The sequence below is a fragment of the Pseudochaenichthys georgianus genome, chromosome 17, assembly GCF_902827115.2.
Source record: "Pseudochaenichthys georgianus chromosome 17, fPseGeo1.2, whole genome shotgun sequence".
NCBI lineage: Eukaryota > Metazoa > Chordata > Actinopteri > Perciformes > Channichthyidae > Pseudochaenichthys > Pseudochaenichthys georgianus.
Window position 1 is genome coordinate 9915987 of NC_047519.1, and position 126105 is coordinate 10042091.

Here is a 126105-nt window from a genome sequence, read left to right on the forward strand (position 1 = left end):
AACTGCTCCTTCTTCTACTGCTAACTGCTCCTTCATACTTTCACTCAGAAACTTCATTCCATCTTTAAAATGTTACACATCTTTCTGACATTATTCGTGTAACACAACTTTTAAATCTGATTCTTTCTTTTAGAGATATTATACATTGTTCAGACCTTGATAAAGAGGCCTTCTTCAGATTTTAGAGTGTGTGATGTCACAGCTAGAGTGGAGGACAGATTTCATTTTGCCTTCATGTTTTCTTTTAAACCTGCCATAATTCCCAAACCCTACATTCCTGAGACATAATTGTTCATGACAAACGTAGGAAAACATCTCGTAGCTTGAAAGATTAAAAACAATTAAGCAAAATAATTAAACAAAATGCCTCTTGAGGGCATGAAGTGACAACAACTTTCAACATGTCTCCATTAAACTTGTAAGATTGTAAAATTGTAAGTTCAGACGTATGCTTTTAGTTCTAAAGTTTTCAGTTCAAATATTCTGGTGCTTTTTCATGCATTTAGACTTTTATTTTCTTGTTCTTATTTCACATTCAAGTCCCCTCTATTCATGAACCCTTTAAAGTACTCGGCCACACCACTTATATACCACGTGCGACTGTTGCTATGTCAGTTAATCTTTCAAATACAAGGTTGCTTGTTTGATTCAAGCTCTTGTAGTCAATATGTCAAGGTATTTATCCCTAGCATTTTATCAGCTAACTAATGACACACACTCAGAGGATCTTTATAAACGTTTTAAGTATTGCACATCTTTAAACATGACTCTTATAAATCACTTTTAAAACCAGCGATGCACTACAGTGTCAGCTTTTCTAAAATAGAAACCTTCAATGTTCACATCTTCCTAAATGATTCTACTTTTCAATGACCTACAAATAATCCTAATAATAATCCCATTTTCAATCTTCCAACTGGTCATATTTTTTGGTCAATTAACAAACCTGTTACAAATGTGTTGTTCAACAAATTTGAGCCTTTGTCACATTTATTTGATCACCATGGAAACCTTTGATCTCTGGACACGTCGTTAGCTCAAATATAAACACCTGTGTCATGGAACACGATGTTGTCATAACTCCAACTGACATGCTCAGAGCAGCAGACTTCAGATAATGGGTAATGGTCCAGCCCTCAACAGCTTTACGTCAATTATGGGGTTTCGTCATATGCCGTTTCCATTTAAACGCATCCCTCGCCATAAAAGACGATGTCGCTATAACTCCTATGAAAATGTTCAAAAAGTGCTCAAACTTCACATGTGTGCTAACAGTCCAGCCGTGAAGACATCTACGGGACAGTTTTGAGATTTCTTCAAATGCCGTTGCCATGGAAACACAATGCTCGCCATGAAACACGGTTTTCTCATAACTTCAGTGAAAATGCTTCAAATGGCCCAAAACTTCACAGGTTTGGTAACGATGCAGCCATCAACGCATCTAAGCGTATTATGGGATGTCATCAAATGCTGTTGGCATGGCGACAGATCATTCACCATCAAGTTAGTTCAAAAGTTTGCAGTTCAAATATTCTGCTGCTTTTCCAAGCCTTTTTACTTTCTTTTCTTCTCTCATCTGCACATTCAAGCCCCCGGTGTTCATGTATCATTTCAATCTAAATTATTCACTTTCTTCTTACACATTACATTTCAGCATAGCAGTTTAGTGTCAGATTTTCAGCATAAAGCATTCCCACTAGCAATTTCTTCAGGAATTGCATTATCTAGTTCTAAATTAAAATGGTGCCCACAGATAAAAACTTCCATTTTATTTCACAGTGAACCTGAAACGCTAACACATTTACAAATTCTATCCAATTTTGGAAAAATGGAAATATATAGGCCTACATTTGAAAGAACAGCACATTTTGGGTGTGCATCCAATCAAGGATAGAAAAAACATATAAGGGCATAATAGAATACATAATGTGCTTTTCCTGCTAAACTATTCTGATCCGCATGTTGATTTATGATAACCAGACAAAAGCTTCTGCCTAAACTCATTCTATTATAGCTGCTGTTTCCATTTAACTTTGAATCCCAGCTGTGACTCAGCTTGTTTGTATGCAGCGCAAGATTTATTTTCTCTTTCTCCATAACTAATTAGCAGGTTCCCTTGTTCAGTAAAATGAACTCCACTCTGTTTTTGTCAGTAGCTGCTGTAGAAGCTGCCAGACTCTGCTGCTCACAGCTTCCTCCGAGGGCCATAATTGAAACCATTTGTGGATCAGGTGGAATTCTGGGACTTTGGCCTTACCTCAAAATCCAAAAGCGTGTTATTTTCTCTGTTTCTTTCCTACCGCCAGTCAGGCTGTTACATCAGCCTCCGTTTCCTCTCCCCCCTCTCTCTCTCTCTCTCTCTCTCTCTCTCTCTCTCTCTCTCTCTCTCTCTCTCTCTCTCTCTCTCTCTCTCTCTCTCCCTCTCTGTCTTTTCCATTCCCAGAAGGTCCATGGAAGACGAGGTCAGCAACTCGCAGTGCTGAATGCATTGAGTCTCAGTAGATGTGGAATATCCTTAAAGATAGATGGTTTCCTAATAACAAGCGGAGAACTTGCAAAAGTAAGTCAATTCCATATTTTTCTCATAATGGCTATTAAATCCAGTGTCCACGTTGACTCTGAAGGAAGTTTGTGTCAGCTCAGTATAGAGGGAATATCAGGAAAACACATTGTATGGGTTTAAAATAGGCTTAAGTAGAAAAAAGTAAACATAAAAGTAGATGATGCACAACATGTTGTCAGTTTTATTGTAATATAAACCTAAAAATAAACAGAAAAAAGATTTTCCAGAAGACAGCGATCATCATGTCAGCTCTCCAAAAATGGAAATGCTACTAAAAATATTATTCCAGACATAGGTTTCTCACTTATTATACGCTATACTCTAACATTCTTTACACACAGAACCACACTGTCCCCCCAAATATTTGGCAAACCCACCATGTGAAAGACTGTAGGGGCCGTTGTTGTAGAGTATACCGAGTGTGTCACTGAGGCCTTCACACTCACAGGACTTTTACAAGGTAAATAAAATACATTTACTGCGGCGGGAGAGAGCAAGACTCCGGGTTACAAGGAGGGCTGTGTCTGCGTTTACCACTGTGGGTTTTAGGGCTGCTTAACTCTATAAAACGATCAGACTTTCCTGAAATGTGACTGTTATATTACTACAAATGCTTTATCCTGTTTTTACTCTTTATTATTAGTGTATTTTAATAGTATTTTAGCACAGATTTAAAAGTATGCTTATTCTACATTCCAGTACACATGGTATTGTATCCATGATATGTTCCTATTTTGTTATTACCCATTTATTTCATGGAATTATCTTAGTTTTGCTTTTCCCTTAGGTGAGATAACATTTTACGAGTGATAAATAGCTAGATAGATAGCACTCTTGCCAAGATAACAAAATAACAATGTTTTTCACAGACCGATAATTGTGCAATGCAAGAAAACCATCTAAAAAAAATAAAAAATGAGTATCATATAATCACATTTAGATTATTACGTTCTTGAGGGTAATTATAATAGTTGTATTATGATATATCTGAGCTAAATAAATACAATTTGTCTGTCACAGTAATGAAGACTATAAACACTTTTGGGAAATAACGTGAGATCAGCTGCTTTATGCTTTTATGCTTTTTGATTTACGTGTTTTCTGGTCTAATTAACTTTGTTTAAGTTATGAACATAACCTCAATTTCACAAATTGTTCTTCATATAGTTGTGCATAATTTTTGGTGGCAGCTCTCCAGTTCTTGGGCATGTGCAAGAGTATAAAGTGGTGCAGGGATGAGTCCTAATCCTGCAAATGAGTTCCTTGTTTTACCACTTCTGGGTTCGCTTAGCTCAAAGTCGATGGCTGTTTTGAATGAGGCTTTGTCTGAAATATAGCTTTGTTGTAATTCAAGCTTACAAGAGTGTTCAAGTTTTTTACTACGACATAAATGTGTCAGTAAATACCCCACTAGGGAATGCCTGAAGCTTCGATTTGTCTATGTGGCTAAATACTGTCCACTAAACTTCTATCCACTAAAGCCCACTAAACGCCATAAAGCTGAAGATTAGCCACCTTTAGTTTAGCGGTGGTGACGTTAAGTCATGCAGCCTTGATGTAGGTGTTTATAGCCAAGGGTTAGCTTTCAATTCTGGCAATTAGATTTTGGCTTCAACTTCTATAAAAGCAGAGGTGAGAAAGGTGCTCTTGTACTTGAGTAAAAGTAGAAGTACCAGAGTGTAGGAATACTCTGTTACAAGTAAAAGTCCTGCATTCAAATGTTACTCAAGTAAAAGTAAAAAAGAATAAGAATCTAAATATACTTAAAGAACCAAAAGTAAAAGTTCTCATTGTGCAGATTGGTCCATTTCAGAATAATATATGATTGTTACGAACTTGGATACAAAAGGGAAACAAGGACTCAAATGCACGACCCGGGAGCCAGAGATAAAGTACAAGTAATATACTTTATTTGCCAAAAAGGATATTCAAAAAAGATAACAGCACTCTTCACGAGGCGAACAAAAATAGGTTTCACAAAGGCACAACAAAAAATCACTCACAACGTGAGGAACACAATTACAATAAGTTTCAGGAGCATGAATAAGGCATGTAACAAAAAGAGCAACCGTTGATGAGCAGAGTTCTGGCGTGAGGACAAGACGAACTGACACTGAACACTGGGAGACTGGGGGTTTAAACACTCGACAACAAGACACGGGTGAAAACGATCAGGGGCGGGGCTGACGCTGCTGAGCGCTGGAGAACACATTAGCAAAGGCAGTCAAGGAACCTGAAATGAGACGTGACAAAACAAAACGAGAAGTGAAAAATAATACAAAAATAACAACATGAAACATGACTGACTAACACTTTTGTCGGTGCACAACAATGATATGTTTTCTAATGATTGATCATGAAAGTGTTCTCAAAGCTGGTGAAGGTGCAGCTAGTTTGAATGACTTTGTATTCTGCAGGGTAGCTTGTGGATTTACTCCAGGTGGAACTAAAGTCTGATTTAAGTGTTATATTTCACATCATTAATCCAGTCTGTAAAGTAACTAAAGGTATTACATATATGTACTGGAGTACAAGTACACAGTAGCATAACAAGCTACTGTTTACAACATGCTACTGTGAACAAAATACTCAACTTAAGTACATTACTTGAGTAAATCTACTTAGTTACTTCCCAATTCTAAATAAAAGTGGTGATATTTTGTGGAGATAATCCTGCCGAACAAAACGGTTGTCTGCCTAAAATCTTGTTCTCTGAAATACTCCAAATCAAATGATTTAAAGATTGAGGTAGCTCTTGCAATGCTAACTTCCAGGTCAGCGTACGAGAAAACGTCATCACTGAACCACTCAATCGGCAAATGGAAGAACACCTGCCCGTATATAGCCTTTAGTGTTACCTATGCTAATAATAAACACTTGACCACGCCTCCAAATGATTTGTTGGCACATCTGGGTCAAACCAGATTAGGAAGGTTAAGAATGTTTTAGGTGCATCTGAATTTATCTTTTCTTATTTTTTCTCGAAACAAAAATCTAGAAGACATTTAAGAGAAGCTATTAATAGCACAGGATTTCTGCTGCGATTCCAATGACGTGATATACCAAAACCTAAATATTGTCTTATGTTGAATTTCATTGATGTTTATAGTTGTATACAACTTTCAGGTGTGCAGTTCCTGAGACGAAATGAAGGTCATGAAGGTTGAACAGATCTCTCATCATGTCGTCTTTATCCTGCTGGCTGCCGCTGTGCAATGTCAAGTCAACCCAGGTATAGTAGAAATGTTTACTCTACATCCACGTTATCGGGGTTAAAGTCTGCTAAAAAGGACATGTTGAGTTTATTTGCCTTACAATACATTTGTAATGTGGGATTGAAGCAATCAGTGTTAAAATATATATCGCTCAAAGACCCTCCTCATATTTCTGAGGGATAAGAATGTTGACTAGTCGGCCATTTTTAGGTGGGTGGGCTTAGAATGCAAGAATGTAGTGTGTGTGTGTGTGCGTGCATGCGCGCGTGCGTGTGTGTGTGTGTGTGTGTGTGTGTGTGTGTGTGTGTGTGTGTGTGTGTGTGTGTGTGTGTGTGTGTGTGTGTGTGTGTGTGTGTGTGTGTGTGTGTGTGTGTGTGTGTGTGTGTGTGTGTGTGTGTGTGTGTGTGTGTGTGTGTGTGTGTGTGTGTGTGTGTGTGTGTGGGTGGGTGGGTGGGTGGGTGTGTGGTTTACCTAATGGTCAGACAGCAAATATGGTCAGAACAGGCAGACCTTTCACAAGCAGGGGGCATTCATGGAAAAATAAAGTAAGAGAAATTGTAGGTCACACACACACACACACACACACACACACACACACACACACACACACACACACACACACACACACACACACACACACACACACACACACACCTTGACTCTCTTTCTCAAACGCACACACATGCACTCATTGGACTTTCCCACTTTGAATATGTTTACAGTAAAAGGCGTATTTGTTCTCCCACTCTCCTCTAAAGTCAGGCGTCAGTGCGGGAAGATGACTAAAACACAGCCGAGTGTTAATAAGCAGGTAGAGATGGAAAGAATAAACAGTCACACTCTGGTAGATGCAATACGCAGATGTACGCTACAGTCACTAAATCATCTTAACCCTTTAATGTAGCATCAGTTCATGCCACAATTACTTTTAATGTGTAAATGCTAATGCCCAGCAGATGCAAATGCTTGTAAACCCCAACATAGCGCTCACACGGCGCGGTAAAGATTATGAAAAAGGATGAAAAGTTAGCTCAGAGGCCACTCCCGTCTCATTCTGCTGAGACTGGCACCTACAGTGATGCCTCTGTGTGGCTTGAGAGGCCTTACAGGGCTGCAGAGAGTGGAGGAGGGGGGTGTCCAATTTACACTCCTCATGTTCTGCAAATACACCGAATTAAATAATGATGCTACAGGTCTCACACCCACACACATATATTGATGTTGTGGGCAGAGTGTGTATCAGCGATGCTTTTTGTGTTTGCAGAAATGTGTCGATATCCCCTCGGTATGACCGGCGGACAGATTCAGGACGAGGACATCTCTGCGTCCAGCCATTGGTCGGAGTCCACCGCTGCCAGATTCGGCAGGCACGTTCTATTCTTAAAGCTTGATTTCCTTTGCTGTGGGCAATGCTTTGTTAATCATTACATTGTGTTTGTATGGCTCCTTCCATACAGGTGAGTGCTGTTTCAAGAGCTCTCACCGATGACTGAGAAGCCAAAGGATACGTCAAACGAGACAATAGATTCAAAAGAAATGTTATGAATTACAATAAAGGATATAATAGTGTGAATGGTTGTAAAGCACTGTGAAATCAAAACAATATTGATGAATAACAATCAAATACAATAAGGTTGAATAAATGATGTGGAATTAAATGTGTACTTTCATAAAAATAATAACTTCAACTCTAATAACAATAATTATTTAAACAATTATCAAATACATAAGATAGCTAACTAGCTAATTAGCTAGTTAGCTAGCTAATTAGCTAGTTAGCTAGCTTGTGTATTTTTTCTATAATATTTGTACAATCATTTAAGTTTTAAGATCCTTTAAGCAAATCTCTTATGCAAAGTTCACAACACAATCTCACCTCGAGGTCCATTAAGAAGCTTTTAATCATATCTTCTTTAGTTTACAGCAGATTGATTTAGCTTACAAACAGTCATTTAACGAACCCTACGATTGTTGGCTCAACAGCTGTTTCTAAGGTCAAATGTAGCTCTGCCTCATGTGAACATGTAATGAACTGGCACCATTTTTGAATAATTATAGTGTTTACACAACCTGCTGTTGTCCTGCAGCAAAAAAAGATCATGTTAGTATTTATGCATGGCAGATACATTTAATCATTTCCTTCTTCCTCCTGCAACATAACTTTCTCTTTTTTATCTTCCTCTATCATTTAATGCGTGTGCCCTTCTGTCTTATTTCCCACCCCTCTTTAGAGTTGATTTAGATAACGGAGACGGGGACGGGGCCTGGTGTCCTGACATCATGTCAGAGCCGGACGGCCTCACAGAGTACCTCCAGGTGGACCTGCGTTCGCTGCACTTCATCACGCTGGTGGGCACCCAAGGTCGCCACGCCGACGGCATGGGTAATGAGTTCGCCCAGAGATACAGGATCAAGTACAGCCGCGACGGCAGCAACTGGGTTGGCTGGCATGACAGGAAGGGGAGGCAGGTGAGCATGTGCAGACACCACTGTCTGTCAGTGTTTCTCATTCAAGACACGCTTATATCATTTCATTCAGCACATTAGGAGGGCCTGAGAGACTGCTGGCATTGTTTATGACGGTATGTGACATTTTAAATAGAGCTAATATGAATCTGTAATATTGTATAAATAATCATGGACTCATCTTGTATCTTAATTAAACCTTGACAAACATGTTTATCTAAATGCCAGTTATAGAAGTGTAGGCAATGGTGAAATGACCAGTGTGCTTGAGTTAAAGGTATATGTAGCATTTCTCCACAATAAAAGTCAAAACAACTTTAAATATGTTACATATTTTGTTGGGTTGTAAACGCACTTATATTATAGCCCATAGTCATTTTAATCAAGGTCAACTGCAGAATCTGTCCTAAATTTGACTTTTAATAGATAAAGTAACATGTTGTTCATTTTTATATATTTTAACCGGATAGATTAATTTACCCAACAATATATCAAATAGTTAAAAATGTGCCCCAGCTCAATCAGCTTTAACAAAATTAAATAAAATGAATAAATGAGAGTAAAAGAGGTGCGATGTTTCTGAAAAACACTTTAAAGTACATTTTTTTCTATTAGTACTTTTCCATGAGGTGATTTAACATGTAATTGAGTACTATACATATATATAATATATATATAGAAAATAAAGGATCTGATCTGAATACTCCCTTTGTCACTGGTGAGAGATGAAAAGCAGATAACGTCTTTATTGTAGCAGAAGAGTTCATGGGAATATGAAGAAATTAAGAGACAGAGGAAATACCCAAAGCGCTGGCATGAGATAAAGGAAACACATTTCTTTACTGATTTGTTAAGGTTTCACAAACAATTGGAAAATAGAGTACTTTATATGCTGAATGTGTTCTCTCAGTCTCTCATATGTGTGCAATCTGCGTCTACAGGTCATCGAGGGGAACAGGAATGCGTACGACGTGGTGCTGAAGGACCTGGAGCCGCCCATCATAGCGCGTTACGTCCGCTTCATGCCTGTGACTGACCACTCCATGATAGTGTGCATGAGAGTGGAGCTGTACGGCTGCCAATGGCTGGGTTAGTCATCATGTCCATTATACACAGTGTGAAAACATCACCTCGTCAAGGGTCAGCAACCGTTACTATTAAAACAGCAAATCAACATACATGTCTAGAGCAGTTAAACACAATGATAAAAGGAGGCTATTATTCCTAATGCACGTAACAAGGTGCAGGAAACTGAATAGAGGTCTCAGCAGATATGGCGAGAAGCTGTCTTTAAGCAAATGCTACTGTATGTGCCTTTTAATGAAATGTCTTTCAATATTTATTTGTATTTTTTTGTCATTTTCTATTTTATTGCTGAAAATCAGGATACAGGTTGGCTTGGAAAGCAAACAAATATGGCCATGCACAAAGAATCTATTTTCTTTCAAGCCTTGTTTTAGAATGACACAAACATAGCTAGCTTATCAAGGCAAACTCCACTGCTATTAATATTTCAAATTAAAGGGTAACTGCTGGGTTATAGATGTACGTAGGCTATGATGCAAATGTTGGTCCCCTCACATGTTTAAACCCTTTTTTCTGTGTGTAAGCTACATATTTTAACAATTGGAGGATACAAGAATCACGTTATAAATAAAGGATTCATTCGAAAATAAATGTTTTTCAAAATAATTGTATTCATTTTAATGTGAATGATCTGTCAAATCCACAATCCAATGGATTATATCCTTCAGAGTGGTGCAGGAATGAGTCCTAAAACCCAACAATCAGTTAGCATTCGACCACTTCTTGTTCCCTCAAGATTTTTTTTAACGTGTATTTGGTTAGATTCCTCAAAAAGGATCTATGATAAACACAACCTTAAGACTTTTTCACGTTTTCTTCTACAACATAAAATACATCAGTTAATACCCCATTGGTGAATGTCAAAAGCTTGGCAACAGTGGTTGCAAACAAGTGGCTCAATGAGACAACTGAACGTCATCACGCCGCCCGTTAGCCGCCCGCTAGCCGCCCGTTAGCCACCCATTAGCCGCCCGCTAGCCGCCCGTTAGCTTAGCAGTGGTGATGTACAGCCGTTAGCTTTTAACTTCTGATGCTTTAAAATTCACAAAGTGGGGTTAATATGTAGAGATTAACTTGCAGAAGAAAACCTGTAAATATCTTACACGTTTTACCTTGTTTTCTGCAATATTCCAATGCAAAGATTCCATTGTTTTTTGTCGAGGTAGCCTTTGCTATGCTAACCTCTGTGTCGGCCTTCAGAAATATGTCATCACTACACCACTATAAGCATTCAGTGAATTCATATCTGACCTCTGACCTGCCCCCTGTAGATGGCCTGATGTCTTACACCATTCCAGAGGGACACCAAATGATCTACAGAGGCCTGGATGTCTACTTCAATGACTCTGTGTATGACGGAGCATCAGCTGAAAGGTCGGCCTTATTTTGGTCATCCACATCATTTTATCATCTGATATAGAGGTTTTTGATTTTTAAGGTTTTATTTATTCACACAATAAAACAAAGAAGCAGGACACATCAACAGAAGGAAAGAAGTTGTCCAGAAGAGATAAAAAACGTATTATAAGCAAAAACCACATTCTGATACCGGTAATCATTAAATATCCGAGTACTTCTGGTGCTGCTCGAGTAGCAGCCTGGTATCGCCGTTACTATTCAATGCCAAGTGTGTTTTTCCCTTTGTTTAAAGTACTTTTTGAACTACATGAGACAACAGTGTAAATACCTATCTTTAATTTATTTGTGAGCATGGATGGCACACTTGCTCTTTTTGTACTTTTACTTATTGGATTTGTAGTTATTTTAATTTGTTTTATCAACACAATGTTGAGTTATTTATATAATAAATGTTAGTTTTACTCTAATAATTGTATGTTGCCCTTTGCTGTAACACTGTAAATGTCCTGTAATGGGACGGACAAAAGGATTTCTGGTTCTGATTCATGAATTAAAGGATCTCTGGACTCCTCAATGAATAGAATTCTCAATCCTTGTGTTTTCACTCTTCATATTCTCCCCCTCTCTCTCTGGTAGGCTGACAAAGGGCCTGGGCCAGCTGACAGATGGCACCTGGGGACTAGATGATTTTCTGCACAGCCACATATACGGCATGTGGCCGGGGTATGACTACTTGGGCTGGAACAACAAGAGCCTCCCCAAAGGTTACGTGGAGATGATCTTTGAGTTCGACCGCGTCCGAAACTTCACTTCCATGAAGGTGAGGAGGAGTTGTTGTAGGGGACAGTAAACGGTTTCATAGTGAAAAAGTGGAATAACTTTAAAAAAATGCTGAGCCACTAACATTCTGTGCCGGGAAAGCACCCATCTCCTGTAGCTGCTGTAGATTTTATTGAGACATACAATTTATAAAATCATGTAAAATAGCCCTGCAGTATGAAAATGATATTTTCTGTTTAATTGGACTATTTATAATGCGTACGTGCTGTGGTAGAGATCAGATTTCATTGGCTACATGCAGAAACATTCTGATACATTTCTCTGATATTACCCCACCATTGCAAGGACAAATCAATCAATACAATTTAATTAAATATAACCCAATATCACAAACATTTGTCAAGGGCTTTACAACACCATACTACACCCTATAAGACCCATGCAGTGTGTGAAAAAACTCCTAACACAATTAACTGGAAAGAAAGGGGAGTGGATCTCAGTGAGATTTAAAAAGATAATACATTTGCAACATAGACAGCCCAAATGTTAGAATAGATAATGTGTATACATTAAAAAAGAAGATGGATCCAGGTGGATTTCAACAATATTCTCTTACCCAGCTGCTGAATGATGAATCCCATTTACATTACCTGCTATATGGAAATCGACTTATACCCAACGAAAGTTCATCATGTAGATTCTGGGGCTGGGGATCCAACCATCTGATTGGTAGACACCCATTAGCTCTTGAGCAACAACCACCACAATGGATCATAATGTGGAAAGGCAATGTGGCATGTAAAAAGTAAGTAAAGGGATAGGTGCAGTACGGTGGCCGGCAGGTGCAAACGCGCTACAACGGCCCAACACACATCCATTAGGAGAAACGCGCTGCAGCATCAGAAACGATAACAAATGTGCTAAAACACATACAAATTAAGAAACTTGACAACACATGCACAGCATTTGGAAAACATTCAACAAGCAAACAATTAATACACTGCAAGAAGCTCAAAACCCAATGGAAACGGGACACTACAAAATGGTGCTCAAAGCTGGGACCAAAGAGATTGTTGACATTTGGGGAACATAGAGTTAGCCAACTATCACTGGACACTTTTATCTGCTTATTTTAACAATGTTATCCAATACTCCATAAGATATTACTTGGTAAGAAAGCTTTCAGCAGATCTGCAATAATATGAGACTTACAGAAAATGCTGCGCCAAGTTGGTGAATAATGTCCGATCTGCATTACCGCTAATTGATTACACTTACACATTCAAATATACATCTGTGTCACTAATATAGCTTAGCTGAAAATACAGAAACACAAGCTCATCACTGCAGCATGGCTTCATACTGTCGTCTAGGTCTAACAACTTCAACCTTTTACATATTATAGTTGGCATTGCACATGAACATACAGTATCAGAAAAGTACAGGTTAATGAAATAAAACAAATTACAAAAGCGCTTTAAAGTCCTCAAGTCTTGTTGAATATGAAAATATGTCCTATGTATAAAGTCTAAGGTTTGAATGTTGTACTAATCAAATGATGTCATAACCTCATGATTGTGACCAATTCTTGATGTTTAACAATTGGTAGAGCAACAAATAGCTAATTCCCTTGTAAGTTTTATCATCATAATATTTGCAGGATACATCTCTTAGTACACTGATCTTGCTTGGTTTAAACTACATATCCCACCTCCACCCCCCAGGTCCACTGTAATAACATGTTCAGCCGAGGGGTGAGGATGTTCCGTCAGGCCACCTGCTACTTCCGCTCGGGACCGGACTGGGAGTCTGACCCGGTGACCTTCAGGCCCGAGTTGGACCGCAAAAGCCAAGGCGCCCGTTTCATCACTGTTCCCCTCGGCGACCGCACAGCCAGCGCCATCAAATGTCGTTTCCACTTCAGCGACGGGTGGATGCTGTTGAGTGAGGTGGCCTTCCAGTCAGGTGAGATGGGAAGTCCTCTGAGTATAATATCAGTAATATCTATATTTACACATTCAAATGTCTTTGTTGTAATGTAAGCTTATTCCAAAGGCTTCCAATTGTATTTAAACTCAATATATTGGTCTGTTGTGTCAGCGCTGTCAACTTTTTAACCCGTTTTAAGTCAATGTTTCGATAGAATTACTACGGAGCCCCCTAGGGTACATGGAGAAGAAAAAAAAATGTATTTGAACAAAAGAAAAAAATATATGTTTTGCGAGATATCGCAAAACCTTTGCGAGATCTCGCAAAACCCCGTTGCAGTTTGTAGACGGTCCCTAAGCACTCCTCTCCCTCCTCAAACAGCAGATTGTGACTAATTCTTGATGTTTAGCTCGGATGACGGCGCGTATCGAACTGTTCTGATAACAACGACTCTGTAGCTCGTTGTCTATCTTGCTATGATTGTAAAGTCATGTTGTTTGTATTTTTACAACGTTATGTTCATGAGTTATTGATCCGCGAAATTCGAATCTGTCAATAACTCAGCTCAGAGGGACGTGCATGTCCCCTCGCTCTGAGTATTCTCTTGAGGTGTCTTCACTTATGTGAAACCCTTTATATATACAGTATATGTGTGAAACCTGTGCCTATTGCCAAGCACTGATGTTATATCTTTATATTTAAGGCCAAGCTCAAAGTAAAATCGATGAACCGCTCCATTGTTGTGGTTTCTGTGCTGCCGTTGCAGCCGAACTGACCAGGAAGTACATTGAGCTAAATGAAAAGTATTGCGAGATCTCGCAAAAGTATTGCGAGATCCCGCAAAGGTTTTGCGATATCACGCAAAACATTTTTTTTTTGTCAAATACATTTTTTTTTATTCTCCATGTCCCCTAGGGGCTCCGTAGAATTACACATGTTGGTTGTTTTTAACTTAAAACAAACTTAGTCTGTTTGTTTTAGACGGAAGGAGACCTCTGGGGTTTATTCGGCTCTTGGTTAAAATCTCCTGGTACTGTACATCTTACACGTTCAGAGGAAAAGCTGGACAAACATTAGTGGTAATCTTGTTCTCAGCCCATGGGACATCCCTTATATGCAGAGCAGCATCGGAGAAACAAAAATGTGTATTTGAAACTGCTGTTTATATTACTTTTGTCATTTTTAATCAGCAAATCTGTTTGTTTTGGAGAGGAAGAGACCTCTGGGGATAATTCAGCTCTTAAAATCTCATGCACATCTCTATCTTACTATATCTTATTAGACAAAAAGCTGAACAAACATTAGAGACAGCTTGTCTCGCAGCCCATGGGACATCCTTTATATGCAGAGCAGGATTGATTTTTATGTGCAACTGCTTTTTTCATTATTTCCCCCGGAGTCGGTCTGTTTGTTTTTGAAAGCAGGAGATCTCTGGGGGTAATTCGGCTTATGGTAAAAACCTCCTAAATGGTAAACAATGAAGAAATCCTAAACTGAAGCTGACTTCCATGACAGCATTGGACACAACAAAGCCTTATATTTTGTTATTGTTTGGATTGAGAGACCCCAAGTGGCCCAATATGACATGTTGTGCTTTTACATGGCAGCATGTCTACTGCACCATTCCTCTTGTCTAACCATGCTTCCCCTTCTCTTTCTTTCTCTCTCAGGCTCTGCCGTGTACAACACATCTCTGACTCCTCGCAAACATGGACGTCCCACAAACCTACTGCCAGGTCAGAAACTAAGCCCTTTAGGATTTGTTTTCCTTTAAGTAAAAGTTGTAATTTTGGTGAAGTGACTTTCAGGCAGGGGAGAGAAATGTTGGCCGGAGGGAGTGGCTGGTTTGATATACGGATGATAGAAAGTGATGTAATGGTAAACAAAACACAGGTCCAGTATAATCTTCAGTCACCTACAAATATAATTTAAAAAAACTATAAATGTAGAATAAAGTCAAGCTGGGATTGGTGTCATACATAATGCTATAAAAGAAAGTGATTTATTTCAGTCTAAAAGTGTGGGTTAGTTTCCAAGTTGAACTAAAATGTTCTCTGGTCAAACAGTGCCCCCTGCTGATAGTATCTGAAATTGTCTTTTTTTGCCAGTCATTATTATTTTTTCACATTAAAAGACAAATAATAAAACAGAAAACAAATGTAACAACAGTGCTAAAATAAATGATTGAATACAAAATACACTGACTGACAAAACATTTATAAAAAAGAAGATATACTCATAATGGTAAGGTAATACTAATATTGAATTAAATAAATGTAAAAAAAAATACATATAAATAAAATAATAATAATAATAATAATAAATGAAAGGTTATTTTTCCTCGCTGTTCAATGCTTCAGACATATCCTTATTTTCCATAAAATCCATAGAAGGCTCCCAGATCAAATTAAAGTCTTCCCATATCTAAGTAATTCTTTTTTAAGAGAGGCAGAAAGACATCTGACGGAAATAGATGTCACTTCTCTTTCTGTATCTTCAACGAAACATAAAGCAGATTATGCAATGATAATGTAATTTGTGTTGGATGTACTCTTAATAAGATGAAATAACTCAACCTCCTCTGGCTGTTAGGAGAGGATCCGTTTCATAAAGTGGACGACAGCAACACCAGGATCCTGATTGGCTGCCTGGTAGCTATTATAGCAATCTTATTGGCTATCATCGTCATCATCCTGTGGAGGCAGGTCTGGCAAAAGATGCTTGAGAAGGTGAGGAGTATTTGACGTATTCATTCCATTCGTTTGAGACCAAACAGATCAATAAGAGGTCTAGGTTGTATTTGTATTGGTTTTATAAGACAGCTGTATGAGCTGGAATTGACTGCAGTCACATGGAAGTCGATTTCAAGCAGGCGGACAATGCCATCAGCAGCCTATGGTGTATTGGCATTAAATAACCTTTTGCAGAGTCTTACAGTAGGTGGCGATGTGGAGACAAAATATATTTCTGTATTTATGCATTACACTCTGCCATCCCATACTTTAAATTATGGATTCGACACAAATTCCCAAACAATATATCAACAATATGTCTATATATATATTTCTTTATTTGCAGGTTGAATTGTTGTTATTGTCTACCTCACTAGCTTTGGTTCTTGCACACATAGTTCTGCTAAAAAATATATTGTTATTACAATTTGGGGAAATTTGGGTCATTCAAAGTGATTTAAATTGCTGGAAATTGGATTTATTTTATACTATTATCAAATGTACGTGATATTAGTAAATAGACTAGGTTCTGCTGTTTGCATTATGTCTTCGCTCCTGCCTCAAGAAATCACATGTGGGCATTGAAAAGTTGAAAGACATGGGTTCAGCAGCAGAAAACAAGAGAGAAAGCAAACGTTAGCAATGCAATGTTGTGCTTAAAAAGTCCTTGATTATGATGCTTTAAAAAGGTTAGGAACCCTTTTAGTTACAATAAATGCTTATCTCCAAGAATGTCCTCTTTTTTGAACAAGTCGGACATCCAATACCGATTTCCCATTACAACAAACCTCCACTTTATCTCCACAGGCCTCCCGTCGCCTGCTGGACCATGAACTCACCGCTCGTCTGGCGGTGCAGACACAGGCGTTCTCCTCCCTCCACTCCTCTCTGACCAGCGATAGCGGCTCCACCTCCAACTCCACCTACGAGAGCATCTTCCCCCTCTGCTCCGACTACCAGGAGCCTTCCCGCCTCATCCGGAAACTCCCCGAGTTCGCTCAGTCCACGGAACACCTCGGTAAGATTGAGAGCACAATGCGTAAATAGGGGAAGACTGGGGAGGATTGCAACACCTTTTAGATTTCTCTCTGTTACTCAGAAAATATTTGAGCTAACTGAGTCATTGTTTTATATATCAAACGTACATATCTCTTGTAGTTAGCCATACCGTTTAAAGATTATTCCATATATCGTTCACAATATATTTGAATGGAAAGAAGTCAGATCTGGCAACTGACCCCAACCCTGGGACAGTTGCAATACACAGCACGGATGGTGTCAACACTTTTAGCATTTTTCTCCATTACTCAGATTCTAATATGTCTAGACCAACCAAATGTTTATATATTAAATTATTTACATATAGTTACTGATACCAGTTAAAGATGACATACTGTATCATTCACAATTTATATTTGAAAAGAAGAAAAAGGCAGATGTTGCAAGTGAGCCCAAATCTGGGACAGTTGCAACACACATCAGGGTTGGTTGCAACACTTTTTGCTTTCTTTTTTTCATATATCAAACATATGTCGGCAAATAACCAATCCTATTTTCAGATGACATATCGTCCATAATATACATTTGAAAGAAAATATGTTACGTCCCCAGCTCGCTTAGGGTAAAAGGGAAGCAACACGAAACCAGGTGTTCTTGGTAAGAGGTTGATTCACAATAACGCTACACAAAACGAAGGTCACAGATTATCACAGTCATAGCACACTATGGGCACTTAAGGCTAAAATAGTGAGGCGTCTCGCACAAGTTTGACGCCGTCACAAATCACAGAATACACACAAAACACACTTAAGCACACATCCTAACTAACCACTGTAGCAGAACTAGCACAGAGCTACACAGAGCTACACAGAGCTACACAGAGCTACACAGAGCTACACAGAGCTACACAGAGCGTAAGGAGAGCACCGAGAGCCGTCTGACACCGATTCAGACCTCTCCTGTCTAACTGAGATGCACACACTCTTGTAAGAGTCCCCGGAAGGTGTGGGCAGGGATTGTTGAGTCGGCCCGACCTGCTCCAATCCAGATCTTCGGTCACGCCTACCGGAGGAGGGACAGGAAACTGGCATCCAATGGCGTCCGGGCAACGGCACATCTCATATACATATAACATACACAGCTGAAAACAATCCCAGACAGGTTAACGAGCAGACAGCAGCAGCCGTGACACCCCCCCCCCCCCTTAAGACACAAACTCACAGTTTTGTTAACCATGCCTACTACTAAACCTACCTAATAATTCTGAAGGACTAAAAGACTCGAAGGAAATCTCTACACACAATACACATAACGACCAGGGTCGTAACACCCCCTCAACTAAAAATCAAACATTTCCCCCTAAAAAAAATGTTTGACCTCTCAAGGACTAACGGACTCTGAAGGACTCATAAGGACTCATAAGGACTCTTAAGGACTAACGGACTCTGAAGGACTCTTAAGGACTCTTAAGGACTAACGGACTCTTAAGGACTAACAAACTCATAAGGACTAACGGACTCTGAAGGACTAACGGACTCTGAAGGACTAACAAACTCATAAGGACTCATAAGGACTCTGAAGGACTAACGGACTCTGAAGGACTCATAAGGACTCATAAGGACTCTTAAGGACTAACGGACTCTGAAGGACTCATAAGGACTCTTAAGGACTAACGGACTCTTAAGGACTAACAAACTCATAAGGACTAACGGACTCTGAAGGACTAACGGACTCTGAAGGACTAACAAACTCATAAGGACTCATAAGGACTCTGAAGGACTAACGGACTCTGAAGGACTAACGGACTCTGAAGGACTAACAAACTCATAAGGACTCTGAAGGACTAACGGACTCTGAAGGACTAACAAACTCATAAGGACTCATAAGGACTCTGAAGGACTAACGGACTCTGAAGGACTATAACGGACTCATAAGGACTCTTAAGGACTAACGGACTCTGAAGGACTCTTAAGGACTAACAAACTCATAAGGACTCTAAGGACTAACGGACTCTGAAGGACTAACAGACTCATAAGGACTCAAAATGTGCCTGACTGCGGCTGCTCTTTGCGTTTCAGCGACAAACAGTTGGCGATGACATGCCCAGGTTCACTCGACACCACAATACGATCCGGCAAACATTTCTTAAATTCTTCTAACAGAAGCAATTCTCGCAGAGAAGCAAAATAATTCGCTTTACATGTTGTGACCCATTTATCGGACATGCTTCCCTTTTCCCTGCCGAACTCCACATATGTTTGTCAGTCTCACGGAATACCGGAACCAAAGAAGTATTTCTGCTAATATCAAAGCCAACAGAATTCAAGTTAGTGGAACTGGGTGTCATACCTGCAGGTGGAGCTGGTGCGTGTGTCTGCGCATCCGGCGTCCTTATTTCCAGCTGAAACTGTAGCTGTGCCGGCCCGGCCCGCTCCTTAGCCTCTAGCTCAAGACGTGCTATGCGGTCTTTAATCCTGACCACATCTTGAGAGCCATCACTTGCCGTGGATAGTGCATCGAATCGAGGAAGAGGACTCGGCGTCTCCCGCTGTGTACCTTCCTCATCCTGCCCTCCCGACGCGCCGGCAGACAGGGATTCCCCGTCAAGCTCCTGTGTGAACTCTATATGGGCCATGGTACCTCAGACACAGCCAGCTTTGATTCGCCGGACAACTTAAGGACACCCCGTTCCACCAACCGATCTATGACCTGAGCCTTAAGCTCATCTTTTACCACATTCGTCTTTACCGTGAGACTAAAATGATCTGCGATCTGAAATAAATGGTCTTTTCGACACTTGTCTATTCCTTCAAGCGAAGGACATAATTCAACTGACTCTCAGCCAAATAACGCCATTCAACCTAAGCTTACAAATGTACCATCTGATTCGAATTTATCAAATTACCAACCTGATTAGAAATGACGAGCCCCCAAATATTGTTGCAACTGCCCACAACCCTGGGACAGTTGCATCATTTTTTTCCTTTCTCTCAGAGACTATTTAGTCTCGACCAAACAAATGTTTAAATACTTATTACCCATACCATTTAATGATAACATATTATCCAAAATACATATTTCAAAGGAAAAAGGTGAGTCAAATCAGGGCTGGTTGCAACACTTTTTGCATTTCTCTCCGTTACTACTACTACTAAAATAGTCTAGACTAGAGCAACCACATTTTGATATAACAGTCTTAAAGATGTTTGCTAATTACCTATACCATTTAAAGATGACATATCTGTGTGCTGTAGTGTGTGTGTTTGTGTGTGCACCTCATCAGGACCCAGCATCTCCCCCAGAGCTCTTGCATCCAGCGGGTTGGACGGAGCCCCCCACTATGCGGAGGCGGACATCATCAGCCTCCAGGAGTCTGCAGACTGCTACTCCATCACGGCCGTCAACATGAATCTCTTCTCTGGAACCGATTCCTCCATGAGAGAGTTCCCCCGACACAAGCTCGCCTTCAAGGAGAAACTGGGAGAGGGCCAGTTTGGAGAAGTAATGTTGTTGCTTTAATGTTTGTTGCCATTGATTTGGACGTTTAAAGATGTAAAGAATATTCCTCCTGAAGTTATGATGATGTATCTTTAAAGCTCTCATTTTAAAGATTGAGTGATAGTGTGGTAAAAGCATGAAAATAGAGTACTGCTGACAAGTGGCCAACGCTAAGTGGTATTAAACTCATGGAACTCACTTTCACCTACGAAACATCTCCAGACTCCGGCCCTCTCTCCCCGACCCCGTTGCAGAAACATTCATTCATACCTTCATCTCCTCTCGTCTGGACTACTGCAATGGAGTTCTGTTCGGGGTCACCAGCAAAGCCCTGGACAGGCTCCAGTACGTCCAGAACTCTGCAGCCAGGCTCCTCACCCACACTAAGCCCTGGCAACACATCACCCCTACCCTCCTCCACCTTCACTGGCTCCCGGTCAAGTCACGTATCCAGTACAAACTCCTCCTGCTAACCTACAAATCTCTCCACTCCCTAGCCCCTGCTTACATCTCTGACCTCCTTCAGCCCTACACCCCCTCTCGTCACCTGCGGTCCTCTGACAAAGGGCTGCTCTCCATCCAGCGCTCCAAGCTGAAAACATTTGGCAAGAGAGCCTTCAGTGTCGCAGCCCCCACCCTCTGGAATTCTCTGCCCTCTGCAATCAGGAATGCAGACACTCTGGACACCTTCAAAGAACACCTCAAACACCATCTGTTCACTCAGGCCTTTGGCCTCAACTAATATACAGTCACTTATTTCCTGCTATTGCTCTGTATGATTATTATTACCTTTTGTTTTGTTACTTCCCATTGTAAAGCGTCCTTGGGTTTCGTGAAAGGCGCTATATAAATTGAAATTATTATTATTATTATTATTATTATTATGGTTCTGAGTGGTGCCAAGTGGGTGATGGACTAACAAAGTGCTTTTTAAAACAGGTGCACTTGTGTGAGGCCGAGGGCATGCAGGACTTTCTGGATGAGGATTTGTCCATAGAGGGAACCAACGAGTCCCCTCTGCTGGTCGCTGTGAAAACACTGCGGGAAGATGCCAACAAGAATGCAAGGTAAAAGGCTCGTCTTTTTTGGTTCAATTAAAAATATACAAAGGGGCTCAGCACGTTCGTCTCCAGCTGGTTGTTATTTTTCAGTCACTGTTACGATTCACATTACTTCTACCTTCGATAGTATTGAAAGTACGGAACATATCAAAACAAACAGATCTACAGTGAGTGTTTCAACCTTAGGATGAACTTAGTAAACAACATTATGTGTCCAGTAGTGTGGAATATTTATATTTGGAGATTTGTTTGGGCAAGGGAAGGTCTTGTAACAACTTTTCCTTATGAATACAAAATTACATTTACATTTGCCATGAAAGAAAAATCACAAAAATGTTTGTGTGTGTCAACTATAGTTCTTAGAGAGACAGAACATTGGAATCGGCAGACATAAGAAAAAAAAATATATAGATATAAGGATGTGTAGGCCTTAAAGGTAAGGAACATATTTAAGAATATTAATAATGAATGTTAATTACCACAAACACAGTTAGATGTGTGGTATGTGTTCAATAACTTTCTTTTAAAATAAAAGAGAAAAAAAACATTTAGTGTGCCTTTTCTTTCCTTTTTTCCCCTTTCTCCCCTTGTGTCGAAATACATGTAAAGTATTGCATTTTGCACTAATGTCGTATCAGGTTTAAAATGATGTTATTGTGACAATCTCAGTCAATGAAGCCGTACATGACAATAGTTTGCCCCGCTGTGCTGCAGGAACGACTTCCTGAAGGAGATCCGGATCATGTCCCGCCTCAGGGATCCCAACATCGTGCGTCTGCTGGCGGTGTGTGTGGACACCGACCCGCTGTGTATGATCACAGAGTACATGGAGAACGGAGACCTGAACCAGTTCCTCTGCATGCTGCGACTGAAGGAGGCCGCTGGTGGAGACAAGGCAGAGCCGGAGGAAGAGGAGGGGGAGAGTATGGTCAGGTGGGCTCATACACTAACAATACATTATCATTTACTGTACACCTGACCTCTTGTTAGCAGAGAATTCTCAGCTTCACAGTGTCCTTATTTTCTCTTTTATTTTTAACTGAACTCTTTTAATACCCTTGATTCATAATTGCATTTAACTTGTATTTTTAAACTGCAAATATGTATCTATTTAGTCAACTAACAGGCAGGCTGTCATTGATGTGTTTTGCACCCCTGGCCGTTGTTTTGATATTCCGCTGATGTACAGTATACGCTGTGACGTAATAACTATTTTTCTTTCTTTTTTTTCGAGGGAAGGGGGGGGGGTCAGAGGGCCTAGGTATAAAAGTCACGGCTCGCCACTGTTATTGATGAATGATGAAAGGTTACTTCTTAATGTTCTAAAATAGTTGTGGCCCCTGTCAGTCACGGGCCCTTAGAATCGTCCTAACGTTTCACCCCCTTATGGCGCCCCTGCCAACTTGCACTGGTCCTTTTTTAATATCGGAAAATATCTTACAATATCTGTACACTATTAACAACTAAAACTGCTTCAGAACTTTTTATGCAGTATTAACAGTTATAAGTTTAGAAGCAATGTTAAAATAATAGTAATACAATATTCCTTTTTCTTTTAAAGCCCAACATTTATTTTCAGTGGATACCAACACAAACATAGCAAAAGAATGTCCCCATTTGAATGACCATGCAATTATGAATGTAGCCAAAATGTAAGCTTACAGTTGCAAAATATAGTTAAAGTTAAATTACATGCTACTCCCCAACATTGAACACTACTGTATGTTTACCATAACTGTGTTCTGTTTCTGTGTTGCCTCTGCAGCTACAGTAAACTCATCGCCATGGCTGTGCAGATTGCGTCCGGTATGAAGTACCTGTCCTCTCTCAACTTTGTGCACCGTGATCTGGCGACCCGTAACTGCCTGGTGGGGAAGAACTACACCATAAAGATCGCTGACTTTGGCATGAGCAGGAACCTGTACAGAGGGGACTACTACAGGATCCAGGGCCGCGCCGTGCTGCCCATCCGCTGGATGTCCTGGGAGAGCATCCTGCTGGTGAGCGCTGCACCTGAGGAAGAGAATAAAGCAGTCCTGTTGGTCCAGTTGGATTCTAAGACTTGTAAAATGGTTGTTCATTGGCTTTTACTATATACATCTTAAATTGGACTACAGTCAAACTACAGGACTCAAGGTATTGAATATAGAGCGTTGCAGCGAGGACGTATGTTTGTAGGCTGATCTGAAAGTTAGCATTGCAAGCGCTCAATCAGCACAAATCAATTGGATTTTTCCATTGAATTTTGCAGAAAATACTATATGTGGAAAACATGTTTATGATACTTAACATGTTTTTTTCAGCCGGGTAATACAACATATTAATATCACATTTATGATTTTTGAGGCGTAAATGCAATCGGCAGAAGTAAAAGCTACCGGTAGGCTATACACACACTAACACATGGTCGCATGGATCTGCAACACCATCGCTGAGCGAAAGGCTTCTTGTTAGCAGGTTTATTTGACAAATAGAATTTGGGAAATTCACAAGTGGGGTAATTACACATGTATTATCCACACATCGTCTTTATCTTGTGTTAACAACAGATCTTATTTTAGGGCATCTAACCTTATTCGCCAAAAAAGAGACAAATTACACAAGAACAAACTAAAAGATGAATTAAAAAATATCATTATTGTTTTTCTCCCCTCGTTTTAAACATTGCAACACAATCATTATGGTGAATCATTTTGGCAACAATAATTGTGTAGGGAAAATCTGATATTTTGGCAGCCTTACACTCAATTGAAAAATGCAATACATACAATGTTTATAGATCTTTTTTTACATTTTATTTCATCTTTAATTGGACATTTTACTTATAATTATTTATATTATATTTTACTTTTAATCTTTTAATATCACTTATTTTATTTCTGTCAGTTTGAACTAAAGGACAATCAAATATAAATAAAGGTAAACAAGGCTTCCCTGAGAACCCGAGTATAAATCCAGACATTGTGATTGCTCATTATATAGCAGCTGTGCTGTGATCATTATTACAAACCAGCTTCCACATGAAGACTATGCTCGTTGTTTTTGCTGTCTGTTCTCTCAGGGGAAGTTCACCATGGCCAGTGACGTGTGGGCCTACGGTGTGACTCTGTGGGAGATCCTAACTCTGTGTAAGAAGCAGCCATACTCCCAGCTCTCTGACGAGCAGGTCATCGAGAACACAGGAGAGTTCTTCAGGGACCAGGGCAAGCAGGTGAGCAGTTACACTTCCTCCACAGAACAATCTCTGATCGTCTCGGTTCTCTTTGTGCCGTGGTCCTGCCTGACGCCCACGATAATATTATTTGGCCGCAACTGGGATATTTTTGACTTTGTTTTTTATATGTGTTAACATTCATATTTTTGTCATTTGGATTATCTATGTGGTTTTCTTATAATATTTATTTGTATCTACACACGCAACACATAACTCACGCTTGTCAGTCCTGGGAGAGGGATCAAAGCACAAATACAATGTGATCACACTGAAATGCCCTACTGAATACGAAATAAATAAAAGAACAAAAGCATGGGCCTACAAAACAGTAAAGTTTCAATGAAATGTGCTCCTCTTACAAGAAACACAACACATCTTAATAAATCAGTTTTTATTTTTTAAATGTTATGTAACATTGTAATCCTGCTAGCAATCGTCATTCTTTTTTAATTAACAAGTAATCTGAATGTGTCTTTTTTTATGTAACTGTAAGAGAATACAGTTGTGTATCCTAAATCTTAATCCTGTTACATGTATTCCATTCCTCTCCAAGCCTGGTGAAATCTATAAATGATTGTTTTTTGTCACCCGTAATGTCCCCCATTAATCATGAATCCTACTGTCACATTATGTCTCGTGCTCCCAGGTGTACCTGCCGAAGCCTCTGTGTTGTCCGGACAGAGTTTACAATGATCTGATGCTGAGCTGCTGGAGGAGGAACGCCAAGCAGAGGCCGAGCTTCCAGGACATCCACACTCAGCTGATGGAGAGCATGGCGTAGCAAATGCAACACATCATCGCTCCGCCATGCTCTGTCCCTGCAGTCTGGATTTATTTGGAATGACTTTCGTCTCGTAAAAAGTTCATCAAATGTTGTCCATCTTTTTTTAAACTGGTTAGCCACAATGGCGCTGTAAATAACAAGATAAGAGAACAAGCAATTAACTTGAACAAAGCTTTATATTGTAGATATCATATATATTAGCACTATTCACTCCTTTGTGTATTTATTTTAATTCCTTTTGATTTTCTATTTATAGAGTACTCTACCGTAATCCTATAGATTTTATTTTTGATTCTTTTTCTAATCTAATTCTATTGCACATTTATTAGAAGATGTCAATACAGGTGGGATTTTGATGAATGTTTATATTTATGCTTTGTAATTTGAAGGTGAACAAATGACATTATAATTATGGTAATATTGTTTTTACTCCGCAGCTGTTCAGACATGTTTTATAAACATGTTAAAGACTTTTGCAGAAAGTGTATATTTCTTTGAATAGTAGCAAAGAGTAAACCAAAGTCAAACCAAAGAGTCTTGTAATAAAGAAAATAAATCTTTACTTATATGTGTATCAGTTTCCTTGTTGTTTTCATTACATACTTTAGTAGGCTATATTTACTGTTGTTCTTTACTAGTCTCAAGTATTGCCATTATGTGCTATTTCTACTTGGTTTAGTTACTAGTTACTTCACATTTAGATTATTCTTACAAAACTATAAACTATAAAGTAACTCATTATATATTATCACATTTAAAGGTCTCCTATTATACTGTTTTACATCAATATATTATATTCAGGTGATATGGGGGGGGGGGGGGGTTTACCTTGGTTGGTGATTTGTTAATGGTTACACAAGCCAAACAAATCGTTATGACATAAAGTGGCAAAAGTCTGATCAGCTCATTTTCAGACAGGTTTTTATATAAATGGATCAGGACAAAAAGTGAGTGAATCTTTTTTCCTGTAACTTTCAGAATCTCTTTACAACGGGGACCACATGTTTAAGTAAAAAAGACGTGAAAACGTGGATTTTGCATAATAAGTGACCTTTAAAGCTACTCAGCAGTTCAAACTGCCTTACCAGCTGCAACATAAAGAGAATGTACACATTGCACCACGAATTGTAATCCAATTGTACACAATAATTTCGAGATGGACAGGATTTCAACTTGCCACAGTATTTTTGCACTATTACTTCGAATCTGTAATCGGTTTGGGACCGTATTACAGACATAATCAATAATCGACATTTTCAGTCGTTGCGCTCTTTAGCTATTCTGGGCCTCTTCGCTCTCCGTAGTGAGTGACCTGATTGGCTGGTTGTTTGTTGACATCCAATCACACCACGTCTCTGCTCCTACACATAGGCTAAAGTATCTCATTGGAATCGGACGATGGGCTGCTTCGTTTAGAGATGATTCACACCTGGTTTAAACTTAATTACGATCCCGTCTTCGCTTACAGACGGTGCTAGCTCCGGGCAGACATGGAGAGAGTTGTCCTCATAACCGGCGCGAACAGGTAGGTCATTAAAACAGCGTTATAACGATGAAGAGACACTCGGTATTTAACATTGTTGCAGAGTGAGACCTGCACGAGCTGAAAGCGTCACTGAGGGAGAAGTGCTTCTAAAATATGATGAACGGACTGATGTTTTACAACTGTTATAACAATGCTAGTTAGTTCAATCCTCTTCTATCCACAATGTTATTGTAAGTGCATCCATCACGTACACTGGAAAACATGCACATTAAGATACCATTAGGGGAATTACAAAAAAAGCTAACAGCAACCCATAGCCTACAACAAAATATATTAAATGTAAAGGTTGTAAAAGTACCTGTACTACTATACTTATGTACCATAAGGAACATAGTTATAATGAGGAAGAACCCACATTATTTATAATGTGTTTAGATTTATTTTAATGCACAGGTCTGTGATTCTTTAATAATAATATGGGACTTGTTTTATTTTTATTGTATATGGTGTTGGCACTATAATTGTAACATACATTTATGCACCAGTTATGCATAAAATGCTAATTCAATTTCAAAGATATATCCACAGAAGGCTTTTTTTCAAATGCATTTAAATGTATATGTAAATATGTATTTTAAATAATAAATAAAACTTGCACAAAAAAAATACATCCAAGATAAACAAAATCATACAGAAATGAGAAAATACTGGTGTATCTACGGCGGTACTATCTGTGATTTATTACCTCCATCAAAAACATTAAAACGTTCACTCGTACAGAGTAGGTCTATTATAGGTTCTTACTATCAACGTGCATTGTAATCATTTTAATTTAGATGTGTTAGAATTTGCGACAACAACCTGTTTCTGTATCTGCCTTTAATATTTATTTCTTCTACAACTGTCATAACAAGTGTTCTATGTTTACCACTCGTTTCACTTCCAAAGTCTGTAGGATGAGTCCTTAGGGGTGTTTGTTTCCACCCTAATGTTTGTCTGCCTCCTCTCACTTTGTCCAGCGGCATCGGCCTGGCCCTGTGTGAGCGGCTGCTGACGGAGGACAGCCAGCTGCGGCTGTGTCTGGCCTGCAGGAACATGCAGCGGGCGGAGGCTGCCCGCTCCGCCCTGCTGACCTCTCACTCCAACGCACATGTGGACCTCCTGCAGCTGGACGTGGGCTCTGTCCAATCGGTGCTCAGCGCCGCTCAGGAGGTCAAGGCCAGGTACTGACACAGAGACACAGTGATGTCATGACACTGTTGATATACCTGCACTCACCTGAATAGTGAACTGAGGTTGACCTTTGTGTTTCTCTGCAGATACAACAGAATTGACTTCCTGTATCTAAATGCAGGAATCATGCCCAATCCACAACTGGATTTGAATGCTTTTTTCAAGGGTCTGTTCTCCAGGTTAGTCCCAAAATCCAGTTCCTAATTTACTTTAATTTGCATCCTATAATTTGATTTCATATTTATATAAAGTTCGATTTTTTTTAAGTGGGTTTGTATGAGGAACGTAGCACTAAGGCAGTTTGGAGATGAAGACAGGAGTACCAAGATTCAAATATGTTATTGCACAATAGCTACAGAGAAGATTAGCAACAGAAATCTTAATCTTAAATCGGAGGTTCCTCCAACAATGCAACATATATATAAAATAATAATAACGTTAAGGACCTTTATAATAAAAGGGAGCCTTTTATAAAAGAAGAAATTTAAATTAAGTCGGGTAAAATAATAGGCAGGAATCTAAGCAATGTACTACTGTGGATCAGGAAGTACGTAAAAGAAAGGCCCACTTAAAGAAAACCAAAAAACGTTAAAGTCTATCTGATTTGTTTATTTACAATTGTGTCACCGCTTAACATTGCCGTGAAACAGCAACTATGAATAACTATAATTTGGTAATAAATTGAATATGGATAATTACCTCAAACAACCACACTTCTCAACATCAAATGTTGTCTTTAAAGTTTGATGGCTGTAAACCCTGTCCGTGTCCATGCTGTTCTGTAACACTTTCTCCTCTCTGCAGGAATGTGGTCCGAATGTTTGCCACAGCCGAGGGGATCCTGACCCAACAGGACCGCCTCAACTCAGACGGTCTGCAGGAAGTGTTTGCCACCAACCTCTTCGGTCATTTTCTCCTGGTACACCACAGATATGAAATCTAAAATATAACAAAAAACCCTTTAATCTGACATTGTAGCCTATATACAGTCCTGAATACTATATGATGTTACAGTATAGTTATTTAGTATTATAGTCGTACATGCATAAAGTATATATAGTATATAAGTTATGTACCGTGTGGTGCAGATCAGGGAGCTGGAGCCGCTGCTCTCCAGGCTCGTGTGGACCTCCTCCAGTAACGCCCGCCGCTCCGCCTTCAGCATGGAGGACATGCAGCACCGAGAGGGGAGGGAGTCCTACAGCTCCTCTAAGTACGCCTCAGACATGCTCAGCCTGGCTCTCAACAGGCAGAAGAACAGCCAGGTCAGTCCATCAGACAGTCTGCACACTACCGATTCAGGAGTGACGTTTGACACACACTCCAACATTTAGGTTGGTCATTATCGTGGCTGCAGGCAGTCCTTTTCTGCAAAGAAGTCTTAGCAGGCCGCAAAACAATTTTTAACAGTGTAAAAAAGTTACAATGTGGTCCCGTTTCCTCTAGGTGGCGCCAAAAGGCATGTTTGTTAGAGTAAAAAAATGTATGTGAACATACTTTTTTAACATAAGCCGCTTTCACACCGCAGGACTTGCGGTACTTTAGTGCCGGCACTAAAGTACCACGGCACTAAATCCGCCAGGGGGCTAGTGCCAATCGCATTCACACCGCAGTACTTTCCCTGAGGCACCATTATGCTGACGTCACTTCGTCTTCTTCTTCTCTGGGTTTACTGGCAGGCCGCAAAACCACTTCACGGCGAGTACAACAAAAAAACGAGAGAAGAAGAACTACACGGGGGAGGGGGTATAAAGCCCATCCGCTGTATGAGGCGTTTGTTTACTTTCCGACCTCAGACATGATGGAGTTCATAAGGGTAATTTACAAATAAAATATATATATAGCAGCAGACACGCCTTAGTGCAAGTTAGGTGTCAGTATTAAAAAACAGTGGCAATATATATATAATAACAATAGAAAATCGTTACCACTCTTATTATTGTGGTCTTTAATTTTTTTATAGTCCTGCCTGAGTTTCTTTATTTTTACCCGCCATCCGTGTGCACTGTGCACGATTCCCAGCTCAAGTAGCGAACATCGCTCAAAACATTTGGAGTTGGGAACTGCTTTCTGTAGAAGCTGCTGCATCCCGTCCTTGGAGTAAATTGCCAGAAGCGCCGACACTTCCTCATCATTCCACCGCTCCGGTGTTGTAGTACGTGTGGTCATAACTGCTTTAAAGTACAAAAAAACTACTCGCTCAGGTGTGGATGTGGTTTTGTAGCGAGGAAAAAAATGGCTGCCTAACAAAACAAATTCAGAGTCTAACGGGGCGTGGTTTGCAATTCGCCCAGCCAATAGAAATAGAATAGAAATTGGCACTCTTTTGTCACCAGGTTCGTACCACCTCTCTAGCAGGGACTAAAAAGTACCAAAAGAGTTCTCGGCACTGAGTAGTCCCGGCGGTGTGAACGCGACATTATTGGTACTAACGGAACTAAAGAACTAAAGTACCAGGGAAAGTCCTGCGGTGTGAACGCGGCTATAGGCTACTATTAACCATCAAAAGCAACTGCTGGCGTTCCCCGGATGTTTCCCTTTATGTTTGTTTTCTTTAAACTCTTTGTTTTGTATTTTTTTGAGACCAATGAATAAAATGATAGCAAAATAAAAAAAATTGTTGGTTGACGGGGTAAAAAATCTGCGCTGTGAAATATTATAGTTTTAGATCTCCTTTGGATATACCAGTAGAGTTAGATATTTTAATTGACCTGCAAATAATGTTTAATTTACCTTTTTTTTTAAAGCATAAAATAACTTTTAGAACTCTCACCACTCTTAAAGCACTATCAACTTTGTTAATTAAATAGAAAGTTATTGACAATGTGCATCAGGTAGATCGTAAAAATGTTCCTGAAATAAATGTGTGTGACAGGGGCTGTTCTCCTCTGTCATCTGTCCCGGGCTGGTGATGACTAACCTGACCTACGGGATCCTCCCCTCCTTCTTCTGGACCCTCATCATGCCCGTCATGTGGCTGGTGAGTGAACCAACTCATCTCTGGGAAACATGATTAGAATCGCATATTATGGAGCCATAGGAGTGCCATAATAAAAAAATATTATTATTATAAAGAAATATTATAATGCATTATTTCTTAAAATGTGTTTTTTGCAGATAAATTACTCAAGATTTTCTGTTTTTTTTTTTTTAAAGCAAAATCAATAGAAAAAAGAACAAGGAAAATAAATACTGTATTTTTTAAATACATAATAATACATACAGAAAATAAAATAAACAAATGTGAACAAAATGATAATGCATTTAATTATCTTTTTGTTGGGTAATCATTGTTTTATTTGTTTATCTTTACATTAGTTGTTATTTACCTATTTATTATGTTTTTGTGTCATTAAATGTTTTCTCATATTTAGTTTTTATGGCGCTTCAAGGACTCCATAGAGTTTGTACTGTATAATGTAATGGGATGTATTTTCAGAATCAGAAATCAGAAACTATAGGTTACTTACGTAACCCCAGTACTCAGAGTAACATGAAGTGAGATGTCTCACTATGGGATGCGCCTCATCGCGGAGCAAACGGAAGCATCAATCTCATTACGCCAATCCTGATTGGCTGGTGATCTTGACGTCAGCGTCAGGGAATTCACCCCCTATAAGTAGCTTGCGCCACAACGCATGCGTCATTCAAAATAAGCACCTATTCTCGCTTCACCATAGCAAGGAGGGCCGTCTGGTGAGACATCTCACTTCATGTTACTCTGATAACTGAGGTTACATAAGTAACCTATAGTTCTCATTCATAACACTCCGTTCGATGTCTCACTATGGGAAATTGTAGCTCCCGTATTGCCAGACGAGCTTATCTCGAAGATCACCGATCAACCAGAACTTAACAGGTGGAGTCCCGACTCAACAAGGTGCCCAGCACTGCTCGGGCCACGCTTGGAGCGGAGACGTCTAGCCTGTAAAAGCGGACAAAAGTGAGTGGCTGCACAGATGTCTTGGATGGAAACACCCTTGAACAAAGCCCAGGATGTAGCCAGGCCCCGAGTCGAGTGAGCCGCAGACCCGAAGGTGCTTGCAAACTCTGACTCGTATAGGCCAAAGCAATTGCCTCCACAATCCAGTGGGAGAGCCGTTGCTTAGTAACAGGCTTGCCCTTGTGAGGGTTAGCCCAGGACACAAAGAGTTGGTCATTAAGACGAAGCTCCCTTGATCTGTCCATATATGTGTGTAAAGCCCGGACTAGACACAACAGATCCTGCTGCTGCTCCCCGGAGGAAACCAGCGGCGGAGGAAATGCCTCAATGTCAATTGGGGTACACGAACCAACCACCTTTGGTGTAAAGGCAGGGTTGGGCTTCAACAACACTCTCGTTTGCCCTGGGGCGAACTGAGTGCATGAGGGATGTACAGACAGTGCATGAATATCGCTGACCCGTTTGGCGGATGCCAGGGCCAGTAACAGCACTGTCTTGAGTGACAGATGTTTCATGTCAGCTCCCTCCAGGGGTTCAAATGGGGTCATTTTGAGCCCATTTAAAACCACTGCCAGGTCCCATAAGGGCACCAGCGAGCTGGAGACAGGGAGGAGCCTGCGAGCACCTTTCATAAAACGGCAGACCAAAGGATGTTGGCTAGCCGTCTTACCCTCAAAGCCCACATGGCATGCAGCAATAGCAGCCAGGTACACTTTGATGGTGGAGAAAGCTCTGTGTTTATCGATCAAGTCCTGTAGGAATGATAAAATCACCCCGACAGGACATTGAAAAGAGATGTGCCCTTCTTGAAGGCACCACTCCTCAAACACCCTCCACTTACAGTCATAGAGGGACCTGGTGGAGGAAGCTCTCGCACTCTGAATAGTGTTTATCACCTTCTGAGGGAGTCCCACTGTATTCAGATTGTACCACTCACGGGTCAGGCCCATAGTGCCCCGCGCTCTGGGCGTGGGTGAAGGATCGCCCCCCCCCCACCTGAGACAATCTGTCCCTGCGTAGTGGGGGCTGCCATGACTGCCCGCACAACAGCTGATATATCCCCGCCAGCCCGTACGTTGCGGGCTATGGCGGAGCCATCAGGATAAGTGTGTGGCGTTGCACCTTCACTCTGGCCAGAGTTGGCGGTATCAGAACCAGGGGTGGGAACGCGTACAGAAGACCCGGAGGTCAATCGTGTACGAGTGTGTCCCCGCCTAACGGTGCGTTTAAATCGTGCATTAAAGAGAACAGCTGTCATTGAGCATTTTCTCTTTATGCGAACAGATTTAACGCGGCTCTGCCGTAACGCACCCACAGCGGACTCGCGATCCTTGGATGTGGAGTCCAGTCTGCATAGAGTGGTGCACCTCTGGACCGTAGTTCTGTCCCGAGGTGCATCACTCCTGGTACCTGTGTCGCTCTCAGAGAGAGGAGACGTCTGCCGCTCCAAGGGATCAGTTTGTGTGCCAGTGTGTGTGACTGAAGACAACGCAACCTCCCTTGAAGGTTCATACACCATACTGTGGTCGTGTTGTCTGTCCTGGTGTCCTCTGAGAGAAGGCAGAGAGCGTTTTAGGGTGGGGAACACCGCTAAAAGCTCCGGGTGATTTACGTGCGCCCGCTGGAGGTCTCTGCTCCAGAGACCCCTCACCGGGCGACCTTCGTAAATACCCTATCAGCCTGTCTGACGTGCGTCCGTGGTGACCACCTTCCGTGAAAGGACAGCACCCATAGGCACGCCCCGTACTAGAAAAGTCGGGTGTAGTGCCACTACGCATTACATAATAACCAATACTCTCCGCACGCCGTGGCTAGTTTAGTTTAGTTTAGTTTTATTATGAGGCCCATGTTGAGTGGGTGCTTTACGAGGACATTTGTCTGTGTAATCTGACTCTGCTCGGCGGGTATTATCGATAAAACCCTCCTTTCTAGGAGAGAGAGCCTCTCTCTCTCCAGAATATGGGTTGACTCTCTCCGGGCTTGTGAATACAGATAGCCCGAGAAGCGAGGGGAGGTGATGGTGACTTGGAGTCTGTAGCTCCGTGTAACTGTCTTGAGAAACCCAAGCAGATATCGTGAGTATCTCCCGCTGTATGCTCCTTAGAGCCAGCTGAGATGTCACGTCTCTTCCCCTCTGAGTCTCTATTTGTTGTGTTATGGGGCCCTCTAGTGTCTGAGCACTGTGGTGCCCCATTTCGACAATCCCCACCGACACAGTGCATGCGTGTGGCGGTGGTGCCTTTACAGCTCTAGCCGGCATTGCGAATGCGCGTGACGGTGGTGCCCTTAAAGCCCCAGCCAGCACTGCGCTTGGCGGTGGTGCCTTCACAGACCTGCCAGTAATCCGCCTTTTGAGAGATGCTGTAGCTGCTCTCAGAAGGGGAACAATTGACGGGCTGTTTATTGGTTTTATTGATTTTCTTTAAAAAAAAATTAGCTGCGCCCTCTGCCCTCTGCCTGGATGTGTCAGCGGCAAATGTTTTATAACAAAAGAATCAACCAATGTGTGACATGTGTTTTTGCGGACTTGAGGATGGTGTTGAGGCATCTCTCGAGGCGGCGGGAACACATTCAGAGCTGGGGAATTAACTTCCAGCTCTGTCACAGATGGGAGAAGGAGGGGCTGTCACGCCGCTCGCTTCTTCTTCCTCGACTGCTGGCCGAAATTCTAGGTTGGCTGCGCCTGGGCTGCAGCCGGAACCGGAGATTTTCTAGGCCAGGTTGCCCTTGTCTTCAGCCTGGGCTGGGGACTCGGGCGGGCTGCGACCTCTGCGTCTTTGGTGCTTTAAACCGAGCAGAGTTCGAGGCAGCTTGGGCGAAGGACTGCTGCTGCGAAGGACTGCTGCTGCGAAGGACTGCTGCTGCGAAGGACTGCTGCTGCGAAGGCAGCGGCTGGACCCTTCGAGGGAGGCAGAGGTGGAGTGCCTCGTCGTCCTTCTTCTTCGTCTCACACCTCCTTTGCATGGAGGCGAGAGCGGAGCCGAAAATTCCCTCGGGAACGATGGGCATATCCAGCACATCCTCCTTTTCCCGGTCTGGGAGGTTGGTCAGGTTGAGCCATCTCGCTCTTTCCTGCACCACCATGATCCCCATTGCCTTGCCCGTGGCCTGGACGGCGCAGCGTTGGACACGGAGACAAATGTCCGTGACCGCTGCCATCTCGTCCAGAGTGGCTTCCCCCGGGTTACCCGACAGGTCCTCGCAGAGCTCCGCTTGGTAGGCGGTTAGCAGCGAGGACACATGCAGGGCCCTGGCGGACAACGCTGCAGCTTTGTAGGACCTTTCAGTCATTGTCGACTGAAAACGGTCCGACTTTGCTGGCAGCGTGGAGTTCCTGCTCGGTGACGGGCCCACCTTCGGTAGGAGGTGGGCTGCTACCAGCGGTTCCATGGGCGGTATGCGGAGCAGGCCGAGCTTCTCCATTCCGTCACAGTCTAGGGAGGAGGCACCCTGGGTTGGGACCTTGTTGCTGAAGGGACACCTCATCCAACATCTCCGGGAAGACCGGAAGGAGTTTCCTCTTTTTCCCCGCTGCTTGTGGAAGATGTTTTCCCTCGTAGCGGGACCTGGAGGTCTCCTTGGCCATTTCAGGCCACGGGACGTTGAGTCTGGCCGCAGCGCGTTTCCACACGGCCTGCAGGTCCATGCTCAGACAGGGCGAAGCTGGTGTGCTATTGCCCGGGAGAGCAGCCCTCGCTCCAGGCTTTGCAGCCCTCGCCAATGACATGAAGGTGTCCTCTTCCTGTTCATCCGACTCGGACAGGAGGAACGCCAAGGCGTCCTCTTCTTCGTCCTCCTCGTAGTCCAGCTCGAGGACATCCTCCGCGGGTGAGACCATGGTGAGGTCTAACCGGGAGCCCCACCTTGGTAAAGTGCAGGGACCCGTTCCCGCGTGTCTTGCCGTCACCGGGTCCCGGCCTGTCAGGGCGCGGGATTCCGGTTCTGTGGCCATAGCGGATAATGAGCCCCAGACCGACACGGAGAGGGGTTCACTCTCTGCGGCGGACGCCCCAGTGTCTTGACTGCCGGTCGGTGGGTCAGTGGACATGGGGGGGTCCTGCTCCGACATGCTAGCTTGTCGTGCTAACCGTCGGCGGAGGCTCTTTACGGTGAAGCGGACACAATGTCCGCACGAGCCGGGGTTGTCGATAGCGCCTCGGGCGTGTTCCAGCCCGAGGCAGGACGAGCAGACCTGGTGTGTGTCTGCGCCCGAGATCTTCAACCCGCAGCCGCAGAGTCGAGCCACCCTGACTCCTCTGGTGTGAGGGAGAGGGGCGTCCATCTTGTTCGCCTCGTGGCGTGGAGAGGGCTCGCTCTCGACAGGTAGGATGGGAGAAAAAGATGTTACCACCTTGTCCTTAATCCGGAGAAAAGGACGGTGTGGGTCTTTTATTCCCGGAGAATACTGACTGGTGTGGCAGTATGCTCCTTTTTAATCCTTTCTTCCTCCGTGGAGAGGAGAAAAGAAAAAACGTCCTCGCTACCGTGGTGTCGATAGAGAGGGAGCGAGCTAGCAACAGGTGTGCTGCTAGCTTAAAAAATCGGACCTACCTTACTTTCTCGGGAGAGAAGGGCGAGGTCGATTTTAATACTAACTGCGTTAGTACTACCGTCTTCCTGCGAAGCAGAAGGAGTAGCCGGCGAGCGCCCGTCGACCGAAATGGGTATTTGGGTTCAGTCTGTGGACAGTGAAGCTTGCCCGGCTACTGTAGAGATGTGCTCTGAAGCGAGAAGAGGTGTTTGAATGACGCATGTGTTGTGGCGCAACCTACTTATAGGGGGTGAATTCCCTGACGCTGACGTTAAGATCACCAGCCAATCAGGATTGGCGTAATGAGATTGATGCTTCTGTTTGCTCCGCGATGAGGCGCATCCCATAGTGAGACATCGAACGGAGTGTTATGAATGAGAACTGGTGTATTGCCAGGTAGGTTCGCACATACTAGGAATTTGACTTGATGTCATGATGCATACATAAAATATAAAAAACAAGAAATCTAATAATGTTTAATTGAACTATTCATATTTTAGATTGCACTGTAACTTTTATCCATGTATTTTTCCTTTTAATGTTTATTTTATTAGCTTTTCTTTTTTAATGCTTAATGTCTTTCATTTTTTGTAAAGCACTTTGAATTGCTATATAAATAAACTTGCCTTGCCTAATATAAAACACAAAATCTTTTACACCGTAATAAAATACAGTTAACTAGCAATAAAATAAATAAAAAAAATAAAGCAGTAATTTACATGGAAATAGAATGCTATGAATGATTTTTTGCATATAAACTATGAAATGTGAAATCAGAATATGTGCAGAAAGGAGTATGACATTGTGTCGTTGACATTGTGACTCTCTGTGCTTAATAGATAAGGATCTTCACCAACACATTCACGCTCACACCACACAACGGAGCAGAGGCGCTGGTATGTTGCTGTCAGTACGATATAATGCACACATATCTCTAAAATGAATTCCTATAAACACGACGTCCTGCTTTTTAACAGCACTGGCTGTTTCTACAAAACCCTGAGTCTCTGGACCCCAGAGCAAAGTATCACAGTTTAACATCAGGACTCGGTACAAACTACACTCAGCCTCGCCAGGTGAGTAACCAGAGACCGGCACAGAGAGACTTCGTACTGCTTTACGTGAAATTGAAACAAGCTGAACCTGAGTACAGTGGAAACCACTTACAGTGATCACAGTAACTACTACTACTACTACTACAAAGCTAGTGTCAGACATATTTCTTTACAAAACCTGTGTAAATAATTAGCTTATAATAATAACAATATAATCCTCTGCTTACAGGGTTCATTTTGTGCATTTTCGTACATTAGACCACATACAATTTGACATACATATATTTTATTTTATACTAATGATTGAAAGCCTAGTTTATTTTTAGGCCTGTTCAAAAATATAGAAATGAACTGCCAAGTTGTGGCTCATTAGCATTTTTGCACAACTGCCGTTTCTTTATTTGTAAACAGCACAATATGTGCAATTGAACTAAAGTAGGCTATATTTTAAATACAGTACTGCAGTGATTTAGAATGTATTTTAATCAGAATATCTTAACTTTTTAATGTATATACATTTTATTTATTCCAAGGACAAATGTTTTGGGAGTTGCTCCAGCTTTGAATTATATAAAAGATAAATTTAAAGAAATTGATTACTAATATTTATATAAACATAAGAAGCTAAAGTAAAAAGTCCAATAAAGGTTGGTCAAATATTTATATAAACATAAGAAGTGAAGTAAAAGTGTTTTTAAGTCAAAATAATGTTTTTCATTCTTGTCTCAGATGGACATCGATGAAGGAACGTCCGATGTCCTCTATTCAAAACTCCTCGAGCTTGAGAAAGAAGTCAGAAGGAAACAGAGTGAAGAAAATGCCGACGAGGAAATTAGTGCAGTGAAATAGTGAGTCATTTGTAATGGATCATTTTCCTCTGAATAAAGTGCTCTTATTCTTTTCCTGCTTGCGTCTCGTATCACTGAACAATGTGTCTCTATTGTCTTTTCTACATAAGTACAATTCCACAAGACTTTTCTTTGCATTTGCCCTTTCTGAGATCAGTAACCAGCAGAGGTCTCTCATGTTGTAACTAAATACCACCACCTGATACCTGTATCATGTTCTTCTTCAGCGGGCTTCTAACCTTACAGACTTGAATCAGCTGTTTACCTCCAGCTCTTCCATCAGCTGTCACCAGGGTCTCCTTTTACCACAGATCATACATTATGATGTGGTTAGCTGAAAGGCGTGACATGCTCACTGACGAGGTCTTTAACAGACACATGCAGGGTACAACAATTCTTCTTTTCACAAGCTCTTATGCACAAGTTGTTTTACTGATATTTCACTGAAATTCAAAAATATAACTGCTTTGTGGTAGCAAAAATAGGGCTTTGGAGGCTCGACTGCTTAATGTAATTGTGTTTTGCTTTAGCTGCTCCCGGCACACTGCTTTGCAAGATGAGTGCCTTTTTTTTGTTTTAATTATAGGAATATAAGAGAAAAATATACATGATGAATGTGCGTCAGAGGCCTTCTTTTAAAGCCATTTCAGAAAAGTAACTGAACTTTAATCGGTGAAATGTTCCGAGCTCTGCTTTTTCTTGTTTGTCAGCAACATTAGGGAACAATTACTTGCCCGATTTTCATTCAACTTTATGAAACAGTGTAGCATAGACCAAGGACAAACCCATTTATTTGTGAATTTATGGAATCAACCATTCTAGGTTATTTCTTTATTTCATTACACATTTTGACTGGATGGATGTTCTCTAAAAAATGAAGCGCTAAAATGAAAATTAGCAATGGTTATAAACACGTGCCCTGGGCCTGAATAGAGTTTCACTCTTGTTTTTAAAATCAATGGTGAAACAAACTGGAGTTACATGTAAAAGTCTCTGAATATGTCTTAATCCAGTGTGACAGCTTCAGAGTGCTGAGAGCTGTCTGTGCACAGGGCGGTCTTGTCAGATATTGTTCCGCCAGCTGTTGCTCAGCATGCCCCTGCTGGCTCTAAACACAACATTTGCTGCTTTTTATAAACTGACAAATCCCACTTAATCTTATGATATGTGTGTGTGTAGCAGCACAGAGTCAATGCTACAAAATACAAGGACTTGAACACACTGCATATCTTTTTTAACAGCAATAATTGTATAGAATCTATAGAGTTTATGATTCTGTTCATGTTTGTATCTTCTTGGTCGAATGCACTTATTGTAAGTCGCTTTGGATAAAAGTGTCAGCTAAATGTAATGTGTATTTAAGTAATGTAGACTAATGGAGGTATATTTGTTTATGACTTAAATACCTAAGTGACACTTCTTCAGCCAAACCATGACATATGTAATAGTGTTTTGTAACCCTAACAGGACCAGCTTCCCCTGTATGTGAATTCCTCTCAGAAATTAAAACCCGGATTACTGTAGGAGGATATAAAAGCACATAGTTACATAATGTAAATAAAAACATTGCAGCCTCAGTGTGTTCAGATTGGTGCGCTGTGCACGATGTCCCGGATGGTGCTCGCACCGGAAGAGAAGGGGCAGCTCTCCCAGCCATCTTGTGGCAGCATCCAGCGAATTGTTCGCATCAAACCTCGTAGAATCGGAGGTGAATCCCGTTGAAGGGGCGCCATCATGCCCGGACACCTGCAGGAAGGCTTCGGCTGTGTCGTAACCAACCGGTTCGACCAGTTATTGGACGATGAGTCCGACCCGTTTGAGATCCTAAAAGCGGCGGAAAACAAGAAGAAGGAGGCGGCCGCCGCTGGCTCCAACAAGACTGCAGCTCAAGCCGCGAAGCAGCCGAAGAAGGAGTCACAGAAGGACAGGAAGAACCCGCTGCTGGACAAGAAGGACGAGCCCCAGGCTCCGGTCCCACTGAAGAAAGAAGGTAACACAAGCATTCACCTGCTCTTTAGCTTGTGAGCAGTGCATGTTTATTTTCATCGTTATCCTATAAACTGTCATGTACATTTTAGCTGCTTTAGCTGATGCTGAACTGAAAACAGAGGGGTCAACCTGACAGACCGAGGTTAGCTAGAGAACAAGAGGAGGTTGCACCGTGGGGGGGCGCGGGTACACCTGCTGCGGACCAGAGAGCCTGTGAGCGGGCACGGTTTTTCCCGCAGCATCCCGCAGGACTGTGCCAGGCTCGGGTCCGCTGGAGGATGGGCACTACGCAGCTCCGTTAGCGGCTGCAGGCAGCGGGACATTCACCTGCGCAGAGAAACCAGACAGACGGCTCTTTGTTTGCATCTGTCAATTTTTTTTACAACAGTGTATTTAGATTTTGTTTAAGTTTAGTCCTCTAAAATAGAGTTAACAAACCGATGTATTGAAGAAGGCCCCCTGTTAGCCTGTGTTGTTATTAGTGTGCAGTGAGAGCTGTTGTTTAAGCTGCTGGATGGAGACAGTGGGAGCTTTGCGTGACAGATTGATCTTTCCTGCACGTACATGGGTTAAAAACATTATTTTTAACGTTTAAATATCACTGCCATTAGGAATATAAGAATGATATTATATAAACTGTGCTTACTGCCACTTGAAATACCTCATTTATATAAAGCAACATAATAATTCCATATATATTTTCGGCGCCTTTTGCACTCAGCACTATTTTCGTACTGGCTAAACACTCCGTTGCGGTGTTGTTTGCAGTTGCACCGGCTGCACCGTATACTTTTTTTTAATTTTTTTGGGGGGGGCCCAATAGAGAGGTGAAGTCCCTTATTTCGGAAAAAGTATGTATTGAAGTCAATGGAGAGAGAAAACTTATCTTTCGATCCCGTTTGAATTGTGCCGCGAATTACAAATGATCTTAAAAAATAATTTCCATGTAAAAAAAAGTCACAGCCCTGCTGAAAAAAACAGCTAAAACCAGTCAATATTAGGCTGGATTAGTTAGCTGGTTAAGAGGGGTTTTGGACACTGGTCAGGATAGCTGGTTTGGTCACAGTGGTCTCGCTGGTCACCATTAGCTGGTCGGGATAGCTGGTAAAAGCTGGTGGTCACAGTGTTCTAGCTGGTCACCATTTGCTGGTCAGACTGGTATGATCTTGAGTAGAACTTTAACTGGGATTACTTGATAGTTAAGCTGGTCATATATGATGATGAAACACTCTCACCCAATTGCAGTAGCTCAATGAACATCTATCATTTCAGATCAGAGCACCTACCTTACCAGAAAGGTACCAGAATGTATAGAATGTCTGTAAATAAATACTCATAAATCAAATGATTAGAAGCAGTACAATAATTTATAACACAATGAACATTAACACACATTTGAAAATATTTTCAAAACACCCATTACTTCATATTTTTAAGCAGTTTCCTTCAATTGTTTCTTTCAGTTTTTCACAAGGTCCTGTATTTTTTGTGAAATGTAGTAACCGGCCAACTTCTCCCTCTCGGTCTTCTCCAGGTTTTGTGAATTCCGCCATCCTCTGAAACACTCTTGAAAAGAGAAAGAAAAAACAGATTAACTTTTAGCTTTGTGTTATGATTACTTAAATATGTGCACTGTGAAAAAGAAAAATGTATCAAATTTAGTTTTGAATTATATTACATGTATATACACTTTTTGCACTACTTTTTATTTTGTATTTTATTATATATGTTGCATTGTTGGAGGAGCTCAGGTCAGAAGAATTTCATTGACATTTCTACACTGTAGCTGCTGAGCATATGAGAATAAAACCTTTGAATCTTGAATCCAACACTTTTTTCAGTGTAAAATCCTAAATTGTAGGATAGTTTGGCCATAATAATGCTTTATGATCACATTTCTAGTGAGAGGTGTATATTTTACTTTCAGAATCTACCTCCAGTGGATGTGTAGGATCTACATGATAGATATATTACTTTACACCCGGAAGTATGTATATTGTCATACTTATTGTCGATAAATTGAGGGATACATGCTATATTTTATTAACACCAGTATGTCATGTCATTTCATTTTCATTTCAAACCTTTATTTAACCAGATTGGTCCCATTGAGATCATAGATCTCTTTTTCAAGGGAGACCTGCAGCATATAGGTTCCACATGAAACATAAAACAATAAAGGACATTACACATTATATTTACAGGATACATAGTTATAGACATTTACAAGTGCCCATAGTATCAGCAAGCATTTCATTTACCCTAGCTTTAAAAACATGCAGAGGAATGAGATTGCTCAGTTTCAATTCTTGCTGAAGATTGTTCCAAGCAAGTGGAGCTGCACACATAAAAGCTGTCTTACCTAAGACCGTCCTTGCTCTTGGCACATCTAACAAGACCACATCATGTGACCTCAGACAATAGCTGCTTGCAACTCTCTGTGTGATCAGAGAGCAGATATAATACGGGAGTTTACCCAACAAAGCTTTATAGATAAACGTGTACCAATGACTGAGCCTCCGTACAGAGAGTGATGGTAAACCTCGAGTGTTTGTCTCTGCACCGGAAATAATTTAATTTGAAAGTTCAACCGCATATTATATAAACGATATCAGCGCCACACCTGCGTAACACATGGTGCCTCTTATCTGAACCATTTTTTAAGCGATTTGTAATCTATTCTTGTCGACTTGCAGCCTAAATACAAAGATAACTCCACTCTGCTACCACTGCTTACCTCTAATGAGCCTTGGTAGAACTAGTGTCCGAGTCATGGGGTCCAGAACGGACTGAAGACATGTGGAACAGAGGACAGGCATGATTCCATGTACAGGGAACTTTTTGAACCTTTCTGCAGCGATAAATAAAGAAAACAAAGAAGACATTATTAATAATAGTAATGATGGTAACAACAATAATATTAGTATAACTATTTATTCACTTACACAATTGCAAAGTGATTCTCACAACAAAAATAAAGAACAAAACAATATCAACAATAAAAAAACAAATGATTATAGGAATGTTAAGAGACAAAGAAATGCTAAACATTCTGAGAGGCCGACTACAAAAGGTAGACTCAATGGCTCTTGATGCCATCAATGAGCAGTCCCAATAGATGCTGTGGTATACAAAGAAATAGGTCCAGATTTCTTCTATTTAGTGTTGGATGATTTGTTTTATTGATTGATGATGGATGTATATATTGTTACAAGCTGGCTCTGCTTGCAACATAAGGACAACAGTTCCACACCGGAGTTGGCCAAAACAATCATTTATTTTATCCAACACAGTGGTTACAACCAACAATAAAACAGAACAGAGGAGCGGTGTCCTGCTGGTGGTGGACAACCACAGGGTTGTCACACCCCCCCATAAAAGAAGTGTCCCCAAGACACTGAAACATCCAAACCAATAACGGAGCTTATACTTACAGCTACTACATGAAACATTTATTTAATTTTTCCTTACAAAAATAGTTTATGTTTAAGTTACGCTCCAGGATAATTAGGGGAAACAAAGATTTTTTGAGATTGCTTCAAATAAACCACCAAAAGATCTCCATCTACTCGCTGGTAGGAGAATATATGAAGATCTTAAAGTCCGTTACGAGAGTCAACTTCCATTTGTGGAATGTACTGAATGTCTGCTGAGGAATGGGAGCTTCCAAACCCGAGCGAACATGCAGGGCAGCTCAGACGAGGTATTTGAAGCTGTAGGTGGCGTCGCAGGACAACCTCGAGCCCTTTCAGCGACAACACAGGTCCTGGCGGTGAGGCCTCTTCATGTTAATGTGCCGCAGCTTCTTCTCACAGTTGCAGGTAGTCTGAGTGCAGTCCTTGCAGAGGATGGGCTCCACCCTGTCGGGGTTAAACCCAACCTGACACTTCCGGCAGAGCTGCTTGTTGTACACCTTACTGGTTCCAGGGATGCACCAAACATACGCACTCTCCCACCGGATGTTGCATTTCTTGCAGTGGAAAAAGCCATACCTCTGCTCCAGGAACTGAAAGCTGGACCCCTTTGTAGACCTGTGGAAAGTTGTCTTGAAGTCCTTCCCGGTGTCCTCTTCGCCACTGTCACCCTTCTCACATTCATGCCCTGACTCAACGTGATCCACGGATTCGTCGGCTTCTCCTTCACCCGCATAGCTGAGTTTCTTCCTGGAGATCCTGCGGTCAAACACGGGGGAGTAGATTGACACCGGCCGCAGGAAGCGCATGTGGCTCACCGGTGTAGTGCAGTACGGGGCCTTCCCCTCTGCTTTAACCAGCCCCGGGCTCTTGGGGGACTTTGACAGGGCCACTCCCTCTGAGCAGAACAGCGTTTTAGGACCCAGCGAGCACTGCACGGTTGTATCCACTTTGACATTCACCTGCACGCCGCACTCTTTGGTGATGACTTTCCTCAGTGGGACTGGTAAACTGGGGTGAACCTGGGACAAACGCTCCTGCAAAGTTGGATCCTCCTGCTGCTGCTTTGCCAATTCATTTCCGAGGATGACTGCCACTCCCGGAACAGGCAAAGATGGCCGGACTCCCATGGCAACCTCACCCTGCCGTAAATCACAGGACAACACCAACCGATGCTTTGGAGCAGACAACAACTGCATCCCCATTCTCTTGAACAATACACCACTTCCAGTGTCAGTTAACGAGGAACATGGAAGAACACCCTCAGTTATCTATGAATCGATAGCACCCGTGTCTCTCAGTATCTTAACAAGGAATTTTTTTTCACTTCCTTGCAAAGACACATAACCCTCTCGTATGAAAGGGGCATACCCTGGATCAATTTCATCTGCCAACTGGGAGGGGCGAGGCTTCACCTCTTGCAGGGCTGGTCCGTAGTTAGAAACCGCAGCAGCAACTGGTTGCGGGGTAGTATAGAGTTTAACCGCAGCTATAGCCTCATCCCTAGCAACCTGGTGGGGAGAAGCTGCAAGGGCAACAGGCCTGGGAAACTGAACATTTTGGAGTCGCTTGGTTTTTGCAAGTACTGGGCATTCCTTTTTCTGGTGTCCTTTACCCAAACAAAAGTAGCAAGTACTTAGATCTACTTTACATCTGGGGTCACCAGACCAGTTATTTCTGCTCCCCAGTCAAATCTCTCCCCTGAATGAATCTTGTGTGTTAACGTGTATTCATCAGCTAACACCCCGGCGTCTGTTGCATTTTTAACCTTATTCTCATTCAGATACGTTGCAACGCGTTCTGGAAGGATATCTTTGAATTGTTCAAGAAGGAAAAGTTCCCTCAAATCATTAAGATTTACTACTTCGGAAGCCGTGACCCACCGATTAAATTTCATCGTCAGCTCCCGAGTTCCACAAGTTCCACATAGGTCTGTCCTTCTGACTTCCTTAGCTTCCTGAACTGCTGACGGTAGGCCTCAGGCACCAACTCATAAGCTTTTAGCACTGCAGTCTTTACCCTTAAGTAATCTTCACTGTCAGCCATACTTAATGCAGAAAATGCTTCTTGAGCCCTACCAGTTAACACACACAGTAACAGCAATGTTTTCTCCGAATCAGACCACTGTCGTCTTTGGCTAAGTCGCTCAAAAAGTCCAAAAAAAGAATCTACAGTCTTCTCCTCGAACTTCGGTAACAACCTCAAGTTATAAGCTACATCAAAAGTAGCTGGGGACACCCCAGAAGAAAGCTTACCCTCTTGGATGAGGTCCAACTTGTAACGCTCTTGTTGCAATTCAGCTTCCCGCACCACTGTAGTTAACCTTAAACGCTCCATCTCAGTTTCCTGGTCACGAGCTCTAGCCCGGTCCTCACGAGCACTTACTCGTTCCTCACGTTCACTGTCTTGTTGGTACTGCAGCAGCATTATTTCCTTTCTCTGTTCAAATGTCATTTCACCAAAGTCAAACAAAGAAAAACCTGGACTTCTCTGCCGCTCTGGATTTATAGCTGCCTTCTCAGCCAACTCCTCCTCGGAACCATCATCGCCAGCCACTGCTAGCAGAACTTCTTGCAGTACCAACTGGGCCTGTAACATAGTCACTATGGTGTCTTTACGACCCTGCTTTGGAACGTCTACCTCAAAATGCTCTACAATTTTTAACAGTTGGTCTTTAGTACATGTTTCCAGTAGTTCCACACTGGGACACTTCACAAAATCTGTCAATGTAGCCATGATTATGCAAACTCCCTTGAACCTGGTGTACAGACACCTACAAATATATATATATTTGTGTTTCACTCTGGAATACCTCTCCCCTAGCTAACTGCCTACCCAATACTAGCTATCTTGTCTCACCCTAGTCTTCATGCATGCCACGACAGGTGTTTTAAACAACGGTTAACCGGTTAACCGAAATGTACATATCCTATAAAAAATAATTCAAATTTTTTTTTTTACATTTTTTTTCAATAATTTTTTGGAAATACATACATGTTCAAATAAGTGTAGAAACCAAGTCGAATTTGTCAAATGTATTGAACTGGTGATCACAGTTTGACAGCTATAGGCCTACAGCTTTCATGTGTGGAGGCGATTCACTATCAGGCCAGCTGTAGAGAAGACCCTCTCAGCTGGAACGGAGATTGCGGGTATAGCAAGGTATAGCATGTATATAAGTTCAATTTGGCATAGTTTGACCTCTACACCTCACTCACTAACCTGGTCGAAATATTTCCACACATTACTCCTTTTCCTCCATGTCTGTGTAGGACTCTTCTTGGAGTGTAAATCATTACCGGACTATGACTGGTAAAATATGTTGAATACCGGCAAAACTAAATCTCTCCTGTCAAAATGTCTATGTACTTTTCCGCCACACACGGTTGCCAAGCAGCGCTTATTGTTGTTTAGGCTGGCCACTCATGTGTCGCGAGTGTTGACAGGGGGCGGGGGAGCACGCTCATGAACTGTTAGCGCCAGAACCTCGCAACGGCTGCGGAGCTCATTTGCGCCACATTTGGGCCTAAGATGAGGTTTGAGTCTGTGTGATCTGCGTGTAGGGAGGGGCAGCAGCCATATCATTGGCTAGAACCAGCTAGATCTGATGGATTTGGACATAAACGCGAGTGAAGTATAACCGGACACGAGAGAGAGAGATCAGCACCTGCAGCTCTGCCCGCTGTGAGGGACCGGTGAGCTGAGCAAAACACACCTTTAGATGTCACCTAACACATTTAGCTATGGCATGGTCGTATATATATACATTGAATTATTCAATTTGATAATATCATGTAATCAACTTCCGCATCACTCCCAAAAAAAAAAATGTAGAAAAAAAAAAAAATCATAAAAATATTCATAACTCATATTCGAATACATGAATAATTATTCGAATACCTGAATAATTTCGAATATCCGATTAATCGTTCCCATCCCTACCACGGACGTGTACCCATGACAAAAAAATGTCGAATCATGTTTATGCACAAAAATAACAAACCAACAAGCTCCCCTGAAGGAGATGTTGCTTATGCCTATCAGGAAAGGTAATTCCAAAGCTACTCCTTAATGCCCCACACCAGGAACAAACTGTCTACACAATCAAGGCAAACAAATCAAGTAAACAACTATCACCTGGTTCTTGAATCGGACGAGCCCCCATATGTTACAAGCTGGCTCTGCTTGTAACATAAGGACAACAGACAATCATTTATTTTATCCAACACAGTGGTTACAACCAACAATAAAACAGACCAGAGGAGCGGTGTCCTGCTGCACCGAGCAGGGCAGCTGAGAGAGAGCGAGAGCCTGTTCTGCAGCCCTCTTATCTACTGGAATATTTTTAATTAATACCAGAGCAGTGGCATATGGCATGCAAAGAACAGATCAAATCCCGACAGACTCACACACTTTGGTGATGTCCTCATCTGATAATGTTTCATTTTTTAGCAGCAAAGTAACATTACTCAAAGTATATGTATGTTTTGCATCTCCTCAACAATGGTCTGTATCATTGAGTAGAAAACAACTGTCCCCACAATTTCAGGTAGATTAACACACATTTGTAAGAAAAGTTTACAATCTTATTTGTACAGCATTTTAGTAGGATAGCAGTATTTTAAAGTGTCACAAACAAAGTGACAGTAACAGACTGGAACAAGAAAACCAGTGTTTTTGTACCTATAGTACTACCAAACAAAGTAGGCATTTTTGCCACTGCATCTCACAAATAAACATTTAATAATCAGACCCTGCAATAAAATAAATCAAGTTTCACTTTAGTTTTTCAAGTAACTCACTAGTCACTCACTCACATCAGACAAGGTTTTTAGGAATATGAGAATGTCCACATTTCCAGGTATTTATAAGCTGGGATGTTTGGGCATTTACAATATCCCCTGCTCTGGAAAAAACTCTCGCTTGGTACTGATGTTGCTGGGACAGCAGTGGTCGCGTTAACCGTATATTTTATTTAACAATGACGGAAAAATCTGAAAGCAGTCTGTCATTTTGACAGATTAGAACAAACTCGGAACAGCGCCAACGTTTCCCCGCAGCGAGGCTCTGGTGTTATGCCGTGTTATGCATGCCTTCCAAAAGGAAATTATATAGTTTCCAAACCGTACTTTGCCGTACAGTTCAATACATCAATCAATCAATCAATCAAAACGCCTCCACAGTGGGACGGAGAGATATGCTTTGGCCATGGGTGACGGTGGGTGGCGGTGGGTCAAACTGTGCATTGTGTCTCCACCACTTCAAAAACAATAAAGTTGTTGCCAAGAAGGTGAGGCTTATTGACAGGGTGAGATATAAATATACTGTTGGTACTTATCAATGTCTCTAGGTGTGTAAATGTAGCCCTGTAAATACGATGTCCTTTTGTGTTCTGTTGTTTTATGTTCATGTTGTAACCTACTTGCTGCCATGTTGGACAGGTCTCTCTTGAAAAAGAGGTCTATGATCTCAATGGGACCACCTGGTTAAAAAAAGATTTAAAAAAAAAAGTTGTTTTACATTTTTTTTTTTTACATTTTTAATAAAAATCGCGGTAGATTTTGTCAGTCTCACGACGGTATTGGGACGTTTATTTACCGCGATATTCGGTATATCGTTACATCCCTAGTTGTTAGCTAAGACAGCTAGCCTCCTAGCAAACGTAAGGTTAAAAGTTAACATTAACATAACGTTGTAAGAAAGCAAAACGAACCTTCGAGAAAGCTTTTACTCTCAGACTCGGTGAAATGAGCCGCGTTCACACCGCAGGACTTTCCCTGGTACTTTAGTTATTTAGTTCCGTTAGTACCAATAATGTCGCGTTCACACCGCCGGGACTACTCAGTGCCGGGAACTCTTTTGGAACTCTTTTGGTACTTTTTAAGTCCCTGCTAGAGAGGTGGTACGAACCTGGTGACAAAAGAGTGCCAATTTCTATTCTATTTCTATTGGCTGGGCGAATTGCAAACCACGCCCCGTTAGACTCTGAATTTGTTTTGTGAGGCAGCCATTTTTTCCCTCGCTACAAAACCACATCCACACCTGAGCGGGTAGTTTTGTTGTACTTTAAAGCAGTTATGACCACACGTACTACAACACCGGAGCGGTGGAATGATGAGGAAGTGTCGGCGCTTCTGGCAATTTACTCCAAGGACGGGATGCAGCAGCTTCTACAGAAAGCAGTTCCCAACTCCAAATGTTTTGAGCGATGTTCGCTACTTGAGCTGGGAATCGTGCACAGTGCACACGGATGCCGGGTAAAAATAAAGAAACTCAGGCAGGACTATAAAAAAATTAAAGACCACAATAATAAGAGTGGTAACGATTTTCTATTGTTATTATATATATATATTGCCACTGTTTTTTAATACTGATACCTAACTTGCACTAAGGCGTGTCTGCTGCTATATATATTGCCACTGTTACATTGTTTTGAAACTACTTACACTTTATTTTACATTTCACACTGTTATTTAACTTCAATTTACATGCATACGACACACCTGGAACAGCATGATGCCGTTATTGTTATGTCTTGACTGTGCAATAAAACAAACAAACTGGCGAAGCTTTATTTATTGTGTCCCACCCCAAATTTGCAGAATAGAAGAATGTGAGAGCAGACAGGTGTCGGTGGTTGAATTTATCAGAAACACAAGTCTTACACACATAAACACAAGGTCATTTATCATGTCATTTGTTTTAGATAAATAAGGGAAAAACACCAAACAAGGGTTGATGTCCTTTTCCAAAATCAGCCTGAGGGGGTAATATATAATAAATACATAAAGATAAAGTCCATTGTTATAATGGGGTATTTTATTTGTAAATTACCCTTATGAACTCCATCATGTCCGGGGATCGGAGGCCTCATACAGCGGATGGGCTTTATACCCCCTCCCCCCGTGTAGTTCTTCTTCTCTCGTTTTTTTGTTGTACTCGCCATGCAGTGGTTTTGCGGCCTGCCAGTAAACCCAGAGAAGAAGAAGACGAAGTGACGTCAGCGTAATCGTGCCTCAGGGAAAGTACTGCGGTGTGAATGCGATTGGCACTAGCCCCCTGGTGGATTTAGTGCCGTGGTACTTTAGTGGTACTTTAGTGGTACTTTAGTGCCGGCACTAAAGTACCGCAAGTCCTGCGGTGTGAAAGCGGCTATGGTGTAGTGTTGCTTCCCTCCAGAAGGACTTTTAGCGCGTTTCCCAGTAGACAGAACTGTCAGAGCGTTGCCTCTCAGAAGAGCAGCCGCTGGGCGGAGTCACAGAAACGTTCAACTGATCTTCACCTAGACCTAGTGCCAGTCAAAACATACCGCTTTCTTTCAACCACTGCCGTTCCCCCGTGTCCCGCCCTCTCTGCATAGACCAGCATGACATCCATGCTGGGCTATGCTGGTTTAGCTGACTCTTACGGAACCGACTAACTCCCCTTGTGTGTATGTACAGCTCTCAACATGCCCAGACTTGTAGTGATTTTCACCTCTTTTAATACTTTCCGCCTCATTCTGAAAGAAAGAAGTGAAATGTGCCAACGTGACGGCCGTCTTGGTGTGTGGTGCGAGACGGGAGATGTAGTTCATTGAGCAGTTTCACACAAAAAAAAGTGTTACTTCACAGTTTTACTACACTTTTAAAAAATGTTGACTTGCAAAATTATCTTTTAAATTGATAAACATCATATGTGTAATTCGTGGCACAATTCAAACGGGATCGAAATATAATCTTTCTCTCGCCATTGACTTCAATACATACTTTTTCCGAAATACGGTTCCATGGAGGTCCCCCGGAAAGGGAGGGACTTCGCTTCTCTATGGCATTGACCGGTTCACGCAGTCTTCAAAGTAACCAAGCAACCTAAATTAATTTGTAATTTGTCTGTCCAATGACCGTGCTCCCTTTCATGTCATGTGATACGTTGTGTGACGAGCGAACCGTTTAATCAACCTGTAATGTACTGTAGCTAGCAGCAGCAATTTCGGCAGCATTATAAAAAATGTAATAGCTTGCATTTATAATGTAAAGCAAACCAAAGCACGAGTGGCGCTCAAAAGAGAAAGGACAAGAGAGAACAAGGAGATGTAACAGCTAAACTGACGAAATTAGAAATAGATTTTTTTGTCATACATCGTCCTTGAAATCGAGCGCTAGCGTTAGCAATGTTGACAGCCAGGAAGAGAGGCTGGATTTGGCTGTGCCCGGCGGTGGTCCAACAGTTCCCCCAAGGGCCCCAACCGATAGGGGACTCTATGGCGCTATTGAGACCCCAGACGCTAAGATCAAAAGCTATATTATCGCAACCGGTCCATGAAGACCTACCGGCCCATCCCCCAGAGACAAACATGAAGGAAACCAGTGTAATCCTCTTCTTAGTTCGCTGTGTCGTTGTCAGGCTGTGGTGGTTTGAGGCCAAGGCAGGCTGTTGTTGATAGCCTACATGTGGCGCTTCTGAGTGGTTGTGTATGTCCGTCATAGGCGGCGCTAGGGGGTGCTAAAGCTCCCCCTAGGATAGCGATAGCACCCCCCAAGCACCCCCAAGAAATGTATGTCATAATTTGAAAAATGATTTATTCTAAAATAATATGCCACAGTACAGAACAAGTACTTCTAGGTCTCTGTGTTTCATTCAAGCTCGGCTGTGTGTGTGGCAGGCGCGCATTTAGTGTGATTAAGCAAGAGAGAGAGAGAGAGCGTACCGGTGCCAGGGACCGTGTTGTTAACATCTGTTTAGCTAGCTGCACTAAGCAGTTTCTACAACAAGGTGAAGGGAATGTCCTCTCCTGTCAGACTGAGGGGCTCAGGTGAGCTAAAGGACTCTCTGAGTGTTTAGATAGTTAACTTTAGTCTAAGTTATCTCAGTGGGTCTCAAACGGTTTGGTCACGATTTATGTAAACAAGTATTTCCGAGGCACACCTTCATATGATCATTATAGTTAGGCTAAGAGAATAAATGAAAAACAGTTATGAAATACTATATGGCAGTAAAACAAGAGTACAGTTTAAAAGGAGAGTGATTAGTAAAATATCCATAAAGAAAAAGTAAATCTGTGTACAGTTCTGTTTCATATGGGTGTTGGCCCAAAACAATATTTGCACCGGGGCCAATCACAACCTTGTTACGCCACTGGTTGTTTGATATATTATTTATGTATACATTTATAATGTCTGCATTTGGGCAGACAATATGAGGAAAATAATATAACAATATGCAAAATAATGCAATAAAAAATTAACCAAATAATATACACTTTAATATATATATATATATTAAAGTGTACTGACTTGTGATTGCTACTAAAATGATACAAATTGCTTGTTGTTGGAAAAATAAAAGGACATTCTTTTAAAAAAATTGAACTCAACATAAAAACATAAAAAGATTTGAACTGCAGTTGTTATTGAAAAGATGCAGTCTTTTGTGTTGTGTTTATGCCACCATGTGACATTGCGATGAAAGTGAAATACATGAATTGCAGCCCTATTCTTTGCATAATACATTTTCAATATTCATATTGTCCTTTCTTTAATTATGTTTTGGCTATTTCTATCCAAGTACTTAAAAAACATACTTAATTTACCCACTTTTTCTTGCCCAATAAAGCGTTTTCTAAAAAACAGCAAGTGCTGACTGTCACCGGCACAAATAACTACAATAAAGAGTTATAAATCTCTGCCTTCTGAAGGTTTGACTCTATGCTCCTGATCATAAGGTATCAGGCGAGTGGGCCGAAGACCAGACCAGCAGGGCCAGCCTGGCTCCCAGAACCAGGGGGGGCAGGGTGAAGGGCGACCTGGAGACAAGAGGCCGGACCGGAGACCTCCTCGCGAGCGGCGCTTTGAGAAGCCGACTGAGGACAAGCCTGAGGGAGGTGGAGAGTTCTCCGTGGACAAGTGGGTAGCTGTGATGAATAACCGAGTGCACATATAGACAGGCTGATAAACTCAAGGCTGTCTGCCTCGGTCACAAGACCATGTGGGGGTGTATGCATGGATTAAGTGTTTGATATAATCTGAGCTCACTTAACCTCAACATCACTGCCGTCTGTAATGTATGTGAAGCGTTGTACTGTCACAGGCATTAAGAGCAGATGGGCATCTCTGTCACATGAGCTTAAGTGTTGATCACGACTGATACGGTTTATTTTTATGTTTGTGTCCATTAGGCCTTCTGGAGACAGGCCCCCCAGAGGGCGTGGTGGCGGACGGGGTGGGCGCGGTGGAAGAGGACGGGGCATGGGCCGGGGAGAGGGCTTCGACTCCCGTGGCAAACGAGACTTCGACAGACACAGTGGCAATGACAAATCGTGAGTCAGCCCTCAACTGAGCCCTTAGCAGACCAGTGGATGTATACATAGAAATGAGTACTTACAAAAGCATCCCAGTCTTGAGTCTTTATGATCAAGAGGTTGCTTTTGAGCTCTTTAACGTCCAAATGTTGCCAGGACCAAGTGGCACATAAATAAGTGGCGATGTCAGGATGTTGTAATCCGACCCGGAAGTTATCGTATGAGGTGGTCCCTCGTCAAAAAACAATGTGATTTTTGCATCAAATTTTGTAATTCTGCAAAAACTGTGGCAAACATGCGTTTATGATTATTGCACCTATGGTAAAAGCAATCTTCAGAAGTAAAAAGCTAACCTATAAACAAACTACATCACATCTACATGACTTCATATCATTCGCCACCGCTAAGCTAAAGGCGGCTAATGTTCTGTGTTATGACTTTAGTCTTATTTAGCAACTTGTTAGCACAACATTTAAAAATGTCTTCAACCTGTGTTAAACACAGACCTTAAAGGTGGGGTAGGTAATTCACCTCAGAAACACTTGTTGTTATATTCCATGGAATGCTCTTAACATCCCGATAGCAATGAATATCTTAAATGCTTTGACAATAAATACATTAAAAAAAACGTCATCAGTGGAAGCCGTAGCGCTGTAAAAAGCACGACCAATCATCTGAGCCGGCCCGGCTAAAGTAACTGGATGGCCTACCTGCCTGTCAGCCTTCCATCTGTGCACAAACTTATCTCGTGCCCTCATTGGTCATGTGTGTGTCGTGTGTGTTGGAGGAGGGGCTCTGTGAGGAAGTGGCAGATCTTTTCCGGCTGTGTATTTTCAAATTCTAGCGCACTCGAGCTGGTTTCTCAAATTACCTACCCCACCTTTCAAAGGTCACTTATGCAAAATCCACTTCTTCATGTCTCTTCTACATCAACATGTGTCCCCTCTTCTCCATGTCTCTTCTACATCAACATGTGTCCCCTCTTCTCCATGTCTCTTCTACATCAACATGTGTCCCCTCTTTTTCATGTCTCTTCTACATCACCATGTGTCCCCTCTTCTTCATGTCTTTTCTACATCAACATGTGTCCCCTCTTCTTCATGTCTCTTCTACATCAACATGTGTCCCCTCTTCTTCATGTCTCTTCTACATCAACATGTGTCCCCTCTTCTTCATGTCTCTTCTACATCAACATGTGTCCCCTCTTCTTCATGTCTCTTCTACATCAACATGTGTCCCCTCTTCGCCATGTCTCTTATACATCAACATGTGTCCCCTCTTCTTCATGTCTCTTCTACATCAACATGTGTCCCCTCTTCTCCATGTCTCTTCTACATCAACATGTGTCCCCTCTTTTTCATGTCTCTTCTACATCACCATGTGTCCCCTCTTCTTCATGTCTTTTCTACATCAACATGTGTCCCCTCTTCTTCATGTCTCTTCTACATCAACATGTGTCCCCTCTTCTCCATGTCTCTTCTACATCAACATGTGTCCCCTCTTCTTCATGTCTCTTCTACATCAACATGTGTCCCCTCTTCTTCATGTCTCTTCTACATCAACATGTGTCCCCTCTTCGCCATGTCTCTTATACATCAACATGTGTCCCCTCTTCTTCATGTCTCTTCTACATCAACATGTGTTCCCTCTTCTTCTTGTCTCTTCTACATCAACATGTGTTCCCTCTTCTTCTTGTCTCTTCTACATCAACATGTGTCCCCTCTTCTTCATGTCTCTTCTACATCAACATGTGTCCCCTCTTCTCCATGTCTCTTCTACATCAACATGTGTCCCCTCTTCTCCATGTCTCTTCTACATCAACATGTGTCCCCTCTTCTCCATGTCTTTTCTACATCAACATGTGTCCCCTCTTCTCCATGTCTCTTCTACATCAACATGTGTCCCCTCTTCTCCATGTCTCTTCTACATCAACATGTGTCCCCTCTGCGTAAAGAGACTCTGACAGTTTCAGGAACAAAGATTCTCTCACTTTTTGTCCTGATCCATTTATATAAAAACCTGTCTGAAAATGAGCTGATCAGATTTTGGCCACTTTGTGTCATAACGATGTTTTGTCTTGTGTAACCATTAGCCAATCAGCAACCAAGGTTACCCCCCCCCCCACACCTTATCACCTGAATCTCCTCCTCGAGCACCGTTGTGTTCTTTGTAACCAAATCTCTCTCAGAGGGGCGTGGGGAGGGGCTCCTTATTTTCATCTAAAGTAACTGACACAGAATCAGCACTTTGGAAACAGGGCTGAAACAGAGGGGATTATGGGTAATGCTGCAATGATCTGTTTGGTGTTTTGAGCCAAAAACTTCAGAGACATGTTTGTATCTGAGAGCTGTAATATATTGATGAAAAACAGTATAATAGGGAACCTTTAATCCAGGTCTCTAACCAAAAACATGTTGAAAGAAACATAGATGTTAAGACGAGTGGACAGGAAGTGGTCAAATGTGAACTCAGTCCTGGGTTTTAGGGCTCATGTCTGCACCACTCCATAGTCTATTGGCAGTTGTATCCTACTCAGGTACATGTACTTTATATTGGATATGCATTGAACAGTCCAACCCAAATGGCATCTTGACAAAACGTTCTTTAATGACATCACAGTTACAGGGTTTCCGTTATCCGATAATTACTGGCTATTTTTTACTCAGAAAATCTGTTAAATGCACACATTGATATCCCTCCGCTCATAATGTCCGCTTTGGTATACATAACAAACCTGATGCAGAGGGGATGTGCTGAAGATTCTATATTTCTACTGGCTTCACAAACACACAGCGTTGGGTTGTGTGAGTCACAGGCGGTGAGCTTTTGTCTTGGCATTGTGTGGGATTGTTTGTTCCGTGTTTGGACCGAGGACAGCGCTGTGGAACTTGTTCACAGCGTTTGTGTAACATGGGTTGGACTGCAATTGGATTTGCAAGGGATAAAGTTTCTTAGCAACTGCCAGCTGGTACTGGTCAGATAAATGCAGGGAGAAAAACCAGACTGCCAATATTTGCAGTCAATAATTATTATTTGTATTCATATAAACGAAAGACTGGATTGTTTGTAGAGCAGATCTCAGTGGCGCAAAGCTACCACTTGTGTTGTGATAAAAGAACGATGATGTCATTCTTCCTATGCCTGCTGATCAGTTGGTTTAGGTCAATAAGCACACATCATATTTGAGCAGAATATTCACCATGTGTCAGATTATTAAAATCTTCCAGGAGCCAATTATTTTCTAACGCAGACACCCCGCTCCGTGAAGCTTCCTTTGAAAACCAAGTTGAGGTTAAGGGCTGTTGCTGCTGGTAGAATTGACTGTTCATTGTGAGCTGAGTGTGTATTTAGGCAGCATAAATCAGTGTGTGTTTTCTCTCCGTTTGCTCCAGCAATCAGAAAATCGAGGAGAAGCGCAGCGGCAGCGGCTCGCACAACTGGGGCGCCGTGAAGGATGAACCGAGGTGAGGTGAAAGAACGGACACACGGCCTGCTTGTCTGTGCGGTCTGCTCGGTGATCATGCACATGGGATAGGAGTTCATATGAGGCTTGCTGCGCGTTTCAAATAATCCAGTTTTAACGGGTGCATTATTTACTTTTGGGTCAATGCATATGTGATCATTCTATAAAGTTTTAACTTCAGTAACTATTGTAAGTGTTTAATACAATTTGATCAAATATGTTCATCACTAGGGTTGCCATGGAAATATCCAAGGTGGGAACTTTCCATGGAAAATAAAAGGGTTATCTGCTCGGGCTGTATTTATATAATGTGACGAGCTTCATGAAAACATTATTAACGTGCTATGTGGTGAGTTAGCTATTTAGCAGCTAAAGTAGCCATGGACACATGTATTGCTCTGTCATTATGAACTCAATGTTATGGCTGAGTAATAATAACACTAAGGGTTTAGATTGGTTCCCCATTAGCCCCTTGTTGTTGAAAAGTTGTCTTTTAAAGTTTAACTAATTGTAAAAAGTTATTTGAAAATGTAAGCTTACAAAACCTGGGGCCATGCTTAAACTTAAAGTTTAAAAGTGAACAACTTTAACAATAAATAATGAAGGGAAATGTCTGAAACCCCTCGGTTGGTTACATCCCTCGTAGTAACAGCTTGCTTGATAAACTAGCAGGAGGTGTAAACAGGTTATAAACGGTGTACTTTAGGCTACTTTTGAATGCAGACTGAATAACATTAAATATTAAAAAGATATTCACTCCAGCTTTACAATCAAAACTCATTTAGTGTTATGGCTCTTGTTAGTAGTGTTGGCAGGAGTGATGGGACCATGTGTCATTTAATGGGATTCTACGGCTCAGGGAGTTCATGTACTGATCTACCAATCAGAGGTTCAACATGTTGAAGTGTCTTCGGGTCAGACATCGACCCCCAAACTGCTCCTGTAGTCATATCTACAGTATTGAAGCGTATGCAAGTTGCTTTGGATAAAAGTAAGTAACATATAACTTAATGCATGCTTTGACCAAAACATGCAATAAGAACTAATATCACCTGTAAATAACCCCTTTGAAATAAGTTCATGTTTTACTTCCGTAACATAGTGACATCACTACGTAATTCTCACACTACTTTTGGCTAGCGATTCAACACATTGTACATGATGGCTAAGGGGCGGGACATCTCTAAGGGGTTGACCAATCACAACAGAGCCGGCCAGCTAACCAATCAGAGCAGATTGGGCTCTGGTTTCAGACAGAAGGTGAAAAGAGGTGCTGCAGCACAGGCAGGATGAGAAAGATAAAGAGCTTTGTGAACATTAAAGCGTGGAGACGTGTCACAGTAGAGACACACAATTAGGGCTGCACGATGGAAATAATCTAATTGGGATTTTTCTGACTGCGATTCGATTTGCGATATTTGTTTTTAAGCGACCCAACGGAAGTTTATTGTAAAATGCGGCCATATCTCCGGCTAGGAAGGTCGTATCAACGTGCTCCCGTCTCAAGCACCCCCGCAGCCCGAGCTACGAGTGAAAGAACTAAACTTACATGAAACTTCTGTTGGGTTGCTTTAAAGTCAAGCTTCAGTTTAAGATTCACCCTGTAATAGAAACATGGAGCATTACTAACCTGACTCGGATGGTTTCACCAAACCATCTAAAGCTCCATTGGAAGCCATTTGGAAAGGGCAGGCACTTTCAAAAGCACTTGGCAGGTGATTGGATCAATCTGTCTATCACCTTCTATCATGGGCCACTTCTGTTCATCATTTCAAATCGCGATTTCGATTTAAAATCGATTACTCGTTCAGCCCTACACAGAATACAAATTATCAACATGGAAAGGAACATCGGGCTCCTTTTTTCAACTATTTTTAGAGTGCAAAATTCCCAAGCTTGACTTGCCCTGGAAATGTTCCAACTCTTTGCAGAGTAAAGAGTCTATAGGTGCGTTTGTGAGCTACTTTAGTAAAAGATCATGTCTGAGCTGCAGGCAGTATATCACTATTGACAAAGTGGCTGTGTGTGTTCCCAGTGAGGCTGAACCGACTGCTGCTTCAGAGACGACCCCCGAGGGAGAGGAGAGCGCACCTGCTGGCTCTGAGAACAAGTGAGTACCTGTCTGATGTTCGCCTAATGGATTTCCCCTGTTTAACGACTCCATAAAACAGCAGTTTAAAGGCACTGTTATGTAATCGCACTGAGGTGTTTTCCTTCTGATTCTAGTAGTTGTTCTGTGCCACAGACAGTATCTCTGCATGTGCATTCTCATCACAAAGCTTTTGTGCAAATGGGATCACCGTGGTCTATGACCCCCTGGCCTCAGGATTAGAGAGCATGTATAGAGCTAAGAGGATTGTCAGGTTTGAGCTCTAATGCCCCACATTGTTGTGTGTTGGCTTTCCAGGGAGAACGAGGTCGAAGAGGTGAAGAACGAAGGCCCAAAAGAGATGACCCTGGACGAGTGGAAGGCCATGCAGGACAAGGAGCGCACCAAGGTGGAGTTCAACATCCGGAAGCCCAACGAGGGGGCCGACAGCCAGTGGAAGAAAGGATACATGCTGCACAAGTCCAAGAGTGAAGACGTGAGTGCATACTCTCATGTTTCAGCTCCATCACTGGGACCTCTAACGTCTCTTCTGTCTCAAATGTTGTTTTTCAGTGTGTAAACTTACCATTTGAACTTTATTTTATACGTTAAACCGGTCAGCAGTAACTGGTGCTTTTACATTTGAACCATAATGTTTTTTTAAATGTCTAGAATGTAAAAAAACAAAACAACAGGAGATATAGAATGAGCCTACATTGGAAACTTAAGCACTATGAGAAAAATAAAGAGTCTCAGTACAGACACAAAGTACAAATATGAGCCTGAAAATGTGAATATTATGTCCTTTTTAAACCACTTAATTGTGTAATAATCATGATAATCACACATTTTAAAATGCTAATATTTACTTGTATTCGTACATTTATGATGTTAAGATTTTGCGTTTATTTTCTTTTGAACACGTTTCCAGATGAATCACAAGCTTTGACAGCCCTACTTATTTATACATAAGCAACGTACTTATAGATTTAGTTTCTGTAAATTGAGCCATTTATTTTGTATAATTGTGTGTTTGAAGGCAGCTAATTCAGAAGCTTTTGTAATAGATAAAGATGCTCACAGATGTATTGACACTGTTAGATCTGGTCTGGTGACTCCTGCAGCCTTTCGGTCCCTCCAGCCGATCTGACATGATATTAATGAAGCTCCTTTGTTGTCTTTGTGTTCCAGAGGCCTGTGGGGGCTTTGATCGACGCTGCAGAGACAGAAGTGGAGCCCGCCCCCGTGTTCACCAAGGTGCCTGCAGCTCTCACTGCCCTCCATCCACACAGTCCATCAAACACCAGTGTAGCACTCTGTGTAAACCCACCTGTTAGACAGCTGAGGGGTCCAATGCCCCTCCAAATATTCTAATGGCATAGTGTGGCTGCACCTTTTGGGAAAAAACGAATTGAGCAACAGCTGTTTTTATGACACATAGAAGCTTTGGCCATTCACCAGTGGGGTATGACGTATTTTATATCGTAGAGCAGGGGTGGGGAACCTCCGGCCCCCGGGCTGTATACGGCCCGCGAGACCATTTGGTACGGCCCTCAAGGTAATTTATAAACACACGCAAAAAAAGAAAACAATTAAATAAATCTAGACCGGAAAAAAATTAAACAAGCGAGTGCCCGTTTTTCCTGGCCTAGGTCAGGGTCCTTGAACACAACACGAGCCTAACGTGTCATCATGTGGTATATGTCTCGCCACCAGAACGTTGCTCCGGCACTTCAGATAAGGAGCCGTACACATGCCGCAGTTTTTACGTGGCTGTGTCTTTAGTTGAAAGCCCAGTGGCGATCTGTTCATCTGTCATACTGATCATACAGTCAATAACTTTGTTGTTATTAGCATCTGGTTAGCTAGCTATGCTAACGAATATAAGAAGCTTTTTCTTCAACCAGTGAGGTAAAGGCACATCTTTATATGATCATTATAGTTATAAAAAATAAGAGAATAAAGTAAACTGGTATAAAATACTATATGACAGTAAAAAAAAGTTGTTATTAATAAACAAGGATACAGTTTGAAAGGGGAGTGATTTGTCAAATATCCATAAAGAAAAATAAATCTGCTTACAGTTCTGTTTCATATGGGTGTTGAGAGATGTATCCATAGATCAAAAGTGCACCAGATTGATGCTTTTAACTTCAACATTTAAAAACAAATCTTCCCGGGGGAGAGTGCCCCCCGGACCCCCCTAGAGGAGGTTAGGTCCCCCCCCCACTTAAATCATGTCCACATGGATAGGAAACTAAACCCATTTGCACACATCTTGTGTGTCTATGAGCGAGTCATGGTAAGATATCTTGATTAAGATGTTGCTTTTTCTTTGCACAGCATGAAAGAAAGGCGAAATGAATGGGCTGTGATTTTAGTATTTTTAAGCAGAGGTCAATAATTTGTACGGCCCTCGGAGGATGTTGAAAAAATTGAAATGGCCCTTGAGAGGAAAAAGGTTCCCCACCCCTGTCGGACAGCAAAATCTCTTAAGGTAGTGTTTACCACAGACCTTACTTAAAGCATCTCACCAAAACGCTTTCAAAAAAAGATTGAGTTCTAGACCGGAATTGATCAAATGCTTCCATTACATTGCATTTAGCTGACGCTTTTATCCAAAGCGACTTACAATAAGTGCATTCGACCAGGAAGACAGAACCTTGAAGAAAACAGAATCATATAAGTACATCAGGTTTCATAGAGCCAAGTATTTCAAGTGCTACTCAACTGGCTATAGATAAGCCAGTCCTTTATTAGTATATAAGTGCTCTGTTAGCAGTTATTTGTTAGTAATTCTATCGCTCGAAGTGGAGTCGAAAGAGATTAGTTTTCAGTCTGCGCCGGAAGGTGTGTAAGCTATCTGATGTCAATGGGAGCTCATTCCACCATTTTGGAGCCAGGATAGCAAACCCACGTGTTTTTGCTGATGGGAACTTGGGTCCCCCTCGCAGCGCTGGTGCAGCGAGTCGTTTGGCTGATGCAGAGCATAGAGCACGCGCTGGGGTGTATAGTTTAACCATGTCCTGGCTGTAGGAAGGGCCAGATCCATTTGCAGCATAGTACGCAAGTACCAGTGTTTTGAAGTGAATTCTAGCAGTTACCGGAAGCCAATGAAGGGAGCGGAGGAGCGGCGTGGTGTGGGAAAATGTAGGAAGGTTGAAGACCAGACGAGCCGCTGCATTCTGGATGAGCTGCAGAGGTCGGATGGCACATGCAGGTAGACCAGCCAGGAGGGAGTTGCAGTAGTCTAGGCGTGATGTGACGAAAGCCTGGACCAGAAGCTGGGTCGCTTTCTGGGTCAGCTGGGGACGTATTTTCCTGATATTGTAGAGCGTGTATCTGCAGCAGCGGGTTGTAGCAGCGATGTTTGCCGTGAAGCACAGGTTGTTATCTAGGATCACACCCAGATTCCTTGCAGTCTGAGTCGGGGAAACAACAGAGGTGCCGATGTTGATAGTCAGGTCAAGAGTGGGACAATCTTTTCCCGGAAGGAAAAGCAGTTCAGTTTTGTCAAGGTTGAGCTTGAGATGATGAGCGGACATCCACTGAGAGATGTCAGCTAAACAAGCAGAGATGCATCTGGCGACCTGGGTCTCTGAGCGGGGAAAGGGCAGAATGAATTGGGTGTCGTCAGCGTAGCAGTGGTATGAAAAACCATGCGGGCTAATGACAGATCCGAGCGAGTTTGTGTACAGAGAGAAGAGGAGGGGGCCAAGAACAGAGCCCTGAGGGACCCCTGTAGTTAATTGACAAGGGTCGGACTCTGACCCTCTCCAAGTTACCCTGTAGGTACGGTCTTTGAGGTATGAGGTGAGGAGGGAAAGTGCAGAGCCTGAAACTCCAAGTTCTTGGAGAGTGTGAAGGAGGATCTGATGGTTCACCGTGTCGAATGCAGCAGACAGGTCCAACAGGATGATGACAGAGGAGAGGGATGCTGCTTTAGCAGTGTGCAGTTCCTCAGTGACAGCAATGAGGGCAGTTTCTGTGGAGTGACCTGCCTTGAAACCAGACTGGTGCGGATCCAGAAGGTTGTTCTGATGGAGATAACAGGAGAGTTGTTTAAAGACAGCGCGTTCAAGTGTTTTAGACAGGAACGGGAGTAGAGAGACAGGCCTGTAGTTTATAACATCAGACGGGTTGAGAGTGGGTTTCTTTAGGAGAGGGTTTACTCTTGCCTCCTTGAGACTGTTTGGAAAGTGACCAGAAGTTAGAGAAGTGTTGATGAAATGGGTGAGAAAAGGTAGAATATCAGGAGCAATAGTCTGAAGGAGGTTTGAAGGGATAGGGTCCAGAGGACAGGTGGTAGGGCGGGCAGAGGTAATGAGGGTAAGAACCTCACTTGGCGAGAGAGGGGAAAAGACTTATATATATATACTTATAGGGGGTGAATTCCCTGACGCTGATGTCAAAATCACCAGCCAATCAGGATTGGCGTAATGAGATTGATGCTTCTGTTTGCTCCGCGATGAGGCGCATCCCATAGTGAGACATCTCACTTCATGTTACTCGAGAACTGGGGTTATGTAAGTAACCTATAGTTTTCAGGACTCATTCAGCACCACAATTGCAATTCCGATAAAATGTAAAAAATAATTGTGCAGCTCTAATTTTAATTAAGGTGGCTCCAGATGAATCAAGAATCTAAATCTAGTATTGGTGCGTACATTAACTACGCTGCTATGGGCACTAGTGTACATAGTTTAACTGTAATATATTCCTCTTCATCCGTTTATAAGTGACTGTTATTTTTGTATATTGACTGTTGTGCCTTTTTTATATATATATTTTGTATTGATGCCTCTTAATGTGGGAATTTGTAAATATGTGTCTGTTTTGATTATGTAGGTATTTTTAGATACTTTAACTTATATTTCTCGGGATTGTGAGAAACAGCATTTCGATGTCCCTGTCTGAATCTCACACACACAGAAGATGGACGATAAAGTTGACTTTGACTTTTGACTGAAGCCAGAGAACACAAACTAATGTCATTCCTCGGTGTGTACTGACGTAGGGATGCATATCGTTGACTTTTTCACGATACCGATACTCAACCGATACATATCGTGATACTTTGAAAATGTATCGTCCCACAATTACTCCCATGAAGCGCTTTACGATATAGTTAACATGTCAAATGAATATTAAATTCAATTGTGGGACTTCTTGGACCTTTTAGTACTGAACACACAATGAAAAATACATAACAAATATGAAGAAAACCGATTATGGAATATCTTTTATAACACCCGCCACATCTTGTCAATGCAAACAGACCGTTATAATTAATGTTAAACCTGAGATTCGACTAGAGAACAAATAAATAATAGAATAAAGGTCATGAGATCTCGGCATTGCACAAACAAACAAATCTCATCTTTAAAATCAACATTTGCCTTCACTGGTGAGAGAAAACAAATCCCATCACAGTTCATTTGTGGGACTTTTACCTTTCTAGTATTGAACAAACAATGAAAAATACATACACCAAAGCCGGTGCAAGGCCCGCGATTGGCTGGCGGATGTCAACAATATGGTGCAGCCCACACTCCACAGTAACTTGTTTGTGGAGTTTCACGTCGAAATTGACATCGTAATTTGACGGTTTGGGCCCGAGTTTAAGGATATTACGGCTCACTTTTAAAATTAAATTTAAAAATATTTATTTTTATTTTTTATTTTTTTAAAGTATCGAAACCGGATCTGATTTCGGTACGGTATACCGTAGCCACCAGTAACCGGTATTTCGGTAATACCGGATACCGGTATGCATCCCTATACTGACGGCTGTGATTTCTAACCTGTGCGTCATGTGACTCCAGCCGCAGGGCCCCCTCGACGAGTCCAGTGACCACCACTTCCGCAAGCCCGCCAACGACATCACATCCCAGCTGGAGATCAACTTTGGAGACCTGGGCCGCCCCGGCCGCGGGCGTGGCGGGGCTCGTGGAGGCAGGGGAGGCCGTGGGGGAGGAGGAGGAGGAGGTGGTGGAGGAGGAGGAGGAGGAGGAGGAGGTGGTGGTGGTGGTGGAGGAGGAGGAGGAGGCGGGGGTAGTGGAGGTGGAGCTGGAGGGGGTGGTGGTGCCGGCGGCGGCGGCAGGCCGGCACGCGGAGGAGGAGGAGGAGGAGGAGGAGCACGTCCTGAAAAGGTAACAATAACAGCTACTGTCCCACAGGGGATTTAGATAGTGAGCGTGGAGCAGTGACTTGGAAACACTGAGGCTGAAATAACAGAGCCGTGAACAGGCTGACCTGCTGTCAGCTCAGCGCTCAGGGGGAACTGGGTGGTGATAGTGCTTGGACGTAAGAATTACAGTTTATAAAAAGTAAAAATAACCAAAAGCTGCCTCAAATGCATCCTCATTTCATATTGAATGTAGAGTGTTCTCATTTAATAAAAAAAAAAACCTTGTTAGCAATATTGTTCAAAAACAAGAAACGAGTAAGAATCCCAAAAAACGAGAAGCCCTGATCTCAGTGCTACGATAAAGTCAGAGTAAAGCACCCAGTTTTATTCATAAGTAGGCATGGCTTTTTTTTCATTCTCTGAATTCACCTTTCTTCCTCAGTCATTAGGGGCTTTTTCGCCATTTAGTTTCAACTGTACCATTACTGTGGTTGTTCTGCTACCTGGGCATAGCTAATATAAGAGAATGTTTTGATTTGTAAGCGATTTTGTTGAGTTGCATCTTAGCAAATTCCTCTCTGATGGCAGACTGATGTTGATGCTGAACGCATTGAAAGCTAGGCCGATGGGGAACAAACTTAAACACAGACGGTGTCATATTTGTATGGCCATTACATTGGGCAATCAACCTTTACTTCGTAATGTTAAAGGGACCTATTCTGCAAAATACACTTCTTCATGTCTCTTCTACATCAACATGTGTCCCCTCTTCTTCACGTCTCTTCTACATCAACATGTGTCCCCTCTTCGCCATGTCTCTTCTACATCAACATGTGTCCCCTCTTCTTCATGTCTCTTCTACATCAACATGTGTCCCCTCTTCTCCATGTCTCTTCTACATCAACATGTGTCCCCTCTTCTCCATGTCTCTTCTACATCAACATGTGTCCCCTCTTCTCCATGTCTCTTCTACATCAACATGTGTCCCCTCTTCGCCATGTCTCTTCTACATCAACATGTGTCCCCTCTTCGCCATGTCTCTTCTACATCAACATGTGTCCCCTCTTCGCCATGTCTCTTCTACATCAACATGTGTCCCCTCTTCTTCATGTCTCTTCTACATCAACATGTGTCCCCTCTTCTTCATGTCTCTTCTACATCAACATGTGTCCCCTCTTCGCCATGTCTCTTCTACATCAACATGTGTCCCCTCTTCTTCACGTCTCTTCTACATCAACATGTGTCCCCTCTTCTCCATGTCTCTTCTACATCAACATGTGTCCCCTCTTCTCCATGTCTCTTCTACATCAACATGTGTCCCCTCTTCTCCATGTCTCTTCTACATCAACATGTGTCCCCTCTTCTCCATGTCTCTTCTACATCAACATGTGTCCCCTCTTCGCCATGTCTCTTCTACATCAACATGTGTCCCCTCTTCGCCATGTCTCTTCTACATCAACATGTGTCCCCTCTTCTTCATGTCTCTTCTACATCAACATGTGTCCCCTCTTCTCCATGTCTCTTCTACATCAACATGTGTCCCCTCTTCTCCATGTCTCTTCTACATCAACATGTGTCCCCTCTTCGCCATGTCTCTTCTACATCAACATGTGTCCCCTCTTCGCCATGTCTCTTCTACATCAACATGTGTCCCCTCTTCGCCATGTCTCTTCTACATCAACATGTGTCCCCTCTTCTTCATGTCTCTTCTACATCAACATGTGTCCCCTCTTCTTCATGTCTCTTCTACATCAACATGTGTCCCCTCTTCGCCATGTCTCTTCTACATCAACATGTGTCCCCTCTTCTTCACGTCTCTTCTACATCAACATGTGTCCCCTCTTCTCCATGTCTCTTCTACATCAACATGTGTCCCCTCTTCTCCATGTCTCTTCTACATCAACATGTGTCCCCTCTTTCTCCATGTCTCTTCTACATCAACATGTGTCCCCTATTCTCCATGTCTCTTCTACATCAACATGTGTCCCCTCTTCGCCATGTCTCTTCTACATCAACATGTGTCCCCTCTTCGCCATGTCTCTTCTACATCAACATGTGTCCCCTCTTCTTCATGTCTCTTCTACATCAACATGTGTCCCCTCTTCTCCATGTCTCTTCTACATCAACATGTGTCCCCTCTTCTTCATGTCTCTTCTACATCAACATGTGTCCCCTCTTCTTCATGTCTCTTCTACATCAACATGTGTCCCCTCTTCTGCCATGTCTCTTCTACATCAACATGTGTCCCCTCTTCTTCACGTCTCTTCTACATCAACATGTGTCCCCTCTTCTCCATGTCTCTTCTACATCAACATGTGTCCCCTCTTCTCCATGTCTCTTCTACATCAACATGTGTCCCCTCTTCTCCATGTCTCTTCTACATCAACATGTGTCCCCTCTTCGCCATGTCTCTTCTACATCAACATGTGTCCCCTCTTCGCCATGTCTCTTCTACATCAACATGTGTCCCCTCTTCTTCATGTCTCTTCTACATCAACATGTGTCCCCTCTTCTTCATGTCTCTTCTACATCAACATGTGTCCCCTCTTCTTCACGTCTCTTCTACATCAACATGTGTCCCCCTCTTCTCCACGTCTCTTCTACATCAACATGTGTCCCCTCTTCTTCATGTATCTTCTACATCAACATGTGTCCCCCTCTTCGCCATGTCTCTTCTACATCAACATGTGTCCCCTCTTCTTCATGTCTCTTCTGCATCAACATGTGTCCCCTCTTCTTCATGTCTCTTCTGCATCAACATGTGTCCCCTCTTCTTCATGTCTCTTCTACATCAACATGTGTCCCCTCTTCTTCATGTCTCTTCTACATCAACATGTGTCCCTCTTCTTCATGTATCTTCTACATCAACATGTGTCCCCTCTTCGCCATGTCTCTTCTACATCAACATGTGTCCCCTCTTCTTCATGTCTCTTCTGCATCAACATGTGTCCCCTCTTCTTCATGTCTCTTCTACATCAACATGTGTCCCCTCTTCTTCATGTCTCTTCTACATCAACATGTGTCCCCTCTTCTTCATGTCTCTTCTACATCAACATGTGTCCCCTCTTCTTCATGTCTCTTCTGCATCAACATGTGTCCCCTCTTCTTCATGTATCTTCTACATCAACATGTGTCCCCTCTTCTTCATGTATCTTCTACATCAACATGTGTCCCCTCTTCTTCATGTCTCTTCTGCATCAGCATGTGTCCCCTCTTCTTCATGTCTCTTCTACATCAACATGTGTCCCCTCTTCTTCATGTCTCTTCTACATCAACATGTGTCCCCTCTTCTTCATGTCTCTTCTACATCAACATGTGTCCCCTCTTCTTCATGTCTCTTCTGCATCAACATGTGTCCCCTCTTCTTCATGTCTCTTCTACATCAACATGTGTCCCCTCTTCTTCATGTCTCTTCTACATCAACATGTGTCCCCTCTTCTCCATGTCTCTTCTACATCAACATGTGTCCCCTCTTCTTCATGTCTCTTCTACATCAACATGTGTCCCCTCTTCTTCATGTCTCCTCTACATCAACATGTGTCCCCTCTTCTTCATGTCTCTTCTACATCAACATGTGTCCCCTCTGTGGAAAGACACTCTGAAAGCTTCAGGAACAAAGATTCTCTCTCTTTTTGATCCATTTCTATAAAAACCTGTCTGAAAATGAGCTGATCCGATTTTGGCCACTTTATGATGTCATAACGATTTTTTTTCTTGTGTAACCATTAGCCAATCAGCAACAAGGTACCCCCCCCACACACACACCTTATCACTTGAATCTCCTCCTAGAGCACCGTTGTGTTGTTTTAACCAAATGTCTCTCAGAGGGGCGTGGGGAGGGGCTCCTTGTTTTCATCTAAAGTAACAGACAGAGAATCAGCACTTTTGAAACAGGGCTGAAACAGAGGGGATTATGGGTAATGCTGCAATGATCTGTTTGGTGTTTTGAGCCAAACTCTTCAGAGACATGTTTGTATTTATCTGAGAGCTGTAATATATTGATGAAAAGCAGTATAATAGGGGACCTTTAAGTTAAAGCAACATGTGACCTATAGCAACTTTAATAATAACTTTTCTGCAGACAGAGTTCAACAAACACAGCAAGTGAATGTTTTTTAAAAAATAATATTATAAAAGAATGTGTATTTAATGGACTGATTACAGCTCTCCTAATGTGTCCTGGTGTGTCTGTGTTTCTCCCCAGGCTGGCGGAGTGTCCGTCCCCAACGTGGACGACCCTGAGGCCTTCCCCGCACTGGCTTGAAGGCCCCCCCTCTTCCACCAGCAGCCCCTTCCGGGCCCCTCCTCTACGAGGCTTGCATGCTCACCACATCTTCAAATATATAAAAAAAACAGAGAAAAAAAAAGATTTTAAATTACTTAAAAGAGACTGTCATCCCATACCAGTCGCACCACCAGAGGACTCTCAATGACCTGTTTTAAAGGAGAACAAAAGGCGGGAAAAGGACCTCTTGTTACAATGAAGTTTTGTATTTAGGAACATGAAAGCAGGGATGTTTTCATTCTTTATTTGTTTCTTTTCAGAGATGATACATACTTTATTGATATTTTTTGTGCTGCTTAAATTAATGCATTTTTGCGATTTAGATTGAAGTGTGTGTATCTCCCCCCCCCCCACCTTCGAAAGCTTTTGTGCTTTTTATGCCCCTCATGACTTCAGCTCAGTATTACAGGGTGATCTTAGAAAAGACTTTGTACTGGAGTGTTTTCCTCCCAGTAATACACACTGATGTGGGAGCACTACACCACATAGGAAACGTGTCCTAGATATCTACTACCATGCTATTGGAGTATGGCTTAAACTGCATTTAAAGTGTCATCGCTCTGATTCTGAATACCCATCCCCTTTTTTGCAAGGCACACATTTTGGATGGGTAACCAGGCAGTGACTTTAAAAGCTTGGTATTTTTCTGCTTGTTGTGCAGTGAAGGTAAATGCCTCTATTCCAGTTTTTTGATAGCTTGCCATTATTTGGTGGACCAGTGGTTAGTGATGCTTTGTTGCCCCTGATCCAGATGTGCTACCGGTGTCCCACGGCCCAATGTGTATATTTTTTTAGGTTGGTCCTCGTAGGTCATACAGACTGCTAATGTTACTTCTGGACCACTAAGCACATATTGTATTTTTGTTGTTAAGGTTATGTGTGTGGCTGTGAGTGTGTGTGCAAAGAATGAATGAGTGAATTTGACAGCTGGCTACTTAGAATTGAAGTATTCCTCTCACCTGAGGTAGTTCATACAGTCTTTTGAGAAGTGATGGTAAAGATTTAAAGGCCTGAGTCCACATAGCGCTTTTTTCTGAATTCTCTACCTTTTTTTAACAGTCATTTCAGTTGTATTTTATAATATTTACCGATTATGCTTTTGGTGGTTTTCCCTTTCCTGTAGTGTATACCATTGGACTGTAACTTAGTGACATCATTACGTAACAGTCGTGCTTCTATTGGCTAGTGCTCCGACACTTTTTACGTGATAGGGTAAGGGGCGGGACACCTTTTTAGGTGGTTGACCAATCACAACAGAGCCGGCCAGCTAACCAATCAGAGCAGACTGGGCTCTGGTTTCAGACAGAGGGTGAAAAGAGGTGCGGCAGTATGAGAAAGATAAAGAGCTTAATAGGGCCCCTAACTGAACCAAAAAGTGGATTTGTTGGAGCAGCTTGGCAGGTCGGCCTTAACTGTTGCTGCCACTGGCTGAGTGTTGTACTTTACTATGTACAACATCTACGAGTGCTGTACTTTTTCTCATTATACAAATCGTGCTTCTCGCTCTACAGCTGTCAGACCGAGTGCTGAAGCTCATTCGGCCAAAGTGTGAGAGTTAGTTATCCAGTCGGTTGTAGTTGTGAAAGAAACAATATATTTCCAGGCAGAAGCGCTATGTGGACGCGGTGCCCGAGTGAGAAACATAGACTGTGGACATATCTTTGCTCTTAGAGCATCTCGAATGTCTTTTGAAGCACTTGGTTTTACCGGCACCAGTTCTCTAAAGATTGTTTCCCCTCTTCTGTAAACGTTTTATTTTTATTTATTTTTATTTAACCAGCACCAATGCATAATTTGTCTGAAACAAATGCCATTTTTGGAACAATCTGGAGCTACAGAATGTAATATAGGCTAACGGAGCTTTAGCCCCCTGTGTCAGCATATCCACCGAGTGTTATTTAACATTAGGTGGGGGTTATTAAAAAGGAGAGAATTGAAAGCTTTACATGCTGTGCTCTGCAAACACTTGCTGGCTTGATGCACTGATACAGACGGCTGGAGCCTTTCTTTCTTTCTGTTTGAGCCACATGACAGTGAAACTTTCTCTGCAAACATCCCTGTTCTAATAAATCGCTTTAGAGGTGTTACATGTATTCTGCCAATGGCTGTTTGGGTTGTTTAAAATCATTACTGTGATTTTAAAGGTGTAAAAAAAAAAACGTGCTTTGGACTCTCGTCATTGCTTGAAGCGGCAACCATCGTAGTGTTATTTAAGCTTCTAGTTATTTTCGGTACAACTAACTAAAACTGAGGCATTTTACTAATACATCATCCTTCATTCCATGGCTTTAATGTTGATGTATCTTTTAATTTGTACCGAGAAGATGTTTATAATGTTAATGTATAAAAATTGATTGGTTAAATTCACCAGCACCACACACTATTGCCTCCAGAATGACCATAACGTTTAGTCGTATTACCTGTAAATGTAACCATTCTTTGCGTAGTTACATAAAATGATGTTTTGTCAATAATAGTGAGATTTTTAAACCAAAGTCGCCGATTTGAAACAGGCACCGGTGATAATGTGCAACATAAAAATTGAGGCTGTCCCGAGTAAGAACATTTTAAACAACAAACTCAATAAAAGTACTCCATTAACTGTTTTTTATATGTAAAGTGCAATTTTTAAAAGCAAGAATTACATGTATTTCGAGAAATTACTCTCCAAAAGTAACTTCAGGCGTGTTTTAAAGTATTTAAAACTAAAACAGTGTTAAATACTCCAATGTTTTATTTTACTTTAGTTGAACAATATTTTTTTAACAATGCATTTTGGACAGTCTTAAGGAAATGGATGAAATAGTTAAAAAACAACAAATAAGTTTGTTGAATAGAATTATGAACTCAATTTTTTTTTTTTATATATATATATATATATAGCAAACGAGAACCCAGACAAAACTTGATATTAGACATTTTGCATGAATTAGTCATTTTGTTTAATTTATTTATTACAGGTTTTTCATGTAATAGTGTTTAAAGATATGTTTGTTTAAATATATTGATAATTGCAATGACTGTAACATTTGGCTAAAATGTATTGTTGGAGAAATTAGGATGGCAGAATTTTAATAAGAAATCGTGTTCTTTAGGTAAAATGTCCTCACCAAAATATGATAATATGTACGTACTGAAAAAAGCAATGTTCTATCTAGCGTTTTAACTATAGACTGTAAATAAAAAAAAGTATAAAGTCTGTGTTTTTTTATCTCCCTGAATATTCAAAGTATGACGTGGAGTCAAGATGATTCCCTCTCCGTTTCCGTCTTCACCGATATCGTCTTTCAGATAGTTGTACGCATGCGCAGCAGAACTCGTGGGCTTCCGTTAGAAACGTCTACAGTGTTCAAACAATGGCTGAGCCGCACAGACGGCGACATAAGCTCGGAGACAGAAAGCCGTCATCTGCACGACCATCCTCCGCAACAAACACAGCCACTTCCGGTGACAGCGACTCGGTGTATCTGAGGCTGTTAGCTGCGGGGTTTTACGGAGTCAGCTCATTCATCATCGTTATTGTCAACAAAAGCGTCCTCACCAGCTACAGGTAAAGGGGCAAAGTTCAAGTTACCCTAGCGGAAGCTGCGTTTCGGACACTTTATGAGCAATGACAGCAGGGGGAAATACCTTTATTTAGAAATTCTGGACTCAGGAAAAAGTCTTCCTTACACATCTGTCTTATAACATTAATGTTACAAGATCTGCAGTGGAACGCCAAGTACAATATTTAGAATAGAAGTATGTACTAAGTTACTGTATACCTACATAAATACTGAAGCAATATGTCCCCCGACCCCCCTTCACTTCAAACTATGTACAATCTTCAGAGAAAAATCTTCAAAATGTCAACTATATCATCTTCAGATATCTCTAAACACTATAGGAAAAATGTGTTAAACATATTATTTGTGTAATAGTATACATTTTACAATGTAAACATACTCTATTAATGTGATACTCCTGCATTGGAAATGTCATGAAGCAAAGTATGTACATTTGTTCTTATCCTAAAGAAAAAAGTTGAATTCATAAGCAGTTAAACGCTTTCCCTGTCCACTCACTCACAGGGTCTTGGTCTGCTGTTACCACTGAGGCATAGTCAGACTCAGTTCAATGACTATGACTATTATGTACGAATACTGTTACTGGTAAACTAGGTTTTGCCATTTACTGTTTTCTCTAATATTAAATTGTTGTCTGTTAATTGCTAAAAGTTACATAAAAAGTTGCTAAACTAAATGTAAGTAAAGGTGTTCATGCAGCAGAATGAATCTTTCAGTGTTACTGAACAACAATGTGCATTAATGTGTTGGCATGTTGTATGTGGCCAAAGTGCAGCTTATTCCTCACTTTACCCTATGTTTGTTTAAGAAACAAATATTTATATTGCATAACAGGTCGGTCACGCTTTTTTAAAGTCAACACCAAATAGCTTTTATGTTAAGTATTCAAATACAAGTACCTCTATTGACATGGTATTTTAGTACAGTTATTTATCAAATTCACTTTCAATCACTGTTACTACTTTATTTTCAAATGCAACCAAACAATTCTATTATAGAATGCAAAACGCTAAATCTAAAAGTCTTTCATTTCCTTTTTGTGCCTAAAACAAACTTTTTTTCCTAAATCATACCATTTTGTACGTGTTGGACAGATTTCCATCGTCAACATGTGTCGGACTCGGCCAGGTAAGTGTGTCTTTATTCTGGTCATAGACACTTCCTGTCCTCCTGAACAGACCCTAGAGGCTTCTCAATTCTTAAATTCCCCCTCCTCTACTCTCCTCCTCGAGACTTAGTCCCGCCCACAGGAGATGTGAGCGGAGGAACCGAGGAGAGAGGAGGGGAAGCAGCAGGCGGTTAGAGAAATGAGAACTCCTCTCCTCTGAGCGGTCATTTTAAAGAGACGTCCATTAATGATGACAGGAGGCACAGCAGCCCTCTGTCTGATGGACAGATGTGTTCATGACCACTTATATATTTACTTTGATTCATTCACAGTGCGGTATAATGAGACAATAACAGGCTACAGATGTAGACATATACACACACACACACATATATAAATATATACAATTTCAGATTCAAACAAGTATGAGAGCACTCTCATAATAATGTAACACAATCATAGACTGGATATATCCCCCCCCCCCCCTCTCTCTGGTCGCTGAAATGGGGAATTGAAATTATGGGCCTAAAGTTGTATTTACAAGTAAGCATAGGACACCAAACCAACTGAGACCCGTCTATCCGCCGCATCTACGCACTGTACAACACACACCTACACAGTGTACCACACACACACACCTACACACTTTACCACGCACACACCTACACACTGTACCACACAGCTCCTAAAGCATAATCAGGATACAGCCGTTGTGCATTTTATTATGTGAAGCACTAAATGGTTTTATAAAAATATCGACTCTTTGTTTGTAGTTAGCCTATCTACTAAACTAAAGCAAATAAAGAGAGTAGGTCTGTTATACTGAGTGACATATATTTTACACACTGCTCTGCTTTCTGCACAGACCTCACACTGCTGTAAACATCGCGTTGCGATGAAAGCAGTTACTAATATAATATCCAAGGGATGCATGCAGAGCTGTCATTGGCTGAGATAAGTCCGGTCGTGCGTAACGCCTCCACCGTTCCCGGAAATGCAGCCGTGGAGGACCCATCAGTGTCTCCTCGGTTAGAGCTCCTCCAGAGAGCCTCCTCGACGCTCGATCCTCGGTCCTCGAAGTGCATTTAGAGAAATGAGATGTCCTTCAACATGGCGCGCTGAAATCCATTTCCGGGTCACTACCGGAGGACCGAGGAGTCGAGGAGGGGACATTTAAGAATTGAGAAGCCTCTCCTGAATGTGTGTGGGTGCTTCCATATATCTGCAGATGTTGGCTACAGTCGTAGTTCTGAGGATCGGGAAGGCGCTTGGCATTATCTCCTTTCCAGATACGGATCTGAGTATACCTCGCAAGGTGACACTGTGAATGAATTCTCTGTAATACACAAGAATACGATCAAAACTACTGCTTTCAACATTTCTTTTGTCCTTCCAGATGTTTCCACTGCCTCTACTGTATGTCGGGAATCAGATATCAGGGCTGTTTGGGACACAACGACTCAAGTTAGAGCTTTTATTTAAAATATGAATGATATGAAACATCTTTTCCTTAATAGGAAATTGCAAATTAAACCACATTTTCCCCTTTCCCTAGTCTACCCATGTTTACAGTTTTGAGGAGGTTCAGTATTTTCCTCACCATGGTGTTTGAGGGACTCCTGCTGAAGTAAGTTTCCTCATTAATATTTTACAAGATTGTTCTTTCACCCGCCAATAAATAATACAAAAAATGGTTTCCTCTCCTGGCAGGAAAACGTTCTCTACGTCAATCAAGATTACAGTGTTTACCATGATATTCGGGGCTTTTATTGCTGCAAGGTAAGATATCCCCAAATACGGTGGCCAAAAGGCGTCAACACGCAACAATGGCCCAAAACACGTCCATTAGGAGAAACGCGCTACACTTTCAGAAACGATGCGTGGTGTTTTCAGCTTCATGCTGAGTTTTTTTACTTGCAGCGTTTTGTTTATGCAACGCTTTTAGTAAATGCTGCGCATGTTTTGCAATTTGGTGAAGATGTTTCTTCATTTGCATGTGTTTTGGCACATTTGTTTATATTTACATTGGTTTGAGTGTGCAGCGTGTTCCTCCTAATGGATGTGTTTCAGGCCGTTGTAACGCGTTTCCACATACCAGTACACAAAACACTGGTATTATCCGATTCACAGTGTCTTATTCTCACATGTTTTTGTAGCGCCGATTTAGCTTTCGACCTTGAAGGATACATGTGCATAATGCTGAACAATGCTCTGACAGCGGCCGGTGGGGTGTATACGAAGCAGAAACTTGATTCCAAGGTGAGGAGCTCCTAGTTGTACCCCCCCCTCACTGTGTGCGATGTTTGTTTGCTGCTTTGTTTGTGAAGGATTGTTCTGCTGTTCCCATAGGAGCTCGGCAAATATGGGCTTCTGTACTACAACGCTTTAATCATGATATTCCCCACTGCGGCATACGCTTACTTCTCAGGGGACCTGCAAGTGGTAAGGATTGCTTTTTTTATCGCAAATAAATTCAGGTTTATATTTTTATTTTAGTTTGGGACAACTAAAGCGGATGTCTTCTCTGTGTGTTTGTGTGCAGGGCTTGGAGTTTGATGGATGGTCTGATCAGCTGTTTGTGATGCAGTTTGTGCTCTCCTGCGTCATGGGGTAAACTCTTTATCCATCATTTGTTTATTCATTAGGCCTGTCAAATAACTACTTTTGTCGGACGAATAGTACTATAGATTGCATATTTAATGACTTACAAAAAACAGAAAAGTAATAGTATTCCATTTCAAGAATATTCATTAAAACGATATAGTATAGAGTGGCGCAGTGACGAGTCCCAAAACCCAGAAGTGAGTCAGCATTTTACCACTACTGTTTCCCTCGGCTCGGAGCCAATGGGATTTCTCCATAGGATTTTGGAAAATAGCTCCAAATAAGGTCTGTGGTTGACACAAATTTAAGAGACGGATCAGGTTTTGTTCTACGACATTAAATCCATCAGCAGTGACCCCACTGGTGATCTTTGAAGAGTTTAGGTGTCTGAAAAACGATGGTTGTTACCAAGTGGCTGAATAGGACTACAGAAGTTGTGGAGGACGTTGTACGTCATTACACCGAACACTCCCTCTAAGTTTGTTTGCCGTGTTCTGCTTGAAAGCAAGCCTCCTGCAAACTGTTAAAACAAAAGCTTCAACTTGTACAATTTAGAATCTGTAGTTTTGAATATGGATCTTAAGTTGGCGTGACGTTGAAGCAGCGACCCTGCTGTAGTTCGTTTATAGCATAACGTTAGTATTTTGCTTCTGGCGATTAGATTTATGATTCGAAAATTATAAAAGTAGGGTAGACGTGGATATTATCCGGCTGAACAAAACGTGCATTTATCTAACAGGTTCGTTTTCCACAGAGCTTATTTCCAGCTATTTTCCAAAATCCTATGGAGAAATCCCATTGCTTTTTTGTCGAGGGAACCCAAGCGCAGCTTACTTCTGGGTAAATACGTCCTCCCTGCACCACTCTATAATTTGTTGAAAATAAGAAAAAAGACAACATAGTTTTCAGATAAATGTGCATTACTTGAAAGGTACTTTGCTTAAAGTAATTCAGAGCAAGCTACAGTTCGGTGAATCAGTACTATATGTTGCCTTATATCATTTAAAGAGAAACACAAGTCCTATGTTTACAAATATTAGAAAAACAACATAGTATACTTTGTTGAAAATATGAGAAAAAAAGTAATATTATGGTATTCCTGAAAATATCAGGAAATAACAGCATTGTATAGAAAAAAAGAAATGAATTGTCTTGTGACCTAGCACAGTATTATGTTTTGGCTTACTATACTATGGTTTGTAACAACTTTTTTATGACAAACTTAATATAACTGTTTTACGACATACTATACTAGGGGTGTAACGGTACACGTACCCGTACCGAAATTATTCGGTACGGGCCCTTCGGTTCGGTACACCTGTGTACCGAAGTGTACCGAACGCATTTAACGTTAAACGTAAAAAATTGAGAACGTGAACAACTTCTTGGAAGTAATCTCAGGTGCTGCGTCGCAGCATTCAGAGTAATTTGCTCCCATTGTGATCAACGCGTCATAGAGCGAGCAAGTCATTTCATTGGACGAGCTGGTCAGAGGGATGCGTTCAAATGTAATCAGTAATTTGAGGAACTGTCGAAATGGCGAACGCAGATAAAGTTGAGCTCGAAAATCCTCCAGCATCATTGAAGTCTCCGGTTTGGGAACATTTTGGTTTCGCAGTTACGAACAAGGATGACGGACAAAGACAGGTGGACCGAACCAACGCTGTTTGTCGGCATTATTCAACTAAAATTGGTTACGCGGCTGGCAATACATCAAACTTGCACACTCATTTGAAAAGGCATCACCCGAACGTGAATATCACCGGTACCAAAAGACTGCAGTGCAAACCCAACTCCCGCTAGCATGTAGCCTCCACCACTCGCAGAGAGTTCAGACCGAGCCAGAGCTATTACAAACGGCAAATATCCTTATGTTGCCATGTTAGCAAAGCGCTACCTGGCTGTATCTGCTGCCTCTGTCCCTAGCGAGAGGGTGTTCTCCACAGCAGGAGACATTGTTAGTGCCAGCAGATCTGCCCTTTCGGCAAGCAATGTGGACAAGTTCATCTTTCTTTCAAAAAACATGAAAATACAATGACAAGCAAGTCCTAATGTCAAACTGGCTGCTTAGGTACTAGTACAGTACAGTTCAAATACAGATTATTTCAGTTCATCGAAAAGCTGCACCTTAATGTTTATTTTATTTTATATTTATTTGAGTGAATATTCATAGTTTAATAATAATTAAAAACCCTAAACTAATAGTTTATGTTTTGTGAGTACTAGTACAGTAAAGTTCAAATACAGATTATTTCAGTTTATCGAAATGCTGCACCTTAATGTTTATTTTATTATATTTTGCATTTATTTGAGTGAATACATTATTCACAGTTTAATAATAATTAAAAAAAAATATGTTATGTTTTGTGATAATTTTTTCTGCTTTCCCGAAAACGTACCGAACCGAACCGTGACCTAAAAACCGAGGTTCGTACCGAACCGAAATGTTTGTGAACCGTTACACCCCTACAAGACATGATTTATATAATAACATACAATTACTTTTTAATGACTTTTTTTCATCAGATATTAGACTATTAGTATTCTGATGACATTTGTATTGCACACCACTGAATACTATGTTGCCCCAGTGCTGTAGGAGGGGCATTACAATAACTATACCCAAGTTTGGGCCTTTTACCCACCGGTTATTAAAAGGGTTTTCTGTGCAGGAATCCTGGTCAATATTCCTTACTTTTCGTCATGTCAATACGTTTCTAACATAATTGTTGTAGCCTTTAATAGAGTATATCCCAAAATGCAGCTCTTGTCTAACTCCTCTGTGTCTCACAGCTTCATTTTAATGTACTCCATCATGCTGTGCACGCAGTACAACTCCGCACTCACCACCTCCATCGTGGGCTGTATTAAGGTAGGTCTTTCACCTGCCCCCCACCCCCCCTCCCTCCCTCCCTCCCTCCCTCCCTCCATACCCAGAAATACAGATGTGTGTAACGACTCTCTCTCTGACTCCTGCAGAATATCCTTGTGACGTACCTTGGGATGGTGTTCGGAGGAGACTACATATTCAGCTGGACTAACTTCCTAGGTTTGAACATCAGGTACGACACCCAGGACTGAAACAGTGCTGTCATGGCGCTGGCTGCTGTTTCTGTCTGACGTGTGTTTCTCTTTGTTTCCCAAGCATTGCAGGCAGTCTGGTGTACTCCTACATCACTTTCACGCAGGAGCAAACAAGTAAGAGGTTTTAAATATGTAAACACCTGTGAAAAAGATGCAGCTTAATCAAATGTGTTGTTGCATCAAACTTTACAGAAAAGGCATAATCCCCCGAGTCTCGACCCGACCAGAAGAACCACGTCCAGAAAACAGAATATGTATTTTCTGTTTTGTTTCATTTATAAACTATTCTGTTAGCATACATTTTTGCTGCAAAAATATTTTAAATAATGTTATCTAATTGTACTTTATTTTTGAATTAAGACCAAGTGCCTTCAATTGTTTTTATAATTATATTTTGTGATTTATGAGCATTTTTATATTTGACAAATAAAATTAAAGAATATTAAAGAGTTTGTTTTTTTAATGCTATTCCATTTCAATACTCACTTTTGAGTTATTGGCCACCCTTGTCATTTTCCTTTTCTTTATACTGGCTTTAATTTGGCCTTTCTGAACATGAGATTACATAGGTTGAAATGAGTGAGTGCTCGATGGTGTTATTTTCCAATCCTACTTTTGTTGCTGGGACTGTGAATGAACGTTTTTATGACATACTAAACTACTTTTCAATATTTTTTGAAATACTATACTAGGATTTTATTTCCATGTTTTTTAAATACTATAGGCCTACTATGACTTTAAAAAATATATTTTTAGAAATACTTTACGATTACATTTTCGACATTCTTTTCAATTACTTTTTGACCTCTATATTATGATTATGATGAGTTTTTATCACCTATAATCTGACTTTCCTATGACCTCATGACATATGTTCTGTCTAAACTGCTCTGTTGTTCTGTATGACATATTCTGCAGGGGACCTGGGTTGCGGTCGGATAATCCAAAAATCAGCTCCTAAATTCTAACCCTATCGTCAATTCCTTGACCTCTGAGTGAAACGTCACGGGGTTAAGGGATAGTGGACAGGAGAATTCAAAAGGACTTGGGAGAAGAGACTGCGGTACTTTGGAGAATCCGAATGCACTTTCACTATCCGACGTGTTTATGATGCGCCAGCGGACGTCATTTTGTGCGTCTGCTGCTGTGGGGAAACTATGGAAACTACAGTTTTCTATACAGCGGACTACAACATGGATGTTTAATAAGAACGAGGGACTACTGTAAACTCATCTAGAGACTCTGCACCATGCTCTGATGCTGTTGTTTTATGCTTTATGAACGTGGACAACAGAGAAACATATTATTCATTACCAAAGTTGGAATTGAAATAAAAAAAGAAACTTATATCACCATTCAAACATCTTTTTAAAATTGACCAAACTCCACACAGCTCAGTAAAGACTGTGAAATGTTGACTTTATTTGATCATTTCAGTAAAAACTAACGTTCATATTTCTCCTTTTGATTATAATACTGATGAACGTTCAAAACAAAGCACTTTGGCAACTTAACACATACGTTTCAAAAGCTTAATAAGCACCGTAACTTTCATGATATCATTTCTCGGTCATAATCGGTTGTTTCCGTGAACGGCCGACTGTTGTGTGATGGCAAATGCTGCGGCTGCAAGGCATTGTGGGGCAGCATTTTCTCCTCTCCTTTCGGTGAGGGAGGTCCAGTGGTTCCTAAGCTAAAGGAGGTTATAAAGGAAGTTTGAAACCTCCTTTCCTATCATTTAGGACAGGGGTTCCCAACCTTTTTTCCCAAGAGCCCCCCCAAATGACTCCTGTTGGAAGTTGCACCCCCCCCCCCCCCCCCCACACACACACACACACACACACAAGGGGGGAGCGCAACAGTGGTAATTAAAGTTTCAAAGTCTCAAAAATGCAACAACTACTGTCACAAGCTGGATGAATGTGAAGTATGTTGTTAAAGGAGGATGAAAGCGGAATTAAGGATGGCCGTAAGGGGGTGAAAAATTAGGACGATTCTAAGGGCCCGTGACTGACAGGGGCCCCAAAATGTTCAGAACATTAAGAAAAAAATGTAAGTAACCTTTCATCAATCCTCAATAATTCACATTAATAGAACGTTATATTGATAAATTACTCACTAAACTTACGATTCATTTAACTTATTTTCTACCAAAAGTTAATTACCCAAAGCCTCTGTACACCCCCTTCTATTTACGTGTAATGGTTTGGTCCTGCCTCCAAACCAGGTGCGGCACCAGCACTTGCAGAGAGTGAAAGCATGTGAGGAGGGATGCTAGTACAGCCTACATACGTGTGTTGTACCATGTTTCAACGACCAACAAAGTCAGGCTCTTAGAAAAGAAGAGAAAGGAGAGAAAGACAAGATAGAGGGACTAAAGGGCGACAGTATGTCACCCAGTTTTTCACAATAAAAGGTGGGTGTGGTCCATGAGTGGTGGAAATTAGTCTGTTAGCTAATGTTTTTTTGTTTACTAAACTGACATTAAGTACTGTTAATATCTTTACAGCAAATGCACTGCTCTTTTAGCTGACATTTAAGCGATGGTAGGTAATTCACTTCAGAAGCCATTTTTGTTATATTCCATGGAATGCTCTTAACATCCCGATAGCAATGAATATATTAAATGCTTTGACAATAAATACAAACAATTCATCTGTGGAAGCCGTGTCGCTGTAAAAAGCACGACCAATCATCTGAGCCGGCCCAGCTAAAATAATAAAGAGTCTGGCTGCAGACCGCAGCAAGGAGACGGATCGTATAGAGAGGCGAAGTCACGCCCATCTACTTCCGGCCCATGGGACCCCGGAAGCGAAAAATTAACATTGAATTCAATGGAGAGAGAACACGTATCTTTTGATCCCGTTTGAATTGTGCCACGAACTACACATATGATGTTTGTCAATCTTAAACAATAAGTTCCATGTCAAAAAAGTCACATTTTGTCGTAAAACTGTTGAAATATAAGACTATGAAAAATACGCGACTACAAAGACTACAAATCCCAAATCCCATTCTGGCTCGCGTAAGTGATGTCACAGGCGATAATGCTCCAAGTGGTTGCGACTCGTAATTAAAGCGAAGAAGAAGATCTCATAACCGATTTATTCCCTCCAATAAATAAGAGATTGCTAAAAATAAATTCACTTTTACAAGATGCCTGTGTGCTTTGTACCAGGTTGTAATCACATACGTGATCAAACCACTTGCTCGTTCTATCGCTTCCCGTCTGATGAAAGGACCAGGAGTCGTTGGACCAAATATATCAGGTAATATACATGTGCATGGAACATATAGTCAAAGTTAGCTACCTAGCTAGTAGCGACGAGTAGCGAGCACGTTAGTTAGCATTACATTACTTAGCCTTGTCACTTTTAGTAGCCTTACCATGAAGTTATTATTTTATTACATGAAGTAAGAGTAAGAGTAGATGGTAAGTATTTCGTGAAACATTTTAAGAGTAGGCTACTGCGCCATCCACCGGGTGCTAAGGAAGCAGTCAGGGAGAGTGGAAGGCAGGCAGGGAGCTTTGCATGACATTCTTCTGGACGTGTTTCATCGTGATGACAGTGAGGGTGAGGCAATCTGTTTGTTGGAAAGACAGTAGTTGAGTGATTACTGAGAGAAAATGATTAGAAGAGATAATTATTCAAAGTGTTGTTACTTTAAAGTGTTGTTACTGAGCTTTTTCTCTTTTATTTCCTTTCCCTCACCTGTAACTGCTGAGACCCTGAGGAACATGCACACTGACCTGCTCTGGCAACCTGATTTCCACTGTACGTAATAGTATTTGGTTATGGTATATTATTTATATACATCAAAGGCACAATGCACCCCCCAGAGACACACATGTATTGAGTGTGATATTTTGCATAGGTCAAGTGAAATCATCTTTACACACTAGAAAACTGTAGGAGCGGCAACTTGTTTTGAAATTGAATTTTTAATATCCGAAAATGAAGTTGATCTGTTTTCTTTATTCTTCTCTCTTCCCAGCTCCATCCATCACCGTGCTCTGTTCCTGCAGGTCCTGCTTGCTAATCATTATGCTCATATGTTTTTACACAATTACAAATAAAGTTAATGTATTGTATGACATGAAGTTGTGCTTCATTCGGAGTCAATAATACATTCATTCTGCCTTCATTCATTCTGCCTTCATCCATTCTGCCTTCAACTGCACAATGACTGTGGACTGCACCAACATCCATGTAGCTGCCCCCAGTAAGATGAACCAAGCAAAGAGCCCAAGGACATCCAGCTGGCCCGCTGCATCCGCGAGAGAGGGCTTAAACTGACCCGAGACCAGCACACCCAAACACAACGGCTCTTTTAAGAGCCACCTACAGTTTCAAAGAGTTGCAATCCTACGTTATTATAATGATTAAACTGGTTCATGTGTCACTTAGTTTACTGAACCGTGATGAATGAAAGAAATGAGTGAGGTAGTGGTTTACTGAAGTTACAAAGACATTATTATGGATCATTCAAACTATATATATATATACAAATAATATGTAATAACGTTCTAAAATAAGTATTCGGTATATTCCTTGATAGCTTTTGGAGAAGGTTGTTTTTAAGTTTACTAAAAATCTATCGTTTCAACGGTTTCACTTTATAAAAAGGAACAGGTGAGTTTCTTATTCTGTCAGTAAATTATCCAAATGAATGTTTTTCATTATTTTAGTCAACCCTAAACAAATTGATTGTACCTTTTAATAATGACCTTACATGGTCGGCAAAGTTAAATTAACTTCAATCAAATCTGTTCTGAGAAAAAAATAATAAATGTTTAAAGATAGGAACTTGCCATCCCACTGAAGAACAGTCCGTAGAGATTTAAAGGCGTAGTTGTAGTTCAGTCCAACGTTTCATTTGGATTCATTTCTCCAACAGTCAACTATTTTCATAAAGAATATATATATTTTTCAAAGTCAACTTTATTGTCAATCTTACTCAGTTTGTGTTTATAGACAGAGATCAAAAAGACGTTTCCAACAATCCCAAATACGAAAAATTAAATTATACAATTTACAGATATGTAATGTATACAAATATATATATCCTATATACACCATCATGTATAATGATGGTGTATGATGTAGAAGGAAGTGTGGTAGATAACAAGTAAATATAGAGTTACAAACAGATCCATGTTACAGCAAAAGATGGAATAACTAAGAAGCACGCAGTATAATAATAATTACATGCAACAATTAAATAACTGCTCAGCATCTCCACCACAATCCCAATCTGCTGTGTCCTGTTTTCCTCCCCTCTGCATAACACCCATCACACATACGAAACACAACGCAGAGTCTGAGGGTGTTAAGAGTATGTTTATTTAAATGTCCTCCTCTCTACTGGCCAACACAGGGAGCATATGCTTGGTGTAGAATTGTTCCAGGAGGAGGAGATTTCCATGACATGCAGGGTCTTTGGGGATGAGGATGATGATCGCCTCCTTCTGGTGAACACAACAAAGTAGCAGAGACTCCGGTCTGTGATGTGCAGCTGCCCTTGGACCTGGTGCCAGTATGGGTGATATATGACCCACCCTCCTCACGGAGACAGAAGGATGGTAACTGGACTGCCTCCGCGATGGTCATGTTCATGTCACCAAAATCCTTGAATCTACACACAGCAAATAAACTGAAATGACACAACGAGATGTAAAAGGAGATCACACATACAGTATAGAATATACTGTATGTGTGGAGGCTCCCGGAAAGGGAGGGACTTCGCCTCTCTATAGGGGCGGATCGTATAGGGGCGGATCCTATAGTGAACGACGGGAGCCGGCTCTCGCCCGCGAACGAGCCGTTTTTTGTTTTGTTTTTGCGGAGGGATCTAGATCGGCATGAAGGCACATTATGCAATGTGCAATGTGGACATTATCCCGCTTATTACACATGGCCACATTCTCAACAAAGTAGCGACATGACTCCCAATAATAATTTAAATGCTTTTATGGATTTAGAAAAAGATTTTATTGATTTAAAAAATAGTTTTATGTATTGATTTAAAATGACATGCATCCGCTAAGAAAAGTAGTCCGTTGTTACTGTTTGAACTAACGTAACAACGGCAGGAACTGCTTCTATTGTGTTTTTGAGGAGCTTTTTGATTACAGATTTGAAAACATCGTTGCTTGCTTTAAAAGTAGCACAATTCATTATGTCAAACCTTGGAAAGTATCTAGATATCCCTGCCCTAATGCCAAAAGTAACTGGCAACTGAATATGTGTCGCCGTTTGATGTCTATGTCTGGACCGCTGCGTAAAAAGGAGGGTTTCTGCCCCATTACTTCTCTTCTTACTTCTATAAGAATAAAACACGGAGGACGGAGATCTCTTTTTGTCCTGCTCTTCTCCCCGCTGCAGCCTAGCAGTTGATCTCAAAGCACGCTCCCCTCTCCTGCAGGGAGAAAAACTATATTTATATACTTTATATAGGTTGATACAGTAGCCCCTTTTTTAAAATAGTTTTTATAGGTGTTGCTATCTGTTTTGTGTAGCGTGGTTCTACAAGCAAGTCAATGCATTCATTGGGTGGTATCAGAGAGTTACACGGGTCTGTAAATGCAATGAAAACAATTGGCCACAGCAAATAATTTATATTAAACATGTCATTTTTACTTTTGAATACTTCAGTACAAAGGATGTCTTGAATAATTTAAGTGATATATGTGTACACATATAAATCATTAGTCAAAACAGGGCTACATTTGATTTAATTAAAAGGTATAATATGTGGTAAACTGAAGAGCCCTTTGGGAGCCGAAAGAGCCGGCTCTTCTTGGTGAGCCAAATGATCCGGCTCACCAAGAAGAGCCGGAATTCCCATCACTAGAACGAATGACTTCTTCTGCGAGGATTTATAAAAGCAGCTGGAATTCCTTAAGTTGCATTACTGCCACCTACAGTATGTATTTCTGCTGAGTGTCATTATTCTATTGGATAAAAAAAGTTAGGAAACGCCCCTATACGATCCGCCCCTATACGATCCGCCCCTATACGATCCGCCTCCTTGCTGTGGTCTGCAGCCAGACCCATCTCAAAATAACTGGATGGCCTACCTGCCTGTCAGCCTTCCATCTGTGCACAAACTTATCTCGTGCCCTCATTGGTTATGTGCGCGTTTGTGTGTGTTGGAGGAGGGGCTCTGTAAGGAACTCTGAAGGAAGGGGCAGATTTTTTTCGGTTGTGTACTTTCAAATTCTAGCGCACTCAAGCTGGTTTCTCCATTCTTACCTACCTACCTACCTTTAATAAATGCAGGCACATTTTTAGCGCCTATTCATACTAAATCAGTTGTCCCTCCCCCTGGTGCCAGGTCCAACAGATCCATCATTAGGCTCAGCAGCCCTGTCCCACCATAAGGCTGAACCTGAACCAGCTTTTCTCCAAACTGAAGGAGATGAGCAGCATTAGCCTCGTTCACACTGCGGTACTTTTCCCACAAAGGTTCATGCGAACTTAGTTCATGCGAACTCTTTAGTTCGCATGAACTAAGTACAGATCGCGTTCACACCAGAAAAAGTCCCTGGGGGTGGATTAGGCAAATGAAGCCGCTGACGTCACTTCTTCTTCTTCTGCTTTGGGTTTACAGGCAGGCCGCAAACCACTTCACGGCGTATACTGCCGCCCAAAGTCCCCGGCCGGAAGTCCCCGGAGTTGGGGACTGGCTTCAGTAGAAGCTGCTGGGAGTCCCAGCAGCTTCTACTGAAGCCTTCCGAGTAAATCGCCAGAACGCCGACACCTCCTCATCTCCACCGCTCCCATGTTTTATTTTGTGTTGCCGTAAGTTAGTCTCTCTGCGTTTCTGCGCTGGGCTAATGCTAATGCTAATAATGCTAATGCGAGGATAATAAAATGGCGGCTTCACAAAACTTTTTGGGAGTTTTACGGGGCGTGGTTTGCAATTCGCCCAGCCAATCAGGAAATATAGCTCTTTTCTCAAAAAAGAGCCGCTCGAAAGTCCCTGCTTTCTAGCAGGGACTTTCGAGGGGGTAAAAAGGTTCGCATGAACTACTTTTAGTACCGGCTCTTTTTGGTGTGAACACGATCATGAACTAAGTTCGCATGAACCTTTGTGGGAAAAGTACCGCAGTGTGAACGCGGCTCTTGTGTTGAATGCCACTTAACATATCTGAAGGGAGACTGGAATACAATATATATACAGTGATGTACCTGAACGCGTTCAATGAACGATCGTTCATGAACGCGTTCATATTTTGGGCGAACGTGAACTGAACGTACTGTATTTCCGCTAGATGAACGTAATTGAGAACGCGTTCATTCTCAGCGCTGTATAATGGCGTTCAAAAGTGCGTTCATTCTCAGCACTGTATTATAACGGCGTTCAAAAGTGTGCCAGATTTCATATGCCTTTCAGCCGAAAACCCAGTTAAAACACACCGTAAACAGGCTTCAAAATAATGCGGAAAACCACCCAATCTGGCAACAGCAAGCTGCCTGTGACGCGTACGCGCCTGTCACCCCTGGCTGTCGCACTAAAATATAAATATACTAAATATATCAGAAGCCTCACAACAAACAATGTGGAACCGCGGAACCGGCGAGCATTGAATGAATGAATGAATGAATTAGTATGGACGAAGCCGAGAGCAGCTGCAGCAGCACTCGCTCAGAGTGAGACTCTATGGCAGTGGTGGGGAACCTCTGGCCTCCGTCCGTATACGGCCCGCGAGACAATTTGGTACGGCCCTCGAGGTAATTTATAAACACACGCAAAAAATAAAAAAATGAAAGAAATCTAGACCGCAAAAAAATGAAACAAGCTAGTGCCTGTTTTTCCTGGCCAAGGTCAGGGTCCTTGAACACAACACGAGCCTAACGTGTCATCACGTGGTATATGTCTCGACTGACAGGGGTGCAGTTCTGACGGAGAGCACCAGCACTTCAGAAATTGCAGTACCGATAAGTCCATACACATGCCGCAGTTTCTGCGTGTCTGTGTCTTTAGTTGAAAGCCCAGTGGCGATCTGCTCATCTGTCATACAGTCAATAACTTTGTTGTTATCATTAGCATCTGGTTAGCTAGCTATGCTAACGAATATAAGAAGCTTTGTCTACAACCAGTGAGGTAAAGGCACATCTTTATATGATCATTATAGTTATAAAAAAAACAAGAGAATAAAGTAAACAGGTATAAAATACTATATGACAGTTATTAATAAAGAAGAATACAGTTTCAAAGGGGAGTGATTTGTCAAATATCCATAAATTAAAAGAAAATCTGCTTACAGTTGTGTTTGGGTGTTGAGAGATGTGTCCATAGATCTCCTAATGTTGCTCTCATAGTGCAACAAATCTTGCCAGGGGAGCATGCCCCCCGGACCCCCCTAGAGGAGGTTAAATAGCTCGCAGCAACGTATTGAAAAAATAACTATGAACTATAAATTAGTTAATTTTTGAAACCATGAACTTTAGTTCAACATTTTGAATTATGAACTATGAACTGAACTAGTTCATTTTAAAATGTGTGAACTGTGACTTGAACTAGTTCATGTAGAAAGTGAACTTTCCCAACACTGTATATATATAACAAAAAGCTAACATCTAATTTAAATTATACATTTCAAACACAGTATTTTCCCACATAGCCAATGATATATATAAAACAAAAAACTGCTTTTAGTCTATTTAGGATGATGGACAGTTTGAAGCATTGGGTCATCAGTCTGTAAACAAAATGTTAATCACCGACATTTTGGTTATGATATTAATACTAATGTTATTATATTAAAGCAGGGGTGGGGAACCTCCGGCCCCCGGGCCGTATACGGACAGCTAGAACATTTGGTACGGCCCTCGAGGTAATTTATAAACAAAGTGGCATGTGCCTGGTGGTGGGGCCCAATGTGATATATTTTCATGGGGCCCAAAATCCCTGGCGGCGCCCCTGCGTGTGAGGAGTGTTGCAGTAGAAAATTCCACTGTAGCGCCACTGTGGGCTAAGCCCCGAATGTTTTCAGGTCCAGGCGACGCCCCTGGTGGTGACCAGTGTTGGGTGTAACGCGTTACAAAAGTAACGGAGTTACAGTATTACTTTTTGCTGTAACGAAGTAATGTAACGCATTACTTATTAAATGTGGGTAATATATTACCCGTTACAATGCCCATTAACGCAGTTACAACACATTTCAACCCGAAATCAAATGGTGTGTTTTGTTTTTTAAGAATGTATAGCGAAACATTCCGACACCAGACAAATTGTGCGGGTAGATAGTAAACCTGGTGTTTACTCTTCAGGCTTCGCGGTGGGATCTTCGGGGCAGTTGAATGTTATGCACCCTCTATTCAAAAAAGAGAACGGAGCGAAAAATACAAACAACAAATTGTGTCAGGTGCGCGTGACCTGCTCCGCTGCACGTGCATCATTTCCAAAGTGCTTCCACAGCAGTGACACACATCTGTGGATAATCATTTATACGAAAATGGTTAAAGCAACCATCACTAAACGCCAGCAATACTGCATCTACTGCAGACAGTAGCAACGGGTCAGATGGGGACATCACGTTACCCTCCGTTGTGGACACTAGCTTACTCGCCCCCGGAGCAGCACTCTTCGTCTCCCCAAACTACGCCGCCCCTCTGCGGCCCGCAGGTGCCAGGATACCACGGCAAAACAGAGCCTCCCCACCACGAATGGCTACAAAAAGATCTCATATCCCAAGCTTATCAACAAGCTAATGTTGCAGCTGAAATGTTCTCCAGGTCACAAAGTGATACCAGTTTTCAAGCACAGTAAATATTCTCTTCCCAGAGTATATGATGGGACCAAGGTGATGTTTAGTACATGGTTTTAATAATACTTTTGCTTTTCAATGTTTGCCATTTCAAACCATGAGCTGGTTTAAATAATATGTGCCTTGATTTACAATATGTTCTCATTTGTTTTATCAGTACAGCTTTGAAGCTTTTGTGCTTTTCTTTGCCATAGTCCACTTTGGACTATAAGAAATATTTCAGGATTCCAGGGCTGATCTTTAGTCCCAGTCCGCCCCTGGACTTTTCGACTTCAGCCCTGAAAGTGCTCGCTCTATCCTTTCTTGATTACTTGGCACCTGTTGGCCAGCTATCAGGCTCCGCCCACTTCCTCTGTTTCACCCAGGCAGCATTGTAATCAGCCATCACTTCCTGTTCCTAACCGTTGCTTGTTTGCACATAATAGTTATATGCCTCCTATCATGTTTCCTCTGAGCCGGGGTAATGTAATATAACGTTACATAACGTAATGTAGCGTAACTTAATGCGCAATGGCTTTTTTTGTTACCATATTACATAATTCTGTTCAATGTTATTTACGCTATTACATTACATTTCATTTAGCTGACGCTTTTATCCAAAGCAACTTACAATAAGTGCATTCGACCAAGAAGATACAAACTTCAAGAAAACAGAATCATATAAGTACATTAGGTTTCATAGAGCAAAAACATTTCAAGTGCTACTCAACTGGCTATAGATAAGCCAGTCCTTTATTAGTATGTAAGTGCTTAGTTAGTATCTAAGTGCGGTTTTTCATTTAATTTTTTTTTCATTTTATCGCTCGAAGTGAATTCGAAAGAGATGAGTTTTCACTCTGCGCCGGAATATGTCTAAGCTTTCTGCTGTCCTGATGTCAATGGGGAGCTCATTCCACCATTTTGGAGCCAGGATAGCAAACCGACGTGTTTTTGCTGATGGAAACTTGGGTCCCCCTCGCAGCACTGGTGCAGCGAGCCGTTTGGCTGATGCAGAGCGGAGTGCACGTGCTGGGGTGTACAGTTTAACCATGTCCTGGATGTAGGAAGGGCCAGATCCATTCGCAGCATGGTACGCAAGTACGAGTGTCTTGAAATGGATTCTAGCAGTTACCGGAAGCCAGTGGAGGGAGCAGAGGAGCGGCGTGGTGTGGGAACATTTAGGAAGGTTGAAGACCAGACGAGCCGCTGCATTCTGGATGAGCTGCAGAGGTCGGATGGCACATGCAGGTAGACCAGCCAGGAGGGAGTTGCAGTAGTCTAGGCGTGAGGTGACGAGAGCCTGGACCAGAAGCTGTGTCGCTTTCTGGGTCAGGAGGGGACGCATCCTCCTGATGTTGGAAAGCGTGTATCTGCAGCAGCCGGTTGTAGCAGCGATGTTTGCAGTGAAGCACAGGTTGTTATCTAGGATCACACCCAGATTCCTTGCAGTCTGAGTCGGGGAAACAACAGAGGCGCCGATGTTGATTGTTAGGTCAAGGGTGGTACACTCTTTTCCCGGAAGGAAAAGCAGTTCAGTCTTGTCAAGGTTGAGCTTGAGATGGTGAGCAGACAACCACTGAGAGATGTCAGCTAGACAAGCAGAGATGCGTGCGACAACCTGTGTTTCAGAACGGTGAAAAGACAGAATGAATTGGGTGTCGTCAGCGTAGCAGTGGTATGAAAAACCATGCAGGCTTTGTGTACAGAGAGAAGAGGAGGAGACCAAGGCCAGAGCCCTGAGGGACCCCTGTAGTTAATTGACAAGGGTCGGACTCTGACCCTCTCCAAGTTACCCTGTAGGTGCGGTCTTTGAGGTATGAGTTGAGGATGGAAAGTGCAGAGCCTGAAACTCCAGGATGATGACAGAGGAGAGGGAGGCTGCTTTAGCAGTGTGCAGTTCCTCAGAGACAGCAAGGAGAGCAGTTTCTGTGGAGTGACCTGCCTTGAAACCAGACTGGTGCGGATCCAGAAGGTTGTTCTGATGGAGATAACAGGAGAGTTGTTTAAAGACAGCGCGTTCAAGTGTTTTAGACAGGAACGGGAGGAGAGAGACAGGCCTGTAGTTTATAACATCAGACGGGTTGAGAGTGGGTTTCTTTAGGAGAGGGTTTACTCTTGCCTCCTTGAGACTGTTTGGAAAGTGACCAGAAGTTAGAGAAGTGTTGATGAAATGGGTGAGAAACGGTAGAATATCAGGAGCGATAGTCTGAAGGAGGTTTGAGGGGATAGGGTCCAGAGGACAGGTGGTAGGGCGGGCAGAGGTAATGAGGGTAAGAACCTCACTCGGAGAGAGAGGGGAAAAGGAGGTCAGTGTGTGGGTGAACGGTGGGTCTGGTGACCCAGCGGTGAGTCGGAAAAAGAAGAGTGAATATCATCAACCTTTTTTTCAAAGTAGTTAACAAAGTCGCTTGGAAGAAGGGAGGAGGGGGAGGGGCTAAGATAGAAAATAGTTTTTGGGGATTGGAATAGGAAAAATGGATCTTATCTTGAAAGTACTTTTTGCCTGAGAGATCAAAGCAGAGAAAGAGGAGAGGAGAGATTGATAGGTTAGGAGGTCGTCATGGTGTTTGGATTTCCACTGTTTCCGCTCTGCTGCCCGAAGGACGGTTCTATTAGCACGCAGTGCGTCATTTAGCCAGGGAGCAGGAGGGGACTGACGAGCCTGCCGAGATGTGAGAGGACAGAGAGAGTCCAGAGAGGATGAGAGAGTAGAGAGGAGAGTTTCTGCAGCAGAGTTTGGAGGCAGGAGTTGGAACGAGTCAGAGGAAGGGAGGGCTGAGAGCACGATGAGGCAAGGGTAGAGAGGGAGAGGGAACGAAGGTTGCGGCGGACAGGCGGCTGGCTTGAGCGATCCACTTGATAACCGGCGTCGTAGTACAGTTTAGCGAGAGCGCGTATGTTTTGGATTAGGCCAACCGGCTAACTCAAACATATACAGGTTAGGTTGAACCAGCTTCGTAGTACAGGCCTCTGGTGGACGGTAGAGAACAACAATGGTTAATTGTATATGCTGGGTTACTGTAACGCCATGGAATTCAAAGGAGGAAGGAGTGAAGTTACGTAGTTGGTATAGGGAAAAGCTCCATTTGGGAGAGAGCAGGGCTGCAGTCGAATAGTCCATTTAGCTTAGGAACCTTCCTAACCGAGTGAAATGACCCGGAAGTCCCTCAGTGGCAGCCATGATAAGTGCCGTTCGAATTCTCTAGAATGATGAGAATGATAGGAAAGGAGGTTTCAAACTTCCTTTATAACCTCCTTTAGCTTAGGAACCACTGGACCTCCCTAACCGACAGGAGAAGCGAAAATGCTGCCCCACAATGCCTTGCAGCCGCAGCATTTGACGTCACACAACAGTCGGCCGTTCACGGACACAAACGATTATGACGGAGAAATTATATCATGAAAGTTACGGTGCTTATTAAGCATTTTAAAACATATGTGGTAAGTTGCCAAAGTGCTTTGTTTTGAACGTTCATCAGTATTGTAATCAAAAATAGAAATATGAACGTTATCAAATAAAGTCAACATTTCACTGAGCTGTGTGGGGTTTGTTCAACTTTTAAAAGATGTTTGAATGGTGATATACACAGTGATAGGTGTTAAGGACTAACGTTTATAATAAATACATTTATATTGATTTTAAGATCTTTAGTTCATACAATCATACGTATTGGGATCATTTGTATTAATGTGGACCGGAGGGAGAGGGTGATGAGCATAAGTTTCACTTTTTTATTTCCATTCCAACTTTGGTCATGAAGAATATGTTTCTCTGTTGTTCATAAAGCAACAGCATCAGCGCACGGTGCAGTCTCTAGATGAGTCCGTCGTTCTTATTATACATCCATGTTGTAGTCCGCTGTATAGAAAACTGCAGGTTACTTACGTAACCCCAGCCTTCAGAGTAACATGAGGTGAGATGTCTCACTATGGGATGCGCCTCAACGCATATGCAAACAGAAGCATCAATCTCATTACGCCAATCCTGATTGGCTGGTGATCTTGACGTCTACGTCCGGGAATCCACCCACCTTTTAAGTAGCTTGCGCCACGTCATTCAAACACCTCTTCTCGCTTCAGAGCACATCTCGAATATCAGTATCCGGGCTAGCTTAACGGTCCACAGACTGAACCCAAGCTAACATTCGGTCGACGGGCGCTTGCCGGTTACTTTTTTGCTTTGCAGAAGAATTGAACAAATATTAACACACCAGTTAATATTGTAATCTGCCCCGCCGTTTTTTCTTTCGAAATAACGGTAAGGTTTGATTTTTTCTTCAAACAGTAACATACCTGTTGCTAGTTTATCTCTCCGCGCCGACACCACGGCGAGCGAGGACGGACTCTTCTCTCCCTCACACCAGAGGAGACGGAGATAAGAAAGATATTAACACACCAGGTAATATTTTTTTGGAGAAGAATCTACCCCGTCGTTTTTTCCTTTTGGAATAACGATAAGGTTGGATTTCTTTTCTCGGTAACATACCTGTTACTAGCTTGTCCCTCCGCGCCGACACCCCGGCAAACGAGGATGGACCCTTCTCTCCCTCACACCAGAGGAGTCGGAGGTTCGGAGGCTCGGTTCGGAGGCTCGGCTCTGCGGCTGCGGGTTTAAGATCTCGAGCACGGACTCACACCAGGTCTGCTCGTCCTGCCTTGGGCTGGAACACGCCCAGGAAGCTATCGATACCTCCGGTTCGTGCGGGCATTGTGCCCGCTTCACCATCAAGAGCCTCCGCCGACGGCTAGCGCGCCAAGCTAGCCTGTCGGGACAGGACCCCTTCATGTCCGTTGTTTCGCCGGCCGGCAATCAGGACATGGTGGCGACCGCCGCGGAGATTGAGCCCCACGCTGTGTCAGGCTGGGGCTCAACAACGGCGGTAGCCGCGGAATCGGAGCCCCACGCCGTGTCAGGCTGGGGCCCGGTGGCGGCAAGAGCCACGAGGTTCCACCCGCGGAGGATGTCCTACAGCTGGATTATATGGAGGAGGATGAAGAGGATGCCTCTGAGTTCCTCTTATCCAACTCGGATGAGCACGAAGATGACATCTTCGTTTCATCTGCCCAGGCTGCCAAGCCGGAGGCAATGTCCGCTCCCCCGGGCGAAAGCACACCAGCTTCGCCCTGCCTCAGTATGGACTTGCAGGCCAACGCGCTGCGTCCAGGCTGAACATCCCCTGGCCTGAAGTGGCCAAGGAGACCTCCAGATCTCACTATGAGGGGAAGAACTTGCCCCAAGCAGCGAGGATGAGGAAGCAGCTTCTCCCAGTCTTTCCAGAGATGCTGGACGAGGTGTCGGTCTCGTGGAGAGACCGCCCTCTCAGCAACAAGGCCCCAATCCAGGGTGCCTCCTCTTTGGACTGTGACGGCATGGAGAAGCTCGGCCTGCTCTGCATGCCGCCCATGGAGCCGCTGGTGGCAGCCCACCTCCAACCGCGGCTGGCTTCGGCACCGAGCAGGAACCCCACACTACCGGCAAAGGCAGACCGCTTCCAGTCAGCAATGACCGAACAAGCCTATAAAGCAGCTTTGTCCACCAGGGCGCTCAACGTCTCCTCGCTGCTGACCGCCTACCAGGCTGAGCTCTGCGAGGACATGACAGTCAAACCTGAGCCTGCCGTGTGGGACGAAACCGCAGCGATCACGGACATTTGCCTCTGTGTGCAGCGCTGTGCAGTCCAAGCCACGGGCAAAGCACTGGGGATAATGGTGGTACAGGAGAGAGCCAGGTGGCTTACCCTGACGAACCTTCCAGACCAGGAAAAAGAGGACGTCTTGGACACGCCTATTGTTCCCGAGGGCATATTTGGCTCCGCTCTGGCTTCGATGCAGCAGCGGTGTGAATCCAAAAAGAAGGAGGATGAGGCTCTCCAGCTTTGTCTTCCCCGAAGGGTCCAGCCGCCGCCTTCAACGCAGTCCTTCGCTCAGGCTGCCTCACGTCCTGCCCGTTTCAAGATCCCGAAACAGCAGAGGCCACAGCCCGCCCCGGGTCTCCAGCCCAGACACGAGGCGAGGACGGGCTGGCCAAGAAAGTCTCCGGTTCCGGCAGCAGCCGCTCAGGCACAGCCGGCCCAGACTTTCAGCCACCAGACGAAGAAGAAGAAGAGGGTGGCCTGACAGCCTCCCCTCCTCTCCTCGATAAAAGAGCTGGAAGTTCCCTGTTCTCCAGCTCCAGAACACGTTCCAGTGTTAGATACTCATGTGTTTCCAGGGTGCAACCATGCCCCCATCTTCCCGCCGCCTCGAGTGATGTCAGAACGTCATCCTCAAGTTCGCGCCATGAGGGAAATGGACTTAACATCAACGACAGCAAGCTCCGCTGCTCGTTTAAGTCACACAAACACATGTCATCAATATTGTCTTTTAATAAATCATTTTCCACTGTCGTTTCCAGGCTTAAAGCCAAGGGCGCAGTCAATAACAATGAAAAGAAAAACAATAAAAACAATAAACAGCCTGACGTCTACCCCCCTTCTAAGAGTGGCTGCTACCTCTCTCAGAAGGCGGACGATGGACGGGGCTGTGAAGGCATCACCGCCACGCGCATGTGCAGTGTCGACCGGGGTTGTCAACCTGGGGTACCACCGTGTTCAGACACTAGAGGGCCCCATAACACAACAAATAAAGACACAGAGGGCAGACGGCAGGGATGTGACATCTCCACTCGCTTTGAGAAGCGAAAAGTGGAGGATGCTCACAGATTCTGCATGGGGTTTCAAGACAATAACACGGGGTTACAGACTCCAATTCGCTGTCGCCCCCCCTCACTTTTCGGGCATTCTGCATTCGCAAGCCCGGGGAGAGTCTAGAGCAAGAGATCCTCTCGCTACTAGACAAGAAGGCTATATCTATAATACCCTCCGAACAGAGTCAGAGCGGCTTTTATTCCAAGTATTTCCTCGTTCCCAAATCGGGAGGGAACAGGATTTGGCCTATACTAGATTTGAAGGCTCTGAACAAATATCTCGAAAGATACAAATTCAGAATGCTCACTCACACATCTCTGTTGCGTCTCATGCGCCAAAACGATTGGTTCACATCAGTCGACCTGAAAGACGCGTATTTCCACGTCCCAGTATATTATCCACCCAGGAAATATCTGAGGTTCGCCTTTCAGGGTGTCTGTTACGAGTACAGAGTACTTCCCTTCGGTCTGTCTCTCAGCCCACGAGTGTTTGTACGATGTACGGAAGCCGCGATAGCCCCGTTGAGACAACAGGGTATTCGCCTGGCAACTTATCTGGACGATTGGCTCCTTCTCGCACAGTCGGAGCAAGAGGCTATTACGCAGACGAATGTCCTCGTAAAACACCTGCTCGACCTGGGTTTCGCAATAAACACAGAAAAGAGCATGTTGTCTCCAGCCCAGACTGTACTCTTCCTGGGCCTACGCCTGAATTCGGTGCCCTCTACAGCCCGCCTGTCAGCAGAGAGAGTGAAAGCCTTCTGGGCTTGCCTCACTCATTTCCAGCCACGCAAATATGTTCTCTTCAGATCATGTCTGCGGTTAATGGGGCTCATGGCGTCAGCCATCCTGGTGGTACGACTGGGACGCTTACACATGAGGGAGTTTCAGCGCTGGGTAGCTGCCCTCAGACTGGACCCCGTGCGTCATGGCGCGCGGAGAGTGATGGTCACTATGAAATGCGTAATGGCACTGCACCACTGGCTGCACCCGACTTTTCTAGTACGGGGCGTGCCTATGGGTGCTGTCTTATCGCGGAAGGTGGTCACCACAGACGCATGTCTGACGGCCTGGGGGGGTATATACGAAGGTCGACCTGTGGGTGGGGTCTCTGGAGCAGAGACCTCCAACGGTCACACATACATTATCTGGAGCTTTTAACGGTGTTCCTCACCCTGAAACGCTTTCTGCCTTTTCTCAGAGGACATCATGTCCTCGTGAGGACAGACAACACGACCACAATATCGTATATAAACCGCCAAGGGGGTTTGCGTTCTCTCCAGTTACACATGCTGGCACGCAAACTGATCTTATGGAGCGGCAGACGTCTCCTCTCTGTGAGAGCGACGCACGTACCAGGAGTGATGAACCTCGGGGCAGATCTGCTGTCTAGAGGTGCACCACTATATGCAGACTGGACTCTACATCCAATGGATGCACACACGTTTGGCCTCCGGTCTTTCTGTACGCGTTCCCACCCCTGGCTTTGATACCCCCAACTCTGGCCAGAGTGAGAGAACAACGACACACACTGATCCTAATAGCTCCACACTGGCCTGCAATGTACTGGCTGGCGGAGATATATCAGCTGCTGTGCGGGCAACCGTGGCAGCTCCCGCTACGCAGGGACATACTGTCTCAGGCGGGGGGGACGATTTTTCACCCAGTCCGTGCTTTACGCACCTATATGGACAGGTCAAAAGAGTTTCGATGCAATGACCAACTCTTTGTATCCTGGGCTAACCCTCAGAAGGGCAAGCCCGTTACCGGGCAACAGCTCTCCCACTGGATTGTGGAAGCGATCTGCACAATCTCACATTACAGCAACAAAATCCTGCCCCCCCCCCCCACAACAATGATTGTGGCTTACCCTATGGGCTTACCTCAGGCGGGGGTTTATTGGATTAGTTATTTCAGGAATAAAGTGGAACTTTCAGTATATTTGCTAATGAGTGCTTTCATTTTTTATTTTATAAAAGTTAAATTGAATTACACAAATAAATATTCTTCACATTATTTTTTCCTTGTGTTGTATTCTTGAACTGCAAAACAAATCTTCATCTTGTTTTGATACTTTGATGGTAGCCTACAGTGATGTTAGAAAAGGATTTGAATTGATTCGTGAAGTGTTGCATTTGTTTTGTCTAAAGTGCCGTTTGAAAACTCACAGTACAACTCGGACTCATTAATACATTTATTAAATATAGCCGATGTTATTCCATTCATAGCCACTCTTGGAATACACTTCATTTTTATTAATGTCATAATTTACAGAGAAAAAAAACCCCATCATTGTCAACAAAGGGAAAGAAAAGACTACATGGATCAACATGGGTGGAGACAAACGTATCTTAATTTGTGAATGTAAGCTGGAGAAAAAGTGAAACACAGAAGCATCAATCTGAACAGCGACTGTACCAAAACAAGCTCAGGTCAACCGGTGTTTCTCTGAAGCCTCTTACTGAGAAAATATTGTCGCAAAATAAGCACTTGAGTAAGTAGCGTAATCAACCTCAATGTGGGGCTTTTTTATGCACACAAATGCAACACAAATTCAAATCACACAGGAATGGGAAGTGCTGCCAAACAGAGCGGGAAAGAGGAATGGCTCCTGTTTTTATTACATCCATCTCAGAGCGAAAGACTTCTCTTCATGGGAGACCGGAACAAAGGAGATGAACAGACAGTTATAAAAAATGTACCAACTGCTCAAGGTAAGAAATCTATACAAACTTTACATAAAAAATCACGGACATTCTGTCTAGTAAAAACAAAGCGAAGCACTGACTATGAAAATCCAAAAATACAGCGATCTTCTAACAGGATGACTTATAATACAGGACATCACTGATGTCAGCTGCTTTACACAAACAAACCCCCCCATCGGCTTATTTATCAGTCCAACCGCGACAGAGGCTTCAGAAGAGTAGTGAAAATGTAATTCTGCTGGGTTTCAACGCCGCTCTTCGTTGATGAAGACGAGGAACATACAATCAAAGTGCAACTAAAGAGACCGCTCTCGGCCTTATCTCCTTTTTCCTACAACTTACGCACAGAACTGTTTCAAAAGGTGTGCTCCGTCTCATCAAATCGCTCGAACAGCGTTTACCTATCATAGTTTTCTTTTGTTAAAAAATAGAAATATCTCTTGTGTAAAAAAATATCACAGGTGATTTATTTTTCTGAGTACAAATAGGGAAAAAAGGAAATTCTTGGCAAATCTTTGTCTCCAAAAAAGTGACGATGGGTGGGAGATGGTATTTTCTAGGACATGGTGGATGTGTGGTGCTTTGGGATGAGCTCTGCAGGCGGTCAGTACATGGAGGGTGGGGGGGCGGAGGACCAACTGCAGTTTGGTTGGCTGTGTTGTGAGTCTTTTCTCTAAGCCGGCCTCCACCTCACATTTCAGCGTCTGTAAGTCTACGTCACAGCGCTCCTTCAGTTCTCCTGTGTTCTGGAAGGCTCTACCTCACTCTGGCCCAGCGCCTCCGCATCCGTTCTGCACCTCTTGGCCGGCCGTTCCTGCGCTGCTGCTGCTGCTGCTGGGTCTCGGTGGTCCAGCGGGGGTTCCAGGGAGCCGTTTTGGTCGTGGCTGGGCGCGCTGGGTTGGCTGCAGCCGTTGGAGTTGCTGTCTGAAATGGGAGGAGGGGGAGCCTCCGCTGCCGGGTGTGAGGGGCCGTTGGACTGAACGGGCTCTGGTTTGACTTGATTCACCGGGAGGAGCTGAGTACCGTCTACAGGGTGGACAGAACTGTGGCTGCCGATACCTGACGAAGACAAATGAAAGGTGAGTGACTTGAGATGATTCAATGGTTGATTTGTCAATGATTGAAGAACCACAAATACAATTCAAATTGTTTCCACTGTCAAAAACCCAACAGTATTTTTTAAACCTGAAAAATGTGTGATCCCAGTATTATCCCGATAATGATCTAAATATGCTTAGAAGACAAGGCAATCACTTAGCAGCTCTTTTGTCACAGTTAATGGGAATCATCTACCAAAAGATCCCCCTTCATTCATTTCTAAAAAGCAAAGCAACAATGAGTTAAAGGCTGAGGGGAGGATCGTGAGAAGAGAGAGTACATTAGGAGCAGGGAAAGTAAACATGAAATGGAATCATAATAATAACGAAAGTATATCATGCATAAAACATGTTGTGTGCTCTTCTATCGGCACGGTGTGTTGGTCAGCTCACCGTTCTGGCTGCCGCTGTCCTCCCTCTCCGAGTGGCTGGCGCTGCTGCTGGAGGTGGTGGGGGGGGGCGACGCCGCCCTGCTGGATGTGGCGCTCTCCGTCTCGTCCAGTAACCTGTCCATGTAGTCTCTGAGGACACACAGCGGCACACACAACGTCAACTCCAGATGTGGTTCCAAACACAGGCAGACTGTGCTGGTCTGTCAGCAGGTTATTCATCTTTAACTGGAATTGGGTAAAACATACGGAGTGCGCCCCCTAGTGTCCACCTGCATTTTGATGCTGTAGCTCAGCTGAGGCCGGCATTAGTATTAATATCTGCATCTCATCTATGAGTAGATTTCCAGGTAGAAAGAAAAACAGTTCCTAAATGTAAATGATCAGAACAAAGTCTGTGGATTACCTCGAGTAACCGGGTGAGGATTTGTTTATTTTTAAACAAGTTATGTGGGTCAGAGAGGACCTTTGTTTAAAGGTGGGGTAGGTCATTTTGGAGAAACCAGCTCGAGTGCGCTAGAATTTGAAAACACACAGCCGGAAGAAATCTGCCACTTCCTCACAGAGCCCCTCCTCCAACACACACGACACACACATGACCAATGAGGGCACGAGATAAATTTGTGCACAGATGGAAGGCTGACAGGCAGGTAGGCCATCCAGTTACTTTAACGGGCCGGCTCAGATGATTGGTCGTGCTTTTTACAGCGCCACGGCTTCCACTGATGACTTTTGTTTATGGATTTATTGTCAAAGCACTTCAGATATTCATTGCTATCGGGATGTTAAGAGCATTCCATGGAATATAACAAAAAGTGTATCTCGAGCCGGTTTCTCAAACTTACCTACCCCACCTTTAAGATAGTGTTGAAATGGTGAGCGAGGACATTGCTCTACATTTTGGTTAATACAAGCTTTTTATTAAACGCCAAGGATCTTAAAAAGGTATTTGTGCTTTTTGTCCCAGTCCTCACTGTTCTATGTTTAATACAAGTAAAAAAAGAAAATGTAAAACATTTGAAGATCATACGGGAGAGGAGGCAGTAATCTTTACGGCTGATATCTCCTACACTCTGCAACTCACACCCAGAATAAGGGGGGGGGGGGGGAGATATACCTTTTCTATCCGTTTTTTGTCCCCATTTTCGTTGTCACTTTGTGTCTCTTTCTAATCCCTTTTTATGTCTTTTGTGTCTGCATGAAGAACCAACCACCAACTGACTTGTTTTTGCTGCACGATCAAGAGCTAACCATGTAACCCATTTACAGTAACCCATACTGTACATACATCAAGTCTGCACTGCACACTCACATGCAAATAGATCTTAGTTAGTTAACCTTTTCTATTTTTGTATACAAATCTGTTGTAACTCCTGAATTTCCCGACGTGGATAAATAAAGGTTAACAAACATTACACTTTTTTTCATAATAACAAACACATCAACCTGAAACAGGAAACCACGATTACATTCAGAATTCACCCACAGCTGTATATATATATATATATATATATATATAAGTTTGAAACTTACGTGACACCGGGGTGAAGGTTGTATTTCCTTTTTCCAAGTCTGGTTTGCTGTGCAAAGAAATCATAACGCTCAGACTTCTTCCACATGTAATAAAAGGCCACACATTCTCCTACAGACCTAGTTCTCACCTGAAAGATTTAATTCAGCAGACATGAAATAATAATTATTACCAACGTCTGAAGAGAAATGTCAGTACAATTTCAGAGAAGAGACAAATCAAATGATTGCTTTGGACGAGGACAAATGATGAACGGACACTAATGTACACATTCCATTTGTCTCAAAATGCAGAAAGGTTGATCCAACCCTGAGCATGACAGACAGCACACACACCAACACACACACCAACACACACACCAACACACATGACCGATTGAAAACAGAAATGGTTCGTTAAGGTGCTTTTTAAACACTTCTTACCTTGTTGGCCTGTACTAAATGAAAGTCTTTGCCGTAAGCTTTTAATCCTTGTTCAAAGTTTCTACATTCCTCTTCAGTCCAGACAGATAGCTCTTCTGTTACAGGAGAAAACAGAGTTAATCCTCAGTGTCTCTGCAACATGACGATGGTTAGTTCCATCTTTGATTGCAGAGATGTCGATGCATGTTAACAGTTAACAGTTTAAACACAAGTTCTTTAGCGGCTGGAAGTTCCATTTGATCAGGAACAGCACACAGGGGCCCTTTCAAGTCATTTTAGTTCTCTTTGTGTAGACATTATGGGTCTCTGCAGTTCTTTTGTGTGTCTTTGTGCTCACGTTGTTTCTCTTTGTACTTTGAAGTCTTTTTGTCGTCATTTTTAAAAGGTTAAAGCCTTTTATTGTCATTACACACCGAGTATAACGAGATGCAGAGTGCAACTCTGTCCGGTGTGCAAAACACACAAACACATACATAACACTAAAAAACACGGCAATAGGACAGACAACATAAACAATCATACGGGGGAATAAATAGTTAAAAATATTGATATAAAAATAGTATATAAAGTGCATTAAAAGTGTGTGTATGTGTGAGAATGGTTACAGTTATTATTATGTGTGGTGGTTGAGCAGCCTGACGGCCCAGGGGTAGAGACTGTTTTTGAGTCTGTGTGTCCGTGACTTGAAGCGAGAGAGAGAACAGTCTGTGACCCGGGGGAGAGCTGTGCTTTATGATTTAGTGAGCTCTGCTGAGGCAGCGGGAGGTGGAGATGTGTTCCAGAGGGCAGTTATTTGGTGTCTTTGGGCAGGATTTCTCTGTAGTCGTGTCTCTCTGCGGTCACTTTGTGTCTCTTTGTAGTTGTGTCGGTTCAGGGGTTGTATACTGTCGTGGTCTACACACCAAGGAACCATGTTGCATGAGAGAAGAGTGAAGCTCAATATGTGAATGACATTGAGGCGTGATAGTGTACTTACCTCTGGCTGCTTTTACATTAAACCGTAGTCTTCTTAAAGCTTCCTCTGTGTCAAAGTCACATTTCACTAGTTCATACAACGCCTGCAGGGAAACAAACACGCTAACGTTAGCCATTCAAAGAGCAAAACACATGCAAGACGTCTTAAATGTTGTGTGACAGTTTTCTTATCAGGAAACAAACCCATGAAAAGACCAACAACATATTAGTCAGTCTCTCAACACTGTCCGCAGCCCCGAGCACATTCTTTCCTACTCCAGGTGTAAATCTTTAAAGTGTTCCTTTTTTTTTTTTAAACAACTTTATTTTTCAGTTTATCACAAATACAGTATGTCCAACATTTATGACAACAAGTTGAAAACGCCCCAGATCCCACCCCCCTCCCCCTCCAGGTGGTATTCCCCAGTGAATAGACAAACGACAAAAAAAAACAAAAAAAAAACGAATGGTCATAGAAAAAATATATAAAATATATAAAAATATATATTAATATATTATTAATAAAAGTAAAATAAATGAAAAATAAAAATAAGGAATAAACCAAATTAAATACATACAACAAAAATGACGATAATAGACAGTATACGAGTAGATAATCAGATATAAGACATCACGCACATAACCCAAAAAAGCCTTTCAGTTTATGCTATTCTTATTGCCAGCCTTCTAAACCCTTAGTCTGACAAGGTACGTAACAACTTCCATCCCAAAGTTAGTGACCCCAGGTCAATAGTCAAAGACAGATGCAAAGTGAATCAGGTGAGGGATAGGCCTCTAACATGGGTAATAAATAGCGACCAAGTTTTGTCGTATTTGTTGACTAAACCGCGCACTGCATATCTCAATTTCTCCAAGTCTAGCCCAAGCATCACTTCCCTGATCCAGTGAATATAGGAAGGGGGATTTTTTCCTTTCCAATTCAAAGTGTTCCTTTTTTATAGGCTTAGTACATCATTACAGCAGCTAGGCAAGGAGTCTTTAGCCAGCATGACTCGTATGGAAAATACAAATAAAATATTTCATAAACTTCATTGGGCATGAACGAGTGCAGAAGTGCGGCTCACTGATGTGTTTTTGGACAACAATGAAGATCTATGTCGAAGATAAATAAGTAGCGTGTCGTCATCCAAAGGAAATTATGTATATACATTGTTAGGGCTGCTCAATTAATCATATTTCAATCGCAATTACGATTTTGGCTTGCAACGATTATGAAAACAACATAATCGAAATAAAACAATTATTTATTTAATTTTTTTTTTGGTTTTTCAGTTGAATTATACTTAAAGTTCAGGGTAATCAACTGTTAAAAACATACTGTTCAAAAATAATTTTCTTTCAATAAATGGATGTTTTCAAAGTAAATGGATAATGGTTTTTAATAATCGTGATATCAATTATTGAACCAAATAATCGAGATTATGATTTTTGCCATAATCGAGCAGCCCTATAAATTGTATCTCCTCTTAAACTAACCAATGGTCGTGGTGAGGATATCTCTGATTTACAAAATCAACCAGACTCTACCTGGATGCCGACATGAATTATAAATAGACATCAAACTGCTTTTTAGCAACATGTTAAATCATTTTCTACCAAATTATGCAATACTGAAATGATAACAACAGTCTCATAGGTGAACAGCATGCACGGATCATGAATGGTCCATTCATGATTTCCAAAAATGTTGAAGCTGTCCAGGGGATGAGCAAGTAGCTACATTTCAACAAACGGCAGATCTGCGGCCGTTTGGCCCCCCAGAGCGGGGGGGCCAAACGGCCGCAGATCTATCCACCTTGGGACCCGTTATCTTTTGAGGGGTCCGTTTCCGCGTTTCCGTTACGACCTCGTGTGAACGAACGGGCTATACGAAAGAGAAAAGTAGCGGATACAACCGTTTTCGTTCCCGTGTAAACAGCACATGAGGGCTGTAGGGCTCACACTGGCCGTTTCTCAATGTCGAGTAAACCTGCTGCAGAGCCACTATTTCAAGTATACTACGTCATCGAGTGGCGCCGAAGGACTGTTTAAATGCCCAGCATTCAGCGCCACTCGATGACGTAGTATACTTGAAGTAGTGGCTCTGCAGCCAAGCCCCCAGGAAGTGCGCCGGACTCAGATGAAAATATTCGCGGTGGCCAAACGGCAGTACTGCACATCCGTTTGGTTGCCAGGCCCAGAAACACTTTTTCCCATTGACTTACATGGGGAGAGAGTGGTCTGTATTTAACTAAATAAACTACCCAGTATGAACACTTGTATAGCCCTTATTAAAAACATTCGTTCCTCAAGTTGTAAAAATGTGCTAATAACGTTATTCTGAGAGTTATTTCCCTCTGCATTATGAACGCGCATCTAACCCACGGGACCGCGCCGCCCGGCACGTTCATGTTACGTGTTCAGCACTACATGAGTTTCTCTTTACCCATGGGTGCACAATAACAACGGACCCATATCGCCTTACTGCCATCCCACGGAGCTGTAATAATGGATATATTGCACATGTTTGCTGTAATTCATCATTTGTAAAATATTATACTACATGAGCTGTATGATTAAATCTTGTACCGTAAATGTTGTATTAAATAAAGTTAATATTACCGACGTTAGATTAACGTCCCTGTAGCTTCTTATTGCACTAAGAAGCTTATTGCACTGTGTGTGTATATATATATACAGTGCAATAATTATTTCATGCTAAATGAAGCTCTGTTGCTTGGATATCACTAGATCCTGGTACAGCGTAATATAAGTACATAACGATTGATGTGTACATTAGCAGACAATAGCATGATGACTTTGCAGTTTTACAGTTTTGGTCTTTTCATGGGATTTGTTCAAAGAAAGACAGATATAGACTTTGTCACATGCTTCAGATGTATCACCTGTTCGTTGTCTTTGATGTGGCTTCCCTCTGGGATGGCGTCCACTCCCTTCTCCTCTCCTGTCCGCCGCGACGCCTCCGTCAAGAACTCCACCACTTCGCCTTCAGGAAGACACTCTGGGTTCCACAGCAGCTGATCATCGTTTTCATAAACTGGAGGGTGAATTTATGGAAAGCTGTCAATGCAATAAAGTTCTTTTAGACCCAAGAGAGACTGCAGATGTTGATAACAAACATCAAGTTTACCTTTTTCATTGTCTTTGTATTTAGACAGGCCAACAGGAGTTTCTGCCTGATACATGGAACCCACCATGATCTCCTGTTGGGAATAAACACATATTAGACAGGCTGACAATTACTTCATCATTTACTACAAATATAACCGGAAAAGTTTACTCTGTTTCAGAAGTTAATTAGTATTTGTGCTTAGTGGAGTTTTCCCTTTCCTGTAGTGTGTTTTAAAGGTTTTTGTGCATGTAAATCCCAAAGTTCCCTCCAGAGGGAAATCGTTAGTAAATTGGCCTCACATTGAAAAACAACACATTTGTAATGTTCCCACATGTATGTGTTGGTTAAAAAAAACAATATAATATAATAATCTTCTAAAGAGTCGTTGTGCCTACTGAGAACATTAACATGTGATACTTGAAGTACCTTGAGCTTAGAAAACGTAATAACTTAACATTTTCAACTCAGGACGTTTACTTGAAATGGAGTATTTTGAGATCATGGTATTTGCTATTTTACTTAATTAAACCATCTTTCTTATCCGGTATATGTCTTTTTTTTAGTGTAGTTTAAATTAAGCTGTAATTGAACCTGTATCCCACTCTGAAAAATAGAAACATCTCACATACCTTTTTCCAGTCTTCCGATGGAACATAGTCCTCATCTTCATCTGACTCATCCTCTGCATCATTATTACCTGAGGCACAATGTGATATCCGTTTAACCAGCTAAATCTCAACCAAAGAAAGAAAGAAAAAGATGAAGAGAAGACGATGAAGATGGCACGTACTTTCAAAATATTTCAGTTTCTGGGGTCGAATGAGTTCTGCTGTGCCCAGCGTCCTGACTGGTCGCGTGCGGACTTCAGATGTTATCTGGGACTCATCCCCCTGTCCCGATGACATCTTACCTCCATCACCCTGTAAAAACATACACATCTAGTTGCCAACAATGCTGAAAATACAAAAACAGTCAACACAACTAAATATTTAAAATGTATGGGAATGATATCATTGAAAAGATGCTCAAGACAAACAGACGTACTTCATTTATTTTTAACTCGCCGGTGCTTCTACTGCTTTCATCGTTGTCTAGGTCTTCTTCCTCATCCTCTTCGTCATCGTCATCTTCCTCCTCAGGCTCTTCGTCTTCGTCATCATCATCTTCATCTGCGGGCGAGCCGCCCCCATAACCATAGAGACTCAGCAGCTGATCAATGGGCATGTCTCCTTCCTGTTGGCAGAAAAGTCACATTGTAAATTAAAATAAAGTTACAACTAATCATTTGATGAGTAAACAATGCTCTCACAAAGGACTTCACATCTTGCCTGGACAGTTTTGGATTACAGCAACATATCGATTTTCCGACTCATTCCAAAGGACATATTCTGGACTTGATCTGCTGTTCTGGTGTCACTCCTCTTAAATGTACTGCAACTGATCTTCCCATTTCTAATCACTCATTAATATCCTTTACTGTCACCTTAACACTGTCCAAACCAAATCTGTCACGTGTTATTTCCTTCCGCAACATCAAGGATATTAATGTAACTACACTCTCCAGCGGCATTGACAACCTCCCCAGCATAAATAGTTCATCCCCGCCTGATGAACTGGTTTCTCATTACAATAACAATCTTCATAAACTGCTCAATACCCTGGCTCCTTTAAAAACCAGGTCTGTTTCCTTCACCCATTCTGCTCCTTGGTTTACACCTGAACTACGCCAACTCAAAACAAAAGGCCGTCGATTGGAACGCCTCTGCAAAAAAACTGGACTTGTCGTTCACAAAGAGATGTACAATAACCACATCCTCCACATTCACCAGCAACTAACACCACCTGCAGTGTATCTCTCCCTGTTTTCACCGACCCTCTCTCTCATTCTCTTTCAAGTTTCACACTTCCCTCTGCTGTTGTAATATCTGACCTCATCAGTAAATCCAAGCCATCTACCTGTCAGTTAGACCCTCTTCCTACCCCCCTGGTAAAAGCCTGTCTACCTTCATTGTCCTCCCTTATAACTGTCATCATACACTCCTCCCTCACCTCTGGTCTTGTCCCCTCACTTTTCAAATCAGCCGCCATCACGCCCATACTGAAGAAACCTGGTGCAGACCCCAACAACTTTAATAACTACCGTCCCATATCTAACCTACCATTTCTCTCAAAAATCCTGGAAAAAACTGTTGCATCCCAAATCCATACCCACTTGTCTGACAATAGCATGTACGAACAATTTCAATCTGGTTTTCGCCCCCATCACAGCACAGAAACAGCACTGGTGAAAATCACTAACGACCTCCTCATGGCAGCTGACTCCGGACTATTAACCATCCTCATCCTCCTTGATCTTAGTGCAGCTTTTGACACCATTTCCCACAGCATCCTCATTGACAGACTGACCTCCATCGGGATCACTGACACACCCCTCCTCTGGTTTAAATCATACCTCTCTGGCCGCACTCAGTTCATCCAACTCAAAACCTTCAAATCACAGCCACTTCCAGTCACGACCGGTGTTCCCCAGGGCTCTGTCCTGGGGCCTCTTCTTTTTATCATCTATTTACTTCCTCTAGGCTATATCTTCCGTAAACACAACATCCACTTTCATTGCTATGCGGATGACACCCAGCTCTACTTGTCCTCCAAACCAACCACCATCCTCCCTCCATCTTCCCTGTCTGACTGCTTACAGGACATAAAATCCTGGTTTTCCTCAAACTTAACGACAGTAAAACCGAGGTTCTCCTCATTGGCACAAAATCCACCCTAACCAAACCTGACAGTTTTTCAATTACTATAGACAACTCTTCAGTCTCCCCCTCCCCTCAGGTTAAGAGTCTGGGTGTCATCCTCGACGGCACACTTTCATTCAAATCTCACATCAGTAATATCACTCGGTCTGCCTATTTCCATCTACGCAACATCAACCGCCTCCGCCCGTCCCTTAACCCTAAGACCACCGCTATTCTTGTTCACACCCTGGTCACTTCCCGCATCGACTACTGCAACTCCCTTCTCTTTGGTCTCCCTCTCAAATCCATCCACAGACTTCAACTGGTTCAGAACTCTGCCGCCCGCATCATCACCAGAACCCCCTCCATTAACCACATCACTCCTGTTCTTCAGCAACTTCACTGGCTCCCCGTCAAATCCCGTATCATTTTTAAGATTCTGCTCCTCGCCTTTAAGGCCATCCATAACCTCACTCCTCTGTACCTCTCCGACCTCCTGCACATCAACACACCCATCCGCACACTCAGATCTTCTGCTTCCCTCAGCCTCACTGCACCCCCCTTCCGTTTAACCACCATGGGGTCTAGAGCCTTCGGCCGCTCTGCACCCCGCCTCTGGAACTCCCTCCCACCTGACATCCGCAACACTGACTCTCTCCCCATTTTCAAATCACGCCTCAAAACATATCTCTTCACACTCGCATATCCACCCTGATCGTTATCCATCACACATCCTCTGTTTTATTTATTTGATTTGTTATATACTGCATTGTCTTGTTTATGTTTCTTATGCTGGTGTTAGGTATTGTGTATCTTGTTTTTATGTGTTTGTACGGCGACCTTGAGAGCCTTGAAAGGCGCCTATATAAAATAAATGAATTATTATTATTATTAAACAAATCACTGGGGTCGAATTGGATATTAAAAAGAGGCCCTATTATCTCCTCTCCTGTAGTGTGTTATAAAGGTTTTAGTGCATGTAAATGGTCTACAAAGGCTAAAATCCCTGTGTTCCCTCCAGAGGGAGTTTCTCTCCAAAACACTTTATTGTTTTTCGGACAGGGCTGAAAAAAACGAATACAAGTTGAGCCTGAAACTCACGCGTGCAAGATCCTCGATCTCGTTGGTGTTGGTCTCATCTGACGTCTCCATCGATTCTTCTTCCTCCAGGGTGCGTTCATCATCAAAGTCATGGACGAGCATGTCTGCTGATGGGTCGAAATCATGGTCAGCGGCGACTGCTGAGCCTCCTACACAAGGAAACACAAAAATTAAAGCAATATTGCAAAAGGTGACAGCAAATATGACTGAATTGGACATTTACTTGTGCAAATGTATCACTGTTTATTTAGTTTGAATATATGTATATGTACATAACAGATGTGTTAAGGAACAGGGTTGTGAATACAGATGAAATCTTTGCATGCAATAAGCTACTAGAAATATTCATTTTCTTATTTGATAACTGTAAACATTCAGCAACAGATATTTACTAGGGCTGTCAAGTTAACGCTTAACGTAAAAAAAAATTACCGCCACTAATTATTTTAACGCATGTGTATTTTTTTTCCTCGGCCGCCCCGTAGTTTTCTACAAGCTGATGCTGACAGCCCCGCTCCTGCCGCCCGCTTGTGGCAGACCACACTTCCACGCTCACCGACTGGCTATCGGGAGGACCGGGAGGGTGTGTGTATGTGTGGCCCGAGCGAGCGAGAGAGAGACCTTACGTGCACTGTTGTTGTTAGCATCTGGTGCTAGCTAGCTGAGCTAACGGATATAAGGAGCTGTTTAAATGAAAACAGAGGAGCGCTCTATCCACACAACTGCGCCGAGCACTTGACTTTATGCAGGAAGCCAGACAGTGGGACATTGTACGAAAAGTCAGCACACTCAGCACGGATAGTGCGCAACATGATTGCAGAGTCTAGGCACCTCCCGTTCGAGCATATGCCTTGAGTTGCACATAGCTCCAACGAACACACACACACGCGCGCACACACACACCATTTGTATTGTATTATTGTATGAGAGAGGTTCCAGGTTGAATTGAGGCGAATATTTGTAATGTTCAGAGGTTGTTGTGTTTAATATTCATGAGAATATTTGTCATTGTTCAAATGATAATAAACATTAGCATAAAGCATATTTGTCCACTCATATGTTGATAAGAGTATTAAAAACTTGAAAAATATTCCTCTAAGGTACATTTAGAACAGATCAAAAATATGCGATTAATTTGCGATTAACTATGGACAATCATGCGATTAATCACGATTAAATATTTTAATCGACAGACAGCCCTAATATTTACATATACACATATTGCAAATTGTCTATAGTTTCTTTCTGATATTCAATGCACGTTTCATCATAATCCAATGAAAAATAAGCAATTCGTAAGAACTTTTGAAAACTGATGCAAGGTATACACACTATGACCATTTATTTGGTAGTATGCATATTGTGAAATATTAACATAGGTTTGCAAAATAAGATTATTTGTTTTAACAATCATGATTTTAAATGTGTTCTATCATTGTTTATAAACAATTTTGGCAACAAAAAATAATAATCAACCTATTTTTAGAAGTCGTTAATAACATAAATAAATAATAAATTAATGATATTACAGAGCTCATTAATTCTTCAACAATTAATTAATTTTGGATAATGGCAAGTTCTAATTCTGAGTTTGACCAACATTTTCTTTTTTAAGAATCCTATTGAAAACGTAGTATTAGGTGCACACTAACAACAACAACAACAACAACAACAACAACAACAACATCAACAAAAAAGGCTCCGACGTTATTTACCTGGGCTCGAATTCCCGAGGGAGGGCTGGAAAACAAAAACATAAATAAAGTTAAAAGACAGCTTCAAAATATCTTACGTTTTCCTATAACATTACAATTGCACAGGGCTTAGCGCTGTTGATAACTGGAGTAAGTTACTCTGACACACAGAGCCAGATGTGAGTAAAGAAAAAGCGCGCTCGACCCTGTGCCCCGAATGCAGTTCACTGAGAAAAGAAACAAAGAAAACTGTCACCACTTCCAAAGCATCTCGATATTAAACCAGGTACAGTGGTGCGTATCGCCTGCATTCAACCACAGTTAGCTTAACAGACCGGCACTTACTGTGTTAATGTACTTACTGGCTAACTCACATACAAATATAAAGCTAAATCTCCTTCAAACGTTAAGCTAACGCGTCCAACTTACGCTTGGCATCAACTGCCTGTGAATAGTGACCGGGAAAAGATACATAAAACACCTCCAAACACCAAGCTGCTGCTACATATATAATGAAAAGCGTTAAAGTGTATAGTTCAGTATTCTTAAACAAAACCGAGAAGTAACATCGCTAATGCCGCAGCTACCTTCAGGCTAGCGCAGCTAACGTTAGCTACATCCGAAGTTTACTAAACATCATTCTGTGAAGAAATTGGCAAAATATAGCAACGTAAACATGTGCTTCTTAATTTCGTGTATTAAAGCTACATCACGCAAACTATGAACACGTTCGACTGAACCGACTATTTTGCAGGATACATTTATTTTCCCCAAATATTTATTTCACTTTCTTACCTCCGCCATGTTTGCAATCCTGCAGGGTCACGTCAGGGGTTAGCGGCGGTCCCCGGATGTAGAGCCCCGCCCACCTGCAGTATTAACACCAGAATGCTCCTAAACGCGGATGATGCAGGGACATGATGTGGTGGGCCAGTGTATGTTTTGGTGATTGGATTTTCTTTTCACAAAATGATATTAAAAAAACTAAATACGAGTGGATATTTGATTTTTGTTTTAAAATTGAAGAAATAAACTTGAAATACAAGGCTTTGTTCTTTATCATGGTCCAAAAAGTTATTAATTAAACTTAAAAAACGGGATGATTTTCATGTTCTACCTCTCAAAACAAATAATAAAATCACTAGAAAACAGAAACGAAAAAACGCCCGTTGTTTCATACTCTGCTACCGGAAGTAGCTGTTTACAAAATAAGAGCGCAGATCAGTTCGGTCCTGTGTCGGCCGTGAAACACTGCGGTCAACTCAGCAGTCTCTCGCGTTTGCTTGTTCAAATCAGCAGCTCTTAATTTACGGTAATCGCTGTGAAGCGGCACTGACGCTTTGATGAGTGATAAACGTTTTTTTTACCATTAGTTTTTTTAAGGAAATTGATACTGTTGGACTCAGTAGTAGTACGCCTACTAGCAATACAATGAAGTACTTTTACTGTTTAATTTGTTAGGAATACTCTTGTCAAAGTCCCCTACTGAGAACAAAATCAAGCCACTTCTGCTAAATGTGATGAGCGATAACAAATACATTTTGCCATAAGCTCTTAATGATATTGATATTGTTTGCCTCAGTACTAATTAAACTACTACCACAACTACTATGAAGTACTTTTACTTTTACTATGTATTTTTTCAGTAATACTCCTCCCCCTCCTGAGTACAAGAATGCATTTTGTCCTGCTATTTTTGATGAGCACCCTTTTAAGGCTGCAAAACAGGCATTGTTACTATATGTTTTTGGAGAAATTACACAATAAATGGCCCAGAATTGTACTTTATAAACTGTGAATATTGTGGTGCTTGGAAAAATACACACTGGCTAAGCCAAAGGTGATATAGGCTTTTTTTTGTTGCAATATTTATTAAAATATCACTAGTTATCCTAATAAATCACTATCTGAGGACAATACAAGCAAACATAAAACGTTATTTATCTAGAGAGCCATTGAAAAGCATGAATAATTGATCCTCCCGCAAATCTTTTCATCTGCTGTAGGCTATTAATAAAGTTTCTACGTATTTTCACGCAACTTTCTGTAAAGAATATTATAAAACAATTATTCGTTATATTTTAAAAGTGTTGCTAAAGACTACATCAATAATATACTGTATATCTATAGATATAAACTTAACAAGTGAAATTTGTGTTTGGTATATTATTTCTTTGTTGTAACAATGCTTCTTGACAATAAATCAGTTGGAAAGCCTGTTTATTTATCTTTCAAATGGTGCCACATTTGTGAGGAACATGCATTTGTGGGATGAGCAGCAGAGCTGAGTATGTGGGGTGCGCCCATGACTAATGCGACAAATCTCCTCCAAGACTTATGTCATTAAAAAAAAAGCCAGTTTCCAGATATGTATTATACGGAAGATAACTAATTTTCTGTGTTTTTCTCATGAAAAACAAAAGTGATTTCATGTATTCAAAATGGCATTTAAAGGATTAAGTCCTGAAAATTATAAGATATTTGGTATTTTTGATTAGGGTTGAAGTTGCTTTAAGATTGATCTCAAACAAGTAGTGAACAAATATTTTAATATAATGTTTTTATCAAAATATTTGGCAGTGGACATTTTTGTCCCGAATGGTCAATTAGGGCAGTCAATGTTGTACGCAGTGAATTATAGACCCATTAGAACAATTGGGATTCTAAAATATCGCGAGAAAATAGCCTAGTTACAAAAAATCATGCCATTTGCCAATAACCAATCATTTTGACACAATAATTGGCAAATGAAAAGTAAAAAATGACCCATTTGGACAAAAATGGCCAGATTGATACCGGAGGGTTAAATATATTGTTTTATCGCGGGCTGATTTGACCACGGAACCCCGTATCACGGCCGACACAGGACCGTACTGATCTGCGCTCTTATTTTCTGAGACAACTTCCGGTAGTAAAACATGAAAACAAATGTTTTTTTTTCGTTTCTGTTCACTAGTGGCTTTATTTTTTAGTTTTGAAAAGTAGATAATGCAAATCATCCCGTTTCTTAAATGTAGTTAATCCCTAATCTATTTTTTCAATTTTAAAACGAAAATTAAATATCCAGTCGTTTTTTGTTATTGAATATCATTTCGAGAAAAGAAAATCCAATGACCAAAACATACACTGACCGTGGTGTTATGGCATTATGTCATATTATGTCAGCAAAACAACTACAACACATGTACATAAAGGCATAAACTGTGTCTCTAACTGTACCTTAAAAAGCTGTAATGTAAATCAATGAAATGCATTATAGATAGATATAGAATCAGAGGGATGAAAGCCTCTTTAAACTGTTAAGCCCCAAGGTCCCCGCCGGCGGGTACTTTTTTTTTTTTTACGACACTGTGTCTCAGGGGATCTTAATATTTAAGAACCTATTAATGTGTTATACCAGATTAACGGAAATAATCTCAGCTAACTGATGATACAAACCATGTTTACCAAAACAAAACACAAGTCTCATAAGAAGCATCTAAATGACCCCTGAGCGAAAAATTCTAACGCACTTTGGCACAGAACTCAAGATAAAATATACCCTTATTACTTATCATAGCTGCACATACAAGATATCCGATTAAAGCTGAGGTTCCACAGATTATTTAGGTATATATATCATCACTGAGTGATCCGAACTCTTGACAGGGGAAGTAAACACAGACATCACAACCTTTACGGAGCTTTTACTGGAGATCGTCTCACCCTAGCTGTCAATCTGATCAAAAGACTGGTTCAATGGCATTAAAACGAGAAACAACGCGGCTGACTCGGTTGATCCATAGGTTGATAATGTTTCTGGGTAATCATTTTTTAAATTTATAATCCATAATTCCATTTTTATGTAAAAATCGGAGAGTAAAAGTTAGCTGCTAATGGTAGCTACCAGAGTTATCGCGGCTTCCGGTCTTGGCTATGCGGCAGTCTCAAATAAGGAGTATGTGGGAGTTTCCCTCGATTCCATTGGCTCTGACGGTTAGAAAGAGATGTCAATCAGCAAAATCGACCAAGGGGGGCCAGAGATATGGAAAATCCACCCAAATGACCCCAGAAGTGTTTTTTTTTTGCTAAATCTCTCTAAAAAGGTCAAATTTCACTTGTTTTGCATCAATCTTGATACAGGGTATATTATATGTTGTAGTTTGGATTCCTAAAGCTTTTAGTCTACCTTCCCATCATTCAAGGGTGGTTTTCACTATAAGTAATCTTTTTTTTTTTACTGTGTTCAATCTGAATTTACTTTAAAATAAAAAACATCAATATTGATTCAGACACTTCTACATCCAACTCACAGGTGTAACCTTGCATTGAGAGAAAATATTAATTGAACCCTTTTAGAAAGGAAGATATGGTAATTTGTTCTGGGAATGTCATTTTAGAGCCTGAGACCTGAAAAACAGGGTCGGGGCATTAATGGTCACACATGCAGAGCACACAGCGACATTTAGCCTCTGCATTTAACCCATCCTAATAGGAGCAGTGGGCAGCTATTGCACAGTGCCCAGGGAGCAATGGGAGTGGGGGGAAGGGGCGTGTTTCCCCGGGCGCCGTTCAAAATGGCAGCACACTGCTCCTAACACTAGGATGGGTCAAATGCAGAGAAAAAATTTCCCCACGGGGATTATAAAGTATATCCAAAAATCAAAAAGTCTGGTACCTTGCTCAAGGGCACCACGGCAGGGCCCAGGAGGTGAACTGGGACCTCTTCAAGTAGCAGTCCACACTCCATATTTAGGTCTGTTCGGGGACTTGAACCGGCGACCCTACGGCTCCCAGTCCAAGCCCCTACCGTGCATTTAAGTCAGATATTTTATAACAACATTATTATTTATTTTTTAAACAGAAACAACGACTTTTTATTTCGACTTTTCTGTTCTTATTTTGTTTTGTTTGTAATAAACAACAGTTTGTTGGTCTGTTTGGTCTTTAATATTACTCGACTCCAAATGTAAACAATTTAAATATACATATTTTATTTAGTCTTGAGTTGCCCAAGGGAAGTTTGCTCCCCATTAAGATTGATTATTTATTCAAAAATATGTATCAATTATTATTTTTCCTAAAAAACTAGAAAACAACTCCCAAAAAAGAATTTCATCTAAATGCCAAGCCTATGACAATTTGTGTTTCCAAAAACATAAGCTCATCATTCACCACAGCAAAACGATTAAAAAGCTCTATACTGTATATTCATAAGTCCTGGCGAAACTGAATGCTCCTTTTATAAAAGGACGTCTATGAAAAATTACCACCATGAAACAATTCAAGCAACTGCAATTACAAATTAAACTTTATCCCTGCTAACTTTCTGTTTTATTTATTTATTTGGTATTTAATTGGGTGGGGGGGGGGGGTACATTTGTTTAATGTCCTTTTTGGGAAGAAAGAAATGCCAATACAAATATTTCTAAAACGTAAAAAACTTAATTCAAGACACATTTATAATAAATACAAACTGTGTTTTTGATGCTGGTTAGGCTTAGCCACACCATTGATATTTAAACATGGGCATGTCAACACTATTTGAAGGTAATATTTATTCCATGACACAGTTCAAGTTGACAACAAATGTCCCAGCTAATGCAAAGGTCTCTGCCTGGAATCACTGATTTATGTCCATGATAGCGGCCCACTCTCCACTATGTTGCTATGTAGAGAGCCATCATCTCAGTTTGTTCGGGGACGGATATCTCAAGCCACCCATTAGGAAACACTTTGCTAAATCCATGGCAATAAAAAGGGACATAAAAGAGCAATTCATTCTCATTAACATTTAAGAAAACGTCCTTAATCAGTGACAATGGCTTAGATTCCCACACATATCCCTAAATGACCAGGTGGACATCCGTTGTTGAAGCGCATGGTGGTAACCAGAGATAGGAAGATGTGTGACGTCACAGTAGACTCTGTATAAAACGGGTTGGTCTGGATCAGGTTTTTTGAAAATAAACAACATGAGATCTGTACTCCTGCTTGCGTTGCTGCTGTGCACGGTGTGTGTGGCGCATGTTCAGACGCAGGACAACAAAAACACACTGAGGCTATGTGGCCGGGCGTTAATGCGGGCAGTGGTGTACACCTGCGGAGGATCCAGGTGGAGAAGAGTGACGGGGGGAGAGGACACTTTGCAAGACGGTGAGTGAACAGTCACTTGTATTTCTCTTTGTAGCATTGGGGTTCATTTCAAATCATTGACAGATTGGTTTGTTCTGTTTGCAGGTCTCAGAGAGCCAGAACGGAAGAGGACAGATAATGACCGTCAGTGGCGGGACCTAAACCAGGCGCTGATAACAGTGTGCTGCCAAGTCGGCTGTCGAAAGAGTGACCTCTCCATGCTCTGCTAAGGACAACATCCCCAAAATCATCAAAACATTGAAATGAAATCTTCAGAACATAATGTCATTTCACTTTCCATGCTACCAATAATAAAAAACACCGTGATTTTGCTTACAAATTCTTGTTTATCATTTGATACTTGGCAAAATATACTCTTTAACAGCAGACATCTTTTAGGAGTCTGTGTTTATCAGTCTTTGTGTGTATGGTTTACTCATAGTAAACAGCGTAGGCAGTGGCCACGCCGTACAGAGAGCTGTTTTTGAAGGAGAAGGAGGCGAAGGTGTCATTAGCGGCGTCCCATAGACAGCGGCTGCTGATCTGCATGCTCTGTCCCGCGAGCTGGCCGATGTGGACCAGGACCACGATCTTATATCTGGGAATCATGAGTTCCTTCACGCGGGCTCTGATCACCTGGAGGGGAAAGCCAAGGAAGGGAACTGATAGAAAACAAGTTCCAAGTGTTCAAAAGGTGTTGCATTTGTTTTGTGTGTTTTATTTACCTCGCATATTGTTTTTGTCATTTTTTGAGACCATTCTACTTCGTATTTCTCCTCCTGGAGGTAACTGGTCAGAACGTCCTTCAGTATGTCTGTGACAGCAGGGACAGGCATGCGTTTATTTGGTCCTGTCGTGAGAAAAACACAGAGACTATAATCCAACTTTTACTTTGTGTGCAGTAAATCATATATCATTTGAAATTTCAATGAATATTGCGTCAAAACGTCTAAACCTGTCTCTGGTCTAGTTAGGCGTCCATGCCTTACCAATTAGAGGTGTTACTATATCAGATTTTACAACATGTATAGCCTATATCGCTATTTAACATTATAACAAAAATGTATCTTAATCTTTTTTTCTTCATTTTGTCTACTTTTAATTAATAAAACTAATTAAATGAATTAGTGTGTGGTGCTCTCGGGGGGAAGGAGACAAGGTGAGAAAATTATGATTTGAGAGGCGCTAGAAAATGAATACTATATATAATATTATTGTCAGTTCACAAACATTGTGATTTTTTAAAAACAGTAGGCCTAGTCCAATTTTTATTTAGTAAGGGTTTATTTATGTTTTGTTTATTTAGCATACTTTCATATATGTTTTACATAAAAATTAGAAGTCCATTGCTCTTTAAAATGATGCTGTAATATTATCACTATCATATCAGTAGCATACATCTCCTCTAAAACAACACAATGTCATAATATAGTTTAGGGCAGGGGTCTCAAACTCAAGGCCCGGGGGCCAAATCCGGCCCGCAACTTCATTTTATGTGGCCCGCAAGAGCTTGCAAAGAATATAATACGTTTATTATATGGTCACATGCCACTTTACAGAAGCAGGTTGCCCATAAACTACATATCCCACAATGCATCTCATTTTGTGACATACGCACTGAAGAGACTTGCAATTATTTGCCCTAGACTTCTGCTTTCAGACGTAGTTAATTATGAAGTTATTACCCTATCCGATAATAATCCAATGCAGAGGCAATAATGTAATATAATACATTATTTTATGTATATTATATATTTATATATGTATTTATATAGTTACAACCGGCCCTTTGAGTGCAACCATAATACTGATGTGGCTGCGATGAAATTGAGTTTGACACCTCCACACAGTCCATAAAACGTAAATGTGACAGTATACATCTCAGTGATGCATGTGTGAACCAGAAACCAGAAACATGTATAGCATGTGTGTCAAACGAGTAAATATGACCTCACCCAGCTGGAAGGTGTTCTCCGTTGTTATGGCCATCCGAGCGTTGTCATCATGGTGTGCGAGTTCATCAATGCACGACACAGTGCTTATGGAGCTGGAAGACAGGGTCAGATACAGGAACATTAACAGGGTGTGTGGTTCCTGATCTCTGGAATTATTGAAAAAGAGCTGAGAGGAACTTCTCAACCAGAAAGGATACACACGTATTGGGAATGCTTTTGATATATCAGTTCAAATCAGTGTTCGAAGAAATATGTCAATCTTATATTCAAGTTAAAATAGAAATGACAACTAAGTATGATTTCTATGTTACAATTACATATCTGTATTCAAAGTATTACTTAAATGAAATAGTACAAAATATTTTTGAATAAAAATACAATTTACGTCTCAGTTGCAGAGGCAATAATATAATATAATACATTATTTCATATACATTATGTATTTATATAGTTACAACCGGTGCAACTTTGAGTGCAACCATAATGCTAATGTGGCCCACGATGAAATTGAGTTTGACACCCCTGGGGTAGAAGTATAAAGCAGCAGGAAATGGAAATACTCAAGTTCTGTTCAAGTCAATCTAAATTGTACTTAAGTACCTGAGTAAATGTACTTGGTTACTTACTATCGGACCAAATAATAAACACGACTGACGAAAATGCAATAATATTAAAGTTGGATATTTGCCCACATGATTACAGAGCACTCACTCCTTGGTCCTGCCTGTGGCCTCTTTGCCTCGGGCTCCATGTCCTCTCCTCTGGGACTTGTCTTTAAACACCTCAGACATGACAGCTTGTCTTCACAGGACGACAACAAAAACATACTGACGTTAGCTCAGTTATACATATACAGTGGTATAGTTAAACATAAGCTAAATTCAACACTTGAGGGCGAGTATTAAATACATATTGTCAAAATGAAAACTCATAAAGCATTTAACGCTAACACTTTGAAACAGTGCTATGCGCTAGCTCTTCAGGGTATGTAAACATAATATGCTACCAAGGCTGTTTGTAGTTGGCTTGTTTGTTAACCCATTATTACTTTTAGCTAACTTTGGAAAACAGTATAGTTTACAGAATATTTTGTGTCAAATAGGACACAAATGAATATAACCAAAGCGATTTTAACAGGTTATTACCGATGTTAGGAACTCTTGAACCGAGCAGAAGTAGTTAGCCCTTTAGAGCTTGGTGTCGTCATAGCAACCAAGTACCATCAGTCAGTGGGCGGGACTTTCTTCTTCTTCTTCTTCTTCTTCTTCTTCTTCTTCTTCTTCTTCTTCTTCTTCTTCTTCTTCTTCTTCTTCTTCTTCTTCTTCTTCTTCTTCTTCTTCTTCTTCTTCTCTCAGTTTTTGGCGGATTGCAAACAACTTTAAAGGTGCATACCGCCACCTATTATACATGAGTATGAATAATCATATCATTCCATCTCTTAAACTCTTTATATATACAGTCTATGCTCTTAACCTATGATATAATCATAAATAAATAAATCAACAAATCAACAAAAACATGAAATAAATAAAACAAAAATAAAAATCTATGATCTTTCCTGACCTAATGTTAAATTATTTTCCTACCCCAGTTTCACTCAGGAAGGTAAACAGTGCCTTTCTGGTAGCTCTTACTCCCTCTCCTTTTGTTCCCAAAACACCAACCACACTCCATTCCCTCTCTGCCTCTAAAACGTTAGCCTTTAGTTTTTCTCCTTCAGCTTTATAGATGTCACAATGTAACAAGATGTGTTCTACATGTTCTTTAACTCCACAGTTCCCACACTTGTCACTGTCACTTTTCCCCATGATATACAGTGTACCATTCAAAGCTGTGTGATTTAGTCTGAGTCTAGCCATCATGATTTCCTCCCTTCGGTTTCTTTCTTTATAAATATTAATTGTAATTGTCTTTTGTACTTTGTGATACTCTTTGCCTTTCTGGTCTTTCTCCCACCTTTTCTGCTTTTTTCTTAATGACTGCTTTTCCTTCTCCTTTTCCAAGTTGAACTATAATGTTATTTCCTTTTGTAGTGCACTTTTTGCTCATTTATCAGCACACTCGTTCCCTTTCACCCCCTCATGTGCAGGCACCCAGCAGAACTGCAGATCTATACCGCCTCTGTGAAGTCTTAACAGGCTATGATTAAGTTCTATGAGAATGTCTTCTCTGGCCATTGTTGTTGATTGTGTGCTTTTTAATATGGATAATGAATCTGTGCATATCACCATCCTATCTGGTCTGACCTCTTCAACCCACTGTAATCCTATTATTACAGCAAGCATTTCTGTTGCGTACACTGATAGTTGATCAGACGCTCTTTTTGAAATCGATATTTTAGAGTCTGGGATACCAACTCCAACACACTCTTCCTTGTTCTTAGAACCATCTGTGTACATTTGTAGGTAATTGTAGTACTTTTCGTTCAGATACTTGTTTTAATTCCCACTTCATTTATTTGCCACTCTTTTTTCCTTTCTACAATACTCATATCTATTTTAGCTTCTGGGAAAAGCCATCGCGGAACACTACTGAATGGGGTTGCTTTGGCAAACGTGATGGTCTCCACTCCACATGCCCTCGTTCTTTCCTTACTAAGTTGTCCAGCCAAACCCACGCCCCTGGAACTTTGCATATTTCCAGCAATCCTGTAATATTCTGTTTGTGATATTTTCCTCTCCACTTCCTTGTAGCCTGACCCAGTATGACAGGGCAAATTTCTCTCTTCTGATCTCCAGAGGTGTCTCTCCTGCTTCTATCAGAACTGCATTGATAGGGGATGACTTTATCGCTCCAATACACACAGCTGCAATGCTTGTATTCTATCAATTTAAAAGCGATGTTTATGCTGCTGCTCCATACATTATACTTTGTTTTGTTTCCACTTGATTAATATGCATTTTCCATGTATATTTGCTATCAAACCACAGTCCTAGGTATTTTAAGTCATTCACCTTTGTCATTGGACGATCATATAGTGTTAGCTGTTGGCCATCAATCTTGCGTTTGTTTGTAAATAAATACCATGTAGCATGACTTGCTTTCTGACATTTTGAATCCCCAGTTATATGACCACCTCTCCACTTTTTTAATCGCTCTACCTATATTCTCCATTACGTATGGGGCATTTCTTCCCCTCATCCAAATAGCCCCATCATCTGCGTATAGAGCCGATTGGATGCATGTGCATGTAAATATCTCATTAATCATGATGTTAAATAATATTGGACTGACTGCACTCCCTTGGGAATACCATTTTCTATTTCTAAATAATTGGAAATATCTGCTCCAACCTTTACTCTAAATGTCCTGTCTGTTAAAAAGGCCCAATTGAACATTCTCCCTCCAATACCCTTCTACTCAATTTGATCAGTAGTCCATCCCTCCACATAGAGTCATATGCCTTTTCAATGTCAAAGTACACTATTGCCATTATCTCTTTCATTTTCAATGTTTTTTCCACATCATTACTCACTCTTACTAATGCATCTATTGTGGACCGCCCTTTACGAAATCCGCTCTGAAAACTACTCAGCAGCCCTTTCTGTTCCAGTACATGTGAGAGCCTACGAACGGCGGAACTTCCTGCTGCTGATCTGCTCTAACGATGTACATTTTGTTTTTGTGTATCGACGATAAAATGACTATTGTGCTGTTACATCATTCTACAAACTGTTAAATGTTGTTGTAAGCTTCTTAAAAAAGCTTGTGTTTATACTGGATTTTGGACACAGCAGTTGAGAAATAATCTCATTAAGATAGATTTTGTTATATAGAGATTTTTGAATAGCCTAATTACATAATATTTATGGGGTTTGTATGTGTTCACATTCCCTTTTTGTTTTTTTTCTGATCAATAATGAATGTTCCAACCTCAGCCTTTAAGATAACATGTGAGAGTTTGAGAGATTGAAGTGTTTTGGAAAAAAACGGGAAAAAGGGCCCTTGTGGTCAGATTGATTTCTCAAATAGCCTCAACCTCTCAAATAGCCTCAACCTGATTCTAAACGTCCTGCATTCAAAATATGACCTAGAA

The 126105-nt window shown here is 41.8% G+C and overlaps 6 protein-coding genes across 8 annotated transcripts; 4 read left to right on the plus strand and 2 right to left on the minus strand.

The window, feature by feature from the left end:
• The first annotated feature begins 5689 nt into the window (after nucleotides 1-5689).
• Nucleotides 5690-26252, plus strand: LOC117461812 (discoidin domain-containing receptor 2-like). Of its 2 annotated transcripts, XM_034103776.1 has the most exons (16): nucleotides 5690-5795; nucleotides 7043-7145; nucleotides 8010-8247; nucleotides 9186-9333; nucleotides 10602-10704; nucleotides 11326-11509; nucleotides 13194-13434; nucleotides 15069-15134; nucleotides 15991-16127; nucleotides 16938-17148; nucleotides 20413-20630; nucleotides 21567-21694; nucleotides 22403-22621; nucleotides 23454-23688; nucleotides 24750-24899; nucleotides 25549-26252. In XM_034103776.1, exons 1-16 carry the CDS (start codon nucleotides 5711-5713, stop codon nucleotides 25681-25683), a joined length of 2601 nt encoding a protein of 866 aa, XP_033959667.1. In that variant the 5' UTR covers nucleotides 5690-5710; the 3' UTR covers nucleotides 25684-26252. The 2 variants fall into 2 exon arrangements, with proteins under 2 accessions (XP_033959667.1, XP_033959666.1); XM_034103775.1 differs by lacking the exons at nucleotides 5690-5795; nucleotides 7043-7145; nucleotides 8010-8247 and adding an exon at nucleotides 8301-8360.
• A 796-nt stretch (nucleotides 26253-27048) lies between these two features.
• LOC117462512 (3-keto-steroid reductase/17-beta-hydroxysteroid dehydrogenase 7-like) lies at nucleotides 27049-38834 on the plus strand. The gene is made up of 9 exons (XM_034104771.2): nucleotides 27049-27211; nucleotides 28192-28395; nucleotides 28492-28584; nucleotides 29210-29324; nucleotides 29494-29670; nucleotides 31281-31385; nucleotides 37719-37775; nucleotides 37857-37955; nucleotides 38664-38834. The coding sequence occupies exons 1-9, from the start codon at nucleotides 27177-27179 to the stop codon at nucleotides 38781-38783; spliced, it is 1005 nt and encodes a 334-aa protein (XP_033960662.1). The 5' UTR covers nucleotides 27049-27176; the 3' UTR covers nucleotides 38784-38834.
• A 1553-nt stretch (nucleotides 38835-40387) lies between these two features.
• LOC117462003 (SERPINE1 mRNA-binding protein 1-like) lies at nucleotides 40388-73629 on the plus strand. The gene is made up of 10 exons (XM_034104026.2): nucleotides 40388-40772; nucleotides 53888-54068; nucleotides 54341-54481; nucleotides 57856-57927; nucleotides 59962-60036; nucleotides 60334-60511; nucleotides 61207-61272; nucleotides 65841-65982; nucleotides 66091-66167; nucleotides 70350-73629. The coding sequence occupies exons 1-10, from the start codon at nucleotides 40517-40519 to the stop codon at nucleotides 70407-70409; spliced, it is 1248 nt and encodes a 415-aa protein (XP_033959917.1). The 5' UTR covers nucleotides 40388-40516; the 3' UTR covers nucleotides 70410-73629.
• Nucleotides 73630-73743: 114 nt separating this feature from the next.
• On the plus strand, nucleotides 73744-82087 carry LOC117462417 (nucleotide sugar transporter SLC35D2-like). Its single transcript, XM_034104644.2, has 13 exons — nucleotides 73744-73980; nucleotides 75091-75124; nucleotides 76333-76419; nucleotides 76501-76568; nucleotides 76660-76731; nucleotides 76815-76883; nucleotides 77261-77363; nucleotides 77454-77546; nucleotides 77647-77714; nucleotides 80502-80580; nucleotides 80688-80770; nucleotides 80854-80906; nucleotides 80985-82087. The coding sequence occupies exons 1-13, from the start codon at nucleotides 73787-73789 to the stop codon at nucleotides 80993-80995; spliced, it is 1014 nt and encodes a 337-aa protein (XP_033960535.1). The 5' UTR covers nucleotides 73744-73786; the 3' UTR covers nucleotides 80996-82087.
• Nucleotides 82088-100467: 18380 nt separating this feature from the next.
• mier1b (mesoderm induction early response 1b, transcriptional regulator) lies at nucleotides 100468-114862 on the minus strand. 2 transcript variants are annotated; one of them, XM_034104465.1, is made up of 13 exons: nucleotides 114796-114862; nucleotides 114022-114046; nucleotides 112307-112455; nucleotides 109512-109700; nucleotides 109258-109387; nucleotides 109097-109164; nucleotides 108486-108558; nucleotides 108241-108392; nucleotides 105357-105438; nucleotides 104381-104475; nucleotides 103961-104007; nucleotides 102432-102559; nucleotides 100468-102000 (listed from the first exon to the last, which is right to left on the minus strand). In XM_034104465.1, the coding sequence occupies exons 1-13, from the start codon at nucleotides 114802-114804 to the stop codon at nucleotides 101672-101674; spliced, it is 1476 nt and encodes a 491-aa protein (XP_033960356.1). In that variant the 5' UTR covers nucleotides 114805-114862; the 3' UTR covers nucleotides 100468-101671. The 2 variants fall into 2 exon arrangements, with proteins under 2 accessions (XP_033960356.1, XP_033960355.1); XM_034104464.1 differs by having other exon boundaries at nucleotides 103961-104088.
• Nucleotides 114863-120441: 5579 nt separating this feature from the next.
• On the minus strand, nucleotides 120442-123327 carry dynlt5 (dynein light chain Tctex-type family member 5). The gene is made up of 5 exons (XM_034104466.2): nucleotides 123215-123327; nucleotides 122781-122870; nucleotides 122070-122161; nucleotides 120840-120964; nucleotides 120442-120750 (listed from the first exon to the last, which is right to left on the minus strand). Exons 2-5 carry the CDS (start codon nucleotides 122858-122860, stop codon nucleotides 120547-120549), a joined length of 501 nt encoding a protein of 166 aa, XP_033960357.1. The 5' UTR covers nucleotides 122861-122870; nucleotides 123215-123327; the 3' UTR covers nucleotides 120442-120546.
• Between the last annotated feature and the right edge of the window lie 2778 nt (nucleotides 123328-126105).

Coding starts and splice junctions, on each gene's coding strand:
- LOC117461812 (XM_034103776.1), top strand. CDS start 5,711: ATGAAGGTCATGAAGGTTGAACAGATCTCTCATCATGTCGTCTTTATC. Junction 7,146..8,009: donor ACCGCTGCCAGATTCGGCAG/GCACGTTCTATT, acceptor ACCCCTCTTTAG/AGTTGATTTAGATAACGGAG. Junction 16,128..16,937: donor GGCAAAAGATGCTTGAGAAG/GTGAGGAGTATT, acceptor TTATCTCCACAG/GCCTCCCGTCGCCTGCTGGA.
- LOC117462512 (XM_034104771.2), top strand. CDS start 27,177: ATGGAGAGAGTTGTCCTCATAACCGGCGCGAACAG. Junction 27,212..28,191: donor CTCATAACCGGCGCGAACAG/GTAGGTCATTAA, acceptor CACTTTGTCCAG/CGGCATCGGCCTGGCCCTGT. Junction 37,776..37,856: donor ACAACGGAGCAGAGGCGCTG/GTATGTTGCTGT, acceptor GCTTTTTAACAG/CACTGGCTGTTTCTACAAAA.
- LOC117462003 (XM_034104026.2), top strand. CDS start 40,517: ATGCCCGGACACCTGCAGGAAGGCTTCGGCTGTGTCGTAACCAACCGG. Junction 54,482..57,855: donor CACAGTGGCAATGACAAATC/GTGAGTCAGCCC, acceptor CGTTTGCTCCAG/CAATCAGAAAATCGAGGAGA. Junction 57,928..59,961: donor GCCGTGAAGGATGAACCGAG/GTGAGGTGAAAG, acceptor GTGTGTTCCCAG/TGAGGCTGAACCGACTGCTG.
- LOC117462417 (XM_034104644.2), top strand. CDS start 73,787: ATGGCTGAGCCGCACAGACGGCGACATAAGCTCGGAGACAGAAAGCCG. Junction 73,981..75,090: donor AGCGTCCTCACCAGCTACAG/GTAAAGGGGCAA, acceptor CGTGTTGGACAG/ATTTCCATCGTCAACATGTG. Junction 77,715..80,501: donor GTGCTCTCCTGCGTCATGGG/GTAAACTCTTTA, acceptor TGTGTCTCACAG/CTTCATTTTAATGTACTCCA.
- mier1b (XM_034104464.1), bottom strand. Junction 109,701..112,306: donor AGATCGAGGATCTTGCACGC/GTGAGTTTCAGG, acceptor TTCTGCCAACAG/GAAGGAGACATGCCCATTGA. Junction 102,560..103,960: donor AACCTTCACCCCGGTGTCAC/GTAAGTTTCAAA, acceptor GTGTGTCCTCAG/AGACTACATGGACAGGTTAC.
- dynlt5 (XM_034104466.2), bottom strand. CDS start 122,860: ATGTCTGAGGTGTTTAAAGACAAGTCCCAGAGGAGAGGACATGGAGCC. Junction 120,965..122,069: donor GGAGAACACCTTCCAGCTGG/GTGAGGTCATAT, acceptor TTCTCACGACAG/GACCAAATAAACGCATGCCT. Junction 120,751..120,839: donor TGACAAAAACAATATGCGAG/GTAAATAAAACA, acceptor TTTCCCCTCCAG/GTGATCAGAGCCCGCGTGAA.